Source organism: Amia ocellicauda, chromosome 2 (genome assembly GCF_036373705.1).
Source record: "Amia ocellicauda isolate fAmiCal2 chromosome 2, fAmiCal2.hap1, whole genome shotgun sequence".
In the NCBI taxonomy this organism is placed as follows: domain Eukaryota; kingdom Metazoa; phylum Chordata; class Actinopteri; order Amiiformes; family Amiidae; genus Amia; species Amia ocellicauda.
Window position 1 is genome coordinate 26,565,117 of NC_089851.1, and position 127,720 is coordinate 26,692,836.

The window sequence follows — 127,720 nt, forward strand, 5'->3', positions numbered from 1 at the left end:
ACAGTCTGGATTATGTTAAAAACCTATCAAATATAATAAAACAAACCGTCTCAATAAGTAAAGGGAGTCTTTAATGAATTAAAAAAAAAAGTACCATCTCCTTAAAGCAGGATGTCAACTGCAGAATAATGTCAACTGTTGAGATGGATGTCATTTCTACTCTTCAGTTCAACCATTACATATACTAAAGATTTCTCAGATTAAACATGTTCAATGATATCAGCTGCACAAGTGCACAATAATGTCAGGAAGCTGTGTATTTTCTTGTATTGATTGATGAGGTTTTCACCTCTATCCTGAATGCTAAAAACAAAAAACTGGAAAAAAATACTGGCCACCATTCAATGTTTTTGAAAGTAATTTCAAATATTTATTTTGTCTCCTCTGCTAAGGTTAATCACGTTTTCAACATCCCAGGAATGTGGCTTGATATCCAGCCATCCATTCAAACAGGCTGCCATTGTGTAGGGCAGATACACTGCTGAATACAAAGCTAAGTAGAAAGTTTAACACTTTCAGGTTTGATTTTCTTTAACCCACACAAAATTATACAAAACACCCCCAGCTGTTCATTCCTTTACGTTGTAACACTATTTTTCCTGAGCGCTATGAGCTGCGTGCCAGCGCTGATTTACGGTGATCAACATGACTGCGGCTTTCCCACGGGGGACACATGCTTTTTCAATTGGGTTTGTTTAAACCATTTAGAGACCAGAGGTGTGAAATGTATATTTGCCAATGCACGTCTTGCACTCTCATTGTGCAGGAACACAATCATAGCCACCTAGTGCTGAATCGCATTCTTCAGCGCCAACATTTTCACTGTGACACGTTAGTCCACAACTCAGCAGTTTACATACAATGTTGCATGTCCCTGCTAAATTCCTGTTTTTATGCACAGATTTAATGCAGCACAGATTTTTATCCAAATTATTTAATTATGTAAATCAGCAACAGGTCATATGAGGAATAACTTGACATGTTTTTAAACAATTTTGGAAAACAACTTCTTTTCACACCCAAATAATTCAGATATGATTTTAAACATACAATAATACTTAATCTTTCCTTATATCAAGAAAAAAATATGCATGGGTATAATACTTCCATTATGCAGTTCCAAAGTGGATGTGGATGCAAACACATGACAAGCTTTCTGTTGGCCTTGCCGGTTGTAGGTACAAGCTGCACTGACTGCTGTTTGATTTATTAACCAGACCTGAGTCAGATGGAGGCCATTGTCACCTCTCCTCAGGGGCTCCCCTTCTCACACGCAAAGTGCTCAAAAAGTGGAGAATTTAGCCAAGTCTTTTTCCATCTCGCTATACTGAGCACTGAGCCTCCCCACGGCTTTGGCCTGCTCTTCATCGATGGCCTCTCTCCTGCGGCTCTGCTCCTTCATGAACTCCTCCCATTCAGCTTTGCGTCTGTCCTCACAAGCCTGCAGGTTGGAGCTCTGCAGTGCATGAGAAGAGATCACAGTGCTGTAAGCAGACCAGTCCAGGAGCAGCTCAAGCCTGGTGTTCAGAGACTTCTAACACATTTTCAGCAACATCTGAGTCTTGCTGCTCAATCATAAAATGTGCTAATGCCTTATGAAAGAAAGAAAAATCAACTAATGTGTGGATACTGAAAGCTTGACTTCACTGGTCATTTGTTTTCCATAGGCTTGTCAAGTTTCATTAAAGAAACACTTATTCAAGGATGTGGAGAATAAAACTTGCAAATATAAATATGAGATTAATTAGCTCAAGCACAGCACTGGTAATAGAACACCATGGAACAGGCGCATTTGTATCACAATTTCACATTTGGGCCTATAAAGCAAACTTTAGATTTAGGTTTATTTATGTTCAATCATTCATAACATAATCCAACTGTTTTGGTTTGAATACCTGGCACTGGGCATTGATGGGGACAAAGTGTAGGTATCATAATATAAATATATTAGTACAATTTAAAAAGAAACAAGGACTGCTTTATGAATTACCAATGCAGGAATACTGGCTAGGAGTCTCACTTTTTTATAGCAACATTTAGGTTTCCCAAGAAGAATTTTAAACTGTTCTAAATCTCCCAACATTAAAATAGTGTGTTCTATAACAAATCTCCCCAGTAACCCTAGAGAGAGAAATGCAATGATGCTGGTGAGATTTAAAAATAAATGTGAAGGATTCTGTATGCTGGCAAGAAGCATTTTCTAAAAATAATCTCTCAGTGGAGAGACAAACTCAATAGCCTGCAATGCTGAACAAAAGATTCTCCACCACTGACACCACGAGTCTGACCTCCCTCTGGGGAGATGTGTTTTTGACAGCATTATTCTCAGAAGTGCTGTCAATCTTCTTTTCTCCCACAAGTTGTAGCCTGGATTTATTGGTCTGTAGAGGAAGTTTATGTACTGCATTAAGCAATTCAAAACAACCGAAGAGACACCAATATAAATTTAGCTACAAATGTTGTGTTTTCTTTCCCCAAAGCATAATTATTAACTAAATGTATTTTAAGACACATTGGGAAAACAAAACTTTATGGGATTATAACTGCTAGAATGAGACTACAATTAAGTTCTGCATGTTTCATTGCTGAAGAAATGTAAACCACATTTGTTTTCAAATTAGAACTCTACCATTACCATAATTGCAATAAATATAAATTCCGTTATAATGGTTCTCATAAACAGAAAGGAAATAAAAACAGCTACCAAACAATTATATTGTACCGAGAGTAATTTAGTAATGGGTGGAGTTGGTTTATTTATACCACTTGTCAGATTTACAATAGAATAGTTTTGTCATTTTAATTACAGCATTAAAATAATGTCGTAGGTGAACTTTGGCTTGGTTACACTACAGCTACCAGGAACATTGCTTCTTCATTTCTCTCTCTTACTCCTACTTCTAAATATCAGCAGCTCTCTGTAATTGAGTGCATGTCTGTGAGACTCCTGGGATCTGAGCAGCAAGGGAAAGAAATGTTGCCATCTGGAGGCTGAATTTATTGACAGATTGTTCTCACTGCTTGTGGGAAGACTGATCTAAAAACAAAGCTCATACAATATGGTAAATTATATGTAATCTATAATTCTGTTCATGTTTATAAACTATAGGTGCAAGAGGCCATAACAGCATCCAGTGTCTGTCATCTTATTTTTTCAACACATTATGAAGAAACTGTAGAGCTGCTGTTTATTCCGTTTTATTTTTTAACTATTTGCATATTATTTATGCTGCTTCCGGAACAGCTATAAAGGCAACATTTATTTTGCACTGCTGCTGAGCTAGTTTTTGCTTCACAGAAGTCCTATTTCATTGTTACCTGCTGCGCTTCTAGCTCCCTCTGCTGTATTCTTTGAATCATGTGATTGGCAGCTTCCACTTGAAAATGAAAATAAAAAATACCAGGAAATTAAGGATAATGCATTACATTTTCCAGACACTATATTTTGCCATCTTATTACATTAATCCACACTACAATCAATAAAAAATAGAACGCCCATGAAGGAATATACTTTGGATCACAGATTTGTATCAACTTAGCCCTCCAGACATTAGGTGTGTAGACTAAATTAGTTAAACTGCTCTTCAAACAGTAAAACAGGCTGTTCATCTGGAGGACAGCACATTGCACTGACACATCAACACACTGCGACAGGAAATATCATGCAAGTATTCCCTGTACAGACACTGTGAAATGGACTTGCAGATTCTGGACAGGGGACAAAATATGGCCTTTATAGCATAACCATAGTACTCAGCTATAAGATCACAGAAGCAGAAGGCTGTTGTTGGGGAGAATGCTTGAGAATACCTCAGGAAAAATGTATCTGTTAAAATATCTAAGGTTGCTGTACATTTAGCATTTCCTCCACTGTGGACGTTGACTTTATCCACTATTTTTACACATGGAGTAAAATATGAGCAAAGCATAAGAATGCAAACGTCTTACTCTACACTCACGTCTTGTAAGAGCATCACAGAGATGACTGTGCATGGCCTCCGCACACTTGGGAATGGCCTGCTCATTGGTCTCCACAACCATTTTGTTCAGGTTATCAAGCAATCTTGTCTCCCTAAATCCCCGCTTCTCCTGGGAAAAGATATAGTTTTATTAATTAAATCAAAAGGCAATGTGAGATGTAATGTCCACAGCATACCTCGCTCTCACTTGCTCTTAACAGCAGACATTTTTGATATATATATATACACACACACACACTCATATATATATATATATACATACACAGAGGCAAGTTCAGTTATTTATCAGTTATTTAAGATGCTGTCTACAACCAATAATCTGTAAGGTATTGTCTGTACCCTGAATAAAACTGATATGGCTGCCTTTTATTTAAACAAAAAACAGCACATTAAACCAAGAGTGTAGTAGATCCTAATATCCCTGCATTTTGACCACTGCAGAGGCACAAAAACAATGGTATATTATAAACAGTTTACAAAATGAATGTCTACCTAATTAATATACATTTAATAATAATTAATTTCTCTTTGTATTTCATAGGTTTTGAGTTTTATACCATAGTATATTAAAGAGCACATAGAAAATACTTACTTCAAATTCTCTCACAAAATAACGGATCTCACCCTGTATAACTGGCCTGTGATCCAACAACCTGGACTGAACGTCCCCAACATCTAAGACAGAAAAGGTATTTATAATAATTGATTAAACACAAACACTCTTCTATGTAGAATAAAGCAGGTAAAACGATTTATTTGTAACGCAGATGCACTGCGCATGTGTAGAGAGGTGGCCCACTGACCGTGTTGTTGGTAGTACTTGTTGTTGGGAACTTAATTGAGCTTTCATTGAACTCAGGATTTGCTTAATCTGACCTTTTAAAGTGTGTAGTATTGTGGAGGTTTGAGAATCCAAGTGCTTTATATTATTTGACATGTAACTTGAAATCTCCAACTGTTTAAATATTTGAATACAATCAGATTAGGCAAGTTCAATTAATAGTTGACAGCGGTTTGCCAGGACCAGGGCTGAGAACCACTGGTTAACACATTGCCTATTTATTTACTTAGTGTAGTGAATTAAACAGGGATGCAAAATAAAGTAAAGAAGAGCAACTTGTGCAAATGGGTTACAAGATCACAAACAAGGTGCACGGCAGTACTAACTGAGACACTTACATTTAAGACTATCTGTTTTGACCATCAGTGTTTTAACAAGACAGTCGTATATGTTTTTTTGTTTTTTCTTTTAAACCAACCTTTTGCTATCTTCTCCATAGTCACGAATTACTGTCGCAGTTTTTGAGTCCTTATTTATTCGTACCGATTCATTCCAAATGTAAATGACCGGTTTGTCTTGATTTCAAGTGTGGACTCATCGCTTCAGCTCACTTCTGGATAACATTACTTTGGCTGTGTTATACCAATACTGCAGGGAAAGAAATAAAATTTAAAAAGTTGAAAATTCAATTAAAATAACGAGATAAACAGTAGCTCCTCGGCACTGAAGCTACGGACATTAGTTCCGGCATTTGAGGTCATGTGACTAGTACGTCATTTCCGCAACCAATAGGCTTTTCATATCCGGGTCAGGCCTGATAGACTTCATCTCACCACTAGAGGGCGCAACTCCCACCCCACAGACTATTAATCTACAGTTTGTTTCTTATTTTTACATGAAAACAATAAACATGCCTTTATATTATTGAAAGGATATTGTACTTTATTATTGAATTGACTAGTTTTCACTGTATCAGTCTTTTAGTTTGCTTTCCTGAGAATACAGAGGATAACAAACAAATTCGTAGGATTTAGCAGTAAATACAGATTACTATTATTATTGTTATCTCCTCCCTGCTCAACACCTCTCTTCTCTTGGTCTGTTTTCCCCTAACATGACCCTTTCACTCATTCATAAAACCAACCCTCTAGAACAGTGGTGGGCAACTTACATGAATCAGTGGGCTGCAAAACCTTCTGTCAAACAGCTGCCTGGGCTGCCAGACACCTTTTACCACAATTACAAGCCACAAATGCTACATTTTAATTTAAACAGAGCAATATATGCAGTCAATACATGTTAACATTGTATTAAGGGATTAACACATTGATACAAAATAATAAGCAGTCATACTAACTTTACTTTAGTTTCTGGGGGGTGGTCATGGGCTGCATGTGTATGCAGACAATGCTCTAGATCTACCGCTCTCTCTCCCCAGCTCTTAAAAGCTGAAGCAGCCAGTTCACTACATTCCTGTGCTAACACTCCCTGCGTGACCCTCTGAAATTACCTTTCCTCTCTTTTCACTGCACTGAAAATACTCTCCTCTCTGAAACTAATTCACTAGACTCTGCCAATACTGCCTCCCTTTTCTCTATCCTAATTCCCATTGACCTCTTTACAGCCTTTGAAACTGTTATCCACTCCATTCAGCTCTCCTCCCTTTCTGACCTTACAATCCCTGGCACTGCTCTTGCCTGCTTCTCCTCCCGCCGCTTGAACAGCACCTACCAGGTAACGTGACAGGGGACTCCTGAATAATATGGTTACATGTGTATTTGAATGATTTATTTATAGATTTATCTATTTTTTTTCCAAGTGTTTGGTGCTTAAAGTTGAGAAATGTTAAATAACGAAGTTGACATTGCTTGAGTGTTAATTGTGACTTGCTGGCAAGCTTCATCCTTTTTCATGTCACCCAGATGGCTGTACTCAGCACATTCCCATTGAGTCTTAAAAATCCTTTATTGTAGGCTGATAGTACATTCCTTTCTGGTTGTTTGTTTTTTAAATGATTGGCTGCTATCGAATAAGCCTCTAGCTGAGAGGTGAGGGTTCTGGTCAACACTGTGTAATTAGGTTCCCTTTCACACTGTGTAACCCTGGCAGGGGATTTGCACAACAATTTATTTCAAATTCATTTTGGAATATATTCACTAAAATATGGATTTTTCTAAAGAGTTTAGCACCCAAAAAGAGGGCAGAATGTCAGTCAGATCTGGTACCTGAATTTAAATACTAATTAACACCTAAAACTGAGAATTAAAATGTGAAAAAATCAATAACAGGTGGCTAGTAGATAAAGAAATGCTAAATACTTTATGCAAGAAAAACTCTAATGCAAAATAAATGCCTGTTATACATGTGATCAACATTAGAATTCAGAGGAAGTCCTGTATTCTATCCATACATTAATGCAATAGGAATTTGATGCCACTACGTGTAAAATGTGACCAAATACTTATAGAATAACATTGCACATTATATCAATCTAAAAATCAACCCAACACAATAGCCAATAACTTCTTAAAAACAAACAATGGCAATTATAATGCTAGGAGGGAGGTTTGGAAAAATTAAGGGAATTATAATAGGGGAAGTGGGCTTTAGAGAAGGGTCAAGTTTTTAACTAGCAAAGAACACGAGGAAATAGAGAGAAAGAACACTGAGGGGAAAATATAGATTTAAATAGACAAAATATCCCTAAGACTAAAAAACATAAACCCTCAATGAAATGCTAATTTACTGAGTAAACAAACTATTGACCCCTGAACAATAGAACAATTAAGTAATATTGGATATGTAAAATTACAAAACAACCAAATCATTTAGTCACAGAAAGGAAGAGACTTCTTCTTTAAGCCAGCAGATGGCAATAGTTCTGCATACAAACACGCTAGAAGTGTTGATGCCAGGAGCAGGCAGCCCTGGTACCTAGGTTTTGTAGGTATCTCTTAATGAGCAATTACTAAACACCTGGAATATATTTTAATTCTGACCAATTAAGCCAACCCTTGAATCAATTGATTTAAATACTTAGAGAAAACAAAACCACAACATTTCTATGGCACTCCAGGATGAACCTGGTTGTTATTATCCATATCTGCAAAACACGTAGTTGCTGTGAGAGCAAGAGAGACCCAAATACAGGTGCTCACAGAAGCTCAGTATTGGCAGCTCCGATGGCAGGAATAGCAATTGCTGTGCCGATCCTTTCTTCTGTACCTGCTGTGACCCACTAAGTTTAGATGATGTCAGTCCTGCAGCAGTAAGATCCTGGACATTGTAGAGATGGATGATGGCACTTTGTGTATCTTGTCACTGACAGTGAAGGCCATGTCCTTCAGGCATAAGCGGTGAAACTTGTAAGCAGGTTCTTACAGAAGCATGCAAGCAGCTGATAACAGGAGGGGCAGGGAATCATCACCTCCCACCCTCTCTTACTGAAGAACTCGTTTTTACTGTAACTTTGATAAATTTGCAATTTTTTGGAAAGGGGATAATAGACTTTTCAATGTCATAATCTAGCCTAGCTGTAAGCATTTGGGTTGCGTTCTTGTAGCGTAGATTTCCACAGTTCTACACAGATCTGCAGAATTCTACCGAACGCGACCTATACACAATAAAGATGTCTGTGGCAATCCAGGTGCAGGGGGCCCATGACTCCAGCATGTGACCTTAACTCCCTGCCAACCAACTTTTGGCCAATCAAAAGTTAGGACATTTCAGATAAAAAATGGCTGTAAAATTGTATGAATTTAGGCCATTCCAGGCAATTTGTAAGGTTTGCAAGGTTTGAATCTGTGCACATAAAAAATATCTACTTGACATTGCAAGGACTAAAAAGTATCTTAATAAAATAATCTGTGATGTCCCACACATCAAGATAAGGTTTTTCTCTCCTGCTTGCTTCTCAAGCGTCCCTTGCTTCCCTCCCACACCATTATCTCCCCCTCCTCACAAACTAGCAATTTACTTATTTAGTTAAAATAACGAGAACAATACAAAACAGGTGTCAGACATTACACTATGCAGCTTATTATTTATTTTACCACCAATGACGAGTAAAAATGTAATATCCCCTCCTAAACAGCAAGCAATAACACAATAAAACAAATCTGGTTGTTAGTGTGTATTTGTATCTGTTTTTATATATATTGAGTGTTCATCTGCTTTGTGTGTGTATTTATATGTTATATGTATGTTACTTTACTCTCCAGAGTGCCCTTCCCCAGGTCAGGCCACAGGGGAGAAGCCTGCGATTCTCCTAGCAGGTGCGTTCTGATGGGCTGAGAAGTGGTAAGAAGTGTGCTGTTTCTGTCCAGTGGGTTATATTGTTTTCATCAGGGCCACTTGAACATGTATTTCACTGGTGTAGAAATTGTTGTTCCTATAGTTTCCTGCAACACATGAGCTTTGAATCAAATCCAGAGGCAAGACAACAGGACAATATGGGGGGAGGAAATGAAGGAGGACACAAACAGTGACACGTTTCGCTCTGTGTTTCAGGGGCTGCGGTGGTGCCAGGCAAGGCCAGACCCTCCAGGAGGAAGAGCATCCACCGCTGCTTCTAAAGGAGCGGACACAGTGCCCAGTGGCGGTTCTAGACCCTAGGCAAATTAAATTAAATAATCTTATATCATTATACATTTATAATTATACAATTATCCCAGTTGTTTATTTGATTTATGTGTTTATAGAATATAGAATAATAGTTGTATTTGTTGATGTCGTACAGTAGGCTACAACAGATCCAATACAGTCTTTTACAGATAAAAAATACCTTTTAAAGATACACTGCTGTGGAACACCAAATCATTGTTTTTTCCTGGCACTGAATTATGGTTAAATTTCTTTGTAGAATTGTAGAAACACATATTACAAAAAAGATGCAATTTCTCAGCCTCTTAAAAGGCATGTAACCACCAATGAGTCTGCTTCTTTCTATTATCAAACCCATCTTTTACTTTATTTACATAACCCAAAATAAAGTAATGTAAACTTGACGCTGCAAACTTCTTACTGAACATTACAATCTTTCCCTTCTCATCTCCGTTTTCATATTTAGCCTACACCTCAAACCTTATGGAATAAAATGAAAACTGCTTTGACATCAGATATATACTGTTATTTTAATGAGATACTGACACCTCACCCTGAGCTTTTATTGTTCTCCAGGCATCTCCACACCCAGGAGTCACAACTGTCTCTCATGCCCTTCTAATTAATTATAATGACTTTGCTTTCTCTCATTTTGATGAAGTTTTTCAGGTTTATCTGTAACTGATTTCAATGCACAGGGAGGCACTCGTGTATCTGGTAATGCTTTAATAGCTGTAACAACCTTAATCAGTAGAGACTAAACCAGAACAAAACCGCAATACAAATTTGATAATACATATTTAGATGAAGATTATTTTTTAATTTCTAAAATGTTGAAGATTTTAAGTGACATTCTTTTTTTGGTTTCCTGGACAGTTTAAAAACTGGTAAAAATAAGAAAACATCTGATAGAACAAGTTAGTTCAATAATTGGTTCAATTTAGAAAGTCAAAGTTCAGCTGAAATGAAAAACTGACAGAAACAAGGAGACGCCAGAGCTATGGCTGGAATGCAAACTGCTTCAGTGTTTGGTCAATATTTTTATTTTGTACTTGATCCAAATCAGTGTTTATTTTTGATGCTTAATAAAATATATATATTTTTTGGCTGCAAGTGAAAACTTTCAGACCCCCACTTATTCCACCCGTTCATAAAAATAATGTTTTTTGACACATGCCTCTAGCAGTATGATTCTCACATTTATTATATTGCTTTATTTATTCATTATGAGCCTACTGTGGCATAATTAGTAGAGCAGACTTTTTATCTCTGAAACCAGTCTAAGAAAAAAAAAATCTAACTTAAAAGCATAACTTAATTTTTATTTATGGTTTCAGTAAAACGTAAAATACAGAACACAACTAAATGGAATGTGTTCTCTGGAAAGTCTTACATTATTCAAACTTCCCAATCTGTTTTATGAGGCACTATTTGCATATTTCTACAGTTTCACAGAAATATGTAAGTTATGTATCCAACAAATAATAATATGCAAATAAATCAATTGGGTCTTTTGATTATAAAGCTATTTTGTGAAAAAATATTTGAAATATACCAAAACTACTAGAAAATACTATACACCCCCAACACTATAACACATACCCATATAACTGAGAAAAGCCACATGGTGTTCATATTTTTGTCTTTTCGATCTGAATCAATTGCCCTGGGCATGCTTGTATTTGTAATTGAATCTATATCAAACGTGTCTCATAATTATTTCAGGATGCGGATCCTAGTTTCTTGAGCTAGAGCTGTGCATAACCATATGGACATTTATTACAGAAAATGCAAGAAAGAAATAATAACCTAATTAAAGAAACCATTGAAACAACAGGAACATCCAAAATGCAAAACGACGACTCCGAATAGGGAAGAATCAAATCATTGTGATTATCAGAAGAGTGGAACAATTCTACAAAAACCTATATAGTAGTAAAGAAGAAGAGGACATCTCAGTGAACACTAGTGACTGAACAGATGCGATTCCAGAAGAAGTAGGCTATGCCATAAAGATGAAAAATGGAGAAACACCAGGAGATTATGGAATCACAGTGGAGATCCTATAAGAAGATGGAGGAGAAATGAAGAAGATTCTGGCTCAGAAATTAACAAATACTAGATGCATGGAACAATGCAACTGTCTTTGTCCTTCACAATGAAGATCTGAATAACTATATGCTCTTTAGTGTATTCCCATCTTATACAAAGTGTTTACAAAGATATCGCCTTTAAGACACACTGGACTCCGCCCAACAGAGATCAAGCAGGATTCAGAAGTGGATATAACACGATGGATCACAAGTCATTAGAGAAATCCTGCAAAGATGCATAGAATATGAGTTTCCTCTTAGAGAAAAAGTGGTGAAACCGTTTGTGAAACAAGTGGAAGCATCTAAGGGAGAACTTAATTCAGAAGCGCATAACAAAGTCTTATGTTGATTATATATAATATAGTAGTCTAAGAGAAAAGATAAAATTTTATAACATTTGAAAATCTAGATTGTAATATGCAGTGTCATTTAAAAATGTATAGTCACTGACCTTTACAAAAGATTTATGGAACACATTGCTGCCTCATGCTAACTCTTGAAAATGTTTGCTGAGTTTTTGTTTGTTTTTATATAATTATCCTGCATATCAATATCCACCTGTCTCAAAAGTGCACCATTAATACTAATTAGCATGCTTGACAGTGAAAAATAGTGAATGTAGCAAAAAAACAATACAATCTCCACAGCCCTGCCTGCACTGAAAAATTGTAACATAATTAGACACTTGATTGATCACCTGTTTATTCAAATATTTTTTGTTTGCATGCACAAGTAATGTAATGCAAATTAACACATAATAATGGGATTTGTTAAGATGACAAAAGGGGTAATACCACATATTTTAGGGATCTGGATTGCGTTTGTATAGGTTAACACACACACATGAAGAATGCATTGAAGTTGTCTTTCAGTTATAGTATTTCTGTTCTCTTCATGTTTCTGTGTTCAACAAAGATGTGGGGAGTCATAGGTGAGAAGTGAAGATTCCCCTGTTGATGGTTTGGTTTGATTAAAGGCAAACTGGGCAGGAAGGAGGTGTGACTAAACTGCCCTCTGCTGGCTAGATGTGGTGGTGGATTGAGTAGAGAAAAGCTTTGAAGCTCTCTCTGCAAGTTGGATTATGCAAATTAGATCCCAACAGCTGTCCCCACCCACCCACAGGTATATATAAGAATCTTATTGGGCATTAGACACAATGTGCCACATTTGTCATTTTGATTGGCTATACACATATACAGTTAGAGTTGTTATTCCTGCCTACCCAATTTGATATACTCACCTCGATTGCTATTCTCCTGTGGATTACAATTCTCAGTGTAGAAAGAAATCGCCAAGTCAGCAAAGCCTGATGAATTTATCCCCCCCCCTTTTTTTCTTTATGTTTTGTCTGGTTTCATTATAAGTTGCTTTATGTAATATATTACACCCAGAGTAGTTAGACGTACTTGCAGACGTGAAGAGTTAACAGTTTTCCAGCATCCCGTCTTTATCATGAAACGTTTTTAAGTTTAACATGCATTTTTGAGCAGCATGAGTACATTCATTTTTATATTAATACAACTTTCCCTGAAGAACACTATATAGCATTACCTTTCTGTAACTACCATATTTACAAAAAAATTTACAATTATAAAATACCTACTATAACAAATCTCTACAATACACAAGACTAAAACTAAATTACAAAAAATGAAAATAAAATGGTATTTTTTTTTTTTTTTTTACAACATATACCATCTACTCAGTAACTAAATAAACAATAACTTTTCCAGGCATATAGCTAACAGTGACACACAGAAAATGTCTTTCAGTATTTGAAGGAGGCCACCAAAATTCACAGATGAAAAGTGCACAGATACGAGTTTGAGATCTCTATCTCAGTCTTGTTACTTTAAAAGATAAACTACAAATAAAGCATTGCTTCCTTGAGACCAAATTTGCTACCCACTCTCAAGGCACACAGCAGTATCAAGGCCAAACTCCAATAAGATCCATGACACTTTTCAAGTAATTTCCTATAATTGACTGGAACATGGAACAGGACATGGAGGGTTCAAGTGAGCCAACAGGCTTATTTGTATTCAGCTCATTTTAAAGGATCAAAAATAAAATAATTATATCCTCCTCATGGATTAACCTTCAAACTCCAACAAGCATTCAAAACTAACTAACTAACTAACTAACAAACAAAAGAAAGGCACAAGCACTGCAACACTTCACATAGGCTCAGGTGATCTAAGATCTCTCTGGAAGAATGGACAGGGAGGTTAAATAGGGTGAGGCCCAGCTGTGGTGAGAGCGCTGATTGCCGTCTGCGTGAGCGCAGCAGGTGCATCCAACTACCTGGTGCAAAGCATTTAAGTGAGACGCAGCTGCCGACACTGATGAGAGACAACCCAGACCTCACCAACAGCTGTGCTGTGACAGGGCCGACCTGTCACACTGACCTCTGAAAAGATTGAAATTGGTGGATTTTATTTCACTAGTAATTTATATAATCAGTTCCTCTCATATTGATGAGCACTGTTCCAACAACAAAAAAACAACAAAGAAACGACGTAGAATTTATCATAAAGCTAAAACTGTGCAATATCTGTAAAGGGTAAATATATTTTTGTCAGTTTAAGACTATTCTATTGGTTGCATAAGCACTTCCCTTTAACATATGATCTAGCTGACCATAGCACATTGTTATATGTAGCTATAGGTTGTAAGATGAATATACAGTTCCTGTTGCTTGTATAGTTGGTCTGTGTGCGTGTGCATGTGCGTGTGTGGATTCATTACTAGATTGTATGTTGAAAATCCCCACAGAGGCATTGATCAAAAACAACAAAGTTTGTTTTCCTACAAACAAAGCTGACACCAACTGACAGTAACAAGTTGCAGGTTGCCTTAAAATGACATAATTCATTAATTTCTCAATATACCCTCACTCTTGTAACGGCAGGATTCTTCTTTCCCTTGACAACGTTGACATAATTTTAAATAAAATAAAAGTATAGGTATTCTACTGTGAACCTAAATGAGAGAAGATTAGTGCCTAAAGTGACAATGTGATGGACATATCTGACAATTGTTATAATTAAATCCTGTTGTGGGAAATAATGCCCCTTCATTATAGACTCATTGATGTTCTGTACTCTGGAAAATAATTGTCCATGAATATTCCCAGTCGAACATGGATGCACAAAACAGTGATTTTCTCTTATTACTAGACACCAATGTGGATACATAAAATCTTACCTTAAGGAATTAAAATCAATCCTACTCAGAAAAGGCTAAATATAGTTTGATAACTCATCACAGCGGAAAGACAAACAACTTTAAATATGAAAACATCAAAACATAATAAAATATGGGCTTTTGCACACTCATCCCCATACAGATCCAACAGACAATTTTACCATCAGCCAAATGAGATGCTATCCACTCATTAAAGACCAAAACTAATATTAATCATATTATACTTACAATGATGGGGTTACAGCATACATTCTGGAAATGAGAAATTGAGAATCTTGAGAAATAAGATAAGATGTCTAATGCAAAGGTTTAAAGTTGTACTGCATTTTGATATTGATTGTATAGTTACTAACCTTATACAAGTGTACCATGATAAATTTACTATAGGATTGTTGTACTTTTAGCATGACTTTCCTATGGTTTTACCAGAGTTTTACTGTGGTTTCACTGTGCTTTACTACACGGGAATGTGGGAATACCATGATATACCATGATAATCATTTCTGTTTACTACAGTACACCATACAACATTTGTTTAGACTACTGATTCCTTAACCTTGACTAGGCTGGGATTGAATAAAAACCTTGACCCACCCAGTAATAAAAAAACATCAAACTGTACTCAGTTGTGTCTTCATTTTGACTAAGATGCCATTTTCTTCTAATGATAAATATTACTACTCTAATGTACAAGTTTGTAGCTTGCTATTAGTGGGAGGGTCAATGATTTAATTTAATCTGTCCCCTAGACTGTTTATTGATAAGAAACAGACTACAAATGTCCCATATCTTAGCATTTACATTACATAACCAAGTAAGAACAGTGACAGACATGAATGAGTCACAATTTGCAAACACAAACCAGTTCTTAAAATTATTTATTTTAAGAAACGTTATTTATGTAGGCTCAATGCAAACACAAAAACAGGGAGACTCAAGGACAGGACATCATATTATGCTCTATGAAAAATATTAAACTATCTTTAAATTTGTTGATGGGCAAATCATCTATTGTAAAAACAAGAAATGAAAAAACAGAAAGCCAGATTATATTTTTTTAATGTTAAACTGTCATGCATGAATCATGAAATGCTCATCTACTTTGAGTGGTATCAATCATCTTTGAAAGTTACAGTAACATGGCATGGCTTTGCCTTCATTTCCACCTCTAAAATTAAGCTCTCAGTGGTTCAGCAAGTCAATGGGAATAAGAGACCTGGCACAAAATGATGGATAGTTGCTAGTCCTGATCCAGAAAAATTACAGCAGGGAAAGACTACAGCTACAAAGAATAGGCGGACTCCTTTGACGGAACGGTCGCCACACTTCGTAATCACCTTATTGCTCCTACTAGACGGGAAGATCACTGATCTGTAACAGCTGCACATCACATGATATGGTGATGTATTGATATAGTGAGAAAGTAATTGCTAGGGGGAGTCCCTGGGATCTGGGAGCAAAAAGAAGACTGCCTGGAGAACAAGAGGAATGAAAACAGTAGGTTGTAGGCGCACACCATGTAGTGAGATTAACATCTGTTACTAACTAAATTAACTGGATGTATTGTTTACTCTACTATTGACATGTTCTAATTTTGCTTTGGTTTTTATCTATTTTTATAGCCGTGCAAAAGCAATTAAATGAGCAGGTACTACATTGTACATTCCACTAAATTGCTCCTTACAAAATATGCATACTTCATAGTAATATGTTCTACCACAGCATGCTAGAGATGTTGCTGTCTTCAATTTGCTCCCTAGACATGAAAGGTGATCACTTCACAGAAAACCCAGGTCTTCACAGGGATGGTCTACAAATTACTTCATCTCCTGGATATTATTCTCTCTAGAGTAGTCAAGTAAAAATGTCATGTGAGATATATATTTATTGCTTTAACACTGCATGTATAAGTGTGTAAATCCTCTGTTTCATACAAATGTTTCCCTATTCCTCTATTGCATGTTACTTTGATTTACTTTCTGAATTGCGAACCTAAATGAAGGTTGTAGAAATTGATTTCTTTCTAAATAGGCATAGGATGTATCCTCACTTAATCTGCTCTACCCAGGTTCTGGTCAATACCTTAGTCCTTTTTAGATGGAACTGCCACAGCTCTCTCCTGGCTAGTCTCCCAGAATCAGCAAACCCAGTCCCTCCATCTCCAAACACAAAACCGTTCTGTCCGCCAAGGATTTTCCCTACTCCCTTGCATCTCCTCTATTGTTGACTCTTCACTAGCCACCTATGTATGTTTGCATCCCATTTGACTGACTCAATCAATCTTTCCTCCCTTGTCTTTCCATATGAGAAATATGTCCATTCTCACCCTTTCTCCTCATGGTTGTACTTCCCTCTACCCCTCCTACCTGACATGCCTGCTCCATACTTTCCCTTGCTCCCAAGAGTTGCACAACCTGTGACAACATTCTGGCACCTCCTCAAAACTCATTTATTTACTGCATCTATAGACCCTATGATCTATCACCCTGCTTTGCAAACTATTATACTACTTTCACCAGCACTACACTACTCGACACTACAGAAGATTGGATTACAAGAGCCATTTGATGAATTCTTTGTCGTACTGCCCTGTTCATTGTTCAATCACATTGTATAGCTTGTATGTATAGCTGTATAACTATTGTGCTTTATCCAATTTTGTTAAACCACTCTACTTAGCATTGCTGTTATGCAGTTTCCTATAAGTTTATAATGAAATTGTGTTTTTGAATATGACTCACATATCAATATACTTTATTAGGTACACCTGCTCATTAACGCAAATACCCATACCGAGTCAACTCAGTATATAAAGCATGCAGACATGGTCAAGAGGTTTAGTTGTTGTTCGCCCAAACATTAGAATGGGAAAGATGCTAAGCGACTTTGACCGTGGTATGATTGTTGGTGCCAGACATGGTGATTCAAGACCGAGTCCGAGTCAAGACGGAGTCCAAGACAAGACGGAGTCCTCAAGGGTCTGAGTCCGAGTCAAGACCTCGAGACCACAACATTTTGTTAAGCCAATATGTGGATAGTATAATTGAGAATAATTACTACTTCTATTATTAATAATAGTAAGAAACACCCCCACTACATAATACTAACTTAAAAATCCACATCTTTATTCCACATTCTTGCATCTATATTTGATCAAATAGATATATATGGAAATACCCTTCATTATGGGTTCAGAAAGTTGTTGTTAATCTTTCTCTGGAGAATTCACATTTAGACCGTAAGTAAATGTTTACCAAATAAAAGGTCTATGATTAGTATACAGTAACTGTTATTAAACCAATACAGATGTTAAGACACTCCCCAACTGAATGCATGAAATGAGAAGATGGTAAGGAGCCTTATATTCCAAAAAAGACAAGGACTTCAAACAGCAGCATTTTAAGCAACATTTTTATTTTAAGCAACATATTTATTTTAGTTTTATGCATCTACATTATGTGTGTTTTTTATATGGACAAACTGCAAAAGCAAGCAGTTCTTAATACTGTATAAGGTGTAATACAGAATTTCAGATATTGAATACAGAACTCTACCCTGCAGCATCAAGGCAGGTCAGATGCAAACTGGACAATACCGCAAATAGGAAATAGACCATAGCATAAGATACATTTAAAGTGTTTGGTGGGGGGGTAACAATCATGTTATTTAATTGGTTCATTGTGAAATAAAACATTTTATGAAATGTTCTCTTATTAGGCAGTGGGGTGGGGGACGATTTTTGACGGTCTCTCAATGGGGGGACTGATGTATCGGCAACTATACAGGGGGCACTTGGCTGTGAGGGCAGGGGCTTGCACGTGCACGTCAGTCATATTAGGTAAATAAAGTCAATACCAAAGTCTTAAACTTAAACTAAGTTAACATAAGATAATTCATAAGATAAGAAATAATACAGTAATATATTAAAGTTTAAAGCAGTAAAGATAATGCTTTTTAAAATTATGACGTTTGCTTTTTACATTGATCTCAGTTGAAAATTACACACCACATACTCAACACAAAAGATCACAGAATAATCTTTCTGGCTTGTAGTTTCCCTTGTTTCATTTTCATGAGTATAGCAATTGTATGTATATTCAATTAATTTGTGCGGCTGGTGGAGTGACGTCAGAGCTGTTTCCAGGGGAATGTAATGGTAAAATATAGGGCACTTGCACAAACTCTGAAGACTTAAATTGAGTAAAGGTATTCCTGGTGAGGACTGGTGGGAATTTTCTCTCTCCCTTTGTCATTAAAAGAAAAATTGTCCTGACAAGGTAGAGTATTAGTACCCCAATGGAGTGCGAGTGCAACAATAAAAATGTAATATTTTTTTGTATTGTGTATGTGGTTTTTATTGTATTTTATTTTGCTGGTATGGCATACCCCACCACCCCTCCTCCTGTTTTTTAACAGTATGCATACTGCCCCACTTTAACCTCTGAGTTAACATACATTTTTTGTATTTTGCTGCAAACCAACAAAATATATACATGAGCCATAAGCACATACAAACCAGTACAAATGGCATTATGTGTGGGATGCTAGTGGTAATGATTTATGAAAGAAAATATGTTATGAATATTAATAATTACTATTCATAATTATTAACATATTTATAATTAATAATATGTACAATGTAGTCAATGCTTAGTCAATGATAACTATATTGTTATTCAGCGTAGCTACGAATTTGGCATTTACAACTGAACTACTGAATATAGCCTAATGATTTAATTAAAAAGTGATCTAGACACAGAATGAGAGGAGAGCTGGGAAACTTTAACAAAATTAAATGGAACACGAAGATAACTCTACTATGGCTGTTATTATTTATTTTCTAGATCAAAGCACAAGTTTTTCATTGTGAGATGTTGAGTTTTCATAGCACAGTGTCTGTCTCTATATTGTACAAAGCCGCATTCTAACAGAAATACCAGTAACAGAGCAGTTCTCTACTCAAGGTACGTAACAGGAACTTGGAAGCACTAGATGTATTTTGCCTATTATTTAATTAACTGTATTGTTGTTTTATTATGTAATAATAACCTACTTTGCTAGTTATACTATATATTATGTTAACTTATAACAGATAGAGTATTACTGTATTACTTTGTATTAGTATGGTATTACAGCATTAACAGAAAAATTTAATTCCTTGAACTATTGATTGATCCTGGTCTGCGGTATCGGTCCAGTTTCGGCTGAGACATCAAGTCCTCAGGTGCCGAGTCTGATTCCAAGACCAAGTCCAGACAGGGTCGAGTCCGAGACAAGACCGAGATCATTCAAATCCGGTCTCGAGACTGGTCTCGAGTACTACAGCACTGGTTCCAGTATCTTGGAAACAGCTGACCTTGATATTCATGCACTATAGACTTTAGAGTTTACAGAGAATGGTGCGATAAACAAAAAATATCCAGTGAGCTGCAGCTGCAGTGAAAACACCTTGTTAATGAGAGGGGTCAGAGGAAAATGGCCAGACTCGTTCAAGCTGACAGAAAGGCCAAAAAACTCAAACTCTTTTCAACAGTGATGTGCAGAAGGGCATCTCTGAATGCACAATGCGTCGAACCTTGAAGTGAATGGGCTACAGCAGCAGATGACCACGCCGTGTTCCACTGCTGTCAGTTAAGAACAGGAGGATGATCACCAAAACTGAATGACTGAAGAATACAAAAACATTGCCCAATCTGATGAATCTCAATTTCTCCTGCGTCATGCAGAGTCAGAATTTGATGTAAACTGCATGAATCCATGGATCCATCCTACCTGCTGCTGGTGGTGTAATGTTTTCTTGGCACACATTAGGTCCCTTAATACCAATTGTGCATCATTTAAATGCCACAGCGTACATAAGCATTGTTGTTGACCATGTACATCCATTTATGGTCACAGTCTACCAGTTTTCAAATGGATACATCCAGCAGGATAATGTGGCATGTCACAAAGCACACATCATCTCAAGCTTCAGTTTACTCCAATGGCCGGCACAGTCCCCAGATCTGAATCTGAGATAGAACACCTTTGGGATGAGGTGGAACGTTTGCAGCATGAATGTGTGGCCAAAAAACTGCGTGATGCTATTGAATCAGCATGGACCAAAATCCCTAAGGAATGTTTCCAGCACCTTGTTGAATCCATGCCACAAATAATTTAGGCTGTTCTGGAGGCAAGAGGGGGTCTTACCTGGTACTAGATAGGTGTACCTAATAAAGTGGCCACTGAGTTCATACACAATGATACTACCTTTTGAAGTATTTTCTGTCCACAAATAAATATATTTCAGTCTTCAGAACTGTCTTGTGTTTCTCTGTAAAAAAAACATATCATGTGATTTGAAACTATTTGTTTTGTCAATGCACTTCACTTGTTTCAGTAGTTTACAACACCGATTTGTGATCTGATATGAGGTTTAAATGTAAAGAGGTTTGGCTGTACTCTCTTGACTGAGAGAATGACAGTCTGGCGCTGTTTCAAGGCAGATATAGCAGACAGAATGGAGGAAAGAAGTGGGATAGAAGTAAGGTCATTTGTCATGGAGGGTACCTGTATAGCGAGAAAGTAGCTGAGACATGCAGAGATTTGGAGAATGCTTAATGCCATGGCATTGCAAGACAGGGAAGCAGCAGGAGAATTCAGTCCCTGGTAGAAATCATTGGCGGAATCTGGTGAAATATCCATTGTAGAAAGAAGCAATTGTGCGGGCGGTAATTATACCTTACTGGGCGGAGTGAGAGAGCTGAATCAGAGTTGTCTACTATCAACATTTTATGATGAATTTCAATTATGTAGATCTTATGTTTTGCATTTGAACAATTCAGTTGAGTTATATCATGTGTCTATCCTTTCCTCTGCTTTCATTTGTAAGTATTAAATAATAACAGATGGTACCGATATCAATTCTGAACTGAACTGTTGTCTTTGTCTCGCTTTCAGTAAGTCTGCTTGTCAAAATTTAAACAAAGCAGTGCATATTTATTCAAATGAAATTTCCCAAGTGGCACAGACTTGCTGTATAAGAAAGATAAGAAAGATATTTTTTTCTATAGCTTTTTGATTTTATGATCTGTGTTGACCTCATGCCTTTGTGACTTACTGACTTTTAAACACTTCTGCCAGCGCCTGAAACTTCCAAATAGTTGTTGAAGATTTGCAAACAACTTACTTCTACCAGAAAATCTGAATTACCATCATGAGACACATTTTCACCTCTACAACAGAGTTATTGCACAAAAATGTGTAGAACAGTTGGATATCACATACTTTCTGGGTATGATTAAAAACCCATATTTACATTTCTGCAAATCAGACCTTTAAGATTGCATCTACACATGTCTACAATCATTCTGAATTAGAAGAACAAACTGCAGTGAGTTCATTTATTTGCTACAGGTGTTTTAACTTGGGTGATGTTGCTGCCAAGTCTATTTTCCCAATCTATTTTAATGAGACTCTACAAAACAGCAATGCATAAATGCATTCCTCTCATTTTGCCTAGAAGTCTGCTGTGCAGACTCTGTGCTGTGCTAATTTGATTTGTTTAACTCTGATTTGTGCACCTATCAAAGAAAGAAAGGTTCAATATATGGCTTCATTTTGTTCTCTAAACTGTGTTGTTACATTCGTTTTTGTAGTGATGCTGTATGTTTAGTACATTGTATATTGGTTTCACAAAACATGTTAATCATCTCGAATAAAGGCAAATGCTAAATGATAGAAGAAGATGATTTTCCATTTTTGCATATTGCCATTTGGCCCCACAATTCTGTATCAAGACAGGGAAAGTTTTAAAATCCACATACAATGATCACCATTGAAAATCTGGAAAATGTAATGTTGCCCTGATTAAATGTGTTCCCCTTACTTCTCTGTTCGTTGATGATTATATCGTGCAATCAGTGGATTAGCTTGATCATGAGTTTGACAGGGGGAGAAGAGGAGTCTATGTGAGTTTTGAGCTATAAATTAATTAAAAGAAACCGAACAGTTGGAAATTACACCAAAAATGAACAAAAACTTAAAACGATTAACTATCATTTCCAACAACAATTGTTCTACAAAAAGGTCTGACTAAAAGTAATTTAACTGATATAAAATCAAGGATGTTCCAGCTGTTCTATTGAAACAGACGCTTCAAAACCTGTGCTGTATTAATATCTCCCAGGGCCAGGTGGCAGTCCTGCTCCAAAATATTTTGCTGTAGCCCTTAACTATGAACACACAGTTTTAGACAATTTAGAAACGAATTATTAAAGTGTATAATTTCATTTATCAACTGTAATTATGCTTGAATCTCAGCCCTATAATGTCTAATGGCTGCTCTCCCTGAAATACTATCCTTAATACCATAAGAGCCTTGTACTATTTATGTATCTATGTATTGATATTGATTTATCTTTAAACCGGTTAACATGTTCAGAGCTAGTTAACCCTACATCATACCGTGATGCTCCTAAACAAACTGATTACAACAAAACCATTTGTTCTTTCTAGGTTGTGTTTTTCGGGTGGCAGAGCTTTGTCTTCATTTCTTTCTTAATCAGTGGCACAATGCTGTTGTGCAGACACTTGGTCATCAGAGACCTAGTTGTCAGCCATGCAGGGCATTTTCTATTGATCATAGCAGGCTAACAAATTGCTTGTTTCCAATGCTTTTGTTTCATAAGGTAGGCCGTCAATCAGTATTTTCTCTTGTCCAATTGATCCTTTCTTTAACTTTTGAAGCTGCAGTAGCTGTCAGAACAGGTTTCCAGGTTCTAACCGCTATTCTGCCATTATTCTTGCCTAGCCTAGAGCTATAAACTTTCCTATATTGTATATTTTTATAGTAAAGTTGGTATGAGTAATATACTAATACCCAAAAGGTATTGGGTCTGATCCCTGTCTGCTCCCATATACTCACCATCTCATCTTATCAGCAGGGCAAATCATAGTGAGGGAGAGACTTTCAGCCACCGTTGCCTTGACTGGTGATGGTTATGGTGCTCTTATGATATAAAGTTATAGTGAAATATATCTCATAAAGGAGATGTATTAATGTATTAAATTATAATCAATCAGGTTACATTTTAGATTAAGGTGCTGTTTATTAATGGTATTATTATTATTATTATTATTATTAAATGAGTAATATATAGTTTATAAAGTATAAATAATGCACTATAAACACGTTATTATGCAGTTATAATACTCCATGGAATTATCACAATGTTTAACAGGTAACTAAAAAGTGTCCCTTTTCACTACTGCTTTGACACATTCCTAATAAATATTTGTTTCAGTTTTGAATCATGATTTTTGTATAGGAGGGATACTTTTTAGCTACCTGTACGACTGACATTCCATATATTGAGTTATAACTAATTTGTAATGTAGTATTAATGCTTTATAAAGTATCTATTAATCATATATTACACATTTATAGACCATTAATAATTAATAAGCAGCACCTTATTATAAAGTGTTACCAAACAGGATATAAGAAACAATAATGATCCCCCCTCTGTTGGTTATTTGTTAACATAAATCAGACTTAATTTGCCAGAAACAAACAGAAAAAGAGTGTAGCTACATTAAGTAAATACTGTAAATACTGAGGTTTATGTGTACTTTGTAGTTTTGTATATTATAAAGTCCTATATATCAGTAGTTAGACAACTAGCACTGCTTTATGATAATATAAATTTCTGGATATTCTTCAGTTGTATTCTCTTGGCAATAGACTGTTCTTTAGTCCTTTTCGCTATGGGTTTCCAATGTATTCTATTACTTTCAATAACATACGCCATCCATTGCTTGTACATAGTCTGCAAGTGGGCATGACTTTAGCTGCATTAGCTTGTATTTAGAAAGCTAGCACTCTCTTTTTATGAACATATGGAGAGGACTTAGTTGAAGGGAGTTCTCAACCTAGATAAAAACAAAAATACACAAATAAATAGAGATGCAGCCCTGCCCTGTGATGGACTGGCATCCCATCCAGGGTGTACCCTGCCCTGTTCTCTGTGCCCGCTGTGTTAGGGTCTGGCTCTCCGTGACTCTGTACTGTATGAAGTGTTTATTGAAAATGCGTGAATGGAGGGATGCAGCTCTGAGTACAGAGAGCTCTTGAAGTGAATGAAACTGAAGGCCAGTAGAATTGCAGTGAATAAAGGAAATTAGAAACTGGGAAGACAGCAGCTGATAAAAGCAGCACTCGACAGAGACGTTGAATCTTACATAATACTTTGGAAGTTATTATTTTCATTTTGGGCTACCGACATTTTTTTATTTTGTATTAGTGGTTCCTTATGTTTAACTTGACAAGAGAGTCATCCTTTGGCTATTTCATCTGTCCGTCTCTCCCTAATCCGTATTTTGCCTGAAGCATCCACGTAAGAAATGATAGATTTTATGCCAAGAACTTGTAGTTCATAGAGCCTCAGTACTGGATCTGTATCTTTCCTGATTCTTTCATAAGAAACATTTTGAAGCAACAGATTGTGTACACTACAGAGACACCTGGAAGTGAGGCCTGGAATTAGAAAAAAATCACGGGTTTATCAATTTGTCAGCATATCTTAAGTGATAATGCTCCTTTCCTTAAACACGTTAAATAAATACAAGATTTAGATGAGAACACTTTCTAATTAGTGTTGTCACAGCTCACCATGTTATCCTTTATCAAGGGAAAGAGCTACCCAGGCTATGTTATTTGTTGGATGATATATATCTTTATATGATATCATCTGAGAATTTTCTTGAGTTTTTTTTGGTTTCCTCAAGGATAGTGATAATACAGTGAAAACTGTCTTAAAATGCCTTTAAGCATGAGCTGTAATGAAAAAGCAGTGATGTTGATCTGGACAAATTGAGAATTATATATAATTACGAAATGCCAAATGATGTGTTTTTTTCCACACATCTTGCTTATAGAGACCATAGATCTAAATTGAATCTGGCGGTCTTGACATTTATGTTTATCATAGCCTAGGCACCACTGACTGCTGGTGTTATTGTGAGTGGCTAAAAGAGCAGGAATATGATTTCCTACCTTAGAGAGTAGCTACAAATGGCCATCAGATATGTCATGATATTTACTTTTTAAATCTGAGCGAGAGGCCTTGACTGTTGGATCCAGTAGCCATGTAACCATTAGCTGTTATTACCACCATATCAGACTTGCATTAAGATCAAGTAAACAGAGCAGTATTAAAAAATCAAGATACAGATGTTGTTTTCTATGGACTTTCTATGTTTTCTTTATAATTCTTCGTATGGAAACGTATAACATAGAAGAGAAGAGAACAATTGGCCAATTATGCACCAAAACAAATGTCTGCTTACACTATAAATCTTTATTCTCTCATATGTACACTTGCAGTTGAAAGTATTGAGCCAGGTAGAAGTCTGATAAATGAAAAATCAGAATAAACCATTGATTTGTAGAAACATTTTGTAAAAAGCTGAAAAGACAAAGCAGCAAATTATGTTTTACTAGAATTTTAATGCAATTTGCCTTGTCCACAATATTGTCCCTAGACACGCATGCAGGTCATTGCCATATTTTTTTACCACTAAGACATCTCCCAGAGTTAATATGTGCTGGGTACTACCACTATCCTGTCTACAGTGAAGTTTATCTAACAATATTTGTGTGGGGTCATGGAGAATATGGAGGCAGCTCTTGGATTTCAACACCTGCTCCTCTTCTATGTGTGCAGTCTGTGGCATTGTAATCCTGTTGATATCTGTCCACAAGTCACCTTCCTGAAGAGACATGACAGAATGGCATAAATCACATCTTTACTCCAGCTCCACAGCAACACCACCCCAACCCTTCACATTATACCTCAACATTTTACTACTGACACTACAAAGTATGTTGTCTATCCCTGATCTTGTCTGCTCACATAGTGTTCCCTCTTAGAGACCAACGATAACAAACCACAACAACATTTCTGACATGTCTTTCCTTCTTGGTGGTTTCCAAAGGTTTGAAGCTGCAGCATGTCCAACCCTAGTGATTCTCAAAGATGCATCTTTCCTTTGATAAGGAGAGATTTGATTCTAGACTGAAGTTAGCCAGAAGCTGAGTTCTGCAAAAGAACACTGGGACTCATTATTGTTTTCCTGTCTCTGCTTTGGCCACATTTATATATGTATAAGGTATTCGTTTTCTTTATCTGTTGTTCTGCACTTGATTATACAAAAAGACCATCCCCCCTCTCCCCCACAGTCCCTCTCTTTTCAATTCAGTTGAAATCAATTTCAATTTTTATTTAGTGTCACGCCTTTTGAAAAGGGCTTCACAAATGGAAATAAACAACACAAAAGCTCACAATAATAAAATAAAGAAAAAGTAAACCATTAGGCACGGAGGAGAGAAAAATGAAAATGATAGAATGACAGACTATTAAAGGAGAAACTAAATCTCTGGGGGTCCATGTTTTAAGGCCTGAGTCTAATGGTTGCCTCCTCTCCAGGCAATCTCCAGATTACCCTTCCATTTGAAGTGTAATTATTACTTAGTGCCATGGTAACTCACTTACAGTACACTCCGCCCCTGTTTTCTTTCAGGATGAATTCACATTTTAGAGAACTTGATTGACACTTTCAGCTTTCAGACTGTGAGAGACATACTTTTATAGAAACTGAGGCAAAATTCTAGCTTTTAGAATGCCAGAATGTTACACTTTCTTTTCGATTTGTTCAGAAACTGTTGTCTGATGGTTAAATTGTGTCTTTGTTGGAGCTATAAAAGGGTTTCTATACAATTCTTTCACGTCATTAGGTTGTGCACTACCCCACTAAGCCCAACAGTGAAAATGACATATGCACAGCATTTGTAAAATAGTCTACTTGTAAAACTGGTGGAACACTCTGCCAGTATGTAAGCAATCATATCTGTGCCTAAGGTTTAGACTTTTTCATGGGTGAGAATGAATTACTTAATGGAGCTTGGCATAGCGATTGTAATAATATTCCATGAAAATGTATATAACTTTTGACAATGGCCAAGATAATTCTGAATTTTATTTATTGTTCAACTAGTTTTCCAGATACGTTTTTTGAAGTTCGTATTTTTAAGGATACACATTACTGTGCTTCAGAAAACTAATTTAAAAACAATACAAGTTTTAAGACAAACAAACAGTGAATGGACTATTGATCTTTAAGCGTGACTGAATCTCAACTACTGCAGCAGATCATTTATTTTTCAAACATCAAGCAAGGCATACACTGACCTGTGTTTCTCTTTAGTTACATATACATATGGTTATAAAATGATCAAGTATCTTCACATGAATTATGCTAGAGCTACACAATATAGATTGTCTTTCTTGAAGAATTATATGTTTAGACAATAATGTTAAAGGTTTTTGTCATACTAGATACTTCATAAAATATTAACAGTGCATTGCATTCTAAAATCAAAATGCAACATTTTTCTTTTATTATTATTTTTTTATATTGAAGATATGGAACATGATTTGCATCAGACCTTAAACACGGGTTGGTAAATGTTTTATTTTACGTTTGTGGCATTGCTAAATTCAGAACTGTGACTCTTTTGCAACTTTTTACGTTAGCAGCATACAAACATTTTAATTGGGTCCATAGTTACATAGGCTATACATAATATCAAGGTTTTAAACAATTCAAAACAAAAATTGTACAAAGACTGAAATGTCGGTGTGAAAGTGTTTTCAGTTGAATACTGGTGTTTGAGTGTCCCATCACTTACACATTAATAATTTAAAATAGGTATACTTACCTAATAGCCAACCATTTCCATACTTGTTTCAGCTGGTTTAATACTCTGCTACAGCATTTGTGATTATTAAGATTTAATCACAAATCACCTGGATATTCATACAATGGCTGTGTTTCCTATTTCAACAAATTTGCTCAGAATAAATGGTAGGTTTTAAAGGCACATCTGTACGTTCTATTGCTCCCAACATGATAGGGAAACTTAAAATTTCTAAGGCTGGTAGGTCAAGCTTGCTTTTAGGGAAAACGTATGAATTTATGCATTTGTCTCACTGATAATGCGCAGGTGTATGTGGACTGGGAGATGCTAGCAAGTGCTGCCAAGGTCCCCTGAAAAGACCCCAAGGCAAGAAAATGTAGGGTGGATAATAATAGTATCCCATACTACCGTAGGGATAACATTGCTTCTCTGGGTGGAAGGCTCCAGGTCATCTTTTAGATCATCTGGTACCTCAATAATTCTGTGGCTGGCAAGTCTGTACCTGTTCCTGATTTGTTCTTTTGATTTTGGTGAGGTTATCTTGTTTCTCCCAAATTGCTTTTGAAAGGATTGCTGCTAGCCACAGTTTAAAACATGCTTTCCAAACTAACCGACAAAATTGTAAGTGTCACTAATTATAAAAACTGGCCGCTTTAGTACATCTCTTTGTGAAAAAAAATGGTAACCTCATTTGCATAATCTCCACCCCATTTTTGTGGCTTATTGCAGAAAAATATTTTTAATTATTGTATTGACCTGTGGCTCTTGTTTTCTTGTGAGAAGGAGTTAGTGGGGCGGGCCATGCCTGGATTGTGTTGCACCGGCAGGATGGAGATGTACTCCTTTTGAAGAAACACTTGAAACTAAATGAAGCCATGGAGGGGGCGAAGAAAAGGTGAATTCGAAAGACTCGGCTATGTTGAACTCTGGAGAGAGAGTGAGAGGATTGAAGAGGGTTTATAAGATCTCTCTAGCTTTTCTTTGCTTCTTGTCTTGAGCCTTGGCAGAGTGCTAGAAGGAAATAAATACTTTTAGTCAGTATAAGGGTTTTGTTTTGTTTTGTTTTCATGATCATATAGTTTAGTGAACACTAGTTTAAGAGTATTTTAGTATTTGCCTTACATTCTGTGGATTTTGTGCCTTGTTTTTATTATAAATAAATGTGTTGCATTTTATGCTTGTCCATGGTGGTTTTCTGGGTGACTGAATATTTGTCGGGACCTGTATAGAGGATAGTAAAGGGGCGACATGAGGCTCCCTTCCCCTCACCATAATAAACATGAAGGTGGCGTAGTCTTCAGGATTTTCATTAAAGGTTGCTTTGTGATGTGTAATTGTGGTGCAAATGTGGGTCTCTCCTGTCCCCTGGGGACCCCCGCCCACACCTCATCACAGATGTTGTCAAAACATTGTGTAGTAACATTGTCAAACTACATTCATGCAACTATGTGGAGTCATTATGATTATGCTTTGCGACAACATGGATCTGGCACCACAGAGTTTAACAGCAACCACATTTCACATTTGTTACTTTGAAATTCCTCTATCTCTCTCTCTCCCTCTGCCATCTCTTTCTCCAGTCAAGGGAATTTACAATCATGGACTTATTATTAGTGTACACTCTGTACTTGATGTAACTTGTATTTTATCCTTTGTGCTATTCTGAAGCAAGGACATAGCCACTTGAAAAAAGTATAGCAAACAGTTATATTGCTTTTTATATCCAAGCTTAGCACACAAAGGTAAGGATTACTGATTAACAACATATAATGGTGTTTTACACACATACAGTGAGGGAAAAAAGTATTTGATCCCCTGCTGATTTTGTACGTTTGCCCACTGACAAAGAAATGATCAGTCTATAATTTTAATGGTAGGTGTATTTTAACAGTGAGAGACAGAGGTCAGACGTTTCTTGTAGTTGGCCACCAGGTTTGTACACATCTCAGGAGGGATTTTGTCCCACTCCTCTTTGCAGATCCTCTCCAAGTCATTAAGGTTTCGAGGCTGATGTTTAGCAACTCGAATCTACAGGTCCCTCCACAGATTTTCTATGGGATTAAGGTCTGTAGACTGGCTAGGCCACTCCAGGACCTTAATGTGCTTCTTCTTGAGCCACTCCTTTGTTGCCTTGGCTGTGTGGTTTGGGTCATTGTCATGCTGGAATACCCATCCACGACCCATTTTCAATGCCCTGGCTGAGGGAAGGAGGTTCTCACTCAAGATTTGACGGTACACGGCCCCGTCCATCGTCCCTTTGATGCGGTGCAGTTGTCCTGTCCCCTTAGCAGATAAAAAACACCCCCAAAGCATAATGTTTCCACCTCCATGTTTGATGGTGGGGATGGTGTTCTTGGGGTCATTCCTCCTCCTCCAAACACGGCAAGTTGAGTTGATGCCAAAGAGCTTGATTTTGGTCTCATCTGACCACAACACTTTCACCCAGTTCTCCTCTGAATCATTCAGATGTTCATTGGCAAACTTCAGACGGGCCTGTACATGTGCTTTCTTGAGCAGGGGGACCTTGCGGGCGCTGCAGGATTTCAGTCCTTCATGGCGTAGTGTGTTACCAATTGTTTTCTTGGTGACTATGGTCCCAGCTGCCTTGAGATCATGAACAAGATCCTCCCGTGTAGTTCTGGGCTGATTCCTCACCGTTCTCATGATCATTGAAACTCCACGAGGTGAGATCTTGCATGGAGCCCCAGACCGAGGGAGACTGACAGTTATTTTGTGTTTCTTCCATTTGCGAATAATCGCACCAACTGTTGTCACCTTCTCACCAAGCTGCTTGGCGATGGTCTTGTAGCCCATTCCAGCCTTGTGTAGGTCTACAATATTGTCCCTGACATCCTTGGACAGCTCTTTGGTCTTGGCCATGGTGGAGAGTTTGGAATCTGATTGATTGATTGATCCCTTTAAGAGAGTGCTCCTAATCTCAGCTCGTTACCTGTATAAAAGACACCTGGGAGCCAGAAATCTTGCTGATTGATAGGGGATCAAATACTTATTTCCCTGATTAACATGCAAATCAATTTATAACTTTTTTGAAATGCGTTTTTCTGGATTTGTTTGTTGTTATTCTGTCTCTCACTGTTAAAATACACCTACCATTAAAATTATAGACTGATCATTTCTTTGTCAGTGGGCAAACGTACAAAATCAGCAGGGGATCAAATACTTTTTTCCCTCACTTTATCCCCATCCCCAATGCTGTCTTTCCCTTATTTAAAAAGAACAAAACATTTACAACACAATTGTACCTTGAACCGGGACAACATATGTCTATACATTATATATGAATCACAGATTACACGCACATCACATGGAACAAATAATTGTCTCCCTTTTACTTCAGGTATGCTTGAAAAACCTCAGACTATGCCCCTGCATCATTTTACTGTTCTTGTTTTTTGGAGATGTCTCAGTCTAGAGACTCTGCTGGGTATGCTAGGCTGTGGCAGTGTACCAGAACTGTGCTTCCAAGATGTGGTCTTCTGTGCAGAGAAGTATTCAATATCTGTTACAGATGTTTTCCACAAAATAAGCATTTCCAAATGTGGATGCATGTTTGTTTATGCTGCCTGTTTACAAGTGTGTTTCATTGCCTTTGTTCTCTTTGTAATGACTTTTTGTCCTGGGTAAGTCTGAAATGCATTAATGTCACTCCACATTACATTTCAAATGTTCACATTTAGTTTGGCTGCTGCAATGTTTCTACAGTATATCTCAACACATTACCTGTGGACTCTAGCTCCAGATTTTGTGTACTGAAGACTTTGATGTGCAGGATGTATTTTCTTCAGCTTTTCTGACCTGTAACTACGAGGAATGATCATTGTGCCCCTATCATCAGTAGACCCTGTCTCCTTGTCCTACTCTAGGCTCTTTGAAGCACCTGCAAGATGGCTATCCCATCTAACTTCAAACCTAAGACCAGCAGCACTTTACCAATTGTGTACCATCGCTTGGGGTCACAGTTGACTAAAGACACAGTTAAAATTCAAACCAGTGAACACTCAACTATAGAATCCCAAACTATTCTCCAAGTGCAGGAATTTCCTGATTGTGCCACTGTTAGCCCTGCACAAGATACTGTATCTATATAGCAAGCACTGATTGCACAATGTACATCAGGAGATGGCATTTCTATATTGTGAGTACTTTCCCAGCAGCCTTATTCTTTCTCTGGGAAACATACTTCATGAATTTGACTTCATTATTATGAGCTCAATTTTCTTTGTTGAGCTTGACATAGACGTTTTCAGTCTGTTACTGCAGAAATGATCTTGTCATCTGCTGTTATATAAACACCTTCCTTTTTGACAAATGTCTCACACTTATTTTGCAGAAGGACTTCACTTGCTGATTTGATGTCAAATGGCATCTGAACCTTTTGAATGGGGGTATTGAACTCAGATGATTCTTGTTGCAGCTTTACATCCAGAATAGCAATTTGTTGTGTTATTTTCTTACTGAAAAATTGCACTATACATCCAACTGTATGTGAACTGAAAGCTGTCAATATCTTTCTTTGTCTACCCTAAATGTGTAATTCTTATACTTTGAATGTTCATGGTCAGTCATGCTGTTAATAATGAATAATAAGGGTCTGCTGTTTGAGGATTTTTGTTAACAATCATTCCTGATTTGAGCCAGCACTGCCCAATATAAATCTGACTAACTTTGGCCCCCATCAGAGTGCAGTTGTCAGCACACAGAGGCACATCATGCCATGATCAAATTAAATTCCTGAAGACCTATAGGAAAAAATTCTGCGCTGTTGCCCAGCCACACTGTCTCCCTGTACGCCCCAACCCAAATTAAAACTTAAAGACTGTCTTTGTGCTCTGTCCCCTGTTTCTAATCTTCCTGTGGCTTATTACCACCCCCCCATCATCTAACGCAATTAAGGGCAGGTGCGACATTAGATGAAAGGGGAAGCCTATTGCAAATCATCATCCTCAATTGACAACAGGTGCACTCTTGGGGGGAATAAGGGCTTATTTAGCAATTTTACAATGAATCACAAAATAAGGACAAAATAACCAATTAATGACAATTAACCCCCTATTACACTAGTATCAATATTGTGTGTTATCTGTTCACTTGGGGTTCCTTTTATCTAATATTAGGGTTTGGTTGAAGATTTTTATTTTATTTTATTTATTTTGCATATGTTCAGTCTAAACATATGCAAAAATGCAGAAAATTAGACAGGGGAAAGTAATATTTCACAGTACTGTATATATATATACACCAATCAGCCATAACATTATGACAACTGACAGATGAAGTGAATAACACTGATAATCTCGTTATCATGGCACCTGTCAGTGGGTGGGATATATTAGGCAGCAAGTGAACATTCTGTCCTCAAAGTTGATGTGTTAGAATCAGGAAAAATGGGCAGCATAAGGATCTGAGTGACTTTGACAAGGGCCAAATTGGGATGGCTAGACGACTGGGTCAGAGCATCTCCAAAACTGCAGCTCTTGTGGGGTGTTCCCGGTCTGCAGTGGTCAGTACCTATCAAAAGTGGTCCAAGGAAGGAAAAGCGGTGAACCGTCGACAGGTTCATGGGCGGCCAAGGCTCATTGATGCACGTGGGGAGCGAAGGCTGGCCCGTGTGGTCCGATCCAACAGACGAGCTACTGTAGCTCAAATTGCTGAAAAAGTGAATGCTGGTTCTGATAGAAAGGTGTCAGAACACACAGTGCATCGCAGTTTGTTGCGTATGGGGCTGCGTAGCCGCAGACTAGTCAGGGTGCCCATGCTGACCCCTGTCCACTGCCGAAAGCGCCTACAATGGGCACGTGAGCATCAGAACTGGACCACGGAGCAATGGAAGAAGGTGGCCTGGTCTGATGAATCACGAGTTCAAGGTGTTGACTTGGCCTCCAAATTCCCCAGATCTCAATCCAATCAAGCATCTGTGGGATGTGCTGGACAAACAAGTCTGAACCATGGAGGCCCCACCTCACAACTTACAGGATCTGCTGCTAATGTCTTGGTGCCAGATTCCACAGCACACCTTTAGAGGTCTAGTGGAGTCCATGCCTCAACGGGTCAGTGCTGCTTTTGGACCTACACAATATTAGGCAGGTGGTCATAATGTTATGGCTGATCGGTGTATATATACACTGAAAAATAAGTATCACCCTCTTTAACCTAGAGTGGTTCAAGAATAGTGTACTCAAAGTACTGAATATAATTTAACACACTGATCAGAAGCTATGCCAGTAAAAATCGGACACCTTAACCCTTAAGCTCTTATAAGGCATATTCTCTGGGGAATTACCTTTATTCAATACAGAGGAAATTGTGTGTTTTATAAATGTTTAATCTACCTGAAATATATACATATTAATTGTATCTAGACACAAATTAGAATACTGTCACTCTGCAAATAACCATACACTTCCTGGCAGTATTGCAGCTCCATACATACTCTCGGATTTGTCTTCTCTTCTGTGTAATCTCCTCTACACGACAGTATCCACAAATACTGATATGTTTGCAGGCAACTGAAGCAGCTTTTCTTTCTTTTATTCTTTATTTTCTATATCTTGTATTATAGTACATTTTATGTTATTTATTCTCTAGTAAACAATAAAAAGTTTGAGAATAAAATGTATATAAGTAGAAAGTTATTTAATTGTAGAATGAAGCGTGATTTTCAGCGCCCATGGAAAAACTCTCTCAGGCCCAGCAATGTGAATTTAGAATATACGTGCCAAAGGGTTAATTAGGTCTTCAATTGTAAATTTAATTTATTTTTGCACTGTTGTAATATAGTTTCTGACAGCTGTTAGTTGCCGTGGGTAAGAGAGTCTACAATTAATTAATTAATTAATTCTTAGATGATGCATTCATTAATTTATTAATTAATCAGCTTCCTGACAGAAATAAACAAAGACTGATGTGCCTCAAAGTATTTAAAGTTACTTGTCTGTGCCATGTTTCCAAAGTTTACTTGGCACTCTAACCCTAACCCTAGCCCAGACCATAATGTAACCTTAATTTGAATCGCAAGTGTAATTTTGTTAAACATTTAGCTACAGTACTTGAAACAATGAACCCAAAACAACCAAAACACAACTAAGAACATTCCCAGGTTTAACTGTATCAGCTTGGTAAAATCGTGAAATATTTGGTCTTTCATTTTTGACTGTAATAGATTACTTAAAAATTAAAATCTGCAGTTCGTTAGAATTGTGTTGGTGAACTGTGAACATACATTATGGTGCAGAATAGAGAGACATTTCACTGTAACCCAATGTATTACATCACTACATTACCTTGCCATTTTAATGCAAAACCACAGCCTGTTGCCCAACCCTGGTCAACACCAACATTTCAAGCTAGGGCAAAACAAATCTACACCCAATTCAGTTGAAAAAAACATAAAATTAACTAAAGCTAAAGTTGCTGATCAGCCTAACTGTTGCCTTTAAGGTTAACCATAGCCTGGATCCAAATGTAATGCTACTTTCATCACTACATTTATTTATCCAAATTTTAACTAAAATTAACATTGCAATCAATACATCAATATAATGTAGGACCATTCCTTGCTTCGATTGTTTCCCAAATTTAAACTCAGCATGATAATATTTTAAAGTTTTAGACTTCAATCTTCATTTAACAGAGATATGGCCAAAAATCTGTTTAACCCTCAATAATAATCACAATCTGTATTCTGAAAGACTTCTGTACAGCATTTTTTTTACATCAATACCAAATGAATTAAAAACACCTATCATATATCATATATCAAAACATATTTCCAGTGTGGCATTTAATTTTGGGGAGAATCTTGAGAAAAATAAATAAATGAATTAAATTAATACATTAATTAAGGCAATTAAGTCATATCATGTCATATCATCCAATGGCTTGGAATCCCTGCTGTGAAAATGTCTGGGGAATATGGCGTGGAGGTCATAAAACTCTTTGAAGTGGGCGAGAGCCAAAATCCCGAAACCCAGGCCAACCGGAATTTTCAAAAGATGACATGGATTGACATCAGTCATAAATCAAGCCTCCTCCAATAGGACACTGGGGGCTGAAACCGAACTCAAGAACCAATCGTCTATTGATCTGACAGGCGTTTAAAAGCTAGCGCACAGCATCTCTTTCTCTCTCTCCTCTCACCTCAACCGGTGACTCGCTGCCACAGCTCAACCTGTAGCTCTGGTCCCAGAACCGGAACCGGAAACCAACTAAGTCTTTGCTGGCAACAGAAGAGTTAAACTGGGAGAAGGAGATTGAGCCATACGAAGAATTCTTTAAAGAACTTTAGAACTTTAGAACCTGTACCTGCCCACATGTATCCATCTGATCAGTGGAGTTTTACAGCTGGACAATTGACTAAGTCGACTGAATACAAAAGTGTCAGTCATTTAAATAGCTATTTGAGTCTTAAGAAACTTGACCCTTGGAACGAACAGGGCCCTGCTTTCCTCAAAGACTTTGTCTTCAAGTAACTATGGTGGAAACCCTGCTTACAAAGAAGATTTTGTGCACAACCTTGGAGCCTTCAAACCAGTGGAAAATCTGTTTGGAAAATACTCTTCTTTCGCGAAACCCCAACTTCCAGGTGCATCGACTGAGTGGAAGTCTTGGACAAAGCCGAACCGGACTGCCTTTGTTCCCAACCACACGGACCTCGTGCCGTGTGCTGTTATCTGAGCCCAAAGACAGAGAGGCCTCTCTGCGACGAAGTTCAGATAAGTTTAACAGTTTGGAGTTTATCATTCATGATATTTGAGAAATCAATTAGAAATGTTAATCTGTGATTCATAACTCTAGAATGTGTAATATCATTTAGTTTTCTTAAATATAAATGTGTGTTGCATTAAACTGTTTTGTTGATAATTTTAGAAATAAAATCTGTCAACGCCGAGAAATATCTTCTCATTCCTGTTTAACTGTTTAGTCTGAAATTGACACAAGTAAATAGACACTAGATTATAGGTGGTCCTGCCTATCCTTAATCATTGAACAGTAATCAATTAGGGAGAATTGTGGTAACAAGAAATGATAGAATCTTGGCACCCAAACGTAAATGAGACTGATATATGTAACGAGAAGTTATTTGACTTAAATACTAACCTGCATTAGTTATTTAATGTCCGACTAACAATACTAATGAGACTCACCTTCGTCTTACTAACCGGTATTATAGTCAATGTGTTTATAATTTTGTTTAACGATTTGTGTGTTATCATATGTGATTCTATGTTCTTTGATTTGGTTACGGAAGTGATTTGTCTTTGATTTGTTAATCTTGAGTGAATTTTAATTAGTTTTTCCCTTTTTGTATAACTAGTGTGGTGCTACATTTTATCTTTGTTTTTAATCCATTTGAGAATTTATATCTTTGGAATTGGTGTCTGTGTCCAATTATTGCAGAAATTGAGTTCTACAAGATTCTAGGATTCTTGATAAGGTGATACTTAAATTCACTTCTTTAACTGAAATGTATAAGTGTACCTTACGCTACACTATCATTACTCATCGTGCAACCTGTGTAGCCCTTCTTAAAGAGCTCAGTAATTAAACAGAAATAGGATCAGTATGGTACGTATTCTATGAAGCTGCATTTCAGTTTTTCAGTCACCATTGTCTGCACAATGCATTAAGAATCCCTTCTTTCTTCTAGATTTGATGTAACAAAATTATCCTATCCTCTAACAATTTGACAAAAAATATGCTGTGAATAAGAACTATGTAACAACTGAATTTATTTCTGATGAGAAAGTGTTCAGTAAACTGCTTCTGCATTAAACTCTAGGGTCACTGATTCACCCTTCTTGATTACCTATACCAGGGATGGCAAACCTCTTTTGGCTGGAGTGCCCAAAGTCTGGTTTGTTTAACATACACTCACCTAAAGGATTATTAGGAAAACCATACTAATACTGTGTTTGACCCCCTTTCGCCTTCAGAACTGCCTTAATTCTACGTGGCATTGATTTAACAAGGTGCTGAAAGCATTCTTTAGAAATGTTGGCCCATATTGATAGGATAGCATCTTGCAGTTGATGGAGATTTGTGGGATGCACATCCAGGGCACGAAGCTCCCGTTCCACCACATCCCAAAGATGCTCTATTGGGTTGAGATCTGGTGACTGTGGGGGCCAGTTTAGTACAGTGAACTCATTGTCATGTTCAAGAAACCAATTTGAAATTATTCAACCTTTGTGACATGGTGCATTATCCTGCTGGAAGTAGCCATCAGAGGATGGGTACATGGTAGTCATAAAGGGATGGACATGGTCAGAAACAATGCTCAGGTAGGCCGTGGCATTTAAATGATGCCCAATTGGCACTAAGGGGCCTAAAGTGTGCCAAGAAAACATCCGCCACACCATTACACCACCACCACCAGCCTGCACAGTGGTAAAAAGGCATGATGGATCCATGTTCTCATTCTGTTTACGCCAAATTCTGACTCTACCATCTGAATGTCTCAACAGAAATCGAGACTCATCAGACCAGGCAACATTTTTCCAGTCTTCAGCTGTCCAATTTTGGTGAGCTTGTGCAAATTGTAGCCTCTTTTTCCTATTTGTAGTGGAGATGAGTGGTACCCGGTGGGGTCTTCTGCTGTTGTAGCCCATCCGCCTCAAGGTTGTACGTGTTGTGGCTTCACAAATGCTTTGCTGCATACCTCGGTTGTAACGAGTGGTTATTTCAGTCAAAGTTGCTCTTCTATCAACTTGAATCAGTCGGCCCATTCTCCTCTGACCTCTAGCATCAACAAGGCATTTTCGCCCACAGGACTGCCGCATACTGGATGTTTTTCCCTTTTCACACCATTCTTTGTAAACCCTAGAAATGGTTGTGCGTGAAAATCCCAGTAACTGAGCAGATTGTGAAATACTCAGACCGGCCCGTCTGGCACCAACAACCATGCCACGCTCAAAATTGCTTAAATCACCTTTCTTTCCCATTCAGACATTCAGTTTGGAGTTCAGGAGATTGTCTTGACCAGGACCACACCCCTAAATGCATTGAAGCAACTGCCATGTGATTGGTTGATTAGAAAATTGCATTAATGAGAAATTGAACAGGTGTTCCTAATAATCCTTTAGGTGAGTGTATATACATTGCTAATTGCCAAAGATGCCAATGATACATTTTGGATGTAAATGTTCATACAGGGGCTAAACAGCATTTTTAGCATTTGTTTTTGTTATTAATATTTTAATAAGGTTACTAAGCTTGCCAACAAAATAAACAGCAATCCATAATACACTATGGACAGGTAGAGCCCCTCCTTCCACTTGCATTTGGTCTGGAGAGCATGTGAGCTCCAGTCTGCTAATGGGATTTCTGCTGCTCAATATAAAGCTGAATGAAGCAAGGCACCAAGAAAACTCTGACCAAAACCAATAATAATTTAAAATATACAGGTTCTTTTTGTCCCTCATTCCATTTCTGCTGTTACAACGCGATTTGTAGAAGTTTGTTAATTTGGCTGCATCAGTAACCCTTCCATAATATTTTGTTTCTTGTTTGTAACTGCACTCAACCATTACCAGTGTACCTTTGTTTTTTTTTCAGCTGATATTTACTTAAATATATCTACTACTTTTACATTTTGTAAAATAAGTAACATCGGTAGTAGATTAAAATACTTTGTGTGGCACCGATTTCTTAAGAAAACAAATAAGCTGTGGTGTCAAACTACTGTGAAATATTCACAGATGTACTCTATTCTATGGCATATTATTGTTAGATGTTTTTGAGAATTTAAAGCTTGGTTTTGTTCACTTTATGAAGAGGAGTTTTAAAATATGAAGACGTTTAACATTTTGCTCTGAGTGTTAAGTATGAATGATTGTGGCTTTTACTGCTTTTACTAAAGGAGATAACAGTAAGCAAATTTCTTCCGTCCAATTGCCACGTCCATTACTGACCACAATTACATTGCAACAAACTTACTGTTTTAGTCCGATTCTAGACCTATAACATTATAACATTAAAACAATAATATTCAGATAGTAATGTTAATGCTGTTAATTCCTTGGAGGGCAGGGGTTTCCTTGCAATAAAAACTGATTGCTTTTCTAAAGTTCAGATCAGCTCAGATATCTGAAGGAAAAGACTAAAAAGACTAAAAATAACTTGCTCACTAGGAATGCTAACAAATATGGCTCTGCATGCCACTCTGGGCACGCGTGCCATAGGTTCGCCATCGGTGACCTAAACTAACAGAGGGACACAAACCTTGACTTGTTTGTTAATTCTGTCCAGATCAGCCTTAATATAAGAAAGGGTAGGATGAATATAAAAAAAAATAAGATTAAAAAATCGAATAACCTTTACAAAATTAATTAATTGCCTAAAATAAAGACCTGTCAGTCTGAGTATATATTTATAATAAAAATAAGCTACTTTCAGGAAAAAAGCTAATGTTCTCTGTAGTCATGAAATATCACCAGGCTTGTTTCTAGGAGCAGGTTCACTTTTTCTGTAGTCTTTGTACTTGAATTAGAGACAACTGCACATAATTGTATTGAATTATAGTGGAATACAGGAATAGTCAGTTCCTAAGTTCATATACACACTAAATGCCATGCATGGATGTGTAGACTCATAATTTAGCATTGAGTTGTCAGAATCCTGAATTAAATATTATTTAAACATATATGTTAGAAATTATTTAATAATAGTGTCATGGTCACCCAAGCAAGTAACCAAATTCAAATACGTCATGGTACAGTAGATTCTTGTAAAGAGAAAAAATAAAAAGCCGTCTCTATTCATTCCAGATTTGTTTAAAAACATTAATATTTCCAAACCAAGGAGACCTCAATAAGCAGCATATAAACCCCAAACTACTCTGCCTCTCCCCAGACTCCAGGTGAGGTAGATTATCTGGGGGAGCACCTGACTTGCTGTTCCCTCCATGACTGACCCCCCCCCCCCACAAGAAAAACAGGAAACAACCCGATTCCTGGTGTGGAGAGGAACTTTTTACAATCAAAATTAACTAAAGCACTGAAGTGGAAATATCTGAAAAAAAAAAAAAAAGATATATATATATATATATATATATATATATATATATATATATATATGGTGGTATGCAACTATTTGCAACTAGAGACCCAGAGTTTTCAAAGATATCTTTCCTGTGTATATATGGCCTTCCTAGCCTAAACTGCAGCATTGCACATTCGTGACACTTCTCAGTTTAAAGGACCAATGTGCATATGTTTGCTTTTATGTTTATTACTCCATCAGCTGACAGGGTGTGTAACTTGAAGTGGTGCATAGCATTGAAAAGCTTCGATACTCAACTTTCCAGCAATACCAGGAACTTCTGTATACCTCATCTGGGAACAATATCAAGAGATCAACATATGTCCTGGAGTTGCTTCTGGGAGATATCATTGGGCAAATCTAACTGAACCAAGATAGCAGTATTGCTCCGTGCACCTGGGGGTTGTGTACGAACCACACTAATGCAAAAATGGTGCACATTATTGGGATAATGGGTAGTAAAGTTGAAAATGTTATTTAAGGACTACTTGTAGTTCCTCTATTGAACCATAAGGCAAGAAATAACATCTTCAGTCTTCATTCTTTTCCGTATTTTTACATAGTAAGGCTAGCAAATATCATTATTATATAGATTCATTTTGTTATAAAAGAATAGCTATCAAATGTACTCTATTCCGTTAATTTCATAGTTAAACAAGTACAAATGTGTAGCATTAGTCTTCAAATTGATTCCTTTCTCTGACTAGGCTTTAGAAATCAATGAGGAACTACAGATTCATCACCCAGAGGTCTATTTGGAATTTCAAGAACAGTTTTCCTCTAACTGCTAAAGCAAAAAACCATTAAGGTTTATATATTTATTTATAAAATGTAAAGTCCACATAAACAGCAAAAACAGTGCTTCCAAGTAAACTGTAAGTGGCTTTCCTATTCCTAATCCTAATAAAGTGCATGCATTGTGAGGTAGCTGTACGCACTTTGATGTTTACTCACTGAAATCACATACCTTATTATTATACAATTAATTATATATAATGTGGAAAGCATGACTGGAATAGAACCCAATAACTGTACATTTTGTGTGTACTCTTGCCTATACAGTCTTTCTGCTGGTTAGATTAGATGCGGGTTCTCCAAGATGCTTTTCAAAGACAATTACCAGTTGGTGTTGCTCTCTATCTAATGCAATTAAGTGCATTAAAGTGCAGAACAAACACATTTAAAGTTGCAATGGGTATGTGACAGAAATTAACAGGTACCAATTAGGGGGGATTGGTACCCTATAGGGGGATAATAAAAGACATGAATCAGTCATTATTGTCTCTATTGTTATTTCATATTTTATAATTAGCAAACAGGGGATGTGTTGATAACGTATTACTTAGTTTTTCTTTAGCACAGTTACAGCTTGATTGACAAGAGTTATTTTTACTAAAAACATAATAGTCTGTCATTCAGACTCACCCATTCACTATGCATTATTCCAAGATTGCAATTCAAGGCTATGACTTTAGAAACAGATAAAGTTATTTCTAGTTATTTGTAACTATGCATAACGCTTCACAATAGGGAAGGCCAGAAAATGATTTAGATTCAGATGTTTAGATAGATAGATAGATAGATAGACAAATGAACAGATGGATGGGTAGATAGATAGGTAGATACATAGATAGAAACTGCAAATGAAGGACAGGTAAAGAAAATAAACATATATAGAATCCTTACTGACATTAGGGAATTTGCTTGTTGTTTTGAAGGACTAATTAGAATATTTTATAGCAGGATGTTCTTTTGCTTCTGTTAGCATTCTCTTTCCTTCAAGGTCTGTCTGGAGGTCTCTTTATAAGCTCAGGGAAACCATGTGCTTTTCACACTTCGCCCATTCAATCTGCCACCCCTTTCTGCTTAATTAGCCACTGGAGTCACAATCATAGCCAGGTTTCCCAGTGGATCACTCACTGGCCCATCCAGATCTCAGTTTTTATTGTAGTTGAACACTAGCTATGCTCAAGTGAAGTAGTAAAGAAATACGATACTTTGATTGAAACTCCTTGGAGTTTTCACAAACAAGGCTGAATTAAAAACATTTTTCAAATTCTGTGTTTCAACTTGATCGTTTTAAATACTAGAGAGAAACAGACTATGTAGTGCAGGCCTATACCTTCAAACTCATTTCCTTTAATAAGTATCATGGGAGGAATCATGGGAGCTGTCCCAGTCAAGTGTCCACAAGCAGTAATACATCTCACACTTATCACTACACAACAATATACACAACAGACTTTTAAAATTGTACTTAAAATCCCCAATATTTTCCTTTGAGACAGCGCATCAGATCGGCTAACCAAGAATGTGTATCACAAAAAACATCTTACTACTCACTAAACTTCATAAAGTTTGAATATCAATGGCTATTTTAAACAATTAGAAATCTCTTGAATATCTTTTTATATTTAATTATGTTAATTACTGTCTATTTTTATTATTGATCAATTTTACCAATTTTATACATGCTGTGATGACTATAAGAAGAATATAAACCCACAGTTGTTAAGAAAGTATTTGAAAGCTTCAGCTCATTCCACTACTGGATTTAAAGGTCATTCACTTTTAATGTCTCCAGGAGAGAAATATCATAATTAAACACTACAGATACATTTGCTTTAACATTAAGGTATTCATAAGTACTGCAGAGTACAAAGTTTCTGTTTTTTATCCTCTTTGTGATGTCTGTATCTATGAGAAGGGGAAACTGCTTTAAAATAATTTGTGATTGTCTTAGTTTTGTTTTAAATTCTGATTAATGTGGAACCTAATACTACATAAGGTCTATAATGAACATTTAAGGTGCTAGTGTCGCTATTGTTTTGCATTTGGATCGCACTTGGTAATGTTGCACTTAATGATGATTAATGTTTTTAATTATGTCTTTGTTATGTTGTATCTTCAAATGTCTGGTTTTTAAATGTTTTAATGTATTGTTTAATGTATTTATTATTTTGGTACAAATTAATTTCCCTTTTAGGGATATTAAAGATTATTTTATTTGATTTGATTTGTGTCTAAAATTCCACTTCTGGATAGTAAGTGCATTTTGTATTTTATTAGTGGGTCCTAAAACTCCCCTCTGTAATGCCTTTGTGTAAATGTGTGTAAAATATGATGATAAGATAAGAATGGATTGTGTGAGATACTGTATGTAATGCAGTTGAAAATTGGTTATAATACAATATAGAGGAAACAAGAAACATTAAACAATTATGTTTTTTTGGCAAACACATACATTTATTTGAAGCTGTGTCAGCAAGTTATGTTCCTAAGTGGCACAAGTGATACAACATTAAAAAGAATATTTAAAGAGAACGGATTACCTAACCATGAATAAATGTTACAAAACACAGCAAAACAGTCTGTTGTTTAAGTGAAACAGTATTGAATAAATTAAACAGAAGACTGCCAAAATAAACTACTTTTAGATAATTGTGAAACAGAATGTGTGACAGAATCAGAGACAAATACTCTAAGTAGCAGAACAGTTTCCTTTTTTTTTTAAGCTGTGCCCCAGTTTGTTATTTTACCTGAAGCAGGGATCCCCGCTTAGTCCCATGTTGTATTCTGTGCACATAAACAGAAGCATCTATTTTTCCCTGTGTGGGTCAGTGCATTGCATTTTTTTTTCTGTGTATCATTATCTGACTGACTGAGCACTTGGCTCTTCATTGTTGTAACTTTTCCTCTCCAGAATGACCTGTGTTTTCATCACTCCCCTATTCAACTAACAAATCGCAATTGGAATCGCTGACTAATAATTTCAAACTATTTCACTGAGAGAGCTTGCTGCCAAAAACAAACTCCAGTCACAATATGCCAGCAGAGGGCAACAAAAACACAATCCAAATTCACTTAAGTATGTAGCATTCCCCACTTATTATGGGAATGGTTGTTACTGGGGTTCAGTATAAAGTTTTGCCAGGACACATTGTACAAATAATAATAATAATAATAATAATAATAATAATAATAATAATAAAACAAATCTAAGCAAGCTATTTATCTTATTTTAAGAAAATAATTAATGTTAAAAACATTGTCTGATATTAAAATAATAGGGTACAAATCAGTACCAATGAATCTAAGACATACATTTGTGGACTAGACTGGGAAGGGATTATATATATTAGCACTCACCCCATTTCTCACCATCAATGATTCACAGAGATTGCCAGAGGGTTAAATCTCAGTTCAAAAATAACTTGCTACCAGTCTCCACGGAGAACAGGCCTAGAGTCCTATAGTCTAGACATCACTGGTTCAAATCTGTAACGGATTCTACACGGAAAGGTGTGCAATTTGTTGAATAATGCTGGGGTTCAGTGGGCTAGTGTTATTTGCACTGTTTAATTAAAATAGTGACACACTTTATAGACTAAATTCAGAGGAGATACAGGATGGATTTAATACATCACTTCCAAGCATCATAATGTAAAATTAAATGTAGCAGTTTTGACATGATATTATGTGAATATGAGCAAAGAAACAAGCGCAGAACAGGGCAAACATAAACACAGCCGTGTCTGGTAGCTTGGCCTGCTGCATTAACACTGATATCTGTACCACAGCTGAAGATGTTTTGTTGGAAAATCGAAACAAATTAATGCTCAGATATAAGTAACAAATTCCCTACAATTACATATGAATATATTTTCTCTTGTGCATATGCTCTTATATTCTTATCTGAAATGCTCTTATGTTTTGAAAGAGAAATCATTAATACAAAATCCTTTTTCATTTGTATTATTTTTGCAGTACATAGCAATTTGGTTTCTTGTGTCATTTCTCAAAGGGGTTAAAATAAATGAAGTCATTTTTCATCTAGCTAGGTTTGTTGGACTATAATTAAAAGTGTTATATTATGAATACATACAGATGTATTGGGATAATATTTGTGTAAAGAAGTAACTTCAGATATTTTCAAAGGACTATGACCTGTTCATTTATAGGACAAAAAGAAAGAAAAAGTTTTGGCTCAGATAATGTGTTGATTGATTACTGTGCTATTCAATTTACAGACTCACTTTTCATGTGTTAATATTTCTTTGCAGGTCAGCTTATCACATCCAAATAATCATTCATGTCAGGCAATTCCTGTATAGACCTAGAAGTTCCTGGAAGCCAAGTAACTCAGACCTCTAAACTGTAGGTTAGGTTACACAGTGATGGATAATTTTATCACCCTGAAAGATGAGTGGGGACGTGTTTCTGAGTGACTATGACACCTGTCTCTTGTGGTTCTAGGTTTGCATCTGGCAGAACAGAAGGGGCAGATATTAACAGAAACTGGATCCTATTCGGTTGGCTGACCCTGAAAATCTGTGCCAAATTATTTACAATCAAAGCTGTATGTTATATCTGCTTAAAATTCTGAGAGGCAGTTATACTACGTGAAGGAATTGAATGTCAATGGAAGTTTAGTGTAGAGCGCATTTGGGAGAAACCTCTAAAATATCACTAAGATGCTTTTGGAATGTAATTACAGCAGGTGGGAAGCAATATCCATTCCAAATGCACATTCAAGGACATGGTAGCAAAGGTGAAAATATTTTTCAAAATTCTGCAGCATACAAATGCTCAAATATATAATGCATCATAATAAGCAAGCAAACACACACACACACACACACACACACACACATACACACCCACACTGTCACAATCCTTGTCTAAATGCACCTCCACATATCCCCACTAGATGTCACCATCACACTTCCTTATCAGTCACTTCTCCCAGCTCCTTTCAATCAATCAATCAATCAACATTCCTGAACACCATGTGCACTTGTTCAATAACCCTCTGCTCCCATTCGCCCCAAAACCTCACAACTTGGTTTCTTGCTTCCTTCTGCTCCACATATAAACCCCTCACACACTCTGTCTTTGTGAAGTTTTGTCAGTTCATCTACAATTTCAAGCAGTCTCCCCGTGCCTTGATATATCCTTGAATACTCAAACTCTTGTTTTAAAATGACCTTGGACTTTCCTTTTTATTCTGTTTGCCTGATCGCCCGACCCTTGCCTTTGACCACGACCATGTCTTTGTCTTACCTTTGATGATCCTGTCCTGCCGGTATCCGACCCACGTCTGTCTGAGCACCTCTACCACGCACCACAACTTGGTCCCCCTGTTCTCGCATCCCACGGTACATGACGGAAAACTTTGCCGCCAAATGGACCCAACGGTGATGACCACCCTCGCAGATAAGAGGGCCACACTCAGGGAACATGAGCAGACACTGACAGATTGAGACTGCTCTGGACCAGCTTCTCAAGCACCTACCTGAACAATTGCCTGCTTCCCTGGTGATATCTGCCCCAGCTCCTGCTGTTGCCCCTGCAGTTCCTGTCCAGCCAGTCCAGCTGACTGTTCCGGGGAAATACGATGGCTCTCCAGACCACTGCAAGGGCTTTCTACTGCAATGTACGCTGTACTTTGTTCACCTACCCACATCCTTCCCCACTGAGGAGGCTCCTTCATTGTCACCCTCCTGACCGGGAAAGTGCTCAGGTGGGCTTCTGCTGTCTGGGAGGAACAGGGTGAGATAACAAGGTCCCTGACTGCCTTCCTTAAGCACTTCAAGGATGTCTTTCATCACCCAGTGGAGTGAAGAGATGCTGAGGAACAACTCCTCGTGCTGTGCCAGAGCCCATCATATGCTGTGGATTCTCTGAAGTTCCGGACTCTGGCATTGAACAGTGGATGGAGTGATCAGGCTCTCCTCACTGTGTACTGTCTGGGACTGGACCAGGTCCTGCAAGCTGAGCTTGCGTGCTGAGACAAGGCTCTCACCCTGGAGCAACTCATCCAGCTGGCGGTCAGGCTGAAAAATCTGATGAAGACAAGGGGAACCTGTTCCACTGTGTCTCATCTGCCTGCCAGACTCAGCCCCGCACCCAACCCCGTGTGTGAGACGGAGTCCATGCCACTGGGCAGAACACGCCTGTTCACCGACGAAAGACAGAGGAGATTACAACAGCGGCTCTGCCTGTATTGTGTGAGTGAAACACTGTGCCCGCTTGTCACTCCAGCTCAGTGTCATGTTCGGGCTTGGTGATAAACATGTCTTTGTTTATGCACTGCTTGACTCCGGTTCTGCTGGGAATTTAATCAACAGGGCGACAGTGTTAAAACACCACATCCCTCTCTAACCGTGTGTGCCTCCTCTCTGCGTCCAGGCTGTCAACAACCAGCCCATCGGTTCTAGCCCAGTTTCTCAAAAGACAAGACCCATCACTATGTCCATCGGTCTGCTGCTTTCCGAACAGCTCCTGGAGCGGACATCATGCTCGGTCTGCCGTGGCTCGCTCACCACAACCCATTCATTTCCTGGACTGACATTATCTTTTGGGGGCAGAACTGTTTCAATAGATGCCTGTCTTATACCTGTAGGGCTACACACATAGAGAGTGCCCTTCGCTCTGCTCTGACACAAATTCCTCTGGAATACACAGACCTGGCGGCAGTGTTCAGCAAGACCCAGGCTTCCTGTTTGCCACCGCACAGAGTCACAGACTACCGGTACCTGCTGCCCTTAGTGCCAGCCACTCTGAAGTAGATTCAAGGAGCCCATTACTTTACAAAATTGGACCCGTGCAGTGCCTACAACCTCATCCGTATTTGAGAGGGGGATGAATGGAATACCTGGTCATGCCGTTTGGTCTCGCCAATGCCCCTTCTGTATTCCAGGCTTTCATAAACAAGGCACTGAGATCCTTCTTGCATCGCTTCATCATCGTCTACATTGATGACATCCTGATTTACTCTTCCTCCGTCTCTGAACACGTTTCCTAGGTGTGACAGGTATCTGCTGAGACCTCTACGTCAAGGCAGAGAAGTGAGAGTTCCACCGAAAGCGCATGGGTTTCCTGGGTTAAGTCATCGATGCCAGTGGTGTGCACATGGAGCTGAAGAAGGTGAGCACTGTCACTGACTGGCCTCAGCCCTGCACTGAGAAGGAACTGCAGCGCTTCCTGGGATCTGCAAACTTCTATAGGTGGTTTTTCACAATTTCAGTTCTGTTGCCTCTCCCCTAACCTCTCTGATGAAGCGATCCACCCGGACTTTCACCTGGACGGACTCTACCACTGCCACATTCAGAAGCGTTACACTGTAGGCTGTGATTATTTAGCATTTGTTTAACATTACTACGAGCTATTGTTCAGTGTAACTGCGTGTATCTGGCACTGTCTTTGTCTGTATTCAGATATTAAGTGGCCATTAATTGTGCTATTAGCAATCCTGCGTGGGAGGGAGGGCCATCCTGACCAGCCTTGTGTCATTCAACGCAACACAGGTGTGCACTGTCCTAATTAGTTACAGGTGTCGTATTTATCCACCCCCCACCCCTCTGCGCCAGCAGTCAGCGCCAGCAGACTTCAGTGCCCCCCTTCTGAAGGGCCACACTTACAAAGGGCAGGGACTCTAGCTGTGGGGACTCCAGTGAGGAGAAGACTGCGAGGAGACGCTGCACAGCAACAGCAACAACAGGCAACCATGACGATCTGTCCGATTCCTGTCCTGCTCTCTCCTTCCTCTCAGCGTGCACCTGCGCATCATTGTTTCCCTAATCCCTCCAACCTCATCTCTCTAACTCTCCCCCCCTCCTCCTCCCTCCTCTCTACTCCACTCTATGGAGGCCTGTGAAACTGCCACTCAGCTTCCAACAAGGCCAACTTCATCTCCGCCTTCGCTTCCCACCAGTCTGTGGATTTCCTGGCTCTCACCGAGACATGGATCTCCCCAGACAACTCTACCACCCCTGCTGCATTATCCTCTCTGTTCGTCCTGTCCCACTCCCCTCGTCTTACCAGGCGGGGAGGAGGAACAGGGCTCCTGCTCTCCCCTTCTCTCCTCTTCTCTGTCCCCCCTCTCTCTCCTCTATCTCGACCCACAGCTTTGAATTCCATGCAGTGGAAATCACCTCTCCATCTCACCTCTTCCTTCTAGTTCTCTACCGTCCACCTGGTCCACTCACCTCCTTCCTGGATGAACTCGACTTTCTTCTCTCTTCCCTCCACTCGCTGTCCTCACCTACCATCCTCCTGGGAGACTTCAACATCCACCTCTCCAACCCTTCCCACAGTGCCGGATTTCTTCCTCTCCTTCACTCCTTTAACTTTTCTCTTTCCCCGTCTCCTCCCACTCACAGGACTGGCCGCCAGCTAGACCTCATCTTTTCTAGGGGCTGCTCCCCTTCAACACTCTCCGTGACACCCATGGACATCTCGGACCACCACTTCATTTCCTTCTCCCTTTCCCTCCCCTCCCTCCCCACTCCACCCACTCCCTCTGTCACCTTCCACCGTAATCTCTGCTCTATCTCCTCCTTCCATTGACTGTTTTTCCCATCTATCTGTCAACTGTGCTACTTCCTCTTTGTTATCCTCCCTCACCTCCTCCCTTGACTCTCTCTGTCCTCTCACGTCTCGTCCTGCCCGTCCCTCCCCTCCTCAGCCTTGGCTCTCTGCTGTACTCCGCGCAACCCGAACTAGTCTGCGTGCTGCAGAACAGAAGTGGAAAAGGACCAAACTCCCAGCTGCCCTTGAAGTCTACCACTCTCTACTGTCCACATTCTCCTCCTCACTCACCTCAGCCAAAGAAGTCTTACTTCCAATCTCTCTTCGAATCCACTGTCAACAACCCCCGCAAAATCTACTCCACTTTCTCCTCCCTCTTTGCCCCCTCTCCTCTTCCTCCTCCCTCATCTCTCAATGCTGATGATTTTGCCTCCTTCTTCTCCTCCAAGATTGCAGACATCCGCAGGCTCTTCAATACTCCACCCTCATCTCCCATCACACCGAAACCTCCCACCGATCAAGCTACCTTCTCTTCATTCTCACCTCTCTCAGATGCTGAAGTTTCTGCTCTCCTCCTACGTCACAAACCTACAACGTGTGCCCTGGACCCTCTCCCTTCTCGCCTCCTCCAAGCGACCGCTCCTGATCTTCTTCTCTTCATCTCCTCCCTCCTCAACTCCTCACTCCTCTCTGGCTGTTTCCCCTCTGCATTTAAACAAGCTGCTGTCATCCCACTGCTCAAGAAACCAACCCTCGATGCCACCTCTCCTCAGAACTACCGCCCTGTCTCCCTACTCCCCTTCCTCTCCAAGTCTCTCCAGCGGGCGGTCCACCGTCAGCTCTCGGACTTTCTGTCCCAACACTCACTCCTTGATCCTCTGCAATCCAGCTTCCGCACAGCTCACTCCACTGAGACGGCTCTCCTGGCAGTCACTGACTCCCTCAGCTGTGCTCAGGCGGCCTCCCTCTCCTCAGTCCTCATCCTCCTTGACCTCTCCACAGCATTTGACACCGTTGATCACTCCATCCTCCTCTCCTGCCTTGCTGACCTTGGAATCTCTGGGACTGCTCTCACCTGTTTCTCCTCCTACCTCAGTGACCGGTCCTACAAAGTGACATGGCGAGGATCCTCATCCACCCCCCAACCTCTCCTCACAGGTGTTCCCCAAGGCTCTGTCCTGAGCCCGCTCTTGTTCTCTCTCTACACTCGCTCCCTGGGCCCCCTCATCGCATCCCATCATTTCTCCTACCACTTCTATGCTGATGATGCCCAGATCTTCCTGTCTTTTCCCTCTTCTGAACCTCTCATACCCTCTCGCCTCTCTTCCTGTTTGTCTGCTATTTCCGCCTGGATGCACTCACACCACCTCAAGCTCAACCTCTCCAAATCGGATCTCCTGTTTTTCCCCCACTCTTCCTCACCTTCTGCTGATCTCCCCATCTCGATCCCCTTTGAATCCACCACACTCTCTCCTTCTTCCGCAAAAAATCTAGGAATCACCCTTGATCCTGCGCTCTCCTACACCCAGCACATTACCATGCTGACAAGCACATGCAGATCCTTCCTGAGCAACATACGCCGGATCCATCCCTTCCTCACCGACTACTCGACTCAGCTGCTCATCCAGTCACCGGTCCTCTCCCGCCTGGACTACTGCAACTCCCTCCTGGCCGGCCGGCCTGCCTGCAACTACTACCCGCCGCTCCAACTCATCCAGAACTCTGCGGCTCGTCTGGTGTCTCTCTGCCCCGATTCACACACGCTACTCCACTGCTCCGCTCCCTCCACTGGCTCCCGATACCGGCACGCATTCAGTTCAAGACATTGACCCTCGCCTACCGCTGTCTCGACCACACTGCACCAAGCTACCTTCAGACACTCGTCTCTCCATACATCTCCTCCAGACCACTGCGTTCCTCCAGTGCCAGAAGACTAACTCTACCTCCTCTCCACTCTCCTTCCTCCAGAGCCGCTCCTTCTCATCCCTGAACCCTAAGTGGTGGAACGACCTGCCCACCGAAGTCAAAACAGCAGAGTCCTTGACCTCCTGCTGTGATTGTGGAGTCACTAGGACAAGATAATTAGAGGAGGAATCAATTAATTTGGAAACTGAGTTTGTGAAAATCAAGTCAATTTTCAGTCTCTTCCTGGTCATGTCTTTGCTTGCTGCTCTCTGAGTTCTTGCTCCTTTGCTGTTTTAAAGTCCACAGTTTAGGGGGGATACAGACATATTGATAGAAAGTCATCATCCAGGAGATGGGACTTCAGCTCAGCTCAGTGCCAGCTTGACACTTTCTCACACAATTGAAATCTTCTGGAAGGTGTCAATCGGCCATTGACATGAGGTTGTAAACCCCTGACAGCTACCTGATGAGCAGCCAATCAGCAGACGATGTATCTATCCCAGGGGTGCACAACTTATTTTTAACAAGGACCAGTCCAAGGCCCACAGCTGTCAGTCAATCAGCCAATGAATTTGCTGCTTTGAAGGCTCTCTGAATTCACAGAAACCTGAGAATTACTCAGCTCTCTTCAAGATGCAACACAAGTCTCTGTTTCATGCTGCTTCATGCTCAGAACAACCTCTGAACCCAGCCAGCAGCCCAGCCTCAGTTGCAGAGACCTTATCGAACTTTAGGTATAACACCTTTATCAAGATAGCATTCCTGCCTGATCACTTGGATAGCACCATTTTTGACTGTTGAACTGAATTGGAATAATCAGCAGAACACTCATCTTGCGTGGAAAACTAACTCTGGATTTCCACCCAGAGACCAAATACACCCTGAAGAATAGCCATTGCTTCAGTGGAAAATGTAGGCCTAAGTCACTGAACCTCCTTATTAGCATCATCTTTCAAATTTACATTCGCAGAATCTTGTTTAAGAGTAACAATATTGAATACTACGAGTAACCTTTTTAGGTAAGTAGGATATTGTCACTGTACTGAAAGTAAATTGTATCCCTTATATCATACAGCATATCTAAATGCCTATTAAAATACTATATAATAACACAACACTGCTATACTTTGCTGTAGTAGTCAAATATCTTATTTCACCAACAGCAGTTTGTAAAAATACAAAGTGAACCAGTAGGGTGAATCAAATAATCAAAACAGGATTTACTGCACAAAATGAAGTCGTTAAGAGAATATTACAGATCGGAAAGTGATGTGATTAATTAGGAAATGACCATTTAACAGGTTTCGAATGCAGTACAGAGTCCAGAAAAAACAGAAACTTGTCAGAGTAAAACACCAAGACAGACAGCGATATATGGCCAGAGGCAGTGAAATGGATGACCTTTTCACTGGAGCACACAACAATTTCACCATAACTGACACTACTACTCCATCTTCAGCGAAGATACACTCAGACAGTTGCTTTACTTTAATAAGATACCAAGTAGCAAAATACCGCACTAGTCTAAACAACAGTCAAGCACATTTCAATGCTGCATTATCTCCTTCCTACTACTGAGTAAAAGTAGAAAAATTGTAGAATTTTCATTCTTGACTGATACTATTCCTAACTATTTTGATACTATATGTGTATAGTAATAATTTATCGAAAGGGTTTGTATTGTGCAATGGTTACACTTGCAACACAAGGACAAAGCACACTTTGCAATGAGTTTTTTGCTCTGGAGTGAGGCACGGGATTTTGCAGAGGTGCACATACAGATGTTATGCTTCAAGGGGATTTCTGAAGGCATGAGTCAGAACCCCCCAAAGACCTTTGCAATTCTATCTGCAGTCGGTAACAATTCTGAGACATAGTCATATTAACATACAGAAAGAAGCCATTTGGAAAAACATAAACTTGTGTTGGACTCATAAATATAAACTTCTCCAACTGCTAGAACCAGGTGTAAACCAGGTGCAAAGAATAAGAAGAAGGGGGAAAAAAGCCAGTAAACAAAGATGTACAGATTGGAACTAGTGAAGAAAAGAATAAAGGTGAAAGAAAAATAGTAGCAAGCAAAAAATACAGAAATATAGGTGCATGGTAAGACATACATACATACATACATATACATGTCTGCCATCAGGCATATCAGGCCATAGTACATATGCAGTTTTGTAAATAGATACCTGGATTTAATGATGAAGTGTTCTTTCTACACCAGATGGACCGAAATTGAACACAATATTTAATAAAATAACACATTAACATTCTTAATTCAACACCACCAAATTGATATTAATAATATAATTCCTTTTCCATCCATGTTGTACTTTGCATCTGGCAGAAATTTAATTTAATTTATCCATTTCCTGTCCAATCCTGAATAGTGCCTTAGGGTCAGATTCATAAAACTTTAACATGTTCAGTTTTTCACTCCTTCTTAAAAGATTAAAGACAAACAACAACAACAACAACAAAAAACATTTATTTATAGTGTTTTTCTTTCTCATTAGCAAAACAGATTAGTCTCTTTGTTTTTCCTTTGCTGCTAGTGTGTGCTGCTTACCATATTTTATACGATCAGAAAATTGACCAAATGCCACATGCAATATCTAGATTGGTATGGTAAATGATGAAGAACAATGGACCTACAATCGATCCCTATGTGACTCCACTAATTACCATACTGTAATTCATACCATACTGTTTGAAGTTCACCGCCTTATCAGTACTCCATATTTTCGTCACCATAAGCAGTTATCCATCCATATGTATACATTACTTTAAATCCCTATGGTTTTAAATTTGAGAAATAAGAACATAAGAATATAAGAAAGTTTACAAACGAGAGGAGGCCAATCGACCCATTGTGCTCATTTGGTGTCCATTAATTACTGAGTGATCCAAGGATCCTATCCAGTCTATTTTTAAATGTTCCCAAATTTACAGCATCTACCACATTGTTGGGGAGTTTGTTCCAGATTGTGACAACTCTCTGAGTGAAGAAGTGTCTCCTGTTTTCTGTTTTGAATGCCCTGAAGCCCAATTTCCATTTGTGTCCTCGGGTGCGTGTGTCCCTGCTGATCTGGAAAAGCTCCTCTGGTTTGATGTGGTCGATGCCTTTCATGATTTTGAAGACTTGGATCAAGTCCCCATGTAGTCTCCTCTGTTCCAGGGTGAAAAGGTTCAGGTCCCTCAGTCTCTCAGTAGGACATTCCCTTCAGACCTGGAATAAGTCTGGTTGCTCTCCTCTGAACTGCCTCTAGAGCAGCGATATCTTTCTTGAAGTGTGGAGCCCAGAACTGTACACAGTATCCAGATGAGCTCTAACTAGTGCATTGTACAGTCTGAACATTACTGCCCTTGTTTTAAATTCTACACTTTTGACAATATACCCTAACATCCTGTTTGCCTTCTTTATTGCTTCCCCACATTGTTTGGATGGAGAAAATGAGGAGTCCACATAGTCTCCTAGGTCTTTCTCATGCGTTACTTCATCTAGTTCTATTCCTCCCATAGTGTAACTATAGTGGACATTTTTGTTACCTGCATGTAATACCTTGCACTTGTCCACATTGAATTTCATCTGCCAGGTGTCGGCCCACAACTGAATGTTATCTAAGTCCCTTTGAATAACCTGTGCTGCCGAGATTGTATCTGCTGAGCCACCTATTTTAGTATCTGCAAATTTGACAAGTTTGCTAACTATCCCAGAGTCCAGATCATTAATATAGATTAGAAAAAGCAAAGGCCCTAATACTGATCCCTGTGGAACTCCACTAACAACCTCACTCCAGTTAGAAGCCTCTAATCAACACCCTCTGTTTCCTATACATCAGCCAGTTCATAATCCATCTACTTACATTACCCTGAATGCCTACAGCTTCCAATCTGAGGATCAGTCTTTGGTGTGGAACCTTATCAAAAGCTTTTTGAAAATCTAAGTATATCATATCATATGCTTTCACATGATCTACAGCTGCAGTTGCATGATCAATACATTCTAATAAATTAGTAAGACATGATCTGCCTCGTCTAAATCCATGTTGACTATCTCCAAGAATATGGCTTTCATTAAGATGCTCCTCTATTTTTCGTCTAATAATTTTTTCCAACATTTTACAAGTAATGCAGGTGAGACTGATTGGTCTGTAATTTCCTGTCTCAGTTTTGTTCCCTTTCTTGTAGATTGGTATGACATTTGCTGTCTTCCAGTCAGTTGGCACATCCCCTGTTCTAAGTGTCATTTGGAATATTTGAGTTAGTGGCCTATAAATAATTTCCCACATCTTTAAGTACTGTTGGAAATACACAACCTGGCCCAGGTGATTTGTTGGTTTTTAATTCTGCTAGTCCCTTTAGTACCTCCTCCTTATTTATCCTGATCTCTCTTAGGGTTTGACTGGACTGGTTGTTAACCTGTGGCATGTTATCTGTTTTTTCTTTGATAAAAACCTCTGTGAAATACTCCTTTAGAACATTTGCCACATCTTTGTTGTTTTCCAAGATACTTCAATTTTTGCCCTTTATCTGTTTCACGTCCTCCTTTATTGACCTCTTGCTGTTTTAGTATTGAAAAAAGCTCTTAGCATTAGTTTTAGCTCCAAGAGCTATGTTTCTTTCTATTCCCCTCTTTGCTTTCCTGATCCCTTTCTTAAGATCTCTATGCAGTTCAACATATTCTTTGTATTTTGTTTCGTCTCTATCCCTTTTGTATGCACTATACAACATTTTCTTTCTCTTCATATATGTTTTTGCTTGTTTCTCTTAAGCCAATTTGGTCAATGTTTTTTGGACCTCAATTTGCTTTTGGTACAGAGACATTTGGTACAAATTGCTCCTGAGCCTCTAGTAGTATATTCTTAAAATATAACCATCAATTTTCATCTGAATCTGTATCCAGTGTGCTCCAGTCTATCTCTTCTAAGTGCCACCTGATACCTTCAAGGTTTGCTTTTCTAAAATTGTAGACCATTGTTTTAGACTTGGTCCTTGTTTTTTGAAAATATCCCTCAAAGCCGACCATATTGTGATCACAGTTTGCCATTGGTTCTCTAACTACTGTCCCTCTGACTCTGTCTTGGTCATTTGAAAATATCAAATCAATGCATGCATGCTCTCTGGTTGGTTCCCTTTCAAACTGAGTTACAAAGCAGTCATTTACCATCTCAACCATTTCTATTTCTGCTGCTGTAGTCCCAACTGGTCTTTCCCAGTCTATGTTTGGGAAATTGAAATCCCCCATTATAACAGCCACATCCTTGCTACATGCAATCCTGATTACATTGTACAAAGCAACATCTTTGTGAATATCTGAGTTGGGTGGTCTGTAACATACTCCTACCGCTAATCCTCCAGATCTCTTTTTCAAAAGTTTCACCCACAAAGATTCTGTTTCATTACTAGGATCTAATTTGAGTTCTTCTGCCTCAGTGTAATTTTTGACATATAATGCTACCTCACCACCTCTTCGATTTTGCCTGTCCCTCCTGTGTGTATCCTTTCAACTTGTATAATTTTCTGTAAGCCATGTTTCTGTCACTGCTACAACATCATAGTCACATGCCAGCACTGTGGCTTCTAGGTCTAACATCTTGTTCCTTATACTCCTGGCATTGAGGTACATACATTTCAGGACTTTCCTACTAGCAGTTTCCCTTGGTTTTCTTTCCTTAGTGGAATATCTCCCATTATCAGAACTCCCTGCCCCCCTTGTCCCTAGTTTAAAAGATTCTCAATTACTCTGCATATACGCTCTCCAAATGCATTAGCCCCCCTTCTGTTTAGATGTAGACCATCCAGTTTGTACAGGTCCCATCTATCCCAGAAGAAAGAGCAATGCTCCATAAATCTAAAACCCTCTTCCCTACACCAAGATTTCAACCACGTGTTACATTTTCTAATCTCTGCCTGTCTTCCTGGCCATGCACGTGGTACCGGACGTATTTCAGAGAAAACTACTGTGGAGGTTCTGCTCTTAAGTTTCTTTCCTAACTCTTTAAATTTGTCTTGCAGAACCTCTGCCCTACCTTTTCCTATGCCATTGGTTCCAATGTGGACCATGACCAGTGGATTCCCCCCGGCTTTGGCCAGTAGCCTGTCTACTAGTTTAGGGAGATCTGCAACCTGAGCACCAGGCAGGCAAGATACCATGTGGGGCTCCTTGTCACTAGAGCACACTACGCCTCTAAGGATCCGAGTCTCCTACTATGACTACCTCCCTGTTATGTGGGGGAGTGGACACCATGGTGCTGTGGTGCTCAACTGCCCTCCGATCACATTCTCTGAGCTGTCACTGTCCAACTCAGTGTCCAGCAGTTGGAACCTGTTGGGCAATTCTAGCTCTTGGGGTGCCTCTAAGGGATGTATGCACTTTTTCTGCTTTTTTTCTACTGTAACCCAGGAGTTCTCTACACTTTCTTGCTCTAAGTTCTCAACTCTCCTAGGTTTTGGTGTGCACACCATCTCTCTCAATGGCTGATTGACTAATTCTTCTATATCACTAATACAGCACAGATCAACAAGCTGAGCCTCAAGATCACGGACCTTGATCTCTAGGATTTGAACATGCCGACAACGTTCACAAATGAAATCTTCTTGGATGAGTTAATCCAAGAAGGCAATCATTCTGCAAACCTGACACTGTAGTGGCCACATGCTTCTAAATCTTACAGTTTTTTCAGTCTCTTGGTTCCTGTTCCCTAGTCAACTGCTTAACTTTTTGTCACCAAGAAACAGCGCAGCTCTTTCTCAACAGCTGCTTTAAGTAGCTTTTGTTTACCTGCCTCCAATTCACACCTAACTGGCTCAACCTGGAACAGAATTCCTGCTAGTCCTTGACTAAATCACCTTTCTACAACCTATTTACTTTCATCAACTCAGCAGCTGAACTGAATTGACTTCAATTAAGGGAAACTACTTCTGTACAATAAACATTTAAACATTTAAATGATGAAACACAGGCAAATTTGAAAATGTTCAGTACAATAACATTCTAATTGTAGCATTATGTTGGGTGTATTTTGATAAGAGCATTTTAGCTCTGAGCTAAAGCACTGATCTAAAGAAGACCTCTCCCCCCAAAGTTGTCAGATTTCCTGTGGAACTGGTTTACATCAAAGTGACAGTTGTGGGAGGATGGCACTGAGAATAGGCCAAATAGTTTGGAATCCTGCTGTGAGATGTCTGGAGAAAGGGGCCTGTAGGTAATAAATGCTCTTTGAAATGGACGAGAGCCGAAAACCTGACACAGAGCTACGAACCCAGGCCAACTGGCATTTCCAAAAGATGGCATGGATTGACATCAGTCATAAATCAAGCCCCCCTCCAATAGGACACGTGGGGCTGAAACCGAACTCAAGAACCAATCGTCTATTGATCTGACAGGCGTTTAAAAGCTAGCGCACAGCATCTCTTTCTCTCTCTCTCTCACCTCAACCGGTGACTCGCTGCCACAGCTCAACCTGTAGCTCTGTTGCCCGAACCGGAACCAGAAACCAACCAAGTCTTTGCCGGCAACAGAAGAGTTAAACTGGGAGAAGGAGATTGAGCCGTACGAAGAATTCTTTTAAAGGACTTTATTAAATAAAGAACTTTACAGACTGCGTTGCCCGCCTGTGCCCACCTGATCAGTGGAGTTTTACAGCTGGACAATTGACTAAGTCGGCTGTATACGAAAATGTCAGTCATTTAAATAGCTATTTGAGTCTTAAGAAACTCGACCCTTGGAACCAAACAGGGCCCTGCTTTCCTCAAAGACTTTGTCTTCAAATAAGTAGGGTGAGAGACCCTGCTTGCCAAGAAGATTTTGTGCACAACCTTGGAGCCTTCAAACCAGTGGAAAATCTGTTTGGAAAAGACTCTACATTCGCGAAACCCCAACTTCCAGGTGCATTGACTGAGTGGAAGTTCTTGGACAAAGCCGAACCGGACTGCCTTTGTTCCCAACCACACGGACCTCGTGCCGTGTGCTGTTATGTGAGCCCGAAGCCAGAGAGGCCTCTCTGCGACGAAGTTCAGATAAGTTTAACAGTTTGGAGTTTGTGATTCATGACATTTGAGAAATCAATTAGAAATGTTAATCTGTGATTCATAACTCTAGAATGTGTAATATCATTTAGTTTTCTTAAATATAAATGTGTGTTGCATTAAACTGTTTTGTTGATAATTTTAGAAATAAAATCTGTCAACGCCGAGAAATATCTTCTCATTCCTGTTTAACTGTTTAGTTTGAAAATGACACAAGTTAATAGACACCAGTTTATAGGTGGCCCTGCCTATCCTTAATCATTGAATAATAATCAGTTAAGGGAAATTGTGGTAACAAGTAATGATAGGATCTTTCTCAGCACCTAAACGTAAATGAGACTGATATATATATAACGAGAAGTTACCTGACATAAATACTAACCTGCGTAGTTATTTAATGTCTGACTAACAATACTAATGAGAGACTCACCTTCGTCTTACTAACCGGTATTGTAGTCAATGTGTTTATAACCTTTTTTGTTGAACGATTTGTGTGATATCATATGCGATCCCATGGTCTTTGATTTGGTCACGGAAGTGATTTGTCTTTGATTTGTTGATCTAGAGTTGAATTTTTATTAGTTTTTCCCTTTTGTATAATTAGTGTAGTGCTACATTTAGTCTTTGTTTTTGAATAAATTTGACAATTTATATCTTTGGAATTGGTGTCTGCGTCCAATTATTATAGAAATTGAGTTCTACAAGATTCCAGGATTCGTGATAAGGTGATACTATAAATTCACTTCTTAAATTGAAATTTATAAGTGTACCTTACGCTACATAATTAATATTCACATCAATCACCAATACGTGAGTATAGTCTGGATACTCACAAATGAGTAATTAGTAATAGTAAATCAGCAAATACAAATTATGAATAGTGCTTTTACATTTTAGAAGATAGATTTGCTGAAACCTCTGCTGAGGACAATGTTAGATCTGGTATACGGAGCACCGTACATTTATTTTAATTCCTTGTGAGTAAAAAGTTTGTCTATCATTTCTTTCTATTGTCTCAGCTATTATCAGGGGTGTAGGTTTCGTTTGAGATTCCATCATTAGATGAAATTATTTCAAACTATTAATATAATAATTTGAATTAATTGAGTTTCTAATGTGTGCATTCCAGTAGCCTGGCTTTTCATTTTAAAAGTGATACTGAAGATCCTAATTCCTGGCAAAGTGTCGAGAGTTTATTGATTAATAAAACTCAAATATTTGAGCTTCAAGGAGCTCAATAACTTCAGATACAATTTGTACCAGAGAACAGTTGAATGAAACCACTTGGTCCAGGAAGGGCATGTGTTCTAAATCCCACATTATTTTTGACTAAATGATATGCCAATCTCATTATGCAAAAGCCTCTATAATATCCAGTTGCTCCTGAGAAATTAAAGGCAACACAATGAAAGTTAAAACTGCAGCTGTATTTTATTATGGCGATTATTTTATCTGAGTGCAATTTATTTTTGCCAAGTTTCTAATGACATTAGAATGCAATTACCAAAGTTTAAATCTGAGACTAAAAAGTCTGAAATTTTTAAAAATTACTGTAATGTATAAGCATTAAACAAAATCTCCAAGAGGTTTGCTGATCCTAAAATAATCAATAAAATAGATAGTGGGCTACCAAAATGAAGAAGTAGAAGGGCAGACAAGGTTAATGATAGCATTTAAACAACTGAAGAAAACCTAGTGAAGAGCCTTCAGAATGTGAACAGAGCCAACAGAAATTATTGTTACTGGTTTACAGCTGACACTGCTCAGAGTGTTCAGGAGAGGAAATTAATAGGACAACTAATAAACTGAACCTTACAAAGTACAACCAATAAAACAATAAAATGTAATTCACATTTGACATCCTGCGTCTTTTTCTTCCCGTTCAGAGCTTTGATATTGGGAAATAATGATTAAAAAAAAAAAAAATATATATATATATATATATATGGTGTGACCAATTAGAAATGAAAAGATTCTATAAATGAAGCAAGAAGTTGTGTCTGGTTCCTGGTACCCATTAAATCAAGTTCATTCAAGCACAACATCAGTGTTAAACCATCAGGCACGACAATCCAGGGATACACACATACACTCACAGCCAAAACTGCAAAATAAAATTAATCTGATACATAATTTATATATTTTTAATTTAAAAAGATAAATCAACACAAAGTCATTTAAGAGCAACAGGCAGATTCCGTAATATGATTTAAAATTAATACAGCAATGGAAGCTATATATATATATATATATATATATATTCATCAATTATAGACTCGTTTTTTAATATTAATGTTGGAATAACGTTTGTTGACCTTAATATGTGTTGCAATCACAAAAATGACACATTTCACTAAATTCTGAAAGATTGCATCCTGGAGCGAAGTCTCTATTGCAGTGAGAGAAGCTAGTCTCTGGAAATTTTCTTAATATTCGATTCCACTTCTGCCAAAAGGTATTATTTAGGATTTAGGTCTGGCCATGCTGTTTACCAGCTGTACCTCTTTTTAAAAATATTTATTTCACTTGTTCAGCCCTATCAGCACACAGCAGTGCGGTACCAGTTGATGATCTTGTGGCGTTTAGACTAGTTTTATTCTCCTCGTATTTTACCTTTTTTCATGCACCATCAGACATACCTTATCTCGTTTCTACTCTGGCATCTACTTCTAAAATATTCCCTATATTTACTGAAATCATATGGATGGTTTTATATATTAACCCACTATTATTACACAATGAAACTGGGCCACAATGTCTATTCCAGTACCAGTACCAACTAAACTAGGCACTAGTCAGACCCCACTTAGAATACTGTGCACAGTTTGGTTGCGACTTAACAATAAAGATACAGTTTCACTGGAAGTGGTTCAAAGAGCAGCCTGGTTGATTCCTGGTCTTAAAGAATTGCCCTACACAGACAAGTTTAATAAATTGTATCTCTTTAGCCTTGAACAGGTCTAGACAATCTAGAGACAATTATACAGGGATTTGACAGACGTAGTCAAGATGCTGAAAGGAACAGAGGAAAGTCAGCTCAAATTATTTCTTCACGATCAACAGTGACACATGGACAAGAGCACACAAGGGTAAATTGAGAGGAAATGTTCTTACATAGAGGGATGTGGGAGCCTGGAACAACTTAACCAGCCACATCATTAAAGCAGACAACCTAAGATCCTTTAAGAAACATCTTGATTAAATCCTTTCATCAATTATTAGCATGTAACCAAATGAGCCAGCTGGACCATTATTTCTAGTCGTTATGTTCTTATATTTGAACGTTTTCTGAGGCCACTGTTATACATATAAAGAGTTACATCAAAAACAAATCACATGGATAAGTATTTGACTTCACAAGATTAATATATTGACATAGGCACTGTCTGAGATTCTCTTCCTTATCCTTGACTATAATGAAAATAAATCCCTGACACTTTAATATTTATTTTTATGTAGTCTTTTCTATTGAAGAGGATTTTCACTTTGAACACTTTTTTGTTATCATCTCTAGATGGCATCACATGTCTGTAATGTATCATAAAGAATGAGATAACGTAAGAAATGAGTTCCAGACAAAAGGCTTATATTATTGGTCAAAAGTGACCATACATCAAACATTTCCATTTACAGAAATGATATGACTAATTTTAATAGTTTTACTAACATGCTAAACAGGATATGTTGAATATTTTATAAAACAGCAACATTCAGAATGGTTTTATCTTAGCTTGACTGTATTCTTTGTGACCTTGGACAGATACAGTATGGTTGTACTTTCAAAATGGTCTTGTCAATTTATTGTCTTGTCAGTACATAATAGATGTCACAAAGTTTAAATATAGCATCTGATAATGAAAAGCACTCAGACCATCACAGAACAGTGCATACAATTGGTCTATTGACAATATTTGGGGCAAATGGAAGTCAATGTGTGGGCTAGATAGCATAACTGATAAGAGTGCTTCAACCACTATGATAAATACAAATATTTTCATTCTCTCAACTCATCCATAAGTGGCTATTAAAAACTCAAAAACCACTCCGGATATTTTGATATGCATATAAATTGTTGCAGATTTTATCCATGCTAGTATTAGAGCAATGGAGCTTGGTCTATGATACATCACATAGCTTTCTTACCATCACACCCAGGGCTCACATATATATTGTAAAAAATAAATAAGGTAAAAATGATTTCATTAAGCATCTGTGATATGTAAAGAGCATAACTACCACACAGACATTAACAAAGCTATTTAACAGATATATAGGAAAATATATATAGGTGTTTATTTGCAATACTGTTATCTCATCTCTCTCTTACTCTGATTACTCTCCTAAGAGAAAACAAGAAAGGTTTGTCTAACTCTGAACACTATTCCCACAGTAAGGAGGTATTTGGATGATGAATCCTCCCAATAGAGGCATTGTGGAAGGCAAACTGCAGGCTAGAATGTAACATAAAAATATTAAAAGGTGATTGGTACATATCTCTTATTTAGAAAGAAGGAAATAATAAAGAAGGCACTAATTTATTTGCAGTATCATGCTCCAGATCATTTGTTTTCTTTCTTCTTTTTTTATACTTAATGAAAATTTTACAGTTATTCAATGTTGCCTCATACAATGTTTCTGATAACAAGTAAAGTAAACAATATATCACCATCACCATCAGCCTATGTGGTGCCACTGCTGGATCAAGGCCTCCCCAAGATGATTCCACTTGCTTTGATCTGTAGCAAATACAGAATACTGAATACTTTTGAGAGCCACTGTATATATATATATATATATATATATGTATATATATATATATATATATATATATATATATATATATATAGTGGCTCTCAAAAGTATTCACCCCCCTTGGACTTTTCCAAACGGTGTGACAAATTAAACCTGAATAAATGAGTGGAGGAACATAATGAATGCAGATGCCTCCAAACAGGTGTACTGTATGATCCACAAAGCAATCAACATCCTATCATGCTCTGTGTAATGTAGCAGTTTTGGTGTGAGGAACCCAGGTGCAGAGTTAAGGGAGTCCAGGGACAGGCAAGGGTCAAAGCCAGCAAACAGCAATATCAAGGAGGATCAAAAGGTAAGGTCAATAAGGCAAGCAAGGATCAACGATGAGTTGAACAGGCTGGTTGGTAGAATCCGGGAATCGAGGGTCAAGGTACACAAGGAGGTCGAAAACAGGCAATCAATAATCAAAAGGGAACACTGAGAATAGCAACATGAAAGAAGACTAGACTTAACAATGAGTGGAAGTGACTAAGGGGTTTATATACAGGGCAGGAGACGGAAGGCAATAGGTGCTGGGGCTGTGCTGAGCGAATGAGAGTGGAGGGAGATGAGACAGAGTGAACTGGGGTTTGAGGATTGTGGATTGACATGGTTAAAACTCTGGTGATGATGACCTCTGGTGGCGAGTTGGGAGCAAGGTATCAGGTACCTGATACTTGATGCATGATAACTGATACCTGACACCTGAACGGGATACCTGATACGTGATACCTGATGCCTGATACCTGACACCTGATGTGTGATACGTGATACATGATACCTGATACCTGATACCTGATACCTGAGCAGGAGACTTGATGTCGGAGCACTGAGGCTGAGGAGGAGGAGGCGTGAGGAGGAGCAGTGACGATTGACTGAGGTAGGGGTGAGTAGTGATCCTCATACCAGAGACTTCAGTGCGTGATGCTTGACACTTGATTCGAGGATGACTGATGCGTGAGGATGTCCTAAAATGGACACCGTACGGTGGGTCTGAGGTGGGATATTAACCAGGCACCACAGGTTTGAGCAGTGAGATGTGAAACATTAGGGAGATGCGATATTAGGGAATCAGCTGTAAGTGGTAGGCAACAGGGTTGATTTGACGGAGGATTTTGAAGGGGCCAATGAACCGTGGACTGAGTTTGGGACAGGGGAGACAGAGATGGACATCCTTAGTGGAGACCCAAACCTCCTGGCCAGGATGATAGAGGGGAGCTTTGCGACGCTGGTGATCCGCTTTCAGTTTTTGACAGTGCACCACCTGTTGGAGACAGACATGTGCAGCCTGCCAGAACTCATCACTTTTTTTAAACCAGTCAGTCACAACAGGAACATGAAGCGACTCATCTGACCCAGGGAAGAGAGGAGGCTGGTACCCCAAGAAGCACTGGAAGGGCGTGAGACCAATAGAGGAGCTGGTGTGGGAGTTCTGGGCGTATTCAGCCCAAGGCAAATAGCAACTCCAATCCAATTGGGATGAACTGCAGTATGATCTCATGAACCTGCTGATCTCCTGATTTAGCCTCTCAGTCTGGCCATTGGATTGCTGATGGTAGCCCAAAGTAAGGCTAATGTTTACCTGCAGGGATTTGAAGAAGGCTCCACACCCGCGAGGACCTAAGGACTAAGGACCCTTAAGATGATGTCCTCCGGTATTCCGTATGTCCAAAAAACATGGTTGACAAGGAACTCCGCTATCTCCAGGGCGGTGGGAAGTCCTTTCAACGGGATGAGATGACATGCTTTTGAAAAGCAGTCCACGGCAACCAGAATGGTAGAAAACCTTGGGATTTGGGGAGATCCGTCATAAAGTCAATGGCAATGTGAGACAATGGTTGAGATGGAGTAGGAAGTGGTTCCAGGAGGCCCGTTGGTGGACATTTTCAACTGTACACATGTAGAACATCCTGCAATGAACTGCGTGACTTCCTGTGACAGTGCTGGCCACCAGAATTGCTTCTGCACGAGGGAGAGAGTCCGATGCACTCCTGGATGTCTGGAGGCGGGAGAAGAATGTAGCCAATTTAGAAATTGTGGACATGCGGAAGCAGGGCCATAAGTCAGGCGAGGAAAAAGTATGGGAAAGAAACAGAATATCGTCAATGTAAACAATGACAAACTGTTTAGATATTCTTTTAAGACATTGTGAACAAAAGCTGGAGAGGCTTGGGGGCATTGGCCAATCCGAAAGGCATACAGTAACCAGGTATTCATAGTGTCCACTGCTTGTCAAAAAGGCAGATTTCCACTCATCTCCCTTTTGGACTCGAATCAGGTAGTAAGCACTGCAAAGGTCCAGTTTGGTAAAAAAAAGTGTGCACTTGTTCCAGCACAGCTGGCACTAAAGGAAGAGCATACCGTATTTAATGGTGATATTGTTCAGTCCCCGGTAATCAATTCAGGGGCACAATCCTCCAACATTCTTCGAAGGAAAAAACTAAGAAAAAAATGGCAGAAGAAGGAGAGGTGCACAACCTTATGATCCCCAGATCTAATGCTTCCTGTATGTATTCATCCATAGCTGTGGACTCTGAGATAGACAGGGGATATATGTGTCCTCTGGGTGGAGCTGACCTTGGCAGCAATTCAATGGCACAGTCTCATAGTCTGTGAGGTGGTAAACAAACCGCTTCGGAATTATTGAAGACTGCAGAGAGATCTTTGTATTCCGAGGGACAGATGATAGGGGAAGACAGGAGAGGACTTTCGACATGCGTGGCTCTACACGGATAGACAGACATCAAGAAAAGCAGCTTGACCCCCATTTGATGATGTCGCCATCAGCCCAGAAACTGGTTGGATTGCGGTGAGTTAACCACGGGATTACCAAAATGACCTCAGCACCGCGGGAATCGATAACGAGGAGGGACATTTCTTCCTGATGGAGGATGCCGATTTGCATGGTTAGGGTTTTGGTTCAATGAGAAACATGGCCAGATCTAATAGGTTGATTGTTAACTGCCTTTAATTGCAGTGGAGGTATACAGGGGATGAGAGGAATGCCCAGTTGAGTTACAGTTGTTCGGTGAATGAAACTGCTGGCAGTTTCTAATAAAGTAGATGCCGACATAGTGTTAGTGCCCCAAGTGAGCTTGATATGGGTCTCACGGTCTCACAGTCTCACGCATAATCGGCTGCCGAGGAGGTGCCCTGTCTGAGGGAAAACACTTGTTCGCCTGCACCCCTTCCCTCTGCCGGGTGGTTAAACACCTCCTTGAAATGGGACAGGAAGACCATCAGGGAGCATGTCACATTGCCGCACTGATTCCATACTGCAGACGCCCATTGGAAGGCTGTTCCGGTGAGGAGGGTGATGATGAAGGCTATCCTTGCAGCATCGTCTGGGAAGGTGGAGGTTTGATTGGAAAAATACAAAGAACATTATAATGGAATCCCCTCGTATCTATCTGGATTCCATCAAATTTGTCTGGAACCGCGAGGTAGACAGACCATGTCCCCATAGTGGAACCAGCAGCAGCAGAAACCACATCAGCAGAGGCAACAGGGGCAACCGGAAGAGTGACTGGAGCTGTGCTCGATTGTAGTACTTGATTCAATGCGTCCGTGACTTGTTGCAGTTTGGTGTCGTAATCAGTCAGATGGGCATCCTGAACAACTTCAAATTTCTCTGCTGGGTCCATGTTTTGGCTAAGTCTACTGTAATGTAGAAGCTCTGGCATTTTTCCAGGCATGGTTTGGGTCCACTTGTCCCCTTGAGGGAAGGGTCTCTGCAAATCATTACAAAGTTGTTCTGAGTGATCACCTTTATCCTATGGTGAAACATTTCTATCCTGATGGGAGTGGTCTTTTCCAGGATGACAATGCCCCCATCCACAGGGCACGAAGGTCACTGAATGGTTTGACAAGTATGAAAATGATGTCAATCATATGCTATGGCCTTCGCAGTCACCAGATCTCAACCCAATTGAACACCTATGGGAGATTTTGGACCGACGTGTTAGACAGCGTCCACCACCATCATCAAAACACCAAATGAGGGAATATCTTTTGGAAGAATGGTGTTCATCCCTCCAGTAGAGTCCAGAGACTCGTAGAATCTGTGCCAAGAGCATTGAAGCTGTTCTGGCGGCTCATGGTGCCCAACACCTTACTGAGACACTTTATGTTAGTTTTTCATTTCAGGTTTTATGTTTTAAATATGTTTTACAAAATTAGATTGACTCCCTTACATTTACAACTCTACACTCACCAAGTGTTTGAAGTCTGGTTGTATCTTCAGCCTCGTTATCATCGCTATTCAAATTCTCTATTTCTGACAAATTTCCTTCTGCCAGAAGTTCCAGGATATCTAAAGCTGTATATCCTAAGTGTGAAATATTTTTGAACAAATATTAACTTTTTGTATTGTACTAATACAATACTTTAGATGTGTTAACAGATTTTAGCAATACTCATAGATTTGGTTAGATTTAATTTCTTTGGACCAAATGTCCATTGTAATAGACAATTAATTCTAAAAAAATTCTGTGTAAAAACTTATTTTGGAACTTAACATAACACTGGAACTAACAAATATAATGTTTAAACATCATGTTAAATCAACCAAATGAGGATATAAATGTCTAGATATACATATATAACTGTTAAAAATGTTCCTTACTTGGGCTAAGGCACTGTGCTGCCATGCTGAAGCTCAGTTTGGTGTTACTTGTTCAAATGTCAACTAGTAAGGCAGTACTGCCTTCTGATTGGTCTTTTAGAGTCCTTCAGAGTCTACTAATCACCAATCAGAAGTCAGTGATGTAATATACTATAAATAAAACCTCAAACGTGATGTCCAATGTAATGGACACCAGATCTGAAAGGGTTAATTTGTCACCCGTCTGCATATATATATATATATATATACATATATATATATATAGATATACAGTATTCAGATTCTCTAACAATTTTCACATTGTGTTGCATATACCACATTGGAAATCTTGTAATTGTATTTGTTAAGATAATATTGCTCAGAGAAAGATATGATAAAACCTATTAGTATATATGCAACTTAAAAAAAATGTATTTAAACAACTGCAATGTTGTCCATAGTTGCCTGACTGCACAAAATAGACTGCAACCAGCTTTAATATGATGGAGGACTTAATAGGTCTGAATGAGCAAAATAAATTGTTGATACACTGATGGAATTGTTGGCAGTGATATTGGCAGTGACGTCTTGTGTAAATACATTATTAAAATCATATACATCTGCTTTTTGAATCTCTAAGAATGCGCTATCCAATGTTTTGGGTGAATCAGATCACATATTTCCAAGTAAACTGTTACCATGATCTCTGTCTATTGTGAAATATGTGTGTATGAATATCAAGTTCAGTGAATTTGACATTGTTATGTCCGGGTGGGCATGGGTAGACATGGAAGAAAAATGTGACAGAAGGAGTTGTAACATGTATTTTAGAGATGTGCTGGCATTTGAATTTGAATGAGGAAGTTTCAGTCACAGACTGCCTATTTTTGCACATATTTTTTGTTTTCATTAAAAATGTATTTGATGTCCAGTCTATGTAGCCTTTTTAAACACAATGGCTATATAACATAAACACATTCATAAAGTCTGCTATTTGTCATTGTGTTTACATATGCTGAAAAAGACAATGTCAACTACAACATACTAAAGAATAAGAAACCTATCCCCTGTGCCTAACACTTGTCTTTTGTGACTAAATCCAGTGTTATGAATACTTATGTATCTATTATGTCATTATGAATGTGGTTATGTCATGTTATGTGACCTTTATGTGGATGTTACGAAGGCTACATAGGAGTGTGAAAACAGGGTGAACATGTTTCCTTATTGTGATTTATAGACTGAAGCAGTTTTAACTCATGCTGTATTTGGCATTGCATTGAAAATACAATTATTAAGTATGCATTTTCCTAAAACAATGACAGACAAACTGTCTAATGAGTTTACTGTAGTATAACAGTAAAATCATAGTAGAGAGTAGGAAAGCAAAGTAAAATCATATCATGGTAAAGCATGGACAAGTACTACAAACTATAACAAAACCAAAATAATTCATGGGAAAACCATGGGAAAACTACCAGGATACTGTCATATTGGATGTGTGGCAGAAATCAAATAAAATATAAAATATATATTACCAGGTAAGTGTGTCTGTTTTGGACAGATTTAAACATATACATGCCCAGTAAATTGCTATGATAAATCAAACAACTGACATCAACTCAAGGAATAATCTCCAGTCTTACATGCAGTACATAATAAATCTGTCTTTTTCTGGTGCTGAAGAAAATAAACTCAACTGGATTATTAATGTCCTTAGAATCCCAAGATCATTTCAAATATTTTATTATGGACAGATGGGTGGAGTATATTATAATAAGTAGTAAACCTATGAGAGTACACAGCAAGTTTTTTATTTCCATCCTGACACATGATTGACAGAAAGGATTTCTCAGAATAGATGTCAAGCTGTTTTCTTTCTTCTGAGTTTTTTTTCTGACCTCCTCTTTCTCTGCAAGATATTAACTGTAACAAAAATCTGTCAGAAGGTATTTAAATAATTACTTTCATTATTAAGGTTTTAGTGTCTTAACAATGTCATATCTGATTAAACACATCAGATTTGTTTTTCCCAAATACATACACTGCCAATACAGCTGCCATTACTAATATTAGGAAACATGTACAATCCATTTTCCTTAAAGGTAACTGCTGCACTGACCAATTTATACTCCAGTGAGGCACATATGGTATAACTATTCATAAATCTTATGTAAGTAGCTCATCTTTCATTACATGGACTGGAAGAAAATGGAAGGACATGTCAGTGATTAGTAATGAGCTTTCATACGTCCGTGTAAAGTGAGAAATGATTTAGTGTTTTGGTGTGGTGACTGTTTTATAATTTCTTTGAAAGCTTATATATTTCTGTAAGGAGATCCATTAAATAAATAAATGAAAAGCACATTTAAACTAAACTACATTGGAAGAATACATAAATCACGTTTTTCATAATTATGTACAAATCATATTTAAATTGGCAATTTCTCTCAAAATAAGCAGTTCTCAAACCCACATCCCACTAATGTTTACATAGGAAATAGGTTATGTAAGCAGTAGTATTGTGAAAACAAAGGGAAACAGAAATCTTGCATATGTTCCAGAAAACACCAGCATTAAAATAGTTATTTTATCAGGTTAAAACACTCTCTTCCCCACCCATTTGATTTAGACAGTATTTCCAGTATTAGTGTGCATAATACATATTTAGCATCAGTGAAATCGTGTGAGTAGTGAGCTGTGATTGTAAACTACCTTTAAAGGGGTTCTGAACACTAAACCATTTGTAAATATTAATACTAACCACATGAGTTCCCTAGAAGCACTGTGGAGCTCAATGTAAATGATTAAGAAACATAAAACATTGCTATGCCTTGAGAGGACTCATCAAAGTTGCTTTTGCAGGTTCTACAGTCTTCTTGTGTCTTGCAGGGAAGCTGTCAATATTCACATTGTAATCCAGGTCGAATCAAAAGTGATAATCCAGCCTTCAGTATAATCATGGTTTGCATTTAAACATTGTGTAAGACTCATTTACAATCTGCTTTGTTTATGTGTAGATTCATCGTACATGCTGTTTGAAAGCAAGAAAAGTCTATCACTAAGCACTGAATGCAGGATCTTATATTGCCTTTCATTCATCCAAGCAAGCCCCATATTTCTACTACTTCTGATGTCATCCCTAGTCTCTGACAGAGGACCAATGAAAATGGGCAGCTTCGCAAGAGTGACATCACTTGAGAAGATAGAAAAAACAAAAACAAAAACAAAATCATGCTGAATATGAATAATAACAGCAACACACAGCAACCACCATTATGTTACAGATATAGCCATGGCCCACAGAGAATTACAAGGACAAATTACTTTGTTCTGTGACAGTTATTTATATTGTCAGACCGGTGTTTTGAGACTTATTAAATGACATACCACTCATCCCTATCTCAATTTCTTTTGCACTACATTACAACTCTCTACATATTAAAAATTCATGACAGGAAAATGTATGTGAGTTAAACTAATGGAAACAATGGAAACTGTTGATTAGACAGCATTTCTTAAGACACATTTTACTGATTGTCCAGGTCCTACAGTCAATAACAAATGCTTTCATCAATCATTTTGAAGGAAGGTTGCTGCAGAGGGCTGGTAAAAACACCTGCAGACTTATATGTATTTACTTATCTGACCTTATGTCTCTAGTGGCCATGGGGAGAAATAAGCTATTAAAACACAGTGAATGCAGGAATGAAAGGCTGAATAAATGAATAATCAAAGGATTGCTGTACATTGTACCATTAGCTGCGATACTTAGTCTAAATGCATTTATATAAGACTAAATGCCTATGTAGCCCGTTCTCCGTTGTTTTATACATAGTTTGCCTCAATTTTAGTTTTGAATGGAAAAAATATATATATTTTTCCTTCATACGTTCATGTTTTCTCAGTAGACTCAGACTTATGTGTAGTACAGCTAATTTAATCTAATTTAACGTTAATTTACAATTTGTTGTGTTTAATAATCTGTACAAATTACTACTAATTAATAATTAAGGCTTTTCAATAAGCCTGTTGAACATCCAGCATATTACTATTATTATCCACTATTACCACAAAATAATGCTATTCATGTAAACACTAATTTGTGGAACTTTCATTGAAAACTAGTAAAATACACATATAGTCTCTCTCTTATATATATATATATATATATATATATATAGCTGTGCAACACTATTAAAAGACATAAAAATACATTTCATGTGTAGCATCTAAAATGAAACTGTATGTGAGAGTAATCTAATTACAAGAATGGCTGTTGGTTGTACTGATATAACTAAATGTATGTAATGTAATGTAATGTTTTCTTTAAATATCTGGTGTGAATGGAGATGATTTGTTACATAACATGAATGTAGTTACTGTAAATGCTGGTCTAGAACCCTCATTTGAAGCTGGTGCAGAAGAATTACTTGGAGATAAGCCAAGGAGACATTGAGGCTCACCAGCCATGCACCCTCTATCACCTGTAGGTCAAAAAGTAATATATTTCCAACTGTGTGACTAGTAATGGAACACAGTGAGTTTAAATGATACACTGAAAGCAACTCTACATATGAGGTGGCTAACATTGTTTTACACTGTACTTAAGTAAAGCAAAGTGTAGGAAGAGTTTTAGTAACCATTTCAAGTGTGTCTTTGAGTACAATATTTTATATTTAATTTTATCTTACAAGTAATTGGTTACGTACAGAATAAATGTTTTGAACTGTGTATACTTCCATATGTACTTAAGGTGTTTTTTCCTTCTTATGGGAAGGTTATGGGTTTTTAGCCTGTGGATTTCAAATATATATTGATTGTAAGAAAAGAAAGCAATTGTAAAACAGAGGATTACTTTTACATTTCTGTTTAATTGTGTCCCAGGTCACAGATTACATTTTTCTTCGCCGGATTCTCTTCATAATTGGAGAAGTGATTCATTCCTTGGAGAAACTGAGGCTGATACAGCAACATGGATACAGGCAGACAGTGCAGTTCAGGGGGATACAATTAAACTTGAAAAACACAAGGAGACAGCTGTTGTGCTGTGAAGGAGGGGCATGATTGTCTAAACTAGAGAGAGACTACTGAAACAGCTGCTGGTCTACCGCTCTATGATGCTCATGTTAGTATGTGTAAAAACATTCTTCCTTCAAACATAGGATGGTCTTTTTCAGTAAGTAGAGACCTTTAGTTTGCAAAAGCATTTGTTTACTGTGCCTTTTCATGTAGTATAAATATATTAAATCAAGTAATTATAATGATACATTATTTTCAACTGACACATCAATCAATTTTAATACATTTGAATTTGTATAGCCCCCTTCCCAGGGTAGCCATAGAGCACTTTACAGATTGGTAAACATACAGCAAAATAAAATAAATAAATAAAATCAAATAAAAATAGACATTTACAGTTGAAATTAACTAAAATAAATTAAACAAACATGAAATAAACCATTAGGCACGGAGGAGATAACATCTAAATCTTCAAAAAAATAAATAAATTACAAAATACTGTATGTATGCTGTATTACAGATCATTTCCATGCTTCTTGTATGCAATCTGTAAACTGAAGAGGGAGGCAATTTAACTTGTTTTTATAAAGCACACCTGTCATTCAAAATTAGTAAAATACAATCATAGAGTTCTGCCCTTTCCATCTGAGAAAACAAACAATAGTAACTTATAACAGTACCGTCAATGTAGATGGTTACAAATGCTTACACTTCCCCTGGTTTGGCTAACTTTTACATTGCTGTGTATTTGTAACATTATTGAGTAGTTTCACATACCTTGATTACTGAAAATGTACTTTAATTTCCACACCAATTCAAATTTGATGAAAAGTTGGTTTTATGTTTAAGATTTAAAATAGTTCACTAGCTTGGTAGATTTTGATTGAATTAAGTAATTTCATGAAGTTGGACTAGATATAGTCCAGAACTAAATAGAGACTAAACTAAACTGAACTAACTGCTGAACTAAACTAGCACCTGTTGTGCAGGAGTCATATTGCAGACACAGCTCACTAAACAGAATATATCGTAGAGAAGTGAGGAATGAATTAGATAATTAAACTAGAGTGGGAATCATCAGATAGATCAGCTTATGAAAACATGAATTAGAATTTAGCCAGGCCATCACAATCAGTATGTTTAGTCTTTTTGGTAGTTCATTGGGAACTCTACTTAGAGCAGCAAACTGAATTTCAATAGACATTTCCCAAACTGAAATTCTTACCCAGCCTTGCTTACATTAGAAATCCAATAAGATTCAGCGGTATAGTTGCTGTGTGTGTGTGTGTGTGTTTTTGGCAGTGAGTATAGCAACCCCACAAACTTACTTGTAGAAACTCTGTAATTGTATAGGTTGCAACATTTACAATTCTATCCCAGCACATAGTTTGTATAATATGATATGTATCTTGTGCTTTTAAAGGTCTGTTTGTTTTTAATTATGTCCTCCAGTTGAAGACTGGATAACACGAGGATTAGGAAATATTGTCAATAATCCAGTTACTTAGTTTTCACCACAATGGATGTCATTTTTAAGTAGCGTATGGTCATTAACCAATCTTATTTGTCCATACTTTAACTTTGTTTTCAGAGTTATAAAGTTTGAAAATATGAGCAATTTTGTTAACGCTTCATAATAAGGTGATGCTTTCTAATGTGTTACTAATGGCTTATGAATATTTCATAGATGATTAATAGATAGACTTTATAGAGCATTAATAATGAATTATACATTAGTTATAGCAATGCGTGGAATGGTCACAAGTCGAACAGGTAGTTAAACAGTCTTCCTCTTCACTACTGCTTTGACACATTCCTAATAAATTATGTTACATGTGTATGAATGATTTATAAGCAGGACACTTGTTAGCTACCTGTTCGACTTTGTGACCATGCACTGCTACAACTGAGGTATAACATGATCAATGTTTAATAAAGTATATATTGATAATCTATTGAGCATTTATACATAAGTAATAACACATTAATACTGAGCACATTGTTATACAGTTTAACCAGAATTTGTAATTCTCCAATAAATGATGCACCACTTCACTGTATATCTCCAGGTAAATATTTTAACTATATTTTCCCTAAACACAAGTGGGGTACATGGTTGAAAGAAACAACACAAAGGTTATAAAAACAGAATTAATGACATAAAGTTCAGTCATTAAGAAGATCAGTCAAATGTATACAGGTAAACGATCTTGATTTGAGAATAACTTCCTCTCTGTGTAAAGGATTGCAAAAGTGTTCACATTAAGATAATACACTACTTATGTTATTATCACCACTAAATTCAAACACAAATAATACCATTTGAATCTGGATGTTATTTCTTGAAATTTAGAGCCCTGAGTCTATACATTTTGAAAGGATTCATGTTCCTTTAATTAGAGTTTTCAATAGACTGCTGTTTTGGAGCTATGCAGTTTGACTAGTTATTAAATGTGTAATTTGATTGCAGATTGGATTAATTAAGAGTCAGATATGGTACATATACCATGTTCAACAGTTCTTCCATAGTTTTGGAACATTTAATGATATTTTTTATGGTCAGATGCTATTTCTTTAATACCACTGCAGTCACTTTCCCTAATTAGTGAAATGCCACTGAAAAATTATGACTGTCATCTGCATCTCTACGTTTGTAACCAACTGTCTTCAATTTAAAGTGAAATAAAGAATCCATGTCCTTTATGTTTTAATTAAATTCTAGGGTTTCTTAGGTTTCACTGAACTGTGATTACACCAAACCTTTCTCAGTGTATAGCCAGCATTTATTGAAACATGTGAAGGTTACATGTAATTGCACATCTTGACTTACATTCAAATGCATCTTTTTTATTTATTTTATGTTTAATTCCTTTTGAATTTTTAATACAATAATGTATCAAAATTGACATATATATAAAATAATGTCATATGTGAATTTGGAAATCAAATTCTCAAAAACAAGCGAATGGCATGGTATTTGAATAATGTATAGAAAGAGATACAAAGAGAGAGAGATGGTAACAATGGGGTTCTAGGTACTTTAACAATTGCATAGATACTACAAACAGATAGAAATCGCATTATATAATGTTAATGCATTTAAATTGCTTTTAAAATTGGTACATAAAAGGAACATCTGAATTTCAGACTTCATTTACTTGAGGAAATATCACTGGAAACTCAACTCCCTGCTGAGACATAATTTGCTTAACTTGATAGAAAGTACAGCTTTTTAAAAACACAGAAAGTATGAGCAACAGGCCAACTGTTGACATTGCTGACATATACCAACACAGGTTGGCATGAATATATATATATATATATATATATATATATATATATATATATATATATATATATATATATATATATACACCGATCAGCCATAACATTATGACCACTGACAGGTAAAGTGAATAACACTGATAATCTCGTTATCATGGCACCTGTCAGTGTGTGGGATATATTAGGCATCAAGTGAACATTTTGTCCTCAAAGTTGATGTGTTAGAAGCAGGATAAATGGGCAAGCGTAAGGATCTGAGCGACTTTGACAAGGGCCAAATTGCATAGCCACAGACCAGTCAGGGTGCCCATGCTGACCCCTGTCCACTGCCGAAAGCACCTACAATGGGCACGTAAGCATCAGAACTGGACCACGGAGCAATGGAAGAAGGTGGCCTGGTCTGATGAATCACGAGTTCAAGGTGTTGACTTGGCCTCCAAATTCCCCAGATCTCAATCCAATTGAGCATCTGTGGGATGTGCTGGACAAACAAGTCCGATCCATGGAGGCCCCACCTCGCAACTTACAGGACTTAAAGGATCTGCTGCTAACGTCTTGGTGCCAGATACCACAGCACAACTTCAGAGGTCTAGTGGAGTCCATGCCTCGATGGGTCAGGGCTGTTTGGGCGGCAAAAGGGGGACCTACACAATATTAGGCAGGTGGTCATAATGTTATGGCTGAGTGGTGTATATATATATATATATATATATATATACAGTATATGTATATACTGTATATGTGTTTCAGCACATATCTAAATATGTATTGTATTTCGTTTTATTGTTGTTGATTGATTTTGTGCACTAAGATAGTATAATATGTTCTGAATGAATTGGGGAGTTGTATATTACACTAGTTATATCTAAGGCTTCTATATTTGTTATCACACAATGTAACAATTATTTAAAGGTATAACTAATTTGAAGCACTAAAATAAAAACATGGTGGTCTGAGAAAGGAAACCAATGCCTCTATTAGTTGTACGACTGAGGTGTCAGGCTATCTCTCAGTTCTACAATTAAATTAAAATATTGTTCAAATAGAGGACAACATTCATTTTCTACATATAGAAGACATATTTTCTGCATGGTGCCATCACTAACCCTGCCCATGTAATAAATGTTTAAATGAGGTGGAGAATATGAAAGTTTGCAGAGTCCATTTAGAAAATGAATGTTGTCCTCTATTTGAACAAAATTTTAATTTAATTGTTAAATATAAGTGGAGCCTCCCTTTTTAAAAAAAACAAATGAACCACACTGCAGTTACTTTATTGCCTCCCTGAGGTTATTCTATACTGGTAAGCCATTTGTTAAATCTATAGCAAGGGTCTGCTAATGACTATTTAAAATGTGTAATCTGCTCTTAAGACTTTTCTGTGAGGCATGGAGAACACCATTCATTGTACCATAAAGTATCTGCCATAAAACAAAGTGAAACTCCAAACAGACTATAAACATTGAAGAGAATTGTTTGGAAAGTTTTTTTTTAAATTAAAACTATATAATGTGCTTCACAGCATGTTTTACAACTCAGCCTGATCTACACTGAAATGTATGTAGCACTTTCATTTTCAATTTCATTTCCAAGGATGAATACTGTTTATGGCAGAGGGGTCTCTCATGCCCATTCGGGAACAAGTGTCTCTGCTTCTGTAGATTGTGTTTGTAGTTCAGATTCCCTTTTGTGAAGTTGATACTGGCTATCATATTTCCATGTGTGCTCTATTTTCACTGTAGTTGAATAAATAATAAATCTTACCATCGTCGCATTTCTAGGTTGAGGATCTGTCTCACTTGTGAATTTCTTTCTCAGGTTTATGCAAGCAAAAGGAGAGTGCTACAAGTTCCTCTGCTGTATTCTCAAGCAAGTCACAAAAATGTGGTTTCACACAGAGAACATTTTCATAAAAACATCTGAGTATAAAGCTCTGTAAAGATTTGGAAGTGTCTGGCTAATGTATTTACCATTCCAGTATTTAATATCAAAGCGATTGTATGATATTTTAGATATATGGATGAGATACATTCTACTTATGTTCCTAAGATTTGCATTTGGAACAGCTATGCCTTTGTATTGGTAGACTGAACCGCTAATCATTCTTTTCGTGACTTTTACTGGTCTGGGTCAATTTAGTCCAGAAATAGCATTCCCCCAAGCTAAAGGGAACCACCCGAGACTTGCATGGGCATCATAATTTCACATGAAAATAACCACCCATGGAAAGTGACCCATCACTGCTCAACCAAAAAACAGGACTGAAATATTATAATGTTATATGAAATACAAAAAGAAAAACAATAATCTCCTGAATGTTTTTTACTATCATTATGTGCAATTTTCAGTTGCCCACATTTTGGATTAGCTTTTAAATGCATGATATAACACCATGATTTGAAAAACACACAATTATTTATTCCCAGAAATAGATTATAACAGATTAGTGAATAGAATCCAAAGAGCATTTTTTCATAGTGTGTTTTGATACATTTAATGTCACTTTTAAAACTTGCTCTGTTTCAATACACCTGGTTAGGATGGGGTTAACTGGCAAACCCAAGACAGTTGTTTTAAGCAAGTAAATAACCACATCAGTGAGAGGAAGGCAAGTGTGAAATACAGAGTACATCAACATGTAACTCACCTCATCTGCAGTCAAGGCAGAAAAATCACCACTTGAGGCTTATTCACAAACATACCCAATTGTAACACAATGGGGAATTTGTGTGTCTCAGGGTTTAACAAAGTACAGCACAGCACTGCACACATCATGCAATAGTTTCAGTGTAACATCACACAGTCTGTTTGTTTTTATTATGTATCTCAACACAGGCATGGTATCTTTCAAGGAGATACCAGACACACAACTAAAAACTCAGGCAATTAACACCAAGATTGCTTATTACGGCAGAGGCTGTAGGCCAGTGTATTTAGGTAGCTCAGAGCAGCCTATAAATGTGTCCAGTCCAAGGTCATTTCCAGTCTATGAATCGTGGTGCAGACTAGATACTTTTGCAACCTTGAAAAGCATGGTAGGAAAACATATGGTTGATGAATGAACTATGTAGTTTATGATGGAATTATGCCTATGAACCATGTAATCTACATAGAGACTGTAATACTCTAATTATAAGAATATATTATTATATAATTGTGTTTGTACTTAATCTTGTTATATTTTAGATTGTTTGCTTCCTATTCACTTTATTGAATTTGTGACTAAGGATGCACCTTATAGTTCACAGTTTATTGAATACCATGTGCATATCATTACTCTTATTAGCGTCTGCATTATTTACATACGTTACCATGCATTACATAGGAATAGGAATATTGCAGGTAAATGCTGTTAAAACATTGTTCAAAAACATTAAAAGTGTACATGCATACAAGTGCATTCCAGAAAATATATTTAAACATAAGAAAAAACAGAGAATGGAATGTTTATTCAGGTTAAATGTGAAACAAATGACAAAATATACTGTATATATGCATGCAAAGTAACAGAACTGTGCATGTTATGTATTCAGAGATGTGCCTGTGAAATGTGCAATCATTACTACTGTGCAGCAATCAAAGCACATTACGTTAGCACATTCAGGGAATCATTTCACCCACACCATGTGGTCAGGGTAATACATTGCTGGAACATTTATTTTCATTCATGTCATATTTGTCAAAACCAAAATACAAGAACACTATAGCCTCCCAGAACATTGACAGAATGGTTTTTTTCAGTGTTAGCTTTGCAAGAACCATTCTAAAAAGAGTCCCATGCATTCATAATAATACAGGAAGAAACATACTAAGCTGCTCATAAAAACAAAAAATACAAATACACATTAAAAAACATATGGCGAATACCTCTTACTGACTGAGAAAACAGGTTCTTGATTTGATACTGCCGGTCAAAGTGTATTTATTTTAATTAAAGGATACATAACAGTAAACATTTAATTATTTACTTTCTTAGCTTTGTTTCACATTTGATATGTATCGAAAATGATATATACAAATATATGTATTTATCAAACTACTATATACAGAAATACATATTTCAATGTAGATTAGCATTATCTGACATTATTATCTCAAGTATATCTAGTCTAGTGCCACTCACCTTCAGCTTGACCTACTTAACTAACCAATGACTTTTAACGATGACCGTTAATTATCAGATGGCACTACCCATTGCATTAGACATAGATGTTTAAAAAAATGATATTTGCAGTTTGATTATGTTTTTGATGCTTAATTAAAACCTAAAATAATTATCCTATTATCTTTTGATTACTTGTGACTATGAAAATCGGTTATAATTAAAATGTGGAGGATTAAAAAAAAAACTCACAATAACCTAATATTAAATGGCCTCTACTAAAGATTAAGGGTAAGTTATTAATGCAACTTCAGTTGTTCTCATATAGAAACTCTCTCTAAAAAGAGGTGATTTTGATGCTGATATCATGTCAACTTCAAAACATCATCAATGAAAAACATTACGACAGATTAAACAATAATTATAGGAGGATACTTAATTATTTCTGTGTTTTGACATAATAATGTTTGACAAAAATAAGTCTTATTTAAATATTTAAGATATTAGTAAGCTTGTGTTGTTACCTTCAGACAACTATCTCTCTCTACACTCCCTCCAGACCTCTCCAGGCCCCCTGTGCCAGAAAAATAATTTTGCCTGCTCTCCATTCCCCTTCCTTCAGAACGCAATGATTTTCATCCCTGGCCCCTAAGTGGTGGATCGACCTTCCCGTTGAGGTCAGGACAGCAGCTCCCTGATCACCTCCCGGCAATTACTCAACACACATCCATGTACTTGTACTTGTAAAGCAGCTAACTCTCCTCTTGTCATTTTGCACCTATATGTCTCATTATGCTGCTTACTTATACTTTGCTAGAACTCCTGTTTTTTATTTGTGATTTCTCCTATGCGGCCCTGGACTCGTGCGGTCCGGTGGGGGTCTAAGAGAGTGCAGCCCACCAAACTTAAAAATGGTCCGGCCCTTGCCAGAATTGCCTGATGGCCAGTCCGCCTATGTCCCCTCCCTTTAGTTCATACCCAGGACCTCACTGCATCATGCCCTCACCAAACTAACTAGGATATATGCTTTGTATATTATATTAAATATTTATTTACATTTTAACTTCTGTAATTTTTTACCTGTACTTGTATTATACTTTACTTGAATGTTGTATTTCTCATAACCTGTATATCGCCCTGGTAAGGGTGTCTGCCAAGAAACAAATACATAAATAGCATACTAAGGGTTACTAATTGCCAAATAAACATGAAGAAAGATAAATATCCCTTTACATTATTGCCATTAACCAAGCCCTTTATTGTTTACTTTGACATTTTTAATTATGTGTAGAATGTAATAGTGGCAGTAGAGAAATAGTAAATGGGATCCCTAATGAAAGCAATTCTAAAATGTTTTTTTTATTTATATATTAATGTATTTAATGACAGATAAATCAATTTTATAACACATACATGTATTTGGCTAAACAGATTAAAGGAACTGTTTAAGCCATTACTATAATTTGCTGCCATATCACGTGCAAATCCGACCCTATTAGCTTTGTTTCCTGAGCAAGTCAATTTTACCCTGACTTGCATGATTAATGTAGCAATTTTCCTTATTCCCTTTAAACTGATTGCATCACAGTATATGACAGGGAAGGTCAGAGGTACCTGAACCATAATATTAATTAATCTTCCAAAATGTATATGTCGATTCAGATGCCTCTCTAAGGTGTCAGAAAGAGTGTTGTAATTTAGCTGTGCTGTTTGATTTTCACATACCTTATTACAATTCTTTGTAAAATGAGAATCTGTTTTGCATTTTGGCGGTGTAGCTTCATACAGTTTTAAGTATATACATATATCATGTCTTTCTTTAAAAGCAAGTGAAAAGTGCCTTAAATGTAAGTAAAGTAGAAATACTGCCAGGTCAACCGGCAGAAGCAGGCAACAGCAAATTAATTCAAGTGTTTTGCTGTACTAGGGAATGACTGAATTTCACTCTAGAGTAATGCATTTATGGTATGAACACTATTAAATGAGAAATATTCTGTAACATAAGCAGCATGCATAGTCCTTCCAATTATTGTGAAGCTGAATATAATTTGAGTTACTGGTTGCAGGAGAGGGAGCTGTCAAATCAGCAAACAGATCATGCCAGAAGGTTCCTTAGCTAATTATTTTGAGGAAAAAAAAAAACAGTGGTTGTCAACAAGTACAAATCTGTTGCTCACAAAAAAATACAAATTTATACAATGCTAAGTAAAGGACTTGTTAAAATTGCATTTACTGTATATAGAAATATGTGTTTTTTTATTTTCTCAGTAAAACTAGACTTGTTTCTTTTTGAGGCAAACTTTTTACATGCTCAAATATTACTATAATAAATTGCCTATGTTTTTTTCTAAAATTAAGTTATTCCTTTGAACCTGGCAATTATCCAACAAATCCAAGTTACAATTCCTTTCTCCACCTGCTGAGATATAATTGTATGATGGATGAAGAATTCTGCAAATTAAATGTTCTGAAACTGTGAGGGTCTGAGTCCTTATTTTTTTTAAATAAGTCCTTTTGATGTTGTCTCTTTTTGATATTTATGATATTTTATTTGCAGAGCCTTTCTCGTGAACATTTTACATACATTTGTATGATTCGGACGCCTCATGGAGCAGTGATTCTCCATCTACACAATACAGTTTTCAGTCATATTCCAGTAATGACTTTCAATATTTAATCTTTTTTATATATGTCACAGGTAGTATGTGACCTACAAGACTACGCCACCCCAATTATTTATGGAGCAGGGACCCTCACACCACCCAATTATGGTTCTCCCAACAGGCTCAAACCAGGACCTCAGGACACCCAACCCACAGACACAGGTAAGTTACCATGATTAGTTTATTTATTTTTTCCTCCAAGAAAAAAATCAGGGAAACACAGGGCATGAATTCTATACTTCCAATCGTGATTGGGGAGTCCTTATTTTTAAAATGAATTACTAAATTCAAATCACTTTAATTTAAAGAGAATATGATTTGATATCTCCTTTTCTTCCAGGACCTGGGACCCAGACACTTGACACCACCATTCCCCTGAGGAGGATGCCACCGGAGCTGCAGGTAAGGGTAATTACTTTTAATAATCTACGTGTATTAACCCCCATTATTTTCTCTCTGTGTGCTGTCACATCCTGTGAATTCCTGCAATGGCAGTAAAAATACAGAGTTCTTTTCCCAACTATATTATCCTCACTCTTGCCGTGTCTTTCTTTTCCAAGCTCTGATTTACATAATCCCTTTTAGAATTGTATTTAGTTTATCAGTGCTGAGCTCCACAGGTAATTAATGCAATTAATAAATTGCCAGGTTCAAATAATTCAAACGTAATCCAAGAAAAAGGTGAATACATCAAAAATTCAGTTAAACAGTGAATAAAATAAAATGTGATGAATAATAATAACAACTTCATGAAAATTTAATAATGAGCGCTGTCAGCCTCCGTGACATATACATGTGTGATCTTTGCATGTTGTTGTTGTTTTTTTGTTGTTGTTGCAGACCATTAAAATGCGTAAATAAAATCACATTTGAAAATCACAATTTAGATTTTACCTTTCATAGCCAATTTGGAGATGTCAGTTGATAATGGAGCAGACTTGAGTACCCCTGAACTAATCTTTACCAGCTGGAGATATGTTCTTTACAGGTCGATTGACTCTTTTCATACAGAAACAAAATTAGTGGAGCTAAGACAGACAAAGCCCTCTATGGGCATAGTTAGAAAGGTTCCCAGTGCACCACTATTGCATGACGAATTGAGGATTTCCTATCTGCTTCTGCCTAGCCTACTATTAGAGCTGTAAATCACTTATTCCACCAGTTTCTCCAGTTTGCTGCTTTTTAATATTTAACATTATAAAACAGAATACCCCAGCTTCAAAAGGTTTGCGGTTTGATGCAAGCTGTCTTTACATATTGTATCTCCTAAGATAATAAAACAGATTCTGGTTTATAGACATTTTGATACTGGTTATTATGCTGACCACTTTATAGGTTTAGTTTGAGCAGAAATTTTACATAGCTTCATTTGATTTCCTCAAATTTACAGCACTTTGTTCAGCAGCAGGAGAAAGGTAGCATACTTTTCATAATTCTGAATTTGAATGCCAGCTCTGAACAAATGCTAGCACATTCGGACATCATTAAACATTTATTTTAGTTTTTTGTATAGCTTAATCTGCCTTTATGCTCATGTGATAAACTGATTACATAACAGCAGTGTGACAACAATGCTTATCCAAAAGTGAATGCGCCCTTTGCGATATGTAAGGCTGTAATGTATGAATTATTGCAAGGAGTTAAGCCATCCCCCCAGAAGTAAATGTGAGAAAACTTCTGTTAAATACCATTTTATTAAGGTATGGAGTTGAAAAACAAAACTGTATGTGCAAAATATGCATAATCTGCAATAATCTGATTGCAAAGAAACATACAATTATAACACAGTTTGGCACCACATTTGTTAATTTTTTTGAACCCTATCTGAATTCTCATGTTCATGGAAGCACACTGATAGATTTAGACCCAAGGGAACATTAACTCAAGTGCTAGGATTTAAACATACAGTTGGCAGGCCGGGTGACGTCGTTATATGGTTTATTACATCATTTTTAAAAGGTAGGACAATGCATTATTGATACATTAAATATAAAATTATTAAAGTATATTAAATATTTCTAAATTTAAAATATGTTTACTATAAAATAACAATAAATTAGTACTACAGTGTTGTACAATATTGTCCCATTTGTCTTAAGAAGAAAAAAGGTTTGATGAAATATATTTACAAAAACACGGAGGTATAAATAATTATTACTTATGACTATTACTTGAGAAATGTGTTGGTGATTCTCATTGCTTCTCATGCTTCCTCAATGCATCACATTTTAATAGCCAAGATGGCTGGAAAAAAAATACCAGGTGATGATTAGTTGATGAAAACGAAAAGAGTGACAGGAAACTAATGTTCAGGCAGCATTACACCCTTAGGATGATAAGCTATCAAGCATATCAAGATTCCATCAATCTTATTATGGTCTTAATGATCTAATTTTTATGAACAGTACACTGCAAGCAGCTTTTAAAAGCATACTTTAGTACATGCATTCAGAATAATGACAGAAGCAATTTTAAGGACACGGCATACTGAAATAATTTTCTATAAAGCAATACAAAAAGACCTTGGTAAGCAAGCTACTGTCATAGATGCTTCAAAGAGAACTCTTAATGTTGTACATTGTTATTGTTCTTTGACACCTGTATTTTGATCTAAGGCTTAATGAAAGCCCTCTTCTATTCTGAGGAGTGGTATCAAAAAGATAAAGCAGGTAACAGCTTGAAAATGAATTAGGTTATCCACCTACACACATTTCGAAAAAAAAAATACAGAAAAAATTAAAGCATTTTAAAGCAAGTAGATGAGATTTGCAAAAACTGCTTGTTTAAAGTATTTAGTTTAGAATGATTTTGGAATTATACATTATAAATGTTAATATTAAAGGTTACGTTTTAATATATATAAATACATTTCTAGTCCAGACCAGTCATTGCTCCTTAATTACTTCTCGATATGTTGTATATGTTTGTTTTGTATATTTGTTGTTGCATTGTTTTCTTGGTCCATTTTTAAAAATGTGTCCTTGGTCAACACACACAAACACATATTATATATAAGGTATGATATATATATATATATATATATATATATATATATATATATATATATATATATATAGATAATCAACATCATCACCATCAGCCTTTATCAATCCTTTGCTGGATGAAGGCCTTCTCAAGATGTTTCCACTTGATTCAATCTACAGCTTCCCTTTTCCATGTCACACCTGTCCATCTTTGATCTGTTATTCTTAAATTGTGTACGGCCCATTGCCATTTTAACATTTTCAATCATTCAATAATGTCACATTTGTTCTCAGATCCATTCAGTTATCTCTTTTTGTTATTCCTAACATACATCTTTCCATGCTTTGTGTCACCTGCAGTTTCTGTAACATTTTTGTGTTTAGTGACCAGTTTCACAGATGTAAGTGTGCACTGGTAGAATTGATAAGGAGACATTTACTCCCTCAATTGATAGGCGGACAAGGAACACCCAGGTCCTGAATTGATTAGAATTAAGTAGCTTATTGAACAATAAGGAAGCACTCTAGAGATGGCCAGTCTGGATGACTCATCTAAAGTTTTATTAAAGAACAAACTATTATATAGAATATTGCTCCCTTTGTTGCTGAGCAACTATATGACATCAATTAGGTTACTAAGGTACCCCAAACTGTATTACATATTCTTCTTTGTCTCCTGTACTCTGTAGAATACTCTTGGATGAAAAATGTTTTTCTAAAATTAGCCACCCAGGAACTGTACTCAGGGATGGGCAAAGATACATCAAAATGTATTTTAAAATAAGATACCAAATACCTTCATTTTAAGTGTATCAAAATAAACTACAAAATACAGCAGCCACACCATGTATCAAAATAAACTACTGTATTTTTGTATTTTAAAAATACTAAAAATACTTTTACAGGGGAGCATGAAATCACTTTGCAAACCTTCCTTCTATTGGCCTATTTGATCTCTCCCTTCACCAGTAAACTGACTCAGATGATTAAGTAGACAATGTTTGATAGCAACAGCTTTCCTCTGCCTAACGAGTCGTGCGATAAATCTGACATATGCAACCAGTTAACAGATCAAATATTCACATATCCCTGTGATCACCCAGATGAAGGTTAGTTTTAAAGTAACCAACAGTTTAATGTTTAACTAACAGTTTGCTAATGACTCATAATTGTATCCTAATTTAGTTACTTGGTGTTTGGTAATGAAGGGCCTACTTTTCATCAGCAACACTGACTCAATGACAAACAAGTCATTCATAAGAAGACAACTGATGGCACCTTTATTCATAGCAACTAGTTTCTAAGTAATGAATCATTTGATTGTTAATCATAAATATAATACATTGTGTGTCAGGCAATGGTATGCAAAATCATGATCCTACTGAACAACTACTTCAATTAGGGTACAATCATTTGCATTCAGTTATTTATTTATCAATCAGTGGACACCTATTTGGATGTTGAAAACAAACATTTTAGCAATTTATCAACAATTATTAAATGAATTGAATGTTTTGATTTTAAATGTAGCCAGAAACATAATCAGAAAGTAGCAACAGAGCTTGCCAAGTAGTGGTGGATGGGTTGACAACCTGCTCTTTAATGGCAGCACAACGTTGTTAATGACAATAAGGCACACGTGTGTGCATTTAACAAGTTACACCATATCATGGCATTATAATGTAATATTGTACAACACTGAAACGCTTTTATTTTTTTCATGCACAACCAACAAAAACTTAACATAGGCTGAAAGTAGCAAGCTAACAACTGTGAGGGCTGCTACTCAGGTCAAATAGTTAGCTAGAACATTATGTAAATTGGTAAACGATTTAGCCTAGGCTACCAAAAGAACACCAAAACTTAACATGAACTGTTGAAAATGTTAGCAATTTATGCTAGAAATCGATGGAAAGCTGGCAACCTACACGTTTCTCACCTTGACCTTCTTCTTCAGGTATGGATCAATTTTCTGTTCTGATCTCAACAAGTCTGGGCAAGTAGGCACCAATCAGAGGCAGCATTTTTATGATGTCATCATGTAGACTTCTCACAAAGTAAATCAACCCTATCAAATACAAATTACAAAATCCTATTTTGTATTTGAAATACGTATTTGAAATACATGTATCATAAATACTGCCCATCCCTGACTGTACTGAAACTGGCCTACCCTAAGCAATACACAGAGCTGCTATGCACAATACTTACACAATCCTGCTGCAATAGTAATACAAGGAGAATATATTTGGCATCTAGACTGGGCACTGTACCACATCAGTATGCACTGATCAAATATTATTCCCTTCAGGCAAATGGGGTTCCTTTCCCTTCTTCCAACTCCACTCCATGCGACTTTTTACACTTCTTTTGATTTCTTCCATATCTCTGTCTGCTCTGATTTGTTGTCCACTGTAGACAACTTTTGACTCCTTCAAGTATCCGTTGATCCACTTCAGTGTTCTTAGATTTAAAAAAGCAGGTAAATTTTAAGTCCAGTTGCCTTTCTTGCATCTGAGAGTTCTTGAAATCGAAGCTGCATGTCGTCGGGCATTTTTGCATATATTACTATGTCAACGGCAAATCGTAAATTGTTCAAATAAGCTTTATAACTTGATTCCTTTTTCTTCAGAGTCCAAAGTCTTGAACACGTCTTCAAGATTTGCAGTGAAGAAATTTGGAGAGATTATGTCTCCTTGACGTACTTCTTTGCAGATCTTGATCTTGTCAGTGTCTTGGTGGAGTAGGATTGTTGATATAGCATTATTATAGATCTGTTTCATAAGAGTTATATATATCAGCAGCAGCTTTTTTCAATCTTCCCCAAGATGTGGCCACTTGTTTCAATTTACAGCAATTCTTTTCCAAGTGACACCAGCAAAGTTTCTGATTTAATCTTCTTATCATCTATGTGGTCTTCGTCTTGGACTTTTAAAACCTTTTACATAAAAGATAATTTTAACAAATAATAATAACAAATAATTTAATAATTTAATAATTACAGGGAGAATATGGGGAGTTTTTTTTTTTTTTACATTTTAGGGTACATGTTGAAGACTGTATAGGAAAGTTGAAGAAAGTGTTTTATATGTTTTGATAATTATATAATGTTTTATATTAACACTAGCATTAGAAATAGCTTGTATACAGACTGAGCAGATTAGCTTTAGCAGGCTAAGCAAAAGGTCAACAAGGTTCATTTGTTAGAAACTCCTGTCAGTAATAAAAGATCACACAGTGCCGAAATAGCCTACAGCTGTTTGTTGAAAATTTGTTTGTAACTTAATCGTTTCTCCAGATAGGCAGGAATTGTTTCTGTTAATGAGTGATTGACAGTAGGTAAATGATGACCGTGGGATCGCATCTTTCTAGTGCACATCAAAGACAGACATCTGCTTTTTGGATTCATCACCTCTTCACGGAAAGACAGTAATAATTAATAAGTGCACAAGTAATAAGTGCACAACATTTCAATACACTATCTTTCATAAATTATGTACATGTTGATTGTCATTTTAAAATTATATGTTTTACCCCTGAGATGTTGCATTTTAAAACTTCAACTGTTGGAACACTGACTATATTATTATTATTATTATTATTATTATTATTATTATTATTATTATTATTATTATTATGCAGCACTTGTTAGTTCCTTTTCCATCAAAACTGATATTATTTAACTTGATAACGGTAAGGTAAAAACAAAAACAAAAAGTGTTTGACAAGAAAGTGCATGACTTTTATAGTTAAGGTGATTAAGAAAGGCTTCTTGCTGACATTATCTAAAAGCTGCAGCAACTAACCAGTGCATCAAAAATATCAGATAAACCTTAGAATATGTGATGAAACAAGACAAATTAATCACAATGCTGTAAGGATAATGTAAAATCCTACCTGAATTAATCTTGTAGGTCAAAAAGCAAATGGGAAATGAACAGCACTTCAGCCTTGTTGACATACTCACAAGAAATGAAAGTGATTTCAAGGATGCTTCAAGGATACAGAAAAAAGGTTTTAGTTACATTGTAAAGGACTGGACAAATTCACTCTCCACCACATTCTTTCTGGCTCTAGGTCTGGTTGTTTGTATTACATTGAAGTAGTCCATGAAATAGTGTGTTCCCAGAGTTTGAGATACCAGAAACAATGCAGTGTTTCAAACACAGGAGAACATTGTTGTTTCTGTGTTGCCCACAGCAGGCAATCTGATTTTGGGGTTACTGTATAACAAAACCGTCGCAAGGGAGGAGGCAGCGAGCTGATAAGGGAGCCTGCCCCGAGGTGCACCACTAGGGGCCTCGACAACACAACTCCAGACAGTAACCTCAGGGGCCCCATAGGGCCACACCTGAGCCATCCAGGAGCGAGGACCGTAGTCACGCTCTACCGGGAACTGTCTGCAATCAACATATACAAAGCATGGCTACAGACGTTAGGGAGGAACGCAGGGTTAGACCGTAGCGTGACCCTGGAGCCATCTCCCACAAAACGGACACACGATGGGTGTACGGACAGGGCGTGTAACTCGCTCACGCGTTTTGCAGAGGTGATTGCCATCAAAAACGCAGTTTTAAGTGACACCAGCTTAAGCTCAGCTGAGTTCAGTGGCTCAAATGGGGCTTGGGAAAGTGCGTCCAGCACTACATCAATGTGCCATGCAGGCAGTGAAAGGGTTCGAGGAGGCCGTAGCCATCAAGCTCCCTTTACAAACTGCACAGCCAGAAAATGAGACCCAGGAGGCTCGCCATCAATCCGGACATGACATGCGGAGATGGCCGCCAGATACACTTTGAGCGTGGATGGGGACTTGCCCTGGTGCAACAGCTCTTGTAGAAATTGCAATATGACCCCGATGGGGCAATTAATTGGGTCTTGACCGCCGTCTTGGCACCAGGTGCTAAACGTCCACCAGCGGTAAGAATACTGCGACCTCGTAGAGGGAGCTCTCGCCAACTGAATAGTGGCAACTACCGCGTCCGACAGACCCCAGGCAATCAATCGCTCCCACTCAGGGGCCAGGCCCAGAGCTCGAGGAGGCCCAGATTGGGTTGCCAAAGCGTGCCCTGCACCTGGGACAGCAAGTCTGCTCTCACTGGAAGCTGCCAAGGCTCTCCTTGGAGGAGGGCGATCAGGTCCGCGAACCAGAATCTGCGAGGACACCGAGGGGCTATCAGGAGAACTGTTGCTCATTCTCTCCTGACATTCCCCAGGACCACCGGGAGAAGGGGGAACGGTGGGAACATGTAAAGGAGAAGGCCCGGCCACGTGTGGGCTAGCGCGTCGATCCCTAGGGTTCCTGAGTGGTCTCGGAAGGCGTCTCTCGTCATGACTGCTTGGTGGTAGACTGGCCCCAGGGGCACACCGAGGGTCAAATTGTGAGGGCTCCGCCAACAACGGAGCGCCTTCCAGCATGCCGGAGTGACTGTGACTCGGCGTGCTCGATCGTGGCGAGGGTGCATCCTGAGAGACCTGAACCACCACTGCAACGGCCTCAACTGGAGGAGGCCGAGGGGGAGGGTCTGTGATGCAGCCCAGCTAGGAAGCCCAGCAGCCTCTGGCAAAGGGACACCCTGACACGAGCTCTCAGTCGGAAGAGGGAGAGACACATGTGTATTGAGGCAACTCTCTCTGACGCCAGCATGGCGAGCATGGCAACAAAATCGAGGCGCAGTCCGAGGAACTGTACCTACTGAGTTGGTGTCAGGCGGCTCTTCTCTCGATTGACCCAAAGGCCCAATTCGGAGAGGCGGCCTAAAATCAGGTCCGTGTGAATCCGAACCTGCTCCCTCGAGTGAGAACAAACCAGCCAGTCATCTAGATAATTGAGGACGCGGACCCCCTGGCAATGCCACGGGGCTAACATGACGTCCATGTGCCTGTGCAATGGGGATGTGAAAGTAAGCATTTTTCAGATCCACCGTAGTGAACCAGTCGCCGGGCTTGATGGCCTGGGACATGGTGTGCAAGTTGAACATCTTGAAGCGCAAGATGGCGGTTCAGGTGCCTCACATCCAAGATACTTGGGCACAAGGAAATATGGGGAATAAAATCCCTCGTGCTGCCCCGGTGGGGTCACTTCACAGATTGCTCGCTTCTCGAGTAGAGCAGTGATTTCGACTTGAAGTGCCGCACACTGCAACGGGTCCCTCACTCACATCCACACCACGCCCTGGAAGGGAGGTGGATGTGTCTGAAACAGGGAGTAGCCAACTGATATAATTGGCAGAGTTGCCAATTGGAGAGTTGCTGGGGGGTTTAAAGGTGGGCCAGAGGCTGCTGGAATGGAGCTGTCGTGGACCGCCAGGGGCCAGGGCGGCAAGCCTGGTGGAGCGCCTGCCTGCCAGTGAGACGCTGGCGAAGATCGGCAGGTGGGCGGGGCTGTGGTCCAGCCTGTGGCCTGGGCTTTGGCCTGGGAGCTGCGGTCAGGGGGCCTCCCCGCGGCGGACCATCATGGTGTGGAGGGGGCAGCACCTGTTCACTGCTTGTGCTGCCTGCGTGGCCAGAAGAGTGCAGATTTGGTCCATCCTGTTGTTGATTGCAAGGATGGCCTCATCGTGCTCCCTGTCCGCTGAGCCCGACCTCCTTCGCCGACGGCACGGTGGGGAGGAGGCCAGCGAAGACTCAGAAGAGAGGGGGGGGAGCCCAGGGGCGTCGCTCTGCCGCTCTTCCTTGTCGCTCACGTGCACACGTGTGGGGGGCACGCTCAGCCATAGTGGCACACACCGCGGGCACTGCAGGCAGGAGGGGTGCGGCTGCCGCGGGGGATGCAGCTGCCATAGCAGGTGCGGTAGCGGCAGCCGGCGCAGCAGCCAGAGCAGGAGGGGACCCAAGCACAGGGGGCACAGCTGTCTCCGTCCCTGCAGCCCTGGAGGAGGAGACGGAGGGGCTCGGGGAGAAGTGGAGATCCAGGACCCCCGAGGTCCCCCCCGTCACTCGCTGGAGTGGGGGATCTCTGGATGTTGAGGTGATTGCGGCAGCACCCGGTGAAACGGCGGACCTCCGAGCGCGTCGGTGCCCAGACAGACAGGGCATAGGACCTCCCCACTCCAGGCGGGCAAGGTGCGGTGGCTGCAAGCAGCACAGTGGCGGGGGCGAGAGGAGCTCATCGCCAAGCCGAGCACACACGCGCATGCACAGGGAAACGTGCAGCAGAGGCGGACGGAACAGAGTCGGATTAGCTATCAATAATAATAACTAATAACACAAATAGACACAAACAATAATAATAATGGTAGTGACAGCACAGCCGTGAAGCCAACCAACTGATAATAATAATAATAATTGTTAATAAAACAATTAGGGTCTAATGCACAAGACAAGACATGGAGAGCTCACGTTCTCAGGTCCAGGTGAAGGATGAGGATGAACCTGCGCTGACGTCACATTTTATAGAACAGGAAGTGGGAAGGGACCTGTTCTGAGTGACGCGCGCAGGGGCCAATTGCAGCTTTGATAGAGTGATGCTTCGATTGGGTTCCTACTTACACAACATTCACACAGCCACTACTACAACACTACACCACTGTAGTCAGTCATGCTTTCATGTTTAGTTAGATGCTACTCTAATTTTTAATATAAATCCCATGATGTACATTGTATTGTGTAGTTTCCTATTAGCGGCTGGTTAAAGTTGTAGTTAATCCCGCCCAGCAATACAGAGGGAGTGGTTACATTTTTGCTGTATTAAAAGAAGAAAATATCTGCGAGAAAACACCCTGAAAATGCTCTGCAGCTCCTCTAGTTTCAGACACTGCAGAGTTGTCTAAAGCCTCTCGATGTTACGGCACAGTGGAAAGAAAGGCCGTCTGGCATAGGTTTGCGCAGGCGCATCTCCGGGTTTATTCACAGCGGCTCTGTGTGTTCAGTGGAAATAACTGATTATTGCTACAGTAACTACAATACAGGTGTATAGTGCAGGTAACAAATTACATGTTGCACCCAACTTCCACACAAACAAAATGTTGCCTATTGTTCGTGCACAGAGAGAAAATATGTTGTTCAGCAATGTGTTAGTGTTTCGATCATGTTTTTTACATATTTGTTTATGACTTATTTGTTTAATTCACTCATTTGTTTATTCTGCTGTTGCTTTGTTCGTTGTTCTGAAAACTATTTGATGTCTTAAAAAAGGTTTCCTTCTTAACACATCTTTTGGGGGGGTAGTGCCTACTATTGAGTAAACATTAATCCTCACTCGTACTCACTACAATGTTATGTATATTCAGACTATAAGGGGGGTGTTTCCATGTATGATACATTTGGCATTAGTTTAAAGTTTTACACGTAACAGAAAGGTGGGCTGTGTTCCTTTCAATTTAAAAATGAGAAAACGCACTCAACAGTGAGACACAGCTTATTCCAGATGGGTATATCCGACAGAAGGGCAAAGGTAATGCGGTCCAGTATCCATTTATATTAGGTTAACATACATATTGTTGTTAAAATATATCAGCCAGCAGTTCACAAGTTGAGCATTCACTGTCACTCACATCCAGATACCACCTAGAAAGTATCCTTTCTGTACCCATACGAAAAGGAAATACACCGATCAGCCATAACATTATGACCACTGACAGGTGAAGGGAATAACACTGATAATCTCGTTATCATGGCACCTGTCAGTGGGTGGGATATATTAGGCAGCAAGTGAACATTTTGTCCTCAAAGTTGATGTGTTAGAAGCAGGAAAAATGGGCAAGCGTAAGGATCTGAGCGACTTTGACAAGGGCCAAATTGTGATGGCTAGACGACTGGGTCAGAGCATCTCCAAAACTGCAGCTCTTGTGGGGTGTTCCCGGTCTGCAGTGGTCAGTACCTATCAAAAGTGGTCCAAGGAAGGAAAAGCGGTGAACTGGCAACAGGGTCATGGGCAGCCAAGGCTCATTGATGCACATGGGGAGCGAAGGCTGGCCCGTGTGGTCCGATCCAACAGACGAGCTACTGTTGCTCAAATTGCTGAAAAAGTGAATGCTGGTTCTGATAGAAAGGTGTCAGAACACACAGTGCATCGCAGTTTGTTGCGTATGGGGCTGCGTAGCCGCAGACCAGTCAGGGTGCCCATGCTGACCCCGTCCACTGCCGAAAGTGCCTACGATGGGCATGTGAGCATTAGAACTGGACCACGGAGCAATGGAAGAAGGTGGCCTGGTCTGATGAATCATGAGTTCAAGGTGTTGACTTGGCCTCCAAATTCCCCAGATCTCAATCCAATCGAGCATCTGTGGGATGTGCTGGAGTCCATGCCTCGACGGGTCAGGGCTATTTTGGCGGCAAAAGGGGAACCTACACAATATTAGGCAGGTGGTCATAATGTTATGGCTGATCGGTGTATATTGCAATATATTATAAAAATATGTGGACATATCATGCAATATAATGTAATATTGTAATGAGCACCGCTTTTCTCTGCTCTCATTGCAGTTCCACCACGCTGTGCAGAAATAACAGAGGAGGCGCAGGATGCAAAGCAACAAGAACTTTATTTAGAACAGGCTTTTCTCAGGCTGGAGCAACTTCATTGGCTGTAGCTCTCTAACAGCTACAACTCCCCAACAACTCTACTGCAACTCTGAACTACTGATGAACAGCTACTGAACTGCAACTCAACTCCTACTGAACTGACTCGCGGGAACCGGGCACCCCTATATATTAGTTTGCACCCCGTGACACCCGGAAGTAACTAAACACAAGTTACATAAACACATACAGGTACCCCACATGACCCCCCCACTCCCAGATTGCTACAATATATTTAGTTCAAAATACATTTTCCTAAATTATATCTAAAATGCATTAAAGAATATATTTACATTAATATATTTCACCAAATGTATTTGTAATTTTTACCAAATATATTTCACAAAATATATTATTTCCAGTTTCAATAAAACATATTTAACATTGTATTATAGTGAAATGCCCGAGTCTCAAACTCAGTTATTGGAGGTATGTATTGTCTACTAGCCATTGTCTAATTTGACTGGACAAAGTTGGGTCCTAAGTCTGTAGTAGCTGGTTAGGCTGGGCTCAGCTGGGCTTGGGCTTTAGACAGGGGTTGCCAATATCTGCAACTCTGCAGACCTGTATCTGTCTTAACTCTGCTCAATCAACTGGACTCTTCACTGTGGCTCATTTTGAAATACACAAAATGAAATACATATTAAACTAAATTAGTGAATAATGCTTTTAAAAATTAAGGGTGCCAAAACTTCAGTCTCAACTGTATATATATATATATATATAACAGTATATATTTTTAAATATTTTTTACATTAATAAAAAAAAAAATGTATTCCTAATATATAACCTCTAGCAATCTATCCATTTATCCATCTGTTAATCTATAATGGGATTGAGTCACAGCACAGTGTTTGTTTTGTTGAGTTTAAACCAATGCGATCAGGACCAGAGTTTCCACTGAAACCAGAGCAAGATGCCGATGGAGACTCAGACAGGTGGGAGACATGAAATGCAGTGTTTCCTATGTGTGTGTAACTCTGGACTGCTTTTGTTTTGTGCTTACAATTATTCTAATGATAAGTTGTACTGGTGATCAATCATTCAAAAACAGATATATTCTGATGAAGATGGCATGTCTATCAATTATTATTATTATTATTATTATTATTAGTAGTAGTAGTAGTAGTAGTAGTAGTAGTAGTAGTAGTAGTAGTAGTAGTAGTAGTAGTATTTTCTCTTTGTTTCCATCCCTAGTGATTTTTCTGTGAACCAAATCCAGGTAAAAAACATTGTTTTGACTTGTCTAGTGCAAGTATCAGTACTTGATTTGTGTAAACATCACATATTTGTATTCAGCCCCATTGATAATAATAATGTTAATAATTTAATTCTCTCCTTACTAATTTATTTATTTTCACAGATGCATCCAAAGAAATGTCCGAGCACTAAACAAGGGGACCTAAGGAAGACTCAACGGAAAAATCAAGGAGCTTCGTTACCCGCTGATGGAGAGGAGGACACAGCCCTTCATCTGACTGTGTATTTCAGTGTTAAAGGCCCCTGTGCGGAGGTGATCATGTGCTGTTTTTATACAGTCGCATGTGTTTACAGTTTCCACTGGACTGTGCGCGTCTAGAAGTCTCTGTCTATTGCGACAATCCATTCACCTTCTACAAGTATATAAATAGTTTTATATTATTGCTTGTTTTATTGTTAGTTGTACTTGTTAAGTTGTAGTTTTTAGCAAAGCTATACAGTGCTGTGACGGGATAGGTTCAGAAAACAGTGCTGAATACAAGGCAATGGAGCCGCGTTTGCGGCACCAGATCCGTCACAATGTGCGCCCTGTAGTGCAGTCTGACAAGTTTATTGACATTTCAACATTTCTGGTGCACACAGAAAGCCGGTGATGGCACAGGTTTTGATTGTAAATCAGTTTTAGTTGATAGTTACTGTTCATTGTTTATTATTATAATAGCATTTCAGTGTATTTTCATTTGCGTTAATTTCGTATTATTTGTGTTTTGTTTATTTACATTTTAGTGTATTGTTTTTACAAAACAATCTTTACTGTAAAGTATACTATTGTAAACTAAAAAGTTATGTATATCTTATTTGGATTGTTTTATTTGTTCTAACAAAAGTGTTTCTCTCTTGAACATGGAAATGTACACGGGAGTGTAAAGGGTTAATGAAAAACATATGATGGATGAAAAAAAAGAACCAAAATGTATTTACATTTTTAAAGCAATATCAGGTGTTAAAAGATTATCATTATTTTCAGAATTTGGTAGCTGGGAAGGGTTTTCATTTTTTTCATCTGGAGTTGAAGTGGTTAAGAGGACAATCAAGGTGTATGTTATATATTTAAAAATATGTTAACAATATATTTAGAAGTTTTGCAAAAATATATGAAGTATTATGTATTTCAATATATAAAAGCGGCCATAATTCACATTTTTATGTTTTAAAAATATCTTAATGTATTTTACAATATACAAAAACTTAAATTTAAATATATATATATATATATATATATATATATATATATATATATTTAACTATATTTTGATGTTTTGATAATGTATTTCTTATATATTGCTTAATTCTGTGTTTGTATTTTCACATCCCTGTTTATATTATGATATTGTAATACTCTTGTATTGTAGAAGACTTTGGTCAATAAAGCTAATTTTAACTTGAATTTGATATGTTTTGTAAAATATATCTCAATATATAAACACAGCAATAATTTATATATTTTAAAATATATTGAAGTATATTATAAGCTATTATATGTTCTAGGACAATATATTGTAACATATATGTTAAAATATATTTTGATGTTTTCATAATGTATTTGTAGCTTAAGGTACATTTATAAATTTAAATTAAAGAAGTGAATTTATAGTATCACCTTATCACAAATCCTGGAATCTTGTAGAACTCAATTTCCGTAATAATTAGACACAGACACCATATCAAAAGATATAAATTGTCAAATGTATTAAAAACAAAGACTAAATGTAGCACTACACTAATTATACAAAAGGGAAAAACTAATTAAAATTCAACTCTAGATCAACAAATCAAAGACAAATCACTTCCGTGACCAAATCAAAGACCATGGGATCGCATATAATAATGCACAAATCGTTAAACAAAAAAGGTTATAAACACATTGACTACAATACCGGTTAGTAAGACGAAGGTGAGTCTCTCATTAGTATTGTTAGTCAGACATTAAATAACTATGCAAGTTAGTATTTATGTCAGGTAAATTCTCGTTATATATATATCAGTCTCATTTACGTTTAGGTGCCGAGAAAGATCCTATCATTACTTGTTACCACAATTTCCCTTAACTGATTATTATTCAATGATTAAGGATAGGCAGGGCCACCAATAATCTAATGTCTATTAACTTGTGTCAATTTCAGACTAAACAGTTAAACAGGAATGAGAAGATATTTCTCGGCGTTGACAGATTTTATTTCTAAAATTATCAACAAAACAGTTTAATGCAACACACATTTATATTTAAGCAAAACTAAATGATATTACACATTCTAGAGTTATGAATCAGATTAACATTTCTAATTGATTTCTCAAATATCATGAATGATAAACTCCAAACTGTTAAACTTATCTGAACTTCGTCGCAGAGAGGCCTCTCTGGCTTCGGGCTCAGATAACAGCACACGGCACGAGGTCCGTGTGGTTTGGAACAAAGGCAGTCCGGTTCGGCTTTGTCCAAGAACTTCCACTCAGTCGATGCACCTGGAAGTTGGGGTTTCGCGAAAGTAGAGTATTTTCCAAACAGATTTTCCACTGGTTTGAAGGCTCCAAGGTTGTGCACAAAATCTTCTTTGCAAGCAGGGTTTCCACCATAGTTACTTGAAGACAAAGTCTTTGAGGAAAGCAGGGCCCTGTTAGTTTCCAAGGGTCAAGTTTCTTAAGACTCAATAGCTATTTAAATGACTGACAGTTTCGTATTGCAGTCGACTTAGTCAATTGTCCAGCTGTAAAACTCCACTGATCAGATGGATACAGGTGGGCAGGTACAGGTACTAAAGTTCTTTACTTAATAAAGTTCTTTAAAGAATTCTTCGTATGGCTCAATCTCCTTCTCCCAGTTTAACTCTTCTGTTGCCAGCAAAGACTTAGTTAGTTTCCGGTTCCGGTTCTGGGACCAGAGCTACAGGTTGAGCTGTGGCAGCGAGTTACTGGTTGAGGTGAGAGAGAGAGAGAAAGAGATGCTGTGCGCTAGCTTTTAAACGCCTGTCAGATCAATAGGTGATTGGTTCTTGAGTTTGTGAGATTGGATTTCGGTTTCAGCCCCCGGTGTCCTATTGGAGGGGGGCTTGATTTATGACTGATGTCAATCCATGTCATCTTTTGGAAATGCCGGTTGGCCTGGGTTTCGGGATTTTTGCTCTCGCCCACTTCAAAGAGTTTCATGACCTCCACGCCACATTCCCCAGACATTTTCACAGCAGGGATTCCAAGCCATTTGGCCCATTCTCTGTGCCATCCACCCAAGACTGCCACTTTGATGTAAATCAGTTCACACGCTGATGAGCCAAGGAAATCTTATAACTTTGGGGGGAGAGGTCTTCTTCAGATCAGAGCTTCATCTCAGAGCTATGAATGCTCTTATCAAAATACACCCCAACACTTAACACTACATATTTAAAATATATTCATATATTTTGAAAAATATATCACAATATACAAAAACGGCAATAATTTACATATTTTAAAATATATTGCAATATACACTCACCTAAAGGATTATTAGGAACACCATACTAATACTGTGTTTGACCCCCTTTCGCCTTCAGAACTGCCTTAATTCTACGTGGCATTGATTCAACAAGGTGCTGAAAGCATTCTTTAGAAATGTTGGCCCATTTTGATAGGATAGCATCTTGCAGTTGATAGAGATTTGTGGGATGCAAATCCAGGGCACGAAGCTCCCGTTCCACCACATCCCAAAGATGCTCTATTGGGTTGAGATCTGGTGACTGTGGGGGCCAGTTTAATACAGTGAACTCATTGTCATGTTCAAGAAACCAATTTGAAATGATTCGACCTTTGTGACATGGTGCATTATCCTGCTGGAAGTAGCCATCAGAGGATGGGTACATGGTGGTCATAAAGGGATGGACATGGTCAGAAACAATGCTCAGGTAGGCCGTGGCATTTAAACGATGCCCAATTGGCACTAAGGGGCCTAAAGTGTGCCAAGAAAACATCCCCCACACCATTACACCACCACCACCAGCCTGCACAGTGGTAACAAGGCATGATGGATCCATGTTCTCATTCTGTTTACGCCAAATTCTGACTCTACCATCTGAATGTCTCAACAGAAATCGAGACTCATCAGACCAGGCAACATTTTTCCAGTCTTCAACTGTCCAATTTTGGTGAGCTTGTGCAAATTGTAGCCTCTTTTTCCTATTTGTAGTGGAGATGAGTGGTACCCGGTGGGGTCTTCTGCTGTTGTAGCCCATCCGCCTCAAGGTTGTACGTGTTGTGGCTTCACAAATGCTTTGCTGCATACCTCGGTTGTAACGAGTGGTTATTTCAGTCAAAGTTGCTCTTCTATCAGCTTGAATCAGTCGGCCCATTCTCCTCTGACCTCTAGCATCAACAAGGCATTTTCGCCCACAGGACTGCCGCATACTGGATGTTTTTCCCTTTTCACACCATTCTTTGTAAACCCTAGAAATGGTTGTGTGTGAAAATCCCAGTAACTGAGCAGATTGTGAAATACTCAGACCGGCCCGTCTGGCACCAACAACCATGCCACGCTCAAAATTGCTTAAATCACCTTTCTTTCCCATTCAGACATTCAGTTTGGAGTTCAGGAGATTGTTTTGACCAGGACCACACCCCTAAATGCATTGAAGCAACTGCCATGTGATTGGTTGGTTAGATAATTGCATTAATGAGAAATTGAACAGGTGTTCCTAATAATCCTTTAGGTGAGTGTAGTTCAATATATTGTAATATATTTTCCAGGAATATATGACAGTGTATTGAAACCGATATATTAAAATATATAGTTTTTTCCAAAAACATATTTTGAAAAATATATTCTGCATTTCCGTAAGGGATACCCTAGAAGCTTGTGGTGTAACGCCACAGATTGAATGTGTATCTAATGTGTATCTAATGTGTATCTAGTTTTTGCATTTTGTAATCGAAGTTCGGACATATCAGGTTTTCAATAATTCATGCATCTCTATATGGACTGAATGCTACTTTTAAGAGACGAACACTGCATCGAGTGACAAAGCGGTTGTAGCGTAAACGTACAGTATAATTGCAAATATTAATATTTACACTAATAGGTAAAGCATGGAGATGCCTGGATGATATTTATGGAATATGTACAGGCATATATGGTTGCATAACTTGCAAGCCAGTACACATCCAGTGTTTGTGCACTGCACATTGGGTGGATTAAATAAATAAATACATAAATAAAGAATCTGTTAAAGGCAAACTTGAACAATGTAGTGGATACATTTAGGATTGGAAACAAATATAATCTTACAAAAATAATCTGAACAGATAATCTTCTAGGGGGTGGTCAGCGTTTTGCATTTATGGGCAGCGCACCTGTACATAAGGACTCACACTGATGTCTGTTGATGTCACAACAGGACACTTGCATTCACATAGAAACTCCAACATAGTGGGGGAAACAGCTGATTTCCAATGAACAGTTGTGGCTTATTTTTAGTTGCTAGTTTATTTCATTGAAAAATGTAACCACTCTGAGTTTTGTAGCCATTGTAGCAACATGATTAAACATTGTGGCAATGTTGTGTGTTAGCTGGGAAGTGGACGCTGAATAAAATATTTACATTGATCTGTGATTCACCCAACCATTGATCTACCCGCTAATAGATAATGCCTAGGTAAGGGTGTCTGCCAATAATTATAATAATAACAACAACAACAACAACTACACAGCTTTCATAAATGGCGGGTTCGAATTTTATTTTATAATTTTTTCTTCTACTTATTTGTAAGTGATACAATTACAGGTTTGTAGTGTTGTGTCAGCGGTGAGATTAATGCTGTGGATTCACAGCATGGAGCGCAGATCGCTGTGTTTCTCTGCTTTATTGACGCATCGCTCTTCTCACAGCCCGTCCTGCTCTCCTGCCTCCGGGTTCTCTTCAGTTTCAGACACTGTGATTGGCTCCGGGTTCTCTTTAGTTTCAGACTCTGTGATTGGCTCCGGGTTCTCTTCAGTTTCAGACTCTGTGATTGGCTCCGGGTTCTCTTCAGTTTCAGACTCTGTGATTGGCTCCTAGGTTCTCTTCAGTTTCAGACTCTGTGATTGGCTCCGGGTTCTCTTCAGTTTCAGACACTATGATTGGCTCCGGGTTCTCTCGTGATGCCCGCCCATCCCGGAAGCCACGCCCCCAGAACAGGCTCCTCCCCCTCGCAGCTCCTCACAATTCAGGAGAAGCTGTGCTGCGAGATCCCCTCCTGCGACTCTTCCGCGACTTTTCACATTCACACTTTGCGAACATTTTTGGTTTAATACTTAGTCTTCAACAGATATTAAAATAAAGTCATTCATCCAGATTTCTTTATTGTATCATGAATCTGTTGAAGTCCCAATACTTTTTAATTTTCTGATAGTATGAGGTCATTGATTTTTTTGTGATATGAGCTCAGTAGGTTTCAATTGATTACTTATGCAATAATTTGCAGCCCCATGCTATGTGACTTACCTGTCACACCTTAGACAAAATCTCATATATATATTGAATATGAATATTCTCATGAATAATTCTAGAAGTATTAGAAATACCCAGTAAAAAAGCATCAGTTGGCAATTATACCATAATTATTATTTAAGGACGTTTTATATTTGAATAAACCAGTAGCTGGTGTGCTAATTACAGCTTCATTGGAATGGTTTTGTCTCACAGCTTGAACTTTCTGACCACAAACCCGGTCAACTGTTTAAATTAACCTGTGAGTTTAGGGCCTTAACAATCTAATCAATATCAGTATAAGTAATATAGTATTCATGTTGCAATGACTCATGTCTTTTTCTACAGTAAATTAAAAGTTTTTTGTGCAATGCTCAATACATGATCATGAGGTGATTTAATACATTTGACATTAGTGAAATCTATTCATATGGAGCCTGGCTACACATAAATCTTGACATACAGATTAAACATTGTATTACTAAAATGAATGAGACAAGCTTCCCATTCATTGGAATACACTGCACCAGAGGGCAAGAAAAGTATAGATTATACTTGCTGAACTTTAATAGTAAGGGCCTGTACAACTACACAACCACAACACGGTGTCACACAGCCGGGAAAAGGTTTGTGTCCCTTTTGGTCCATGGAAAGCAGCACTGAGACCAGGGACGAACTGAAAATGTGAATCAAGAAGATAACAGAGACCAGCTCTTCTAGTGGCCCTAGAGACTGTGCCGCGAGAGGAACTTGTCTTTATTCCTCTAGTCATCTATCAAAAGGATCGCAGCAGTCATTTAGGCCAGTGGTGGGCCTAGACTAGTTAATACAGCTGTCTTTCTGTATTTGTCTATTGCCCCAGTACCTTTCGGTAAAACAGTGTGTTTATAATGCCAAGTGCAAAACAGGACAAACACTGCAGTGTATGAAAGCTTGACCTTCTGAAAAAGCTCATAGAGAAAGCAGATATTCATACCAAACTATCCAGCCCACTGATCCAGGATGACATGATTCCCTCTACCTGAAACCTATCTTTTTTTCATTCTGGGAATGTTGTATTCATTATCCTGTTGTATTTCCAGTCCCCCTTTAATAGCAATTAATTTTCATTTACAAATACTTCACATTTACAGACTATTACAAAAGAAAGATTAACAATGATAAATAACAAAAAAAAAATGTTTATATAACTACAAAGAAAGAGTCACTGGTGCAGGGGAGAGAGGGGGAGGTGTATAGTGCTTTGTGTGTTTTTAATTGCTAGCAAAGTTTTAATAAAAAACTATGATAATAAAACAAAACTGCAGTTCCGATACTACACCATCATTTGGCACTGCAATGCATTTTTTCATTGAAATGCCCTAATATGACAGCAGTGTTTGCTAAGGAGCAGGTCTTGTCTGTCATTTGTCATTATTTGTATTGTATTTGCATAAACAATTCAAAGCAGTCCTTCATATGTATACCTACCATGCGTATTTTATTCATTGTTTGCGAAGCCAAGGAGCTGGCAAGTAAATTGGTTACTAGTGCTATCAGCATCCTGCAGTTTTTCTGTTAATTATCTTAGCATAGTTTCTGATGCAGATAGCAATCTTTTAAAAAGAGCTGACAGATTTAAAGAGGCAGAATTAATTAAAATTGATTCTTACAGTCTGTCCTGCTGAAAGCTTCTGGGAGGCCTTAAAAAAAGTCCATGGTCAACAGTGTAAAACATAACACATGAGGGATCCACGCCCTAGAATACAAATGATGAACATGATTGGAGTGTGTTAACTATGATTGGAGGCAAAAAAAGAGGTTACAGCAGACGTTCTGATTCAATGGTTCATTAATCTGACCTTGGCTGAGTTCAATGTAAGTCTTGTACCACTATCAAAAGGGAATTATTTATAGGGAGCTAATATGCAATGAAGTATTCATCATTATTAGTAGTAGTAATATTATTTTGTGTACTTGATATGACCCCGGTGATGTAGTTAAAGGTCAACTGGATGGTATTTCATGAAAAAGTAATACTTAAGACAAAAACTTGTATTTCCTTTTTAGTATTAATATCATGTAGCATTTAATCACATGGTGGAGTTCTGCGTTTGATGATGAATTTAATCCCACGCAAAAGAAGCCAAACAGTGCATTACTCTACCCAGAGAAACTCCCTCTCTCTCTCCCAGTGCACATTATTAGAGTAGATAGATAGACTTTTTTATGTTGAGTAGTAGGCCTAGATAATATAGTTTGGTTCTTATACTGTGCATAAGGATAGAGAGAGTTAGCTTTAAGGGGGCAGGGTAATGCTGTATTCTGCTGTATGTTCATGATTTGATTTTCTGTTTATTAATTGTATTTATTAATTAGAGTTTCAAGATGCAATAAAGGAAACTAATGCTTTATCATATTAATAGCAATAACCAGAATGCTCCACTTTTATCAGCTGCTCTAGCTAAACATCTTGCGATGTTGGGTGTGATTACATATTGATGGTGGGTAAAACCATCATACCTTTCACATCACAGCACAAGTACGCAGAATATTATAAATGATTCACAAGTGGTTTGACATTATTTAAATAGCAGGGTTAACCCTGAAAGAAATGGCGGATTTGACAGATGTCTATTCAAATGTTTATCTGCTCTACCTTGATGTTCTAACTGTTTTTGGTCATTATATAACAATGATATGCCCTGCAGCATCTGTGTAATGTCACTCTGCCAATGCCCCAAATCATTCTTCTCAGATTAGTCTCCAAGCCATCACTAGGGGCTTGCAATCTACACTTGCTTTTAACTTCTAATGTAGTCCTGCAGCCCCAAGATGTTGATATAGCCTCCACAGTAAACTATGTAATGAACAGTTATTAAACAATCATTCATTTTAACCATAAGTGTGTAATTAGCAGATACATTAAGATAATTGATTAGTGAAATTGAGTGACTAACTTGCTTCTGATGTATTTTCCTCATTTTACTAAATTAAATCATCCCTAAGATAACAGAATTGAATTATTCTGCTATTGAATGTATTTGTTTAATTAAAATGTTTAGCCTTTGCAAATACAAAGCAAGAAATGTGGCTAATTATATTCTGATTCATACGCAATATACAGAATGACTGCAACAAAAACATTTAAACAAAATATGTGTATAAAGACATGCAACATACTTACAAAACAAAAATAGGCAAGGAATACACAAACTTTTGTGCATCAGTGTGGTTCTCCTGTAAACATAGTGTCACACTACAAGGCAAGAAAAACCTGTTAATGCATAGCGTAAAAAATTGGTTTCTGGCTGTCAGTCTGATTACTTTGTAATGCAGGTCAAACCTGTGCCTCTTTCACGAAGAGCAAAAATGCTGGCTTGCAGCTAGTATTGAAGTATCATTTTTTCTGTGCATATTGCCTTTAAAGATTATATGAAACATCCTGCCTTCCCTGGAATCTCATTCCCCTGCTCTTCAGGTTTCTTTGGATCTCCTGCCTGCTATCTTTAATGTCCTATAAATGCAGCACATTACAGGGTGACTTCTACTAATGAAGACATACAATAAAATATACGTGTAAATGTAAAATACTGACTTTCATAGAACATGAATAGAAATGTCCTCCGATAGTAACATAATTTAAAAACATATGTCTATCTCTATATAGTCACAAATGTTTCTGTAATATTCCTACAGCATTATGTCTGACGGAATAATTTCACCAATTTAGTATTCACGTTGAGCAAACACACAAAGAAGCAAATCAGAACCTTCAATCACCATTCTCAAATGTTGTGACAACATTGTAAGTTAGCTAAGCTATAGCTCTTTTTCATGCTGCTTTGTCAATATGTAATTCAAAAGTATTCAGACCCTCTCAGTTTTACATTTTGTTGCTTTAAAGCTTGCAGTTATGACACTTTGAAGTAGGAATTCATATGTGTTATATACACAACTGAATCCACACATTCAAAGTGAAAAACACAAAAGAAAGATGTAACTAGATCATTAATATGAAATGGAAAAGTAAGTTTTACATAAGTATTCAACCCCTTTGCTGTGTGTGAGTCAACAATGTCCAGAACACTTCATAAAACTAGCCTGTATTATAGGGTGGCAAGAAAGAAGCCATTACTATAATTAAGCCTTCTCAAAACACCCAAGTGAACTTGCAAACATGTGGCAAAAGGTGTTGTGGTCAGACAAATTGGGTCTAAATGCAAAAGCATAAGATTTGGCACAGACCCATCACATCTCCCAGTCAGCACCATCCCTACAGTCAAGCCTTAATGCTATGGGGATGCTTCTCCTCAGCAGGGATGGTAAAACTTGTTTGGATGGAGCAAATTACAGGCAAACACTAGAGGAAAACCTTTTTCAATCTGACTTTAAACTGGGGCCAAAATTCACCTTTCAGCAGGACAATGATCCAAAACACAAGGCCAAATAGTGGAGACACTGGAGTGGCTGAAGAAAAATAAAGTGAGTGTCCTTGAGTGACCCAGGCAAAGTTCTGACTTGAATCCTACTGAAAATCTGTGGAAAGACCTGCGAACTGCCGTCCATAAGCGATCACCAAGCAACCCCAAGAGAGCTTGAGGAAATCTGCCAAAGTAGAACAGACGGTGTGAAAAGGTAGAGACTTACCCAAAAAGACATGCAGCTATAATTGCTGCCAAAGGTGTTTCCACCAAATATTGAGTTGACGGGTCTTAATAGTTATGCAATCAAACATATTTAATTTTTTTTCTCTTTAGTTCTTGCTGGCTTTTATTGTAACATCGTACTCTTAAAGTTTGAGCACTCAGCTGTTTTGTCTGTGCTGTATTACAGTTATGGCACTTTGCTGTAAATGCACATTCACTGCTATCGTCTGAATTGTAATAAGATGTGCAATGATGCTGTTGCAATCTGTTTCATTGTAATGTTGGGTAACCCTAAATAACCCCTCCTTCTCCGGAGTTTTCACACAAATAACTGGTATTATAGAAATTTGCTGGTATTTGTGTTATTGAATATAATATCCAGTAGCAAGCTATAATGCTAAATGTTAAAACTTACATTACAATGTATTAATAATAATATTATTATTATTATTATTAATAATATTTTTTGTTTTCTTGGCAGATGCCCTTATCCAGGGCGACTTACAACATAAGTGCAAAAATACAGAGAAGTACAAGGCATCAATCATTACAAATTCAACTTAGCGAAAACATAGCAATTCAAAATAATACATTTTACAAATTACAATTACAATTTACTCAAGTACAGTAAGAGACTTCCTACATCCTGGACGGTGAAAGCTTAGTGCTGTCAAGATATAGGGTTACAGACGAGGGCTACGGGAAAGGGAGCAAAGAGGAAAACAATCAAGAACGCGAGGAGCATAATAAGCTGAAGTGCTATCTAGCAGGGATAGAGGACTAATATTACAAGTGCTGTCGGAAGAGATGCGTCTTGAGTAAGCGCTGGAATGAGGTCAAGGACTCTGCTGTTTTGACTTCGGTGGGCAGGTCGTTCCACCACTTAGGGTCCAGGGATGAGAAGGAGCGGCTCTGGAGGAAGGAGAGTGGAGAGGAGGCAGAGTTAGTCTTCTGGCACTGGAGGAGCGCAGTGGTCTGGAGGGGATGTATAGAGAGACGAGTGTCTGATGGTAGCTTGGTGCAGTGTGGTCAAGACAGCGGTAGGTGAGGGTCAAAGTCTTGAACTGAATGCGTGCCGCTATCGGGAGCCAGTGGAGGGAGCGGAGCAGTGGAGTAGCGTGTGAATCGGGGCAGAGAGACACCAGACGAGCCGCAGAATTCTGGATGAGCTGGAGTGGAATTTGTTTCCAAGCTTGACCCTCTACATTTACACTCACATTTTCTTCTTTCATCTTTAAAAGCATACTTTTAATAATCAAGTACTGAAAAATCATAACTGACTTTGGAATCATTATTTTTGACATTTAGCCTATATGTGAATATTCAAGTTTCACTTAATTTACAAGTGATGTGAATAATTCTGTATGGATTATGTGGCTAGGATTGTCTGGTTTCTACAGAGAAAAAACAAACCAAACAACCAACTATACAAAAAACAACCAATTTGGAAATATAATTATTATATAACATGGAGGTTTCAGTTTGGATTTAATATTGTGTCAGAGAAATAGATGTAATACTTAGACAAAGTATTTCTTGTTTGTTTATTTACTTATACTGTTACACAAAATACAAGAGCTATTCAGTTGTAATACTAACCATTCCCTACACGAGAGGTAAATGGTGGTACAGCATATTTTATGGCATTACGTTTTGAGTTCTGCTCCGTCAATGCTGCTCTAGCATCTAGACCCTAGAATTCATCACTCATTCACTCAATCAATTAATAGGCACCATAAGTCATTGAGTAGTAACTGCCTGCCAGATTTGATCTTTTCAAATGCTGATGTTATGCATTTGAGTTATTATCATTCTGTAAGTGAAAAACACATTTATTTTTTTTGGAATGTCATGAAACCAAACAAAACATTCTCTATTAAATGGAAATGATTCAATCCAAATACTTTCTCATCCTGTTCTGAAACACCAAAGCTATATTATTGAAAAATTAGACTGTCAGCCGCTCTAACCTTGACCTACAAACTCAAACACCACAAAAGCTCACACCAAATAAAAAAATGACTTACCCATTTATGACAAATTGTAACATCCTGGGAGGTTCTGGCCACAGCGAGACTCCCACGCCACAGTACAGCGACCTCACCGCATCACTAAAAGGCTCAGGCTCCAAGATTGCTACAAAATATACATTCTAAGTCTTGCTGGTGGCTTTTTGTTTGACAGAAGGCATAACTATTTTGTGTTTTTTTCAAATAATGTGACTTTTCACGCAGCTGAGCTCAAATAGTAATAAAGTAGTGGATGGCAAAGTACTTATTTATAAAGTCATTAACTGTTATTACAATTCCCAACATGGTGCAATACATTTAAATTAAGTACATGTTAGCTGTTAAGGGAAAAACGGTCCCATGTTAGCACAGATTTGTACAAAGAACATACCTAACTCACCTAAAAAAGGTTTTAGATTGATAATTCCCCTTCAAGAATCAGAAAAACAGCAGCAATTAATATTGCCTTTTATTACTTGAAACATGTTGATATTGATTTTTGACTTTTAACTTTTTAGTGCTTGTATCTATATAACAAATATTTTTGATATATTTATACCAATTGGAAATTCAAGAGCAAACTATTTAATTTGCAGTGCTAAGAGAAATACAAAATTGAATTACAAAGAACAAATTTCATGGTTACGATGCACGGTGAAGAAAGAAAAAAGGACAATAGGTTCACAGTCAACACCAAATGTATTTGGAGAGCTTGGGTGCTTTTCGGTTATTTTATAAGCTTTGTTGGATAACTCTATATTTAAAATGTGAGATGTCCTCCTGTACTGACTGGCTGCCTCCCCAGAGGGTAGGTACGTCTTCTATGGTTAGACAAAATTGAAGAACACAATTTGAATGGCAGGTAGCTGCTTATTCCTATTACTCCAACAGAAATGAGATAGGTACTGTCATTAGCATAAACCAAGACAGTCTAAGGCTATAATGCTTATGAACTTCAACACTAGATAACGGAAATTAAAAGGACAGGCAGAGAATTACAAAGGAAGATTGTTTTAAGACTTACATGTAAGGAAAAAATCTTATCAGTTTAACACCATGCTTTACTTGGTTCCATGTGTGCTATTTAATTAAGTAATATAAAGCATTTGCATTGTTTTTTGTAATGTCTGGAAGAACTTTGACCAGAAATAACTCGATTCCAGGGGCTATAAAAGGATTGACTACATTATTTATTAAATTAATTCAGAATCGTTTGATCTTTGAATCAACACAAATGCAGTAACAGTGAAATAAACAGAAGCCTATTAATGAAAGTTCAGTGTCAACTGAATAAAATCAAATTATATTTCCTTTCAAGTCAGATAGCATCTTAACTGCAGGGCAGTACACTTCTGCTAGAGTAAACTGACTCGTGACAGCAAGCAACATCTTTTGACTGTTCAGAGAGGTGAAAAATTTGATGTACTCTGCTTTTGAATGAAGCACCAAAACTGAGCATTGAATGAAAAGAGGTCATAAACCTATCCAAGTGTGTTTAGCCTAAGAAACACATTTGCTTGCAGTTTGAAATGGGGCTTTGAGGGATTAAAGCCATTTGGTAACAAGCTGGCTTTTATATTGAGTGAAAAGGGAAAAAATGAACAGCTCAAAGAAGGAGAATTGCTTTTACTTAAAACATTTTTTTTTTTACATACACATTTATATAGAAGGTGTGTGACAAGATTTGTTTTATTTTATTTATACTACATGAGACTTAATATGTAATCCATAGCACCCCTACATCCCCACTCTGACTGTTCCACCAGTACCGCTTAATGCTCCCACAAATGAATAACTAAAAAGACATGTAAAGAAGGAAAACCTTTTAAAGACATCCTACAAAATAAAATAGTACAATATACAAAAGCAAGAATATAAGAAATGAATAAGCCAAATAAACAACCATTAATAAAACAAATAAGCAAAACAGAAGCAAAAGAATACATGAATACTTGAAATTAATGGAAAAACAATACATATAAAATGTCATGCATAATGAACATATGTTCTCCCTGCATGGACAGCAGGTTTGTTTGTATGGATGTTGGGCACAACATCTCATGTTACACTGCATTTTCTGTAAGCTTTCTATATTTTCACTGTACACATAAGGAGCTAGGAGTGTGGATATGCTTATATAATACTGGGTCTGCATCTTTTCTTCTGCTTCGGTGAATACCTGCTTGGTTTTATTCAGTTCCTAACATGGATGTCTTGGCCAGTTCTTAGCTTTTTTACAAGAATGTAAAAGATTTTGACATCTTGTAGGTCACAATCAATGCATGCTGCATTTTGACAACCACCTCATCTGTAGAACAAAGTATTAAATCTGCAGGGGATGTTACTTTTGGAAAGTGTTGCTTATATGGTCTCCCTGTAGTTACCTTGATAGACATTGGCAGTATTCAGATCCTATTGGAAGCTAATGATCTAATATAGTAATGGGCATAATATAGTTGGTATAGTTAATCTTTGGGGAGTACTGCTAGAAAGGTATACTTGCCAGGTCTGGATACAGAGGTTTAGTGTCAATGCAATCCCGAAAAGCCAGCTGAAGAGTGGGAAATTAAGAGCATGTTTCTCATTGTTGCCAATAGTCAATCATTTATGTGGCATTAATATGTACAATATATTCAGCCAATTGGAGAGGACACAGTCACAGATATTTGCTGTGTACAGAACAAATTGAAAAAATAAACATTATTTTACTCCATGCTGTTACAAAATGAAAAGATTGACCATCACATTTATGCAGTCAGCAAATAATTGGGAAAAGAAGCAAAAACCTTAAAGATATCTTAAAGTTGTATTGATCTTATATTTGAAAAATCTATATAAAAATGCATTTTTTTTCTAACAGGTAAGTCAGTCTACCTTGTCTAGTTCCAACTCTTTTCTATTGAGGATGAATCCAAGACAACTGCACATGCGTTTATTCATATACAACCTCCTTATTTGTCAAGTTTTGGGGATTAAGATATGATTTAGTTAATTGATTAAATGTTATTGTAGAACTCAAACAAAATATTTCATCATATAGGAACCACATAAGCACAGTTACCCCATAGCAATCGAGGGGCTTTTTCATTTTACAGTAAAACATACAACTTGGATTGATTTAGTGGTCTCCAGGACACAATATTGTTCACAGCTAGTGATTTTGGACAATATAATCCCCAGTCTATCAGTATATCACCCTCCAGGACAATGATTTTGCACTGTTTATATGTATAGTACAGAAGTATTCGTAAGTCTAAATCCATCAAGAAAGATCAATTGTGTCATATAAATCTGTGTCTGAACTACTGTTGCCTAAATACTGTTTCATTGTGTAAACTATAAAAAGAATAATAAAGAATCTATGTCTATTTCTCTCTCTCTCTCTCGCTATATATATATATATATATATATATATACATATACATATACACTCACCTAAAGGATTATTAGGAACACCTGTTCAATCTCTCATTAATGCAATTATCTAACCAACCAATCACATGGCAGTTGCTTCAATGTATTTAGGGGTGTGGTCCTGGTCAAGACAATCTCCTGAACTCCAAACTGAATGTCTGAATGGGAAAGAAAGGTGATTTAAGCAATTTTGAGCGTGGCATGGTTGTTGGTGCCAGACGGGCCGGTCTGAGTATTTCACAATCTGCTCAGTTACTGGGATTTTCACGCACAACCATTTCTAGGGTTTACAAAGAATGGTGTGAAAAGGGAAAAACATCCAGTATGAGGCAGTCCTGTGGGCGAAAATGCCTTGTTGATGCTAGAGGTCAGAGGAGAATGGGCCGACTGATTCAAGCTGATAGAAGAGCAACTTTGGCTGAAATAACCACTCGTTACAACCGAGGTATGCAGCAAAGCATTTGTGAAGCCACAACACGTACAACCTTGAGGCGGATGGGCTACAACAGCAGAAGACCCCACCGGGTACCACTCATCTCCACTACAAATAGGAAAAAGAGGCTACAATTTGCACAAGCTCACCAAAATTGGACAGTTGAAGACTGGAAAAATGTTGCCTGGTCTGATGAGTCTCGATTTCTGTTGAGAGATTCAGATGGTAGAGTCAGAATTTGGCGTAAACAGAATGAGAACATGGATCCATCATGCCTTGTTACCACTGTGCAGGCTGGTGGTGGTGGTGTAATGGTGTGGGGGATGTTTTCTTGGCACACTTTAGGCCCCTTAGTGCCAATTGGGCATCGTTTAAATGCCACGGCCTACCTGAGCATTGTTTCTGACCATGTCCATCCCTTTATGACCACCATGTACCCATCCTCTGATGGCTACTTCCAGCAGGATAATGCACCATGTCACAAAGGTCGAATCATTTCAAATTGGTTTCTTGAACGAAAGCCGAAAGCGCCTACAATGGACACGTAAGCATCAGAAATGGACCACGGAGCAATGGAAGGAGGTGGCCTGGTCTGATGAATCATGAGTTCAGGGTGTTGACTTGGCCTCCAAATTCCACAGATCTCAATCCAATTGAGCATCTATGGGATGTGCTGGACAAACAAGTGCGATCCATGGAGGCCCCACCTCGCAACTTACAGGACTTAAAGGATCTGCTGCTAACGTCTTGGTGCCAGATACCACAGCACACCTTCAGATGTCTAGTGGAGTCCATGCCTCGACGGGTCAGGGCTGTTTTGGTGGCAAAAGGGGGAACTACACAATATTAGGCAAGTGGGCATAATGTTAGGGCTGATCGGTGTAAATCCAGGTTTAAGTTGAGGCATTCTCCTTAGCAGGCTGGGCCTCAGGGCAGGTTTCCTTACCAGTCCACTGCTGGTTTCTCTTGCGACAGCCTCCTTTTGGTAGAAGTCTTGACTTGAAAGATAATGATAGGTTGAAAATGCAACCCCATAGATCTGAAAAAGAGAATACTACCCAAAGGCACCAAGTCCGCAGAACTCTCTTGACTTGAGGATTGTCCACTGTACGTGAGGGTCTTTAAGCTGAAGAGGGTTGCTTGAGTGACATGTACTGAGGCCAATAGGCAGCTTTGTTATAAAAAATGTGTCCACTGAGGTCCCATGGTAACAACAGAGGCCCTCCACCCTTGGATAGCATCCTCTTTTAAAAAAAAAAAACGGGTTAAATTCGTAACTTATCATTTTACTTTAACAGCCAAAGGCAATTTAGTAAATTTATTTTCAACAGTGTGCTGGTTCTTCCCATTTTCACTTGCCTCCTTGATGGTATTGCATGATGGATAAGTATCTGCCTGTACTTCTCAGCATTGAGGAGACCATTAATTCTGACCAAATCCCCAACTCCATTTACAGAAATGCAGCCCCAAACTTGCAAGGAACCTCCACCATGCTTCACTGTTGCCTGCAGACACTCATTCGTGTATCGCTCTCCAGCCCTTCGGTGAACAAACTGCCTTCTGCTGTAGCCAAATATTTCAAATTTTGACTCATCAGTCCAGAGCACCTGCTGCCATTTTTCTACACCCCAGTTCCTGTGTTTTTGTGCATAGTTGAGTCACTTGGCCTTGTTGCCACATCGGAGGTATGGCTTTTGGGCCGCAAGTCTTCCATGAAGACCACTTCTGACCAGACTTCTCCTGACAGTAGATGGGTGTACCAGGGTCCCACTGTTTTCTGCCAATTTTGAGCTGATGGCACTGCTGGACATCTTCTGATTGTGAAGGGAAGTAAGCATGATGTGTCTTTCATCTGCTGCAGTAAGTTTCCTTGGCCGACCACTGGAGGAAAACAATCAAGAACGCGAGAAGCATAATAAGAACTGTGAAGTGCTATCTAGCAGGGATAGAGGACTAATATTACAAGTACTGTCGGAAAAGATTGAGTAAGCGCCGGAATGAGGTCAAGGACTTTGCTGTTTTGACTTCGGTGGGCAGGTCGTTCCACCATTTAGGGGCCAGGGATGAGAAGGAGCGGCTCTGGAGGAAGGAGAGTGGAGAGGAGGCAGAGTTAGTCTTCTGGCACTGGAGGAGCGCAGTGGTCTGGAGGGGATGTATGGAGAGACGAGGGTCTGAAGGTAACTCGGTGCAGTGTGGTCGAGACAGCGGTAGGTGAGGGTCAAAGTCTTGAACTGAATGCGTGCCAGTATCGGGAGCCAGTGGAGGGAGCGGAGCAGTGGAGTAGCGTTTGTAAATCAGGGCAGAGAGACACCAGACGAGCCGCAGAGTTCTGGATGAGCTGGAGCGGCGGGTAGTAGATGCAGGCAGGCCGGCCAGGAAGGAGTTACAGTAGTCCAGGTGGGAGAGGACCAGTGACTGGACGAGTAACTGAGTTGAGTAGTCGGTGAGGAAGGGACGGATCCGGCGTATGTTGCTCAGGAAGAATCTGCAGGTGCGTGTCAGCGTGGTGATGTGCTGGGTGTAGGAGAGCACAGGATCAAGGATGACTTCTAGATTTTTAGCGGAAGAAGAAGGAGAGAGTGTGGTGGATTGTGGTGGAATTGTTGACCATTAGCACCTGTTTGGTATAATTGTTTAATCAAACACCTGACTATATGCCTACAAAATCCCTGACTTTGTGCAAGTGTACCTAGAAGAATTGGTGTTTGAAGGCAAAGGGTGGTCACACCAAAGATGGATTTTATGTAGATTTGTCTTCTGTTCACTCTGCATTTAGTTAATTGATAAATATAATCTATTAACATGTCTATTTTTTACAGCATTCTTACTTTACAGCATTTTTTCACACCTGCCTAAAAATTTTGCACAATACTGTATATTTAATAAGAGTTATATAGGTTTCCTCAATGTTGGGATTGCTTACAGCACTGATGACTGAGTTTGTATGCATTCAATGAAATTTCATACTTCTCCATCCAATATTCCTCATGGCCAGTTTCCCATTCTTATAGTCAAGTCGTCAATCAATATACATTTTAATAGTGCAGTGTAGCAGGGTCGTTGTCTGAAACGACCATCTATTATTATGTTTAATTGCAGATCTTCTTACCTAGGGTGATATACATTTGCCACAATATATCACAGTATTTTTACATAGAAATTACTCATTGATACAAATGGGTTTTTACTGGAGCAATCTAGGAACAGTACATTGCTCAAGGGTCTCCCCCACCTGGGATTGAACCCACCACCCTCATGATCCCAGAGCCCTAACCACAATTGCACACTACCATGTCTGTACTTCCAAATTAGATACTGTGGGTATTACAACACTTGCGGTCATATATTCACTCCCTCCAAGCAATTATGTCGTTTCCAAGCCCGTTTTAAGCACAATAGTTAGTTGCTCCAATTGAACCTGAGTGAGTCCCTCTAGTGTTGTTGTGGTTGACTGTAGTGTGCTCTGTACTGCCTCTTTTGCCTCAAGTAGACTGCTGACCATCATAAATGTACTGTTTAAAATAACAAACAATCTTACAGACAGTGTAAGAAGATTGTCAATGGAAGTACTTTGCAAAGCTTTCCTGATGCTAAGCTGCAAAGTGTATGTGCCATACAGAGAACGCTTTTAAATACATTTTTACTCATGCCATAAGCACTATTGTGTACATTTTCGGTAGATAGGGTAATGCTTCAATTTTACCTGCAAGATTTCACTTTGATGTGACTTCCTTAAATTTTGCACCACATTGTTCCTGTGTGTGACGTTCAGATACATTTTTCACTCCGTTTTATTCCATTCCAAGTAAATGTCATTAGCAACAGACATCCAAAAATCCAGAGTAAAACGTATTAATTTTGTCATATTAATATTGCTATGGATTTATACTGGTCAACTGCTTGTTGCAATCCACAATGCAAGAGTGTGTTAAGGCTGAAACTGAAAGCGCAGCCGGAGCTCCGGTGTGCGGACGGAGAGGATTGAAATTAGCTATAAATATAACTAATAAGACACACAATAGACATCACTTTTTACAGAACAGGAAGTGGGAAGGGGCCAATGGCAGCTTTGAGTGGCATTTTCGACCGGGTTCCCACGGAAGTGCACAGAACCCCTACCTCTTAGGCAGTTCTTCCTTTTTCAGATATCTGGGGTTGCATTCGCAACCTATCGTTTAATTTACAACCTTTCATTAGTTTTCTAATTTAAATCAAAAGCTACTGCTGAGATTTCCATTCTCTGATTAATTCCTCAATTGACGAATTGCCCTAATAGTTATATTTATCATATATTATTCACGTCTGAGTGACTACTATTGAATAAAATAGAATAAAATATAATGAAATCAGTTTATATATTATACATTCATTTCAAATCTTTCAAAATCTTCACAGTTGGTATCTTGAACTCTTACTACTTTTAAGGCACTGTACGTGGCAGTTGCACACAGTCTTCTTTATGTGTGATTTGATGTTACTGGCAAGCATATGCAGCAATAAAACCCATGGTGACAGAAAACTGTGCCATTGTACTTACAGAAAGAACAAAAAAACACTTCAGGGTATTGCCTTGGTTGTCACTGACATTTGAGTTAAATGACTGTTGCCATTTTGATAATGACTATTTCAAACCACAAAATTTGTCATGAAAAAAGATGTTATGGGACAGATTTCTTTCCTGAAATGTACAAAGGATGTCAGTTTATGTAATAACAAAGAAGGAGACAGAAACCAAAAAAAAAAAAAAGATGAACATCTGGATATAAATTTCACTACTCCATTTAGATGCACTCTTAAATCATGTCTTATTTCTATATATGCCCTGCTCTTGTCATTCTGTTTGAGAGACCCTTCAGAGCGAATGTAGAAACGTCAATGAAACAAGCCATGAACGTGGTGATGATTGTATAATGGGAATTCCAGTATCATAAATATTACTACTACCACTACTACTACTATTAACAACAATAATATTATATGAACCAGTAACCAGTAAGACTCCACTCGATCAGTCTGATTAAAACTAGTTAAGCAGAGAATACAATATTTAGAAACAGTTTTTAGATCAGGACAATGAACTACAATCTAATTACACTATAACAAGAGTGTACTTAAAATGTGTAGTTCTAGATAAAATACTAGCATTAAACATCCTATTACACCACACATTTAACTTCACTTTATCTTTATGTATAATTTACTTAATAAATACTCGTTACAGTATAATTGCAGTGTAGTTACATTGTAGTTAATGGTCTTGTATTACAAAGGGTTTACCAATATTTAAACCATTATTATATTGTAGTGTATCAATTTAAAAAGTATCTGGATTGGGATGTATTTTATGTTTAATTTAATGCTATTTAATTCAACTTTTACCTCTATTAAAGCAGTGTACTTTTCTTTCTAAATCTGAAGGGTGAATGCAGCTTTCAGAACTAATAAAAAAAAATAAAAGATATAAAAATCTGCCAAGAGCCAGCAGCAAATATACTGGATCTTTGAAACAGGCAGCCTGAATTGTAGTAGAGGAGGTGTGTAGGACATGTGAGTTACCATGGATACAATGTGATTATCCTGTGCCCATAATTATCATTCACAAGGATTTTTTTTTTTTTTTTTTTTTAAGGGAGAGGTATATATATATATATATACACACATACACACACATACACACACACACAGGCTATTGGAAGTATTCACCCCCCTTGAACGTCCATAAAAAATGTTATATAAAATTCTAAATATGCAATGTTCAATTCATTCAAACCCTAACAATCCACAATGTGTTACTCTACTTTGGCTTCAGAACATGTAGGAGGTGCTGTGTTACATATCGTCCTTTAATAGCTTCATCGGTGTCTCAGAAAATACATTTAAAAACTTCACCATGCAGAACCTATCCAATGGCTGGAGCCTGTAGATTGCTGTTTAGAGTCAGTAAATGGGAAATTCATTTCCCAAATATGTGAAATATTTAAATATTCTAGTACATTATTTGTGGAATAATAGCTTCTGTAAAACCTGAAACCGGATGCCTGATTTCACCAAAGCTTGCATAAACCTCTGTAATTAGAGGCTTGGAGGCTGAAATTTCCACTTCCTATTTAAAGGAATACAAAGAGAAGACAAAATACTGAAGACCACAATATTTATATCAGACAGGATTGTTGATGAAAGTAGTAATTTCCTGATTTGTATCAACACAAGTATGTAGATGATAGGCATCTTCCATTTTAGACTAGGCTAACCTTGTAAATGTTGCTACTTCCTGTAATGTTATCTACTTAGAGTGCATGTATTCAGGATATTGCGGTCTGCATGTCATCTCTGTATTATATCAGAAAACAAAATTCCACTTTCATTTCAACACATTATTCAATATTTTAAAAATGCTTTACAGCATGGAAATGTAGTGATTGACCATTAACTATTTTATCACAGACATGTTAGCTTGGAGAATTGCAAATGTGATAACCATCCACAGACAAAAGAAAGGAGTGACTAGAATAATTCTTGGTCTCAAATATATACTTCTATTAAACTTCTTATATGCATTTATATGGTGGTAAATGCTGGTGAAAATCATGGATCACTTGTTCTATGGACTTTAACTGGTGAATATATATAAGCATACGTCCACTATATCCACATAACCCCACACTACTTAAATAAATGTGTATTAGATACTACAGAAAACTTCACCTGCAGGGGTTGGGCGGGTTTGGGTCAGCTAGGATTTGCCTGACAGCACAGGAACAATGTCAAAGTCAAAGTGATTGAAAAAGTCATATAGGGGGCATATAAAAAAATACTACATATTTATTATTTTAAATCATTTTACATAAAGAGTTAAATCATTCAGTTTTGAGATATATTGAAGATTCTATAAAAATCACTTAGCAGTTGCATAGAATGTACAACATATACACAACATGACAAGTGCAACAACACTATACAAAATGTAATATGTGCATTACAGTGAATACCATTAAGGTTAAAGAGCAGGTCAGAAAGTCAGTTATTCACACGATGTCATCGCCATAAAGAATAAGAGAAAATTTAAGATAAATATGTTTGCAAAAAATATCTATAAATAAGTAAACATGTTTAATTTTACATCATTGATTTTGCTCTTTACCAACAAAGAGTTTTAAAAAACAACTATTAAAATTAAGTATGTGGATACCTTGGTAAATATGAATCTCATGTAAGAACATATACTGAGGGATATTTACAGCAGAGCATTTTAGGATTTTGTAAGAACAACAGAAAACGTACAATCAGCAGTCTGAGTTATCACTATTCTGCTCCAATTAAAAATGATTGCACACACCATTTCTGACTCAATTACTGATTTATGTATGCATACCCCATCTTTACCAAGTAAAACAATGTTTATGCATAGCTCTATGAAGGGAGGCTGTCTTATTTTTCTAAACACCATCTAATTTTCACCACATTTACCAAATAAGTAGGAGTAATCAAAATAAGAACATAAGAAAGTTTACAAAGGAGAGGAGGCCATTCGACCCATTGTGCTCGTTTGGTGTCCATTAATAACTAAGTGATTCAAGGATCCTATCCAGTCTATTTTTAAGTGTTCCTAAATTTTCAGCTTCTACCACATCGCTGGGGAGTTTGTTCCAGATTGCGACAACTCTCTCTGTGAAGTGTCTCCGGGTGCGTGTGTCCCTGATGATCTGGAAAAGCTCCTCTGGTTTGATGTGGTTGATGCCCTTAATGACTTTGAAGACTTGGATCAAGTCCCCACATAGTCTCCTCTGTTCCAGGGTGAAAAGGTTCAGTTCCCTCAGTCTCTCAGTAGGACTTTCCCTTCAGACCTGGAATAAGTCTGGTTGCTCTGCTCTGAACTGCCTCTAGAGCAGCGATATCTTTCTTGAAGTGTGGAGCCCAGAACTGTACACAGTATCCAGATGAGCTCTAACTAGTGCATTGTACAGTCTGAACATTACTGCCCTTGTTTTAAATTCTACACTTTTGACAATATACCCTAGCATTCTGTTTGCCTTTTTTATTGCTTCCCCACATTGTTTGGATGGAGAAAGTGAGGAGTCCACATAGACTCCTAGGTCTTTCTCATGCGTTACTCATCTAGTTCTATTCCTCCCATAGTGTAATTATAGTGGACATTTTTGTTACCTGCATGTAATACCTTGGACTTGTCCACATTGAATTTCATCTGCCAGGTGTCAGCACACAACTGAATATTATCAAAGTCCCTTTGAGAATAATCTGTACTGCCGAGATCGACACCCTCTGTTTCCTAGACATCAACCAGTTCATAATCCATCTACTTACATGACCCTGAATGCCTACAGCTTCCAATTTGAGGATCAGTCTTTGGTGTGGAACCTTATCAAAAGCTTTTTGGAAATCTAAGTATATCATATCATATGCTTTCACGTGATCTACAGCTGCAGTTGCATGATCAATACATTCTAATAAATTAGTAAGACATGATCTGCCTCGTCTAAACCCATGTTGACTATCTCCAAGAATATGGTTTTCATTAAGATGGTCTGTCTAGATTTTCTGTCTAATAATTTTTTCCAACATTTTACAAGCAATGCAGGCGAGACTGATTGGTCTGTAATTTCCTGGCTCAGTTTTGTCCCCTTTCTTGTGGATTGGTATGACATTTGCTGTCTTCCAGTCAGTTGGCACATCCCCTGTTCTAATTGTCAATTGGAATAATTGAGTTAGCATTTCTTTAAGTACTGTTGGATTATACAACAATGTTTTCATTACTAATATACAGTACTGTAGTTTTTTGTGCTTTTAATTTATGATTAAGCGGCAATTTTGAAAAATATTATAGATTCAAAAGCTTAGGAACTGCAACACTTACAACAAATTCTTGTTCATACAATGTTGATTATATGTAATTTTAATGAATTATCAGTGTGCACATACAGAGCCTACTATTTTACCACCCTTGCCCTTAATTGGTGGCAAGACCTTTTCACTGAGGTCAGGACAGCAAAGTGCCTGACCACATTCTGGCGATTACTCAAGACACATTACATTAAGACTGTACCTGTGACATAGCAGATTATTCTCCTGAGCTGTTCAGCACTCCCACAATTTTTGCACTTTATATAACTATGCTTCATTATGCTACTACATACTTATACATTGTTAGAATTTTGACACAATCTTGTTTATATTCATATGCATTGACTGTAAAAACTGAACATTCATATTTATGCCTCACTTGTTCAACCATGAAAAATGTATATTTTAACAAGTTGGATATCTCAGTATTGACATATCTACACTGTAGCTGAGCACTAGAACCCACCCTTAATGGTAAGCCACATGCATTTCAGAGATTATTTTAGAACTGCCTCCTGGGGTGTTTTCAAGTGTGATATTAAAATCACTGCAGTATGGATACTAACTGGTTTAAGTATTATTAGCGTAGTTTTAATGGAGTTAATGTGATTTAAATTAATAATGTGGGCAGAGCATAAATGTACTAATTTGATCATTTATAATGCATGTATTTTATAGGAACATGGAATTGTATTATTTTTTATTTATTTATTTATTTATTTATTTTTAACTCCCATAAGTGCACATTATATTGCTCTTGGCACTTCCCATTGCCTTTAATGTGACTTTATTGAAAAATTACTAAACAGCCCCATTTTGAGCTTACGCTAAGAGCAGTGTTTGTCTGAAATAACAACTCTTATCTCCACATACCCACTACACCACTGGCCCCAGAGCATGAAATCCATAGCATAAGCATAAACACATTTCAAATTGGAAGTTGGGGATCACAAGGACTAAGATTATATAATGGGCTGCCCTGACCCCACGAAGCAGATGTGACAGTGTCAGCAGAGAGGGACCTGCACTAGTGATTTACTTGTGGTGAGGTTTGTTGTTTTCAGTTGGCATGGGCTCAGACAACAGTGTCCTTAGCCTGTATGTCTACAGGGGAATAAACTGGGTTGTTTGTTGCATCTAAAACAATGTCTAATCACTTTTCTAATTGTGTAGTCTACTACACATACCTAACCAGCGAAAACACTACTGTATTTTAAATGCCATAGTCTAATAAGAGCAACATGTCTTCCCAGTACTGGCTATTGCTCACACAGCCAACTCTGCTGTAAATTAAATCTTCCCTACATCAAGGCCTGAGATTAAACTCTCCTGAAATAACATAAATGACAATTTTCCAGTATGTGCCATAATGCAACTGTCATCATAACAAATTATACCATACACAAGTATATTAAGTGGTGATTTTATCAGTAGAGACTCCTCCAATTATATAGAATGTCACTGTTCTACAATTGCATATTTGTTATTGAGGGCGATATAAGAATTAATTTAGTAACATGTGGCTAACCACATTAATGTTAAGATGAGAAAGAGCCATTTCCCTTTGCTTACTTCAAGCTGGAGACAATCAGTATCTACTAACTAAAAAAGAAGATACTCTGAAGTGTGAAGATGATTTAATGTGTTTATATTAATTTGGTGTGCAAGTGGGTTTACCTTTAAATGAGAAGCAAACTAATATGTTTATAAAATAATTCATTCAGAACACACCACATAGTACTAAACTTCATGGAAGACAAAACAATTAGTTCATATTGTTTCTGTACAATAGTTAACTGTCTGATTTATTAGTCTACAAATCACACATTATATTATACAAAAATGTAAAAAACTGTTTTTTAAAACGTGGAACAGAAAAACAGAAACAGAAACCTTATTTAAAATTACAGATGAGAGGGTCTGGACATGTGATGAGATCTTGATTAAGTATCTGGTCTATATCCTCTGTCCTGAGAATGATATATTCAGACATACTGGTTCTGGAATGTCTACAATTCTATATCTCTATATTTAAATAAAACAATAAAGACTTTTATAGGTAATTATATGTGTGTTTTGTGTTGGTATTTTTGTATGGTTCGTTTAACTTGCGCTCTCACATACTGACTGTTATTACAGTTCTCAATAGACAGAGATAAAGGTCTTCCATTGACAACGACAACCCGGTTGCCTTTTGTACAAGCCTCTACCCTAGATTATCTAATGATAAATGTATTATTGTCCCTACAGAATGCATTTCTGAGTATTCCACTCAACATAATAGATACTCGACACAAACTGAAGTGAATTACCCTTTAAAAATGAAAGGGTTCTTGTAAGAACTTGAAAGAACATAACAATCATTAGTTATAAGAGTTGGCATTTGGTCTCTTCTTGTTCTTATGGCTATTGCTATCTTATTTGAACATCATTAAACCATGTCTGTAACAAAAACAACAAAAAATCATATCAGTTTTGCATTTCATACAGCTCAGCATCAAGCGAGATAAGCAGTGTAGCATGTCAGGAGTCAGAGCTGTAAATGGTGCAACCCATGATGCACACATGATACAAGGGAGCATATATATTACTGTGTGTTTGCCATTTGCTGAATGAATCTGGATTGCATAATCAGTGTGTACTAGTTCTCCTGTAAGAGGATGGATTTGGAGCTAGGACAAGCTACAAGTGTTCTGAATTCCTGGCTAGTACTAGATAAAATTGCTGGTGGGGTTGGGGGTTCAATGCACTTTCTGATATACTGCCAGGGATACTGGTGAGAGTGCTCTGCTTGAGAGAGTGCTGCAAATGATTCCCGCTGTGAGGCAGAGAAATCTGTGACACATTGTGCATTGTCCTCTGCAGTACTTAATTAATGCTTGTTCTTTTGCACTTCTTATTTAGTGCTTGGGCAACAATGCCATTTACTTGATAGATGAATGCTTTGTAAAATTCCCAGAAACCCTAAATGTTTCAAAAGTAACATTTATTATTACTTATTA

At 38.0% G+C, this 127,720-nt stretch overlaps 1 protein-coding gene and 1 long non-coding RNA gene across 3 annotated transcripts; both read right to left on the reverse strand.

The window, feature by feature from the left end:
* Positions 1-345: 345 nt before the first annotated feature.
* On the reverse strand, positions 346-5,543 carry bloc1s5 (biogenesis of lysosomal organelles complex-1, subunit 5, muted). Of its 2 annotated transcripts, XM_066722136.1 has the most exons (6): positions 5,241-5,543; positions 4,574-4,656; positions 3,961-4,090; positions 3,319-3,377; positions 2,289-2,381; positions 346-1,456 (listed from the first exon to the last, which is right to left on the reverse strand). In XM_066722136.1, the coding sequence occupies exons 1-6, from the start codon at positions 5,257-5,259 to the stop codon at positions 1,283-1,285; spliced, it is 558 nt and encodes a 185-aa protein (XP_066578233.1). In that variant the 5' UTR covers positions 5,260-5,543; the 3' UTR covers positions 346-1,282. The 2 variants fall into 2 exon arrangements, with proteins under 2 accessions (XP_066578233.1, XP_066578239.1); XM_066722142.1 differs by lacking the exon at positions 2,289-2,381 and having other exon boundaries at positions 5,241-5,540.
* A 20,454-nt stretch (positions 5,544-25,997) lies between these two features.
* Positions 25,998-92,138, reverse strand: LOC136768095 (uncharacterized). Its single transcript, XR_010821940.1, has 3 exons — positions 92,063-92,138; positions 90,105-91,103; positions 25,998-26,415 (listed from the first exon to the last, which is right to left on the reverse strand). It is a non-coding gene; the product is annotated as an uncharacterized LOC136768095 (long non-coding RNA).
* Between the last annotated feature and the right edge of the window lie 35,582 nt (positions 92,139-127,720).

What these genes read in the sequence shown, in the direction of transcription:
- bloc1s5 (XM_066722136.1), bottom strand. An exon ending in ATTTTGTGAGAGAATTTGAA is followed by an intron (nt 4,091 to 4,573) that starts GTAAGTATTTTC and finishes ATCTTTTCCCAG; the next exon opens with GAGAAGCGGGGATTTAGGGA. An exon ending in ACACATCTCCCCAGAGGGAG is followed by an intron (nt 1,457 to 2,288) that starts GTCAGACTCGTG and finishes CATGCACTGCAG; the next exon opens with AGCTCCAACCTGCAGGCTTG.